Genomic DNA, 144179 nt, shown 5'->3' with positions numbered 1-144179 from the left:
GACTATTATTGGGCGCTATCAGAGCTGTTCTCTCCGTTGAAGTGCATGCGCCTACGTCCATTGTTACCCCCAACATTACATCTCCCTTCTCTGTAGGATTCAGTTTAAAGCCCTCCTGATGAAGTTCTTCATGCTGTGGCCAAACACATTCTTCCCATCCTTTGTGAGGTGCAATCTGTCCCTTGCCAACAGCCCATCTTCCAGGAAGTATAGGCCGTGGTCCCAGAATCCAAATCTCTCTCGTCGGCACCACCTTCGTAGCCAGTCATTCACTCGGAGTATTTTTCGTTCCCTTTCTATCCCTCTTCTAACTACTGGAGGGATGGATGAGAAAACTATCTGGGCCCCAAAGTTCTTGAGTTTCCTTCCCAAAGCTTCGAAGTCTGACATGATCTCTTCGTAGCTCCGCTTGGCGGTATCATTTGTTCCCACATGGGTGAGAAGAAAGGGATACCTGTCAGTGGGCTTTATGAGTGCAGGCAACCTTTCAGTCATGTCTCTAATCCGTCCTCCCGGGAGACAACATACCTGGCGAGTCCACGGGTCTTCGTGACATACTTGGGTCTCGATCCCACGCAGCAAGGAGTCTCCCACTACTACCACTCTTCTCTTCTTATTGTTGTAGGCCTGGGTTTCATCGCCTCTGTTTGACTGACCTTCAGCCTCTTGCTCACTCTCATGTAGGTTCCCCTGTGATTCTTCCTCTGCAGGCTGTCCTCCAGTCTCATCTGCAAGTACCTGGAATCGGTTCCGCAGCTCCACTGCTTCCACTGGTGCAGAGTGCCGTCTAGTTCTTCTTCTCCTAACTGTCACCCTTTTCTAAGGAGTATCCTCTACTCCATTTTTCTTCACCTCAGCATTTCCCACTGCCTCATCTTGCTATTGCTCTTCAAGCCTCTGATCTTCCCTTTGCTGCTGTAGTTCCCCCATTCTGTCCAAGAACTCTTCGTGTTCTTTTATTCCCCGGAGGGTCGACAGTCGCCGCTCCAGTCCACTTACTTTTTCTTCCAGTAGCGTGATCAACTTGCACTTGTTGCAGGTGTAGGCCATGTTGTTCTCAGGCAAGAAAACAAACATTGCACACATCCTGCAGGTCACCACCACTGGAGAGTCCTGTCCTTCCATTGCCTCTTTTCCCTTTTTGTGTCTAGCTTTGTGATTGTTCTAGACTAGCCTATGCCTGTTCCTTTCAGTAGAGGTTAAAAGCAGAGTCCCGCTGGTGTGGAAGTGTGTGTTACAAGACAAATAAATGAAAAAAGTTAGTTAAAAATAAAATAAATGAAAAAAAAATGAAAAAAATGTTAGGGGCCTCCCCCTTGACCTCCCCTGGCCAACTCCTGTTTGCTCCCCCTGTTTGCTCACTTTGGTCGCTCACTCTCTGGGAGCCTGCTTGCTTCTGTAGTCCCTGGACCAGCTGAAGCAGCTTGCTCTGCTCTGCTCTGCTCTGCTCAGCTGGGAGGCGGGAAACAGACTGAAGCTTTCTGCCCACTCAGCTGCTGGGAGTACTCAGGCCACCCGCCCCCCAATTCAGTTGGAGCTCTCAGAAGCACCTGGTGCAACTCCATATAGTGCAACTCCACCTCCCTTTGTGTTCCTCCTGTTCTTTTTGAACAAGTTATATCCTTCCATTGCTGTATTCCAGGCATGGGAGTCATCCCACCAAGTTTCAGTTACACCTGTCAAGGCATAATTTCCCTCCCTCATTAAGAGTTCAAGTTCGTTCTGTTTGTTTCCCATACTCTGGGCATTAGTACATAGACACCGAAGACCACGTGGTTTATAGTCTCACTTTCTTCCTTCATTTTTTTGAAGACTATTATTGGGCACTATTACAGCTGTTCTCTCCAGTGTGGTGCATGAGCCTTTGTCCATTGTTACCCCCGACTTTACATCTCCCTTCCCTGTAGGATTCAGTAATGGTAGGGCTGTCCTTTAGTTTGTAATAGGAATGTCCTGAATGCGCTTGCCAACTTAACATTCCAGTGTCTCAGTGTTCAATGGAAACGTCACATTGTGTTCTATTTTACATTTCCCTCCCCACTTGAAACTGGGCATGTGAAGGTAAATTGTAGGTTTGCACCACAAATGTGTATATCAAATTGCATTTCAATATTTCAATGTTCAGTAGAGTTATTGTGGTACTGATGGAATGCTAAACCGGCTAGTTAAACCAGAGGACTGTCTTCTCGGCCTATTAAACTGATCTTGATCTTCATGCCTTTTTTGGGCAAGGTGATTCAGCGGGTGGTGGCGATGCAGTTGAAGACACACTTGGAAGAAGCCGATTATCTAGACCCATTTCAGTCGGGCTTCAGGCTTGGGCATTGGACAGAAACGGCCTTGGTCGCCTTGGTGGATGAAATGAGGAGGGCTCTGGATAGGGGCGAATGCTCCTTCCTTGTTCTTCTCAACCTCTCAACAGCTTTGGATACCATCGACCACGGTATCCTCCTGGACCGCCTGGAGGGGTTGGGCATTGGAGACATCATATTACAGTGGTTCCGGTAACTGCATCGCCACTGCATCGCCACCACCCGCTCAATCACCTTGCCTAAAAAAGGCATGAAGATCAAGATCAGTTTAATAGGCCGAGAAGACAGTCCTCTGGTTTAACTAGCCGGTTTAGCATTCCATCAGTAACACAATAACTCTACTGAACATTGAAATACTGAAATGCAATTTGATATACACATTTGTGGTGCAAACCTACAATTTACCTTCACATGCCCAGTTTCAAGTGGGGAGGGAAATGTAAAATAGAACACAATGTGACGTTTCCATTGAACACTGAGACACTGGAATGTTAAGTTGGCAAGCACTAGGGTTGGCGGAGAATTTCTCCCCGAAACTTTGGGGGGCTGAGCGCCAACGTGTTCGGCCCCCTGAACAAGTTTCGGGGAGAAATTCTCCACCCCCCCGCCCCCCGCACCCCCCCCGGGACGGGACTTACCTTTGCCAAATGTCCCTCCCAGCGGCGGGTCCCGGCGGCGGTTCATCGGGTCTTCGTCAGGGGTGGGGGCAGCAGCCGATCTTTCGACCAGCTGCCGCCGCCGCCATTCCAATAAAACTAAAAAAAAACACCTGCCCCCGTGATAGGCTACGTGACGATTAACGTAGCCTATCACGGCTAGATCTGCAAAGTCAGCCGTGATAGGCTACGTAAATCGTCACGTAGCCTATCACGGGTGACTTAAAAAAAAAAAAAAAAGCGCGTACGCAAATGGCGGCCCCCATAGGGAGCCGCCATTCGCGTTCCTTATTTGGTCACTGTAGTCTACGTAAATCTTTACATAGACTACGGCAAAAATAAGGGCAACGCAAATAGCGTTGCCCTTATTTTCGCCGTAGTCTACGTAATCTTTATGTAGACTACAGCGACCAAATAAAGAACGCGAATGGCGGCTCCCTATGGGGGCCGCCATTTGCGTACGCGCTTTTTTTTTTTTTTAAGTCACCCGTGATAGGCTACGTGACGATTTACGTAGCCTATCACGGCTGACATTGCAGATCTAGCCGTGATAGGCTACGTTAATCGTCACGTAGCCTATCACGGGTGACTTAAAAAAAAAAAAAAGCGCGTACGCAAATGGCGGCCCCCATAGGGAGCCGCCATTCGCGTTCTTTATTTGGTCGCTGTAGTCTACATAAAGATTACGTAGACTACGGCGAAAATAAGGGCAACGCTATTTGCGTTGCCCTTATTTTTGCCGTAGTCTATGTAAAGATTTACGTAGACTACAGTGACCAAATAAGGAACGCGAATGGCGGCTCCCTATGGGGGCCGCCATTTGCGTACGCGCTTTTTTTTTTTTTTTAAGTCACCCGTGATAGGCTACGTGACGATTTACGTAGCCTATCACGGCTGACTTTGCAGATCTAGCCGTGATAGGCTACGTTAATCGTCACGTAGCCTATCACGGGGGCTTTTTTTTTTTAACTTTTAATTTCGCGGCCGGGAGAGGCGAGGCGCCTCCTCTCCAGCCTGAATTTCGGCCGGGCGAGACGGGAAGCCTCCCCCCCAGCCTGAATTTCGGCTGGGCAAGGCGGGAAGCCTCCCCCCCCCAGCCTGAACTTCGGGGGGAGAGCAGCGAAGCGCCTCCCCCCCACCGCGAAAAGCTGCGAGACCAGGTAAGTGGGTTTCGTGCACCCCTAGCAAGCACATTCAGGACATTCCTATTACAAACTAAAGGACAGCCCTACCATTACTCTCCAGCAGGTACCAGAGGGTAGCACTGGGAGAGGAGGTTTCAGACCCGTGGCCACTCACTTGTGGGGTTCCATCCTCTCCCCGATGCTATTTAACATCTATGTGAAGCCGCTGGGGGCTATCATCAGGAGGTTTGGGGTGCAGTGTCATCAGTATGTGGATGACACGCAGCTCTACCTCTCGTTCAAATCTTCACCAAGGTTGGCCGTAGAATCCCTGTCCAAATGTCTGGAGATGGTGAGTGGCTGGATGGGGAGGAACAAGCTGAAGTTGAACCCTGACAAGACCGAGGTACTTTTGGTGGGAGACAAGAGGAGGTTGGGGGATGTTGACCTGGTGTTGAATGGTGTACAGTTACCCTTGAAAGACCAGGTCCGCAGCTTGGGGGTCATCTTAGACTCCCAGCTGTCCATGGAAGCTCAGGTGTTACCTGTGAATTGGACAGCGCTGTACCAACTCCATCTGATACAGCGGCTGCGCCCCTACCTTCCCGACCATCTGCTCCCATCGGTAGTATATGCCCTGGTCTCCTCTCGTTTAGACTACTTTAATGCGCTCTACGTGGGGTTACCCTTGAAGATGGTTTGGAAGCTGCAGCTGGTACAGAACGCAGTGGCTCGCCTGACTAAAGGCAGCTGCCGGCGAGATCACATCACTCCAGTGCTGAAGGAGCTGCACAGGCTACCAGTTGTTTTCTGGGCCAAATTCAAGATGTTGGTTTTGACCTTTAAAACCCTATATGGCTCCGGTCCAGCCTATCTCAAGGAGCGCCTCCAGCAACACCAGAGAGGCCCCTCAGCAAGATCAGCCTCGGATGGCCTCTGTCCCATCAGCCAGGACAGCTAGGCTAGTGAGGATGAGGGAGAGGGTCTTCTCTGTGGTGTCCCCCACTCTATGGAACTCCCTCCCTAGGGAACTCTGCCATGCCCCCTCTTTAATGAGCTTCCACCATGCATTAAAACCGTGGTTGTTCAGGCAGGCATTTGGGGTGGGCTAGGGTAATTTTAGAAATGTGATGTTTTTAATGTAGAATTTTATTGTACAAACTGTTTTTTACTGTTGTACATCGCCTAGAGTGGCTGGGTGACCTGCCAGATGGGCAATTAATAAATTTAATAAATAAATAAAATATTGAAATGGAGTGCTTATGGTAGTTAAAAAGGAGTCTGCTTCCCTGACCAACAATATTTTAAGCCCAATTTTATTTTACCCCTCAAGACTAGTGAGAAAGATGGACTACTGTTTTTCCAAGTTGCTACAGAAAATCTTTCCTTTGTCTAGCATTGAAATGCAGAATGCCTATTAGGTCATTATATTATTATTATTATTAATAATAATAATATACTTTAAATAATTATGTTGTATCAATTAATTATACTTTCTAACAAAAGCCATCCAGACCTTTACAATAGTCCATAAAATATAATCATAAGAATCAATAGTGTGTATATTACAATGTATCCATTGTATCTAAGACATTTTGCTGTCTGAAGTGAAAATGCTCCCCCCCCATTAGAACCAACACTTAAAAAAAGAAGTCTTGCTGCACTATTTCAACTCCTGCCTTCATCTGTCATGCGTCCCTCCCCCAACCTACATGGTGCAACCTAGAGTAGGTCACTTCACCCTGCTGCATAGCAGGGCTGGTCCTGCTATGTTCTTACACAATGGCTATCACCATGGTGATTTCTTTGGATAGTAAATGCAATATATTATTCATAATACTAAGTCATTAGCAGTCTCTTTGTAGTTTCCAAGAATAGCTGGGAGTTTACATTGCACAATAGGGACTTGACTGAACAGAGGTGGGAGCAATGGAATGAATGAATTTTAAAACTGAACTAGATATATCTATTTAATAACTAGTTTTAACCTAATGTCTTAGTAGTAACCTATTGGTAGGTTTGCTGCCTCTGTGATCCCACAGCAATTGCACTAAGCAAATGCGGACTTTAGCTGAAATTTATCAACCTTAGATTCATGGTTTCCATCCACTCCACCCCACCGTCCTGCCACCTTGGGAATGCTGAATTGTAGGATTTCTTTCTGTCCAAACATGCATGGGATTGCACTGTTAATTTGTTAAGGTTGCAACAGATTAGAATGATCTCATTTCAAAAGCGATAGCATTCACTCTCCATTTGATATTAATATTTTATAGGCTATAGTCAAGCTGATTGATTGTCTTTTGCCTAAAGAGTTGTTTTCTTTTTAAAAAAATCAGATCACAGGGTATGTAGGCTTACACCTGGACATTTCTTACCTTTAAATTTACAGGGGGTTTTGCCAAATACAAAATAACTCGTATAAAAACTTGGTGCTGAAGAATTGATGCTTTCGAACTGTGGTGCTGGAAAAGACGCTTACGAGTCCCCTGGACTGCAAGGAGGTCAAATCAGTCAGTCCTAAAGGAAATCAACCCTGACTGGTCATTGGAAGGACAGATACTGAAGCTGAAGCTCAAATATTTTGGCCACCTAATGCGAAGAGAAAACCCACTGGAAAACACCCTGATGCTGGGAAAGACTGAAGGCAAAAGGAGAACGGGACGGCAGAGGATGAGATGGCTAGATAGCATCACCAATGCAATGAATATGAACTTGAGCCCACTCCAGGAGAGAGCGGAGGACAGGAAGGCCTGGCGTGCTATGGTCCATTGGGTCACGAAGAGTCGGACACGACTTAACGACTGAACAACAACAACATAAAAACTTGGTTCCTGCTACTTGGGGGAGAGGAGTACAGGGGCTTCAGTGAGGAAGAGGGTTAGGAAACTCTCAATGTATGATCAGAGTTGCACTCTATAACTTTGGATCCAACCCACAGTGTCAAAGACCAGGCTAATTACTTGACTGTAACACATAATGATGATTTGCATGGAGCAGCTCTGCACCAGCCTAAAATCCCACATTTAAAATGGGGCCTTCTGCTTCCGTTTTAAATGCAGGATCACAAGGGACCCCCTTTACACGGGCTCCCCTTTCCTCGTTATCTGAGTCTTCCATATGTTTCATTGATCTACCTCCTCTTCTTCTGGCTTTTCCTTTTTCACGGAGGGAACTCAAACAGAATACAAGCAAGGTAATTTGATAGCTCATTATTTCCAATCTATTTAAAAATGGAATAAAGGTCATTTAGTGCAGGAGACACCCTGGAGGTTAACAACGTTATCTAAAGGGCCCGCAGACTTCTGTGAGTGAGCAATGTCTATAGCAGGATAAAAGCTGTGTGAAGAAACCCACAGTGTGATTAAGCCACCAGAGATCAGGCATAGGTAGACTTTTCCTACCACTCACATCAGCTGAAATGCAATGCTTTTAGAAGGAGTCAATACCAACATTTAGCTATGAGATATGAAGTGCTAAGTAACTGAGTGAGAAGAAAGCCGGTGACGTACCTGGAAATATATGTGAATTGGCTATTAGGGTAGCTTCATCCATTGTAGTGGTGGATGATTGCAGCTGGTGAAAACCGCTTTCCTACTGTGGGAGCTTGAAGCAGCTGCTGTAACATCTCTAGGGCTGCAATCCTATAAATGTTTTTTCTGAGAGTAAGCCCCACTGAACACAGTAGAACTTACTTGTGAGTAAACATGCAAAGGATTGCAGTGGCAGTGCATAGCAGGGTGGTCAGATGCAAAAGAGTTTTTTTGCACCTTTAATCATTGTGAAGGAGAGGGAATTTCAGCTAGTGCAGTTTGTCCTGCAACCTACATCTGCTGAAATCCCCTCTTCTGCACACCTCTTAAAGGTGCAGGAGTCCTGCCCTCTTTTTATCTGGGCACCCTATCAAGTCTCCATGCCAAAAACCCATCATGGTTTTGTCTAGAATGTTTGGTTTGGATATGGAAACCCTAATTTCAAATTCCTGCTTAGCTATGTAATGCAGTTCACTCTGAAAGCTACTGTCTCTCAGTGTAACATACTTCACACAGTTGTGAGCTAAAACACTGCTTTGGGTTCTTCAAAGGAAAAGTGGGGTACAGATGCAACAAATAGAACAACTAAATATATTGTTTAAGTGTGTGGAATCTGTTTAAGACTTACGTGCTAATTATGCTGAATGTACTATCATTCAGTAGCACTTCCTATGTTACTAGTAATGTTAAATCCTCAGTTATGGTTCCAACCTGTGCTTGACAGTGTAGGTGCTTCTAGCAATTTAGGATTATCTGAACAAATATTATTAACCTACTTGTAAATTAAGACAAAGTAAGTTCCAAATTACCCAGTGAAATGAAGGAACTTGTGCCCACATGTTGCTAGTCTGACTTTGCACGTTCTAGTAAAATGTTTGCTTCCAAGCAAAAATGGTACTTCGTTTTGTAAGATGATGAATTCAGTGATGTGTTCTTTTTAAAGAGTTTTTGCTGTGGACATGTTATCTTAAGCACTATTGACTATGGAGTCTATATGTATATGCACATATGAAGGATATATCTTTAACTTTTATCAGTATGCATGTAAACAGGGGTTTTATATAAAGCTATATATAATCGTATACATATCTAACCATACATGTAGGCTTCTTCCTTTTTCTGAAATGTTGAGCAGAAACAGGAAAAGAAACCTGAGATGACTAACATTGTTGACTTGAGATTTCTTAATTATGCTTTAAAAAAACCCAGAAGTAGACCTGATTTTAGTGGTGGTTTAAAAACAAAAACCCATTGTATTTTAAATATAGTTGCTCTATTCTAGCAAACATTGCCACATGGACAACAATGGCAAAACCAGAATTACTTGCTTAACTTACCCTCCGGGCATTTTCAAATGCATTATGGTTCCTTAAGGAAGATTTAATTACAGCCCAATCCTATATACCTTTACTTAGAAGTAAGTCCCACTGGGTTCAATGAGATGTACTTCCAAATACGTGTCCATAAGATTGCAACATAAAGCCATTTTCACAAGTAATGCTTAAACTGGGTTTTGCATATCCCATAATGTAATTTGAACATAAAGGCTACATTAACTAGAACAGGGATGGGGCCGTCCAGATGTTGTTGGTCTCCAGCTCCCATTAGCCTCAGCCAGCATCATCAATAGTCAGGAATTATGGGAGTTCTGGTCCAAAACATTTGGGGGCACCAGGTTGGGGAAGGCTGAATTAGGGTGCAATCCTATGCATGTTTAGACAGAAAAAAGTCCTACAACTCCCAGCATTCCCCAGCAAGCCATGCTGGCTGAAGAATGTTGGGAGCTGTAGGACTATTTTCTCTTTAAACATGCATAGGATTGTGCCTTTAGAATCCCACATTGTCCAGAAATTTCTATCTATTTGAAATAAGATATCTTAAAAGCATTATTCAGCGAATTGTGTAACCTTGTCCTCTCTTTGTTTCCGTTTAATTAAAACTCTGCTGTTCTCATCTGATGTGCAATATGTTGACTATAATAGAACAGTTTGACTTCCAAATCCTTGGCAGGGTTATTTATTCCCTTCCCTGACTTGTCATGTAGTTACATGTATTTGAGAGACAGGATTGGACTAGGAGAAGATATGAAACACACACTGCTCATCTGAAAATGAGATTGCTTGTTATAAACCCTGAAGCTAATTTAGGTGCAGTTTCAAAGGTGTAAATGGCTGTTTCTTTATATAGCCAGCGAAGACCTGTGAAATTTCACAGAATTGGTGAGGGGCTCCAAGTATGGTGAAGCCCTATTGGTGGTTCACTGTGAACCATTCTGTCCCTGTCGCTCTTGAATTCTGTGGCAGACACGATTATACATGGTCTCATCCCATCCATAGGGAGTCAATGCATAGGCTGACTTAGCAGAAAGGGAATGATTCCAGTATATCGCATAAAGCAGCCATTTGGTAGGATGCTGGCACCACATCCTGTTTTTAAAGACGATTCCCATTACCTCCATGATCTGTTCATTGAGACGTGTGACTCTTTAAAGATGGTGTTTTGTTTTGTTGGTCCAGTATGTGTCAAAGCTGCTTTCATCTATTTATTGTATTTATTTCTAAAATGTATAAACCACCCTTCATCAGCAAGGGATTTCAGGGCGGTGTACACAACATTAAAAACCAACCAAACAAATCCAATATAAAAACCATACAATTACATATTAAAAGACAAATTAAAACAGCAACTTTTCAACCAGCAAGCCAAACAGAAGCACGGCAATCAATTCAGTTGAAAAATAAATTACATTTTGCATTGTGAGAGAGAGATATGTACCCAACTGCCCCTTCCACACTTCTGTCTACTTTACTGTCTCCACATTCTCATCACCACCAGGTACATAGGACCATGTAACCCTTCTCCACCATATTCTTTAGGGTACCCTGTATTCCTATGTGCAGAGATACCTGAGCCAAGACAACAGACATGGCAATGGCATAGATGAGCTTCAGTCACTTTCCAATTATATTAATCTTTGATTTTATATCGCTTTTCAGTCAAGTAATGCTGTTCCATTCTTCCCTCTTGCAACCCCACCGTAAAAAAATAATCAGCAGCATTATCAAATAATGTACTTATTTAATCAAATGTTACCCAGCTTTAAAAATAAAATGTATCTGAAATCTGCTTAGAAAGATCTGTTGTTGTTGTTCAGTCGTTAAGTCGTGTCCGACGCTTCGTGACCCCATAGACCATAGCACGAGAGGCCTTCCTTTCCTGAGTGTGCTCAAGTTCATATTCATTGCATTGGTGCTGAAATCTGCTTAGAAAGATCTGAGAACATGTTAAAAAAAAAACATAACCAGTGATAAGTCATTAAGGGCTCAATCTTATGCATGTTTAGACAGAGAAAAGGCTTTTTTTCTGTCTAAACATGCATAAGATTGTGCCCTAAGCCCTTTAAAAGTTAATGCCAGCACTTTTAATTGGTCCTGGAACCACATAGGTAACCAAGGGAGAAGGTTCAGAATCATTGTTATGTGGGTCAACCACTAAGCTTCAGTCAAAACTATAGTAGCTGCAGCAGTTTAGACCAACTGCAGTTCTATGTCATCGTCAAAGGCTGCCCCATGCAGAGAGCATTGCAATAATCCAACCTGGCATAACTGAGATATGAGAAAATGAAGTCAGGTCCAATTTCTCTGAAGTGAAAAGTCAAAGCTGGTAAGAAGCGCTCTTGGCTGCTTTGTTGTTGTTCAGTCATTAAGTCGTGTCCAACTCTTCGTGACCCCATGGACCATAGCACGCCAGGCCTTCCTGTCCTCTGCTCTCTCCCGGAGCGTGATCAAGTTCATATTCATTGCATTGGTGATGCTATCTAGCCATCTCATCCTCTGCAGTCCAGGGGACTCGTAAGAGTCTTCTCCAGCACCACAGTTTGGAAGCATCAATTCTTCGGCGCTCAGCCTTCCTTATAGTCCAGCTCTTACAGCCATACATTACTAGGGATGGCGGAGAATTCCGCCATGGATTTCAGTGAGGCCGAATGCACTGGCATTTGGCCCCCCGAAATCCATGGTGGAACGGCCTGCCCCCCCCACAGATTCCCCCTGGGACGAGACTTACCTGGGGCGGATGTTCCAGACGACGGCGGCGGATCCAGTGGCAGCTTTGGCGGCGGTGGCTTTGGTGGCAGCTGGTCTTTCGACCGGCTGCCGCAGCCGCCATTTGCATTCTGGTCTTTGCCGTGAGAGGCTACGTAAGTCTTTACGTAGCCTATCACGGCAAGCCAATGAAAAAACAAAACAAAAACCAGCATACGCAAATGGCGGCATAAATATTTACGTAGGCTTTTATGGCGAAAAAAAAAGAGAAACGCAAATAGCACCGACTACACTATTTGTGGTTCCCTTTCTTTTCGCTGTAATTGCCTACATAATATTTATGTAGGCTAGAATGGCAAAAAATAGGGAATGCAAATGGCAGCTGCCATAGCCGCCGCCATTTGCGTACGCCATTTTTTTTTCCCAGTTGTGATAGGCTACGTAAAGACTTACGTAGCCTATCACGGCTGCCTGGCTGGATGCAAATGGCGGCCACTATGGCGGCCGCCATTTGCATCCGCAACAGCCAGTCCATGGCTGGAAATCCGGCTGCGGATGGCCCTGGCCAGCTGCTCCGCGGAGCCGCCATGGAGCAGAGCAGGCCAGGCAGGATTCCGGGGGGGGGGGGGGAGGACGGAACGCCTCCCCCCCCTGAACACAATCCGCGAAAAGGTAAGTGACTTTCGTACATCCCTATACATTACTACTGGGAAAACCATAGCTTTGATTATATGAACCTTTGTCGGCAAGGTGATGTCTCTGCTTCTTACTATGCTGTCTAGGTTTGCCATAGCTTTTTTTTTTTAAAAAAAAAAAAAAAAACTTTTTATCAGCTTAGGCTGGTATACCAACTACGCCCTTATCTGGACAGAGATAGCCTAGCTACAGTTATCCATGCTCTGATAACTTCTCGTCTGGATTACTGCAATGCGTTATACGTGGGGCTGCCTTTGAAAACGGTCCGGAAACTTCAGCTGGTCCAAAATAGGGCAGCAAGATTGTTAACAGGGACTGGCCTGCGAGCTCATATTACGCCAGTACTTTTCCAGCTGCACTGGCTGCCGGTCCATTTCCGGGCCCGATTCAAAGTGCTGGTGTTAACATTCAAAGCCCTTAACGGCTTGGGGCCAGGTTACCTGAAGGATCGCCTCCTCCCATATTTGCCTGCCCGGACCTTAAGATCATCAGCAGCAGCCCTTCTCCGTGAGCCCCTGCCAAAGGAAGTGAGGCGGGTGGCTACTAAGAGGAGGGCTTTTTCTGTTGTGGCACCCCGGCTCTGGAATGAGCTCCCTAATGAGGTTCGCCTGGCGCCTACATTGTACTCCTTTCGGCGCCAGGTGAAGACCTCTTTATTTTCCCAGGCATTTTAGCTTTCTAAATTTTTATCTTTGCTGTTTTAAATCTGTATTTTAAACTCCTGTACTGCTGCTAGGTTTTATTGTGGTTGTATTGTTATATTGTGGTTTTAATGTTCTATTTATTTTAAATTGTTTTAATGTGTGTTGTTTGGTTTTAGTTTTTGTGAACCGCCCAGAGAGCTTCGGCTATTGGGCGGTATAGAAATAAATAAATAAATAAATAAATAATAAAATAAATAGCTTTCCTCCCAAGGAGCAAGCATCTTTTAATTTCATGGCTACAGTCACCGTCTGCGGTGATCTTGGAACCCAAGAAGATAAAATCTCTCACTGCTTCTATTTCTTCCCCTTCTATATGCCAGGAAGTGATGGGGCCAGATGCCATGATCTTCGTTTTTTTAATGTTGAATTTCAAACCAGCTTTTGCACTCTCCTCTTTCACCCTCAACAAGAGGTTCTTTAGATCCTCTTCGCTTTCTGCCATTAGGGTGGTATCGTCTGCGTATCTGAGGTTGTTGAAAATTCCCCCAGGAATCTTAATTCTGACCTGTGATTCATCCAACCTGGCGTTTCTCATGATGTACTCTGCATATAAGTTAAATAAGCAGGGGGACAATATGCAGCCTTGTTTTACTCCTTTCCCAATTTTGAACCACTCGGTTGTTCCATGTCTGGTTCTTACTGTTGCTTCTTGTCCCTCGTACAGGTTTCTCTGGAGACAGGTAAGGTGATCTGGTACTCCCATCTCTTTAAGAATTTGCCAGAGTTTGTTGTGATCCACACAATCAAAGGCTTAGATATATCCAACTGAATGCAGAGTTACAGAGAATAGCAAGGAGAGACAAGAAGGCCTTCTTAAATGAACAATGCAAAGAAATCGAGGAAAAGAATAGAATGGGAAGGACTAGAGATCTCTTCAAGAAAATCGGAGATATCAAGGGAACGTTTTGTGCAAAGATGGGCATGATAAAGGACAAAGAAGGCAGGGACCTAACAGAAGCAGATGAGATTAAGAAGAGGTGGAAAGAATACACAGAAGAACTATACAGGAAAGATCTTAATGTTCCTGATAGCCATGATAGTGTTGTCACTGAACTTGAGCTGGACATCCTAGAGGGTGAAGTCAAGTGGGCCTTAGGAAGCATTAGCAACAACAAAGCTAGCGGAGATGACAGTATTCCAGCTGAGCTATTTAAAATCCTAAAAGATGATGCTGTTAAAGTGCTGCACTCAATATGCCAACAAATTTGGAACACACAACAGTGGCCACAAGACTGGAAAAGGTCAGTTTACATTCCAATTCCAAAGAAGGGCAATGCCAAAGAGTGTTCAAACTACCATACAATTGCGCTCATTTCACATGCCAGCAAGGTTATGCTCAAAATCCTACAAGCTAGGCTTCAGCAGCATGTGAACCGAGAACTACCAGAAGTACAAGCTGGGTTTCGAAGAGGCAGAGGAACTAGAGATCAAATCGCCAACATTCGCTGGATCATGGAGAAAGCAAGAGAATTCCAGAAAAATGCCTATTTCTGCTTCATTGACTACGCTAATATCTTCCCCTTGCTTTTTGCTTCCTTTCTTTCCTCAGCTACTTGTAAAGCCTAATCAGACAGCCACTTGGTTTTCTTGCATTTCTTTTTCTTTGGGATGGATTGAGTTGCTGCCTCCTGAACCATGTTACAGACCTCTGTCCATAGTTCCTCAGGCACTCTGTCTATCAGGTCTAATCCCTGAAATCTATTCCTCACCTCCACTGTATATTCATAAGGGATATGATTTAGGTCATACCTGAATGGTTAAGTGGTTTTCCCTACGTTCTTCAATTTAAGTCGAAATTTTGCAACAAGAAGCTCATTATCTGAGCCACAGTCAGCTCCAGGTCTTGTTTTTACTGGCTGTATAGAGCTTCTCCATCTTTGGCTGCAAAGTACATAATCAATCTGATTTCGATATTGACCATCTGGTGATGTCCATGTGTAGAGTCGCCTCTTGTGCTGTTGGAAAAGAGTGTTTGCTACAATCAGCGTGTTCTCTTGGCAAAACCCTATTAGCCTTTGTCCTGCTTCATTTTGTACACCAAGGCCATGCTTGCCTGTTATCCCAGTTATTTCTTGACTGGCATTCCAGTCTTTGGACTTTGGCATTCCAATCCCCTATGATGAAAAGGACATCTTTTTTGGTGTTAGTTCTGGAAGGTGTTGTAGGTCTTCATAGAACCGATCAACCTCAGCTGAATACCACCTGAATATCTAGGGATAACACAGAATCCGGACACACACACTCAAGATGCCTAATATAGGACTGATATATTTGTACCCCCTTTTTTTCAAAACAACTAAAACAATCCATCCCAACTTCTTTCCCACCAGTTTTATTTTTGTTTTAAATTAGTTTGGAACTGAACTCTGCCTTAGGCGCTTTACATCTTTTCCGCTAACCCTGAAATGGCAGGTTTGGAAAGGCAGATGGTGATTGGCTATATGGACCTTATAGTTCTTCTAGGCTATCCTGGAAAAATGAAAGAAAAGAGTGGGATCTGTGGAATGTACCTCAATACCAAAGACACAAGGGGCTGGAGGTCTGAGGGTAGTTGATTCAATATGAAACTGTGTGAGAGCAGCTGCACACTTAGTAATCAGCTTTGAGTTTGAAATTGAAGGCTGAGAGTTCTATATGGAAAAGGTGATATTTAGGGAAGAATATTCCAGAGCTTTGACTATTGGGCAGTACAGAAATGTAATAAATGAAATGAAAATGAAATTCTTGTGGTTATGCCTACAAATTACACATTTGGTTTTAGAACCAATGGCTGGAAGGAAACATGTTTGAGGGAACAATTTATTGGATGTGTACATCAGTTTGATTTGGGAGCTCAAACAGACAGAAACCAAATGTGTCAAAGCTTGATATGGGCCTGCAAATCGTATGTATCCTGAGAACCCCAACGTTAAGCTGAAAATAAAATCAAGTTCCTAGTCCTCAAAGGTACGAAAATAGGCTCAAAAAGATGCTGGGCAATGTTTTGTTGCAACGTCAGAAGCCGGGGTTGACTAAGATTTCTCCCACTCAAAAATCAGAATGACTGAAAAGCAGCAAGCATTAGTGTGGCTCTACAATTCCCATGACTGATCCGGCGTGCAGATCCCTGCTTTTCTTGGCACATAACTTTATTTTTTTCAAAAACTGGCAGGAGGCCACAGCCCAGTTTTACAAACTGCTGTCCAACCCCCTGTCCCCAAAAGCTGTCTAGGGTCTAACTGACCAGACTAGACTGATGTGGGACAGAGGTCAGCAGCTGGCAGACCTCTGCAAACATCCGGCTGCCAAATTTTCTGCCCCTGAGGTAAAGAATGGCTCTGGGTGAGCAAGAGCTCTAGTGATGGGAATTGGCTGCAAGCCATTTGCAGTTTGTGGGGAGGTATGGGACACCGATCTACCCCCAACCTGAACTACTTATTCACCTGGGCTGGAAAAGCATGCCAGCTCTCCAGTTGCTGAAGAGTCCTGTGAAACTTTACATATGCTATTGCTCCTTACATTTACCTATGTTTACCCAGTAAAAGCTGTTCTGTCTGCCTGGGATCTTATGTCCCTTACAGCCTGCAGAAGTGATATTGACTATGGCTATGCTGGCTGGGAATGATGGGAGTTGCAGTCCAACATATCTGGAGGGCACCAGGTTGTGGAAGGCAGCCTCCATCTTAAGATCCATGTGTGCAAAGGATTGGGCGGCGTCCGAGGACAGATGCGGACCCTCTGGCAAATGGTATGTGGACAGAGAGGGTAAGGCAGATTGAATGAATGTATTAATTTATTTATTGGCTGCCTTTTAGAGTAACCCCTGCTATGGCTGCTCATAGCATGTTAAAAAACAAAATATTGACATCATAATAAAACACAACAAGTCTAAAACAAAAATAAAAGCAGCAGCTAAAAACAGTAACAGCATATTTAAATGTACACCTACATTCTAACCATTTTTTCATTCAAACTGCAAAGATGAAACACAGCACATGTATAGTTTGGTCTATGTTACTAACAGCAAAGATGGTGGATTTTGAGAGATGCTGTTTTGTTATTCAGTGGATACGCACTGCAAGTCACATGTTGGGTAATACTACAGCAGTATCTTAATACCCAGAATTCACTAGCACTAGTTGAGCAGTATCCAATCAGACACTAGCACGAACATAAATTATGTTGCGCTAGCGTAAGGGACCTCTAGCACACCAATAGCGTTAACCAACATGGCGGGATTCCCCAGAAAATATTTTCCAAAAATTGGTGTACTTTCCCCTCAAAGTTCCCAAGCATAAAAAAAATCCTTGCAGGAGTGGAGCAAGATTGCTTGCTTGTGTGTGTGTGTGTGTGTGTGTGTGAGAGAGAGAGAGAGAGAGAGAGAGGTGCCGGCATGATTTTCTGCACTCATGTGAGACTTTAAAAAATGATAACATGAATATTGCCACACAGAAGCATTACATGCATCAACCAGAAAATGCATCATACCCTACTTAAATTTTCTAACATTCACCCATTGCTATGTTTAAAAGTCTGCTTTTCTGCATGGAATATTGTGCTAGAAAAAATCCACTGTGTGTGCCCATATTTTATTCTAAATAATGCTCAGGTATGAATTGCTGAAACTTTTTAACATGTTTGGAGTCTAGTGGTAAGTGTTTAAAAACAGTGACATCTGATAATTAATAAGGCCAAACAAGTCTCTTTCCTGTTATCTAATAATTCATTAAGGCTACACACCTGTACAGGCTTACTTGGGACTAAGGCTCTGCAAAGGAATGGGCTTATTCTTTTGCAGACATGTATATGATTGTGCTGCAAGTATCAAAAAGAGTCATAAAACAAAATCAGCTGCAGTTATAAACTCATAGAACTTGCAAATGTAACAAATTAAAACTATGAATACATAATTCATGGTGTTTAGTCTTGTATTAAACAACGGGGGACGTAACAGAGGAGAATATTCCATGAAATATTTTGACTGTATCTTCTATTCCAAAAGGAGAAAAACAAGTGCCACTGATTTATAAAATTCATGGACATTTACCAATTATCTTGAGAATTACTGATAAATGTCAGGAGTGAGTATTTTACAAGGCATGTTGTGGATGTTTGCCAATGTGCCATGATGTATGTTATTCCTTAATGGCTAACTGGGGAAATGACGGTGAAATTTGAAAAAGTGAAATTTTCACTTCTGTGAAAATGATTTGGTTGGCATTGAGATCTACCAGTAAATGTCAGAGTTTTCTAACATTTACTATTGGCTTCCTACAGTGTTGAGGATTGGCAATAAATGTCAACATTTTCTGAGTTTCTGACATTCACCTTAAATATGTGTATGGTCTAATTCTCATTCTTGTTCATTTCTTGGGTCAGTCCCATGAATTCTTCCTCACTTCTTAATTAACCATTATTTTAACAATGTATCTGCTTAGGTCTTTTCCTAGCATGTTAACAATAAACCAATACAGGTCTTTCCTCCAATATCTCTCTATGTGTTTTCTCATGGTTTACATTGTAAAGAACACTGATTTCTGCCTGGAGAGATCACATACCAGCTATTGAAACAGTCTTTTCGAAAGTGGAGTTTTGCATCTACCTGACATGATTCATGTTTATAACAACATCTCTAATTTAAAGCAAAGGGTAAATGTTTGTTTAGTTAGAATGCAATTACCTGAACTGGCAGAAGGCCAGTATTCTAGCATTAATAAGTACACCTACCTCATGCCTTCCAAACTTGTACCTATTTAAGAAGCAAAGCAGTTTGATAGATATAGTGCCAATTTTTAACAAGAGATACTTGCTGCTAGCGTGTACTCAATTTGTGTACGAATGGAGATAAGTCAGGCAAAATAGCATGGGTCCACAGTTCCTGGCTTAGTAATTACCAGCAATATATACCATGTGAAAGAGAGATCCTTCTTCACAATGGAAGATATGAGTTTGTTTAAGAAATGTATGTTCCAATTTTCCATTATTTTTATGTCTGAGATGGCTTCACCAAAGAGTATCCTTTTTGGTTCCCAGATTAAGATGCTTCTGTTTTGAGACCCAAAAGGCAAAGGAACTAGATGTAAAAATGTAACATCTCTGAAAACAGCATATTTTGAAAATAAAATATACCAAGAATTACTGGTTTCCTCAGCCTCCCAACAGAGTAGGGTGAGAACTGAGGGCCACAGTGCCAAAGCTGTTGTTCAGAGAATAGAGCACATACTTTGTATGCAGGAGGTGTCTTGCTATAACAACATATGCATTTTAGAAATGTAGGCTTTCAGAGATGATAATCAAGACTATGATGGAGGAGATACCTGCCAATATATGGACATTTAGTAAAGCCAGCATTGTGCCCCATTTCTGCTCTGATTTCTTCCAGCTTTTTAGCAGCTTTTCGTGGGGGGAGGGGGCAGTTCCTTTGAGTAGACCTTGATCCCACATGGCTTCTTGACCTTGATTTACAACTTTTGGCCTTACCTCTTGGTTGATTTATTCTCATAGGTGCCTGCTCTGTTTCTGAACACCTGGTGCTGCAGCTGACTCAGCCTGACCTTTAACAAACCTTGTCTACACCACTCGTTTTGACATTATACATTTGCTACAGATTAGAGCCAAGATACAGATTCTGTCCATGAGTCGCATAGTCTTTCCATGTACGTTTTTTCTTGTGAAATCAGCAATATTCACAACAAAATCTGTAACATTTCTGGACATTTATGAGCATTTATTTATTGAAAGGAAGTAATTAAATTAATTAATTCCCTATCCATGATGATCATTATATTAAACAATATAAAATAGCATCCATGAAACAACATATTAAACAAACAACAACAGTACATAAAAACAACTGTGTTGGTAGGCGCATCAAAAGAAATAAATAGTCTCAGCAACAAAATGCCTGTTGAGATATGTATGTTTTAATTGCCCTGGGAAAGCAACCAATGATTGAGTCAGGCAGATCTCCCCTATGGAGGTTCTTCCAAAGTATGGGTGCCACTACCAAAAAAGGTGTACCAAGGCACAGAGTTTAGGGCAGATATTACTAACAGAGATTCAGCCCTAGTTCATATATTACTTTGCATGTTAGAAGAGTAGTTCACCTCCCACTCTCTATCATTCCAGTGACGTAACATACTCAGTATGAATGCTTGATTGCAAGGAAACCCTGTTCTTGTCTTCTCTCCCTCAACAAAGGAAAGACAAGAGAAAATGGGATGAACAGGAGTTTGTTTGGCCGAGTGTTCTCATGGAGGCTTTGCTTCAGCTGTATCATTTACATGGTGGCTGAAAGGAGAAACCTACCTTCCATCATATGAAAGCCCAAATAAGAACATAAAAAGAGCCATGCTGAATTAAACTAAAGGCCTATCTAGTCCAGCATTCTATTCACACAGTAGACAACCAGTCACCAGTGGGAAACCCACATGAAAGATGTAGGTAGGTCAGGGGGCACCAACCTTTTGGTGCAGGTGGACACATCTAGAATTTTGAGAATGTTAATATTACAAAATGGCTGCCATGGTGGGTGTGGCCAGTCGCAAAACAACCATTTCCCAGAAGGCCAAGTTGAGAGGCTAAAAAAATACTAACTTGCTCAAGGAGAACCAGTGTGGTATAGTAGTTAGAGTGCTGGACTGGGACAGGAGATCTGGGTTCTAGTCCACAGTTGGCCAGAAGCTCCCTGGTGACTTTGAACCAGTGACTGATTCTCAGCCTAACCTAGCTCACAGCATTGTTGTGAAGATAAAAATGAAGAGGAAGAGGACCATGTAAGTCTCCTTGAGTTCCTTGCAGGAGGAAAAAAGGTGGGATGTAAATGTAATAATACATTAAAAATAAATAACAAATATGAAGTACAAAGCAGAGGTGTGGTCTGAGCTCCAAAACACAAAACCACTCTTTTGAACCCACAGTTTTCTTCCCCAATCCATTTCAATCCATTTCATCAAGGCAACTTGATGAGGCTCATTGACATGTAACTTGGCCAAGTAACTGAGAACGAGGCAGTGGTGGGGTCTGAGCCTCAAACATCAAAGCACACAATTCCCCCCCCCCCAAAGCACAACAAACCTGGTGATGATCAGAGCCCCCCTTCCACACATACCCAGGCAACTCATGCATGCACAAACACACATGCACACGCACACACCACATACAAAACCAGGCAAAACACACACATACCTGCTCCCTGCCACCACTTCTAGCCCCCAGAATGTGTTCAACCACCCCCCAGCTTACCTTTTTCTTTTTTCTGGGTGACTGGGCATCCTTCAAAACAAAGGGCTGGGCTTAAGCTACCTGCCATTTTTATTTTCTAGTAATGCCTGCGGGGCTTGCATAGGGCTTAGAGGAATTCCTGGAGTTAAAGATGGTGCTGGATGCTGACACTTCACTTTGCAGCATGCCAGCCTTCCAATTAAGTATTAATAATGGGGTTTTTTTTGTTTTTTGTTTTAAATCTTTAACAATAAGGCATGGCAGGATGCCTGACAAGTGCCAAGGGAGGTGATCGTGGGTTCAATGGTGGCCACATGCACCACACTGTGAACCCAGATGCAAGTGTTCTGGAGGGAGTTCCAGTCAAATTATATCTGAAAATCATCCTTATCCCAATGATCTCTGGGGAGTGTACATGGGATTTATTCCATTTTCTCCTCAAATCAACCCTGCAGTGTAAGGCTACCAAGTGAGAAGAGTTTTAAACCCAGTCTTTCTGCTCCAAGAGCCCTTTATATCCGCCACACTACACTGACCCATATCATTAGAGAGCATGAAAAGGACCAGTTGTTTTTGTTGCAGCACCATTCTTAGTCAAAAATAAAGTCTTAGAATTCTCTTTTTAACTCCTATTATGTCCAACACATGAGTCACTTGTGTGTGTATGTTTTTTTACCCAGCACTGCATGTAACCTGTTATTACCTGAGTCAGTGGAAACAAATGGATGCTTATTATTTTCTCTAAACATATAATGCTCTTCATTCCCTTTCCTCCTACACTGGGGTCACATACTAAGATCAGACAGAGGACATCGTGCTTGTTTATATGATCTCGTGGAGTATTATAATGAAAACACGAGGCTTGCATTTTCATTCTCACATTCTTTGGTACATGACATAACTGTGGCTGTATTGGTTAATGGAGTTGTTGTTGTTCAGTCGTTCAGTCGTGTCCGACTCTTCGTGACCCCATGGACCATAGCACGCCAGGCCTTCCTGTCCTGCGTTCTCTCCCGGAGCGTGCTCAAGTTCATGTATAATCAGTAAATGACATACACATTAATCCAGTAAGAATTTGCTTCCCACCTCCCTATGTTTTAGTAAAAAGCAAAAAACCCCTTCAGCTCAATGCTGTTTTGGATTTGACCAGGAACCAACAGTTATTTCTTCTTCCTCAAACTCTAAAGATTTTTTTTTTAAAAAAATAACTAAATCAGGCCAGGGATCAGGTCTGAGGGGTCCTGGGCAAGGTGTGTTTACCAGGTACCAATGATGGGCAGTGCCCCTTCAAAAAAAGATTTAAGGCCTTGGTACTGAAAAAAACCACCAGGCTGGGTGGCGGAAGTGGCCACCATCTTCATTTGCCCACAGTACCTCTTGGCCCTGATGTAGGATTGCAGAGGGAAGTTCTGTTGAGAGCAGAGCACAGATGCATTTGGAGGGGAGAAAGAAGCCACCTGGCCTTGTGCTTTCCCCACTCAGCATGGACCCTTAACAATAATATAAAATAAAAAGGGGTGGTGGCAGCAGCCATGTTGGATCCTCTAGGGCTGGGGTGCAAAACCTTGTTCAGCCTGAGGGCCAGATTCCATTTCGGAGAAGTTCTTGGGGGGAGGGGGGAGACACAGTCCAGTGGCAGGCCGAAGGCAAAAAGGGTGGGCCAACCCCCACCAAATAACAGCATATTGAAGCTTAAAGATCTTACTGGCGATACCTAAGCCTTAGGAGGGGCATCTCAACCTTTTACAGTGGGGCGGGGGGAATACTGCAGAAGATTCAGAAAAATGACCAAATGATGGATGATTGGAGGAAAGGGGGTGGAACTAGGGGAAGGGGACATGGCCTTTTGGGGAACCCTGGGGTATCAGATTTGGCCTCCAAGAGGTATGGATTTGGTTCCTGAGGCTGAGGACCCTGACACATACACATGCCATTGTTTGGCAAATAGGGTGAACTTTTAATGTAAAGAATTCATAAAATGCATATGAAAAATCAATTTCTCACTGTCTTTTGTTTGAACTCCTATTGGCTCACCTTACATAACTTTTCTACTGTCATCTAACACACTCCTATCCTATGCTCACACAGTTATGTTTTCTGTTTCCCCAACAAATTTAGTTTCACTGGGTGCTAGTGCCACCTCTTATTCTCTTAACAGGAGACTGCCACCAGAAAGGCTGATCTGCATCACAGTTAATCTAATTTAACTATCCTTCCTCTTCATTTGCACTTACCTTCAAACATATTGGCAACTTGGACCAGTTAGATAAACTGTGCAGAAGCTGGGCCTCAGGGTATTTGTTGTTTTACTTTATTTAAAACATTTCTATATCAGCGTTCAACTGCAAAGTTCTAGGATGGCTTACAGTAACTCATAAAACACAGCAAAAGTTCTTTGCAAGAACTCAGCTCTTCAGAGTGGATTACAAAAAAGTATTCTGTCTAATGTTCTGTTACATAATCAGAAGTATCTTTACCATGGTGCTTTTAAAATGCATTAAGGACCGCAAATATTAAACATGTCTGAAGGCCTAATCTCAGTGGTACCGTGGGTGGAAATTTGGGGCAGAAGTCCAGGGTCCACTAAAAAGAATGTGCACGAGGGCCCCCAAATGCAGCGCAGATGGTTTACCACATTTTTAAGTAAGTGAACACATTATACACATTAACATCCAAAGAAGCTCCTCACCCCCAAGAAGTCCAGAGTCTAAAATTAGCTAAGTGCACCACCACCTAATCTGCACATAGAGCATAATGAGGTAATAAGGAGGAAGAGTCTCCTGACATACTACAATGGATGCTTTCATTTCAGGCTGGGGGTAGGGGTGGGGGGTTATACTTTTGAATTCCCTACACAAAATCACTGCAGTCAGAAAGCAGGGAGAGGACTTGGATAGGACCTTTCTCCCCATCGACTAGTTTTTATTTTATTTCATTTGCAGGAATCTTATTTATTTCATTTCTATACCGCCCAATAACTGAAGGTCTCTGAGCGGTTCAAAAATCAAAACCACAAAGCGCAGCATAAAACAATATAAAATATGAACGCTTAAAGCCACAATATAACAGTACAACCAGAATAAAACCTAGCAGCAATGCAGAGATTTAAAAAACAGATTTAAAACACTGGAGCTAGGAAACTAAAATGCTAAAATACTGGGAGAATAAAAAGGTCTTCACCTGGCGCCAGAACGTAACATAGGCAAACCTCTCGAGGGAGCTCATTCCACATCTTGGTACATGGCAAAGCTATCAGAAATAGAAACCCCCACCTAAAGTAGTACATTCCTTTGAATGTATAGGCTAGGTCTGAAGGACAGAAGACAGCTGTTCTAGGGTAAGCAGCCTCCAAATTTACTTCTCTTGGGATTGTCAATGTTGGCATGTATAGGATTGAAATGACTTTTCAACATTGGTTTGGTGCCGTGGTTATTGTACACAGCATGAAATTGGCCTTGGAGGAACTTTACTGAAGTAAGAACACAGTCTTGTGGTTTAAAGACTAATAGATTTATTATGGTTTAAACTTTTGTGGACTACATTCCACCAACTTTGGCTAGGTAACAACAGCATCAGAACAAGTTTGTGTTTGTTTTTTAATGTCCTTGTACATTTTGTACGCAGTCCTCCAAATATGTACCACAAAAGTGCGAGGAACAGATAACTGGTGAAGCAAATCTAAGAGGTATTGGATTTTTTTTTTTTTTTTTAAGGAAGGATACAAGAAGAAGAGGAAGTGAATGGGTGAGGTGAGGAAACAGTTGAGGAACATAACAAAGGATAGACTGGAAAGTGTTCAAGCCATACTAGATTTGATGGGGAATTATCTGTGAATAGGATCCCCTGTAGTTGTTTTTAAAGATCAAAGCAGCCACCTCACGAGGGGGTTAACCTACCTTCCCCCATGCCATGTTCCCAGTTGAAATCACCCCCTCTGGGAAGCTGGGCCAAAATATAAAGGGATAAAAACATACTGCTGGAAAGCTAAAGAGGGCAGAATGAGGGCAAGACAATAACAGTGCAATCCTATACATATCTATGTAGAAGTAAGTCCCACTGTGTTAAATGGGGCTTACTCCCAGGCAAGTATATATAGGATTGCAAGTTAAATCTCCATCTATGCACAATTTACTTATGGAATAGCAAAGAATGGAGGTTCAGAGTCTTTATATGGGAGTAGGCTCTACTGAACTCAGTGGAGTTCAGTATGCTGCAGTAGCTGCAACTCTGTTTGCTTCCATCCCTTGTTACCTCTCCCTTTGTTTATTTTATTTATGGGTTCACAACATTTATATTCTGCCAATAACACAAGTTCTTTGGGCAGCTTACGGTAAAAATAAAACGATTTAGCATAAAAATAAAATCATAAAAATAATGCAGCATAAAACGGCACTGAGGATAAAATTCATGTAACAACAGCACCAATATTGTTTTCCCCTTCCTTAAATGTAGGTTTTAAGCTCTTCGAGGTAGTCTTACATTACTCTGTAAAGTGTCACATACATTGATGATGCTGTATAAATAAAAACAACAACTAAGATAATGCATACTTTGGGGCAACATATACCTTTAGATTCTCATTATGGATTTTCCAGGTTGGGGGTGGAATCGGAGGTTTCGTCAAGCTATTTACATGGCAAAACAACTTCTATCACTACCGCCTCCTCCTCGACACCAGAGATTTTTGGCCATAGTGACTGCAATATAGTTGTAAGCCCTGTCAGCAGTGTGTATGCACTACATTTTTGGCCGCGTCATGTATTTCCAGGTTGTACTTGGGCTGGGAACCAACCGCTGTGTACAAAATACATGTACATGGTGCCATTTATGAATGGTGTTTACATAAACAAATCATGTCTTTTATCTGAAAAATATTTGTGAACATATGAAGCTGCCTTAGATTGAGTCACTCCTTTGGTCCTTCTAGCCCAGTATGGTCTCTTCTGATTGGCAGTGGCTCTGCAGGTTCTCCAGCATTGGTCTCTCCCATAACTAGAGATTTCTGGGATTGAACCTGGGAGATTCTACATGAAAAGCAGGTACTCTGCCTCTGAGTTCCAGCTCTTCTGCAAAAGCATACAATGGCATATGGAGAGGATCAGGCCCCCTACTGAAATGTAATTGGTAGGCAAAAGCCACAATTTACAGTGCAATCCTATGCATATTTACTCAGACGTTAGTCCCACTGTGTTGGATAGGACTTACTTCCAGGTATGTGTGCTCAGGATTACAGTGTTTGACACATTTATTTATTTATTTATTTATTTTTATTTTATTTTATTTAAAATATTTGTATGCCAACTTATATCATGAAGCTCTCAGGGTGGTGTACAGATAAAATCAATTTAAACAGTATAAAACAATAAATAAATTAAACACCTAAAACACATTAAACCATTTACAAGCTAATGCCAATTAAAATATAAAACAATAAAATAGTTGAAACAGTGTGCTACTTTAGGGAATGCATTTAGCCCTCAAAGGCTTTGGTAAAAATCATGTTTTTACTAGGTGCTGAAATGAAACCAATGTCTGCACCCATCGGGCTTCCAAGGGGAAGGCATTCCACAACCGGGGTGCCACAGCAGAGAAAGGCCTCTCCCACGTCCCACCATAGTGTATGTCTCACACTGGTGGGACACAGAGGAGGGCCCCTCCAACAGAACTCAGTCTTTGGGCAGGCATATATAGGGAGAGGTGCTCCCTGAAATATCGAGGTCCCAAGCCACTTAGGCTTTAAATATCATCACCAAAACCTTGAATTCCGACCAGAAGCAAATTGCAGCCAGTGCAATCCCTTTAAAACTGGTGTTATATGATTTTTATGAGATGTTCCGATCAACAGGCTAGCTGCTGCATTCTGCACTAGCTGCCACTTCCGAGTCGTCTTCAAGGGCAGCCCCACGTAAAGTGCATTGCAGTAATCTAATTGGGAAGTTACCAGCACATGTACTACTGTGACTAGGTTATCCCTGTCCAGGAAAGGCCATAGCTGGTGGATCATCCGAAGCTGGCCCCAAGTAATCTGGGCCATGGAGTCCACCTGGAGCTCCAGTGACATGGATTGATCTAGGAGTACTCCCAAGCTATGCACCTGCTCCTTCAGGGAGATTCCAGGACAGGACGCTTACCCAATTCCCGGACTCGGGAACCACCAATCCACAGAGCTTCCGTCTTGTCAGGATTTAGCTTCAATTTATTGGCCCTCATCCAGCCCATTACAGCCTCCAGGCACTGGTCCAGCAACTTCACTGCCTCAACCAACTCTGACAACAAGGAGAAATAGAGCTGAGTATCATCAGCATACTGGTGATACCCCTAATGACCTCCTAATGACCTCCTAAAACTCCTAATGACCTCACCCAGCGGCTTGATATAGATGTTGAACAGCATGGGGGATGAGGATGCATCCAATCCTGTTTGTCTACCAACAAAACAGAAATTGCTGGTGGAAAGGATTTTCCCTCCCCAGTGCAGCACCCCGCCCCCATCTGGTCCAGAGAGTTCGGGGACCATCCAGGGCAGATGGGGTAGGAGGTTGCAGGGAGCTTGAGAGCAAGGGGAAGTCTGCTTGTTGGATTTAAACCATGAATGTCATTTATCAATTGTGCCATGGATGGATGTGTCCTTAATAGTTTCCAGAGTAAGGCCTGTGTCAGTAGGTAATTAAGGAGGAAAGCAATATGGTTTTGCCTCTGTGCTGTGTTGTAAACTATATTGAGACAGTCAGAAACACATCCCTTTTGAAGTCTTTAAGTTAGGCAGACATTAGAAGGGATAGAAAAGGGTGGTATCTGAACAATTGAAATGGTTTCCTCTGCTATCATTTGGGAAGTTGGAGCTTTATAGGAATGTAGATTGGAAAGATGAGATTATTGGTTGCTTCCCTGTTTGCACATTAACTACTGGGAGCCATTGTTCGGCTCCTTGCTGCTCTGCAGGACACAGGCCATAAATTACATGTGGGAACAAAACAGTTGGCAGGAATGGGTGCCTAGCTTCCCAACAGAATGCTTTGCTTTCAAGCCGACAGAACAGAATATCTGGCTCAAACCAGCCCAGACCACAGATCCTGTTATGGAACGTTTTTGGCGCCACAAAGAAAAGGCGCTTTTTCACTATCTGCCATGGAAGCATGAAGTACTAGTCCCATATTAAAGTTCTATTAGTGCAGAAAATACAATCTAGGCTCAAATGCATCAATAGGCCTTAGTCTGGGGGGACTTTTAGATAGAAATAAACCTCATGTAACTTTCAGGAAGTAGGCCATGGCTGAGAAGGAGTGTCATAACACAGTAATCGAAGGACAGTGGTGAATATAGAACTACCTTCCCTTTTACTCTCTAACCCTATCCAGGCATTCTCTTAGTAGGTATAGCAAACAAGCAAGGTGAGGGCAACTGTCTGAAAAGGAGAGGTAGGACCTAGGGAGGTGGTGGGCTCTCCCACACTGGAGGCATTCAAGATGCGGCTGGACAGCCATCTGTCAGGGATGCTCTGACTTGAATTCCTGCATTGAGCAGGGGGTTGGACTCGATGGCCTTGTAGGCCCCTTCCAACTCTACTGTTCTGTGATTCTATGAGAGCCTCCTGTATCCGTGGAGACTCTCCATGTGATTGAGAACTCTGTGAGGAGAACCTCCACATGACAACGGAGGGGGCGGGGCTAGCACTCGCGCTCTCTCGCTCGCTCTTGCTCTCTCTCTCCTTGCATGTTTCTTTACCCACTTAGAGCACTTAGAATAGGGCTTCTATGATGCTCTAAGAGCACAGCTATAACACCATTCCAAGGTACTTCTGGATGTGGGTGTTTTAGGGGCACCCAGTTGCTACTGTTCCACTTCAAGCTGCAAGCAAAACAGCTACGTTGTAGATGGGTGGGCAGCCCCTCTTTCCCCAACACTAAATGCTGGGAGATTTTTGTTGGCATCATGGCATAAATACCTCCTCCCCGGCCCGTTGTTACAGTCCTGGTCAAGACTGGCAGCTCCTGTGGCTGCAGTTTAGGGGGTGGTAGGGAAAGAAACAGATGGAAAGGCAATTCTATTTTTTTTAAAAGGGAAGGCTTAAAGTCATAGAGTTCATTCCTAGAGATGAGGGCCAGACCATAAGAGGCAGAAAATGTCTTCAGCGACCTATATAGGCCATAACAGGGAATTCTACCTGGCCAAAAATCCTGAGGCAGCTGCACTATGACTCACCTACACCTATTTTATTGTATTTTTTAAAGTCAGACTTTCTGAGTTCTGGAAAGTAACAGAAAGTAAACTTAGAAAACATTGGAGGAGGACAGTTTGATTTCACATCGATTTTATGGAAATGTCCTATAAAATGTGAGTGAGCAATGTGGCTTATTCCATAGTAAAAACCTGGTGTGGAAGTATTCTTAAACTGGTTTAATAGTCATTCTCTCTTCCTGGAAAAGCCTGAGAACTGCGGTTCTGTGATGGAGTCTAGAGACCTCAACAGAACATTCTCAGCATCCTCACCAAAGTATAATTCCCAAGATTCATTGCAGGAAGCCATGACAGTTAAGCTGATACAAACTGATAGACTTGTAGGGTATTGACACAAGCCTTGGTCAGCTGAAACGAGAGTGAGTGCCATGCATCCTGCTATCATCAGGTTTGGCTCCAGTCTTTATCAGTTTAATACAGAATGGAGCTCTTCTTTGGTAGTATATTTGAGTACCTGTAGACTCAACGTGAGTCAACTGGGTCTAAAGCTGGAGCTATTGCAAAACCATCACAATATCTTAAGCTTTGCAACTGAAAAATCACTGACACATTGTCACAAAATTTTACCAAGTTGAGAAATGTCAAGCCAAAAAATGAAATAAGTTTGGAATGATGTGGTTGTTGTTGTTCAGTTGATAAGTCATGTCCGACTCTTCGTGACCCCATGGACCATAGCACTCCAGGCCTTCCTGTCCTCCGCTCTCTCCCGGAGTGTGCTCAGGTTCATATTCATTGCATCCGTGATGCTATCTAGCCATCCCATCCTCTGCTGTCCCCTTCTCCTTTTGCCTTCAATCTTTCCCAGAATCAGGGTCTTTTCCAATGACTTTTCTCTTCGCATTAGGTGGCGAAAATATTTCAGCTTCAGTTCAGTATCTGTCCTTCCAATGAGCAGTCAGGGTTGATTTCCTTTAGGATTGATTGATTTGACCTCCTTGCAGTCCAGGGGACTCGTAAGAGTCTTCTGCAGCACCGCAGTTCGAAAGCATCAATTTTTCTGCGCTCAGCTTTCCTTATAGTCCAGCTCTCACAGCCATACATTACTACTGGGAAAACCATAGCTTTGATTATACGAACCTTTGTCGGCAAGGTGATGTCTCTGCTTCTTACTATGCTGTCTAGGTTTGCCATAGCTTTCCTCCCAAGGAGCAAGCGTCTTTTAATTTCATGGCTAAAGTCACCGTCTGCGGTCTTGGAGCCCAAGAAGGTAAAATCTGTCACTGCTTCCATTTCTTCCCCTTCTATATGCCAGGAAGTGATGGGGCCAGATGCCATGATCTTAGTTTTTTAATGTTGAGTTTCAAACCAGCTTTTGCACTCTCCATTTTCACCCTCAACAAGAGATCCTCTTTGCTTTCTGCCATTAGGGTGGTATCGTCTGCGTATCTGAGGTTGTTGATAATTCTCCCGGCAATCTTAATTCCGACCTGTGATTCAACCAGCCCAGCATTTCAAATGATGTACTCTGCATATAAGTTAAATAAGCAGGGCGACAATATACAGCCTTGTTGTACTCCTTTCCCAATTTTGAACCAATCGATTTTTCCATGTCTGGTTCTTACTGTTGCTTCTTGACCCTTGTACAGGTTTCTCAGGTGACAGGTAAGGTGGTCTGGTACTCCCATCTCTTTAAGATTATATATATAAGTATTTACGTAGCCTATCATGGCTAACCCCCCCCCCCAAAAAACAAAAAAACCCTCAGCATACGCAAATGGCAGCGGCTACGGCGGCCGCCATTTGCGTTTCTTATTTTTCGCCGTTCTAGCCTATGTAAATATTTACGTAGGCTATTACAGCGAAAAAAAGGGGAATGCAAATAGCGTAGTGGGCACTATTTGCGTTCCTCCCCCCCCCCCCGTAATAGCCTACGTAAATATTTACATAGGCTAGAACGGCGGGGGAAAAAGGAACGCAAATAGCGCCCACTACACTATTTGCGTTCCCCTTTTTTTGCCGTAATAGCCTACGTAAATATTTACATAGGCTAGAACGGCGAAAAATAGGGAACGCAAATGGCGGCCGCCGTAGCCACTGCCATTTGCATACGTTGGTTTTTGGGGGGGGGTTAGCCGTGATAGGCTACGTAAATACTTACGTAGCCTATCATGGCAGCCTGGCTGGACACAAATGGCGGCCGCTATGGCGGCCGCCATTTGCATCCGCACCAGCCCATCCATGGCTGGAAATCCAGCCGCGGATTGGCCTGGCCGGCTGCTCCGTGGAGCCGCCGCAGAGCGGAGCCGGCCAGGCAGGATTCCAGGGGGAGGACTGGATCGCCTTCCCCCCATTGAGGATTCCGGGGGGAGGGAAGGAGCGCCTCCCCCCGCACCGCGAATCAATCCACGAAAAGGTAAGTGAGTTTCGTACATCCCTACTAATTGTGGTACACAGATGGGACAATAAGATGGTGCTGCTCTCCCCGTCCATTCATTCATTGTCATTTCAAGAATCCCTGGAACTAGTACCTGGCTATTGTTAGTGCCTCTTACACAAGGAAGGTATTACCACGTTGCCTTGTTCCAGCAATTAAGACATGTGGCAGTAGCCTTGGGAGGCAAGAATTCTGATAACATCTGCACCCTTCCATTACCACAGTTGTTGTTGTTCAGTCGTTCAGTCATGCCCGACTCTTCGTGACCCCATGGACCATAGCACGCCAGGCCTTCCTGTCCTGCGCTCTCTCCCGGAGCGTGCTCAAGTCCATATTCATTGCATCGGTGATGCTATCTAGCCATCTCATCCTCTGCCGTCCCCTTCTCCTTTTGCCTTCAGTCTTTCCCAGCATCAGGGTCTTTTCCAGTGGGTTTTCTCTTCGCATTAGGTGGCCAAAATATTTGAGCTTCAGCTTCAGTATCTGTCCTTCCAATGAGCAGTCAGGGTTGATTTCCTTTAGGATGGACTGATTTGACCTCCTTGCAGTCCAGGGGACTCGTAAGAGTCTTCTCCAGCACCACAGTTCGAAAGCATCAATTCTTCGGCGCTCATCCTTCCTTATAGTCTAGCTCTCACAGCCATACATTACTACTGGGAAAACCAAAGCTTTGATTAGATGGACCTTTGTCGGCAAGGTGATGTCTCTGCTTCTTACTATGCTGTCTAGGTTTGCCATAGCTTTCCCCCCCAGGAGCAAGCGTCCTTTAATTTCATGGCTACAGTCACCGTCTGCGGTGATCTTGGAGCCCAAGAAAATAAAATCTGTCACTGCTTCCATTTCTTCCCCTTCTATATGCCAGGAAGTGATGGGGCCAGATGCCATGATCTTAGTTTTTTTAATGTTGAGTTTCATCACCACAGTGCCTGCTCACTAATCCCAAGCATTTTCAAGGAGAGCTGGTTTAGAAATCTTGTGAGAAATTTTTCACACTTAGAAGTACAATTTTTACCTTTCTTTTGGTGGAGCTGTATCTATTTGCTATGAACAAATGTAATATTCCTGAATATTACACATACCTACATTTTTTTCCACGTAAATATTTTTTCCTCTAAACGTGTGAAGGTTCGCATAAATGACTACTCATAAAAATATGCATGTAAACAAAATTTAAATTTGAAATTAAAACATTCAGAATCTTCTAAATCTTATTAATCAGTAAAAAGGATGGCTGTGTAAGCTGTAGCATTACATAATCAGTATGGAGTTTAGATGTGTATCTGTGAATAAGAAGCCCATATCTGGTATAGAGATTGCTAATATGTTTGCCCTTTTTGGCCATAGTAAAATATTTTAGGGACACCTAAAAGCAGACCTTTGGTTCCCTTTAAACTTACTTGCATATAGGCAATGCAGGTTGACATCAACCCGATAATGGATATATCAGTTCACACTTAAGTATCCATATTAAATTAAGGACACAAGCTAAGTGCAAACTGGCTTTTGAGCTTTCAGGCATTAGAATATTGTCTTCTCTTTGAGATGGAGAAAGGAAAAGGTAGAAGAGAATAGTTCAGGACTGGAGGTGTATTTTAAACAAATGTTTAAAGTCAGTATTTAAAGGAGCCAGATGAATATTGGTTCCAATTGTAGAATCAGGAAGAAAGGATGTGGTCAGAGGATGGAGGATGTAATTTTGTTTTGACAGAGAAGAGAGCAAAGGAGAAAAGGAAGATAGAAGAATACAGAGAGAAAGACAGAAAGAGAAGTTTTAAAAAGAGCTAGGGGAGGAATACATTTGAAAATCAATAGACATGTAATTAGAACATGAAAGATGGAGCATACTTAATGAATGTAAAAGAATGAATGTGATTGTCATGACAAAAAGAGGCAGTAGGTTGGTTTCATCAGAAAATTGGGAATACTACTAAGCTAAATGTAGTTGTCCACTAAAATGGTGGACCAGATGGAGTTTAGGTCTGATTCAACAAGGAAATATATGTTCTTAATTTTTTTTGTTCCATTTTCATAAGTTTATTTTTGATCATTGGTTAAACATGTTTTTATATTTTTATTGGGGTTTATTAAGAAAGTTTGCCCAGTCAGTCTTAAAGATCATGATGGTTTATTGGGAATGAAGCGGTCTTTCAGATTGCAACTAGATGTGACATGGGAGATCCTTGATCAGGATTTCCCACCACTTAAAAATAATAATAGTCATTGAAGGATATGAATTGGATCAGGACCATGGCATTAAGGAAAAGGAAGGATTAATGCTGCATAGTATCTCTATGAGGCAAATAGCAGCTTCAGGGCCAATCTACACTTATGGGTTTTTTTGCTTCCAATTTTCAGGTTTCACCGCCCATCTTTCACACTATGCAGTACCCACCTCGAATTGGAAGCGGCATTTCCAGCTTCCGTGCTCCCGCTTTCAATACCCTGATATCCCAGTATTTCCCCTTAACGTGCTCTGATTTTCCGCCTTCGCTACTGTATCTGGTCATAGTCCCCTCCCCTGCCTGTCCATATTCGGCGGTGTTTGTATTTCCCTCCTGTCCAATCACAGCTCTCAACAGCTCCATGTCGTCTTCCAGCTACTGATCGTATAGCTTCCTCAGCACTCAATGTTTCCTCAGCAACAAGCAAAGGGCTGGATGTGCACGCACTTGTCTGATCTCAGAAGCTAAGCAGGGTCAGTAGTTGGATGGGTGACCGCCTGGGAATCAGGCTTCCTGCATTGAGCAGGGGGTTGTTCTATCCCTTCAAATGAGATGAAGTTTTACTCCCTTCTATCCCCCGCTTTGGATTTTTTTAAAAAAAATTAAGGCGTTATCTTCGAAGAATTGTGGCTTCTCCTCGATGTTTTTTTTTTTCTAATTCAGGCATGATCTTCGAAGATTCGAAAATCTTCAAATTTTCGAATCTTTGAAGATCATGCCTGAACTAGAAAAAAAAAATTGTGGAGAAGCCATGATTCTTCAAAGATAACACCGTAATTAAAAAGAAATTCCGAAGCAGGAGATTAACCCGACAGGACACCGAATTCATTGCGATGGCGGGCTCAATGTAGATCGGCTCTTGGTGACCATTTTAACTGGAAAAGTGGCATGGGCAAAGATTAAATGCTTCAGGCTGTCCTGCAGCAGGATACAAAACAACAATGTGGAAGATCTGATCACAGATAGCTCACATCATGTCAATCTGCTTTGCACCTGAACACATCCTGAATTTACTTTGGCCCTGAACTCACCTGGAATCTCCATTTTGTTTTGAGAATGAAAACACCCTCCACCCCTAATTGTTCTCAGCCTGTTCTAATAGTAATCAAAGGAGTCCTATAGTTCTGATTAACGTTATATGGCTCAATTGTTGTCAGCTTGAGAATAGCTTCAGTTATTTCATAAATGTGGGGGTTATAGGAAGCATGAGTGACTGGTGCTTCCCCTTTTTGCACTTCAGGTATGTAACATCTAAAGCACGTAAAGGCATTTCTCCTACTGCACAAAATGTGTGACCTGGAGCAAGCACATTTCATCATGGGTTTAACTTTTATGTAAGGTTCCACTTTGGATTTTAGCCTAGAAGCACAAAGGGAGAATTTGCAAAGTAACATCCCCCCTCCCGACTATTTCTCTGGAACATGCAAACCGTTCTTAGTGGGTGACGTTGCAGAACTGAACAGAGACATAAATTCATTTATGATGTCTGGTGCAGAAGTGACTGGATCAGGAGAAGAGTATTGGCAAAGCCACAGCAACATGTCGTCCTTTGTTTGCACTCTCTGCCCCATGCAGTGAATTCACAAGGAAAAAAATAGATATGAAAATTCCTTTCTAAAACTCAATAATTCTAGGCATTTAGATAGACTTTGGGAGAGCCATGTGGTCCACAGACAGCTCCCCCTGCCCTCCCCCAAGATGAGGAGTTGCACACCGGTTCTGGCACAACTGCCTCAATAAGACTTCTGACTTCCTTGTGATGAGTAAAGGACATTTGGAGCCTCCATAAAATGCTGCCGGTAACTGTGCTTACTCATAAGTAGCAGCCTTCTCTCCTCCCCTTTTTGCCTAGTCACTTTTGTTTCGAATGGGTGTGACTTTTGATTTTGCTCTCCTCCCTGTTATGTCACTACTTCAGTTACTTTGAATTGGAATAAAAACTGCAGCAAACTTCAGACGCTGGCTTTCTGTGCAGACTTAACGAGACTTGGGACCTCCCCCCCCCCCTTTGTGTAGGCTGGGAGAGGAACTCCTTGCCTTTTCCACATTAATTCGAAGAGGAAACAATGGCTAAGTTCTGGCTGTGTGCAGCTGTTGGATTTTACTTGTTGCAGCTTTGTTTAGCCCAGATAGGTAAGTGACTTATAAATGAAATATCTGATAACTACCTGATTAGCTTAATATGTTTCAGATAACAAAACTTCCCCCAGCTTGTCAGCTCCTTGGGTTACTAGAGTAACTGATTTCATTGATATTTTACTGTTTGTTTCTTTATTGGTAACACTGAACTGTAACCTGTGTGTTTTTTACAAGCTGTGTGTGTGTGTGTAGGCTAGAGAAGCATAGTGTATCGATTCTGTACTGTACTTCTCTAGCCTATACAAGCTAGAGAAACTGAAGGTGGAACACTGACAATTAAAGTTAACAGTATATACGGGAGCATGACAGAGCTTCAGCACATCTGGTCCATATTCAGCAGTGGAAACCACAGTTATGTATTTATTTTTGTTCCCTTCCTTTTGTGAAGCATAGAGAAAAAAACCCTCTTCAGACTTATAATAGCTGTATTTTTGTGTTCATGCATGCTGAAAGAGAAGCACTTACATACATAAGAGATGCAGAAGCAAGCCATGACTATTTCTCTTCTCCATAATGGGAATGAAAATTTGAGATTCCAAGGACAAAAAATGAACTGTGGTAGCTGGCTTTAAAGCCTTTATTTGAGCAGACTGGTGAGATTTCGATGGAAACTTTAAGCCAGTCTCTAGCCCGAATAGGGAACTCTTACCCCCCCCCCCATAGCTTTCCGAAGTCTGTCCATGAATAATGAAATAAAATGCTTCCTTGGGAATGAAAGTGATTCATGTGTTTAAGAAAATCACATGCACACAATGACAAAATGCTCTCAAAGTTTGATGTGATACAGAACCACAAGTACTTGTGGAGAAATAACTTTAACAGAGACTCATTGTTAATAGAAATTGGCTTGAGCTGCTTTGAAGGGAATCTATTATCCTTTCAGCCTTATTTTTTCTCCCCCACCAAAAAAAAAAAAACACCACCAGTTCCTGGGAGGCTAACAAACCACTTTTTCATAGTCATTGCCTCCTCAGTGCTCTTATATTTGAACATCAAGAAATAAATTGGATAATGCTTGTAGTTCTACAGATTTTGAAATGGGTGTGTCAGAGTGCACAGTTCCAAACATGTTTTGGAATCAGCAAGAGAAAATTCCAGTATATGCATTTGGAAATAATGGAAATGTTTACTGTGTGTTTAGTGTGTGTGGGGTGGGGGTGAAGGTCAGATACCTGAGTGTGCATTTTCCAAACCTAAGGAGGTGTTCTTGCACTGTGTGAGATATATGAGGTGTGGCTAAAATTTTGGAATAGATATAACATATGTGTGTGCACACGTACACTGTCGAATAATTATGCTTCTTATTTAGTTATCCCTTGCTCAGCCAATATCTCCTTTTATGAATGGCCAAATCTTCTATAAATAAGCACAGCCTGCAATTACTCTGGGCATAACATTTTTCCTGAAAGAACAATGGACAGATACCCCACCCCTCCTGCATAATCTAGTCTTTGGTGCGGTTAGAAAAAAATGCCAAGCGTCACGTATGTCTCACAGTCACAGGAGACTTTCTTTAAAGGCTTAACAAGGTATTAGATTATGGCTACAGTATATTTCATTTGGTATGCAGTACATTCCAGGCAAGCTTTGTAGTCACAATTGGCTTTGCAACTGCAAATTATTCTCCACCCCCCTGCCCTGAATTGGAGGCAGACAATAGTTTTTTTCAAGGAGTTACCACTGATTGAATAAAGGGGCCCGCTGCTTGTAGCATGCATAGTCATCCCATTTCTTCCGTTGGTAAACAGTTTTGCAGGTTTTTGTATTGTTTCAAAATCCCGCAAAACTTATTTGATCAGAAACAATAGTCTACCCATGTATTTCTTTTGTCTATCTTTGGGACCTGAAATCCATCTCAAACCACTTTCAGCACTCTTTAAAAAGGTATCTGTCTTCACATTAAGTGCATCTAAACATGTAAACATTTCTACAAAGAATATATTATATAATTCTTTACCCTTTCTAGTAATTTTATGATAGCTAGTATAGTAGAATATAGAATTCTAGTCCAGAGAATGTTGGATGTAGGTCAGTGAGACTTGAGTACGAAAGCCTGCGTACCCATGAAGCTTACTAGGTAGCCTTGGGCTCGTCACTTTTTCTCAGTTTAACCTATAGCTTATCGGGTTCTTGCAGAATAACCTTATGTATGCTTACATGAGCTCTGTGGTAAATGAGTAGGATTAAGATGTGACAAGTAAGTAAGACATGTTACTTTACAAATTTAGGAAGCTGCCTTATACAGTCCGACCATTGATTGACTTAGCTCAGAATTGTCTGCAGTGACTGGCAGTGGCTCTCCAGGGTTTTGGACAGGAGATTTCCTCAGCCCTCCCTGGAGATGCCACGGATTGCAAAGCTATGGCCTTGCAATATATGGTAATAACCATGTGCTGTAGGATATTATTGTACCCATTTTGCCATGGCTATGAGATGTCAGATTGCACAAAGCCATCTAGGAAGAAATAGCCAAGTAGTGATTTGAACTCAGGTCTCCTGATTACCAACTGCCAAAGTCTACTGGTTCATAATGCCTCTCATTCAAATGGTAAATTCAGGTCTGGTCCAGATGTTGATTTGTCAGTAGTACAATGGGTTTAATCTAGATCCTTTCTGATAGCCAATTTATATGTTGTGTAGGAGTTGCTGCAGCATGGCTGCTCCAGCACTACTCCTAGAAATGTTTGAAGGAGCCAAATTACAGCGGCAGAGCTGGTGAAATCATTTCTTCCCACACCAGGCATTGGTTGCAACCATGTTGCCGGCCGTTCTTGATTGATCTCCTTCCTTCAGTTGTTATTGGAGACAGTGTGGAAGCAATCATGCCACTTTTCATCGTTTATTAGATTTGGTCTTATGTCTCCCCCCTCTACAATAACTTGGCACATTGAATTGTTGAAAGCAATGTCCTAATTTCTTTGAACTCCTCCAGATATCTCTGTTAACAGGAGACTTGGGAATGCCAAGAAATGGCAAGGGTCAGAGTCCTTATACTTAAGAGGTACATAAACATGAATATAGAGATAAGATGATGCCTTCAGAAACATTATTATAGAAGAAAATGGGATTCTGTCTGCTGTTTTATTTCTGTCTGTCGAACAGGATGACTTTCAATCTATATTTTATATTGTATGTCCTTTATTCAAACCTGTAGATAAAGCTATTTGAATAGCCTTTCTTTAGGCTACTTTATTTTTTTTGTGCTGATATTTTTGCTATTTCCCCAAAGGTTTAAAGTAGCGAGGTTCTAAGTAATATGTTTGACCTGGAACTTAACAGAACCCCACATTGGTGGTACACATTTCCCTTTGGATTCTTACTTGTCAATTTCTGGTCCCAATTCAAAGGGCTTCATTTTGAACTTCAAAGGCCCTTCATGTCTTGGGACCAGGATACCTGAAGGATTTCCTGTCTCCACATGTTCCCACCTAGACCATAAGATCTTCTTCTGGGGCCCTTCTCTGGGCATTTACACTAGGTGAGGTGCTGCAGGTGGCTACTGGGGAAAGGGTCTTCTCAGTGGTGGCACGTCTGCTCTGCTATGGAATGCCCTTTCCAGTGAGGCTCATCTAGTATCTACCTTGATAATGCTTTGGAGCCAGGTGAAGACCTTATTTTGAAGGCCTTTTCATCTGCTCCAGGTCTAATCAGTTTTATCTTTGCCACTTGTTTTTATGCTGCTTTTATATATTTATTGTTGAACACATTATTGTGTGTTTTTATTTTATTTTATTCTTGTTGTAAGCCACCCTGAGAACATGGTTATGGAGTAGCATATAACTGCCATAAATAAATGACAAATGAAAGAGTTGGTGATAGGAGGGCTGAATGAGAGCACTTGATGGGTGTTCACTCCTTCCCAGTCTGAGTAATCAGTAAAGGCATCAGTTGGCCCAACCACTATTTTTGATTGGATAATGGACATCACCTTCAGTACATCTATTTCAGTGTGCAAACCTATCCATATGTGGGTGGGGGTTGGTGGGTGGGAATCTCTTCATATGATGATAATTCCTGTTACTACAGAGAGTCACAGTTGTGGTCAGGTTTCAAAAAAAGGCAGGGTTAGAATCCCTGTTCAGAGGAAATCATCTGGGCAATATGAATTAGAGTACAGTAAAAATTCAATCCAAGCAAATGTCTGAGGTCATTACAGCTGCAATTGTAGTTTCTTGGGCCTGCTTCAGATAGGGAATGGAAGATGACAGAAGCTTCTGAAGGAGAAAGGCGTGGCGAGGGGGAAGTGACGCTTCTGGGCAGTGGGTTAAGGCAGGACTGAAGATCAGATATTTAATCTTTGTTTTTTAGGGAGTAGTCTAAAAATATAGGACAAGAAATTACAAATGCAAAGGAACATGCAAAGGAGATGGTGGTGAAAAATATTGTAATGATAGGTAATATATGGCAGGAGAGAGCATTATAAGAAGACTGGATATGCTTAAAAGGAATGGCGCACTATGGGTATTCATTGATAATGAACCAGCAAGAACATAGCACAGAATGTTAGCCCTCAGAAGCAAAGAGGAAAAAAGAATAGTTTAGGGACATTTTAGAAATGTATGTGAATTTTTAATAGTCTAGATAATAGTCACAACATATTCAATACTGAAAGGTATCTGTGCTACCATTATCACTGATTCTGTGATAGTTCTGTTGCTCAAGCATTGATTTACACTAGTACGCTGTCATTAGGGCTAGGGCTGGGGCACAGTTAGATCCTACCCATAAGGAACAGAGATTGTTGTTGATTTTCAAGGCCAATGCCATCTGCACCTTATTAAAGGAGAAAATAGGTAAAAGGGGGAAACAGGATGGATTCCATAATTACCCACCCCAGGAAATTCTACAACTCAGAACTGGATATTTGTTCAGATTCAAAAGTTATGGTTACAGCAGTTCAAATAAACATAGATTCTTTGCTCAGGCTGTTCTGTTTTCATTTCTGAATGTGCCATGTGGATCGACAGAATGTCAAGGTAGTTGAAAAAATTGGAAATTAAAATATTTCAGATATTTTCCTCAGTAAGATCCACATCTTCTTTAATGAGAAAGTGGTTGCTGTTCAACAAACAAAACAGACCAAGGAAAGAAACTGCTTTCACTGGAAAACAATAAATGTCAGGGTTGACCTGCTGTCTGTAACCTTTTAAATAACAAATATCAGAGAAATTGGCAAACAGGAAAAAAAGGTAGGAAGGATGGATCTGAATGAAAAAGGAGTCTGAAATATTTAAGGATTTTGTTTTTTATTAAGGCCTTTTTATTTCCAGTGTGTTCAACTTTTTTTGACATTTTGATGATCCGCATACAGAATGCAAAAGAAGGCATACATTTCTGAAGCTGTAGCCTGTGCAGAGGGCCTAAGTGCAGGATTCTACTAAGAGTTTTTATGAAATAGCTTGTGTGTAGTAATAATTGAATTTAAATACTTTTCTACTTTGAGGTATGATTTTTAGTAAATACCTTTTACTATTTTACCTTCTATGTTCACTGTTTTAGATATGGAGCACTATACAAACATTGTAAATAAATAAATAAAATATGATGGGCAGTTATGGAATGTTTCCTGTTCCACCATCTCCCCCCGCTTAAACAGGGTGCAGAGTTTGGGCTAGCTCAATTATGACACATGGTTCTTTGTCTATTTGGGATTTTAAATTTTCAAGGACAATGGTAGCCTACCTACTTCTCAAAAACAAGTGGTGCAGACTTGAAATTTAAATAGATTAACAACAAGGTTTTTAATGTCTGATCTGTAGACACAAAAGGCACCAGTTCTTCTGACCATTCATCTAGTCAAAAACAAGACAGGCGTTTGTGATACGGACACACAAATCAATACAAAAGTGTTTGGCTTTGGTTGAAAGCTCAGTGGCAATTGCAGTAGATAGATGTGGTCTCAAATGCTGCCCACAGAGATTAACCAGAGAATTTTTTTTTAAATAAAAAAAAACGGTGAAGCAGCTATCTAATTCAGACAAACCATTTTTTTCTCATTCAGCAGTGACATTTATAATAAGCTTCAGTATGTACAATGTCCATAGTCCTAATAGGACAGGTCTGCAGTTTGGGATAGTCCCTCACTAGTCCACATTGTTTGCATGGACCAGTGAGGAAACAACACAAGATATGCAATCTACATGGTTGGCTTCCCATGTGAGCACAGTGACAACCCAAGGAAAAGGGCACTTGATTTTTCCTGAGATCCTTTCTAGCAAGGATGGGCAACTTTGGGCAGTACAAGGGCTAATTCCCCTCCTGGACCCACTGCAAGCTGTATTCCCCTCCCCGCCCCCGAGGCCACACTGCCCTTACCGCCACCCCAGCATCACAAAAAAAGGGGGGAGGGAAGAAACAAGCTAAATCTGTCATTTTAAGTCTTTGTAGCCACTATCAAGCCTTAGGATGGACTAATTTATCTTGTTTTCAAGCTGGATTTGACCATTCTAAGCCTCTGTATTGGCTTGCTACTGAATTTTGGCAGCACTGCAACTTTTTCTCCCCCCACCCTTTTTAAATAAAAAAATAAGGGTGGTCGGGGGCAATGGGCTGTATGTTGCCCACCCCTGCTTTATAGTCTTTTTAAAAAAATACTATACCTTGCCTTTTAGGGTAATGTTCTCACAAAGTGGCTTCTAGCAATAGATGAAAACAATTACAAAAAATATAGAGAATACAAATTAAAACTAAACATTACGTTAAAAAAAAGTCATGTCAGCATGTGATAGATCAATGCAAGGAGGCTTAAGCATAAGAACCCAGAGAGACTTAAAAGGGGAAAAAATAATAACCATGGAAGGCAAGGAGCCTATTTAAAAGCAACCAATGAGGTTGCCTGACAAAAATACCTGCAGAGGAAATGCTGTAGATGTGGGTCACCACTGAAGAGGCTCTGTCTCCGGTGCCTGCCAATGTGTTTTTTCCTGGGAGATCAGAGAGCAGAACCTCTGAGGCTAATCTTAATGCCCAGGCAGGCTCAAATGGGTCTAGGTCAGGCGTGCAGAACCTCTTTCAGCCCAAGGGTCACATTCCATTTTGGAGAAGCTCTTGGTGCTTCTCCAAGAAGAAGCACCACCATTCCAGTGGTGGCTGGAGCTAAAGGAAAAAGGGATGAAGCCAAAAATACTATTATATTTTAGCTTAAAGTTCTTATGGCCAGTAACTAAGCTTTAGGAGAGGTATTTCAATCTTTTAGAATGAAGGAAAACTGTGCAAAAGCCAGGAAAGCACAAAACGATTGGCGGTTGGGGGGGAAAGAGGTGGGACCACGGAAAAGGGGTGGGGCCTTCTGGGCAGGTCAGATTGGGACCCTGGAGGGCCAAATTTGGCTTCTGGGCCTGAAGTTCTGCACTCCTGGTCTAAGTTAAGGGTAGGCAATTTGTGACCGTCCAGATTTTAGCTAAGGTGTAGGCCAAGACATCTGGAGAGCCACAACTTGCCCATTCCTGGTATAGGTTGTCCTTCAGATAACTTGGTCCTAAACCATTTAGGGCTTTAAAGTCAATACCAGCACCCTAAATTGAGCCTGGAAACAAATTGGTAACCGATGCAAGTGATGAAGGATTTGTGTAATATGAGTGGTCCACTATCTCTAACTAGCACCCTGGCAGAAGCATTCTGTACCAATTAGAGTTTCCAAACTGTCTTTAAAGGCAGCCCTGTGTAGAGCATGACTAGTCTAGTGTGAATGTAATCAGTGCATGAGTAACGGTGGGTTGTTTAATCTAGCTAGAGACACAACTGACATACCATCCTAAGCTGGTAAAAGGCACTTCTGGTTACCATTGCTTCCTGCACCTTCAGAAATAGCACCAAGTCCGGAAGAACACCAAAGCTGTAGATGTGATTCTTCAAGAGGTGTGCAACCCTGTGCAGAACAGCTTGCGAACCTGCATCTAGATAGGCAGTCTTCTCAACCAACAGTACTTGTTTTATCTGGATGATGTTTCAGTGTATTTGCCCTCATCAAAACCATTACATGCTCATTGTTTAGAGTTACAGCTGGGCCCATGGCATGCTGGTGAGACCTCAGAGTAGATTTTGGCCAGCATTTAACCTATTTCCATCTTTTTTCCCCCTCTCTCCTGGCAGCCATCACAGTGTGGGATTCTAGTAGCTCAGCGAATTGTACTTTGTGTTCCTAGGTTGTCTGCAGAATTCAAGCTGCAATTGACTATGTAGCCAGTAGTTCTTAAAATTGCAGTTCGTACAAAACGTGGAATCTCCACAGCAGGCTTGAGTTGCTTCGGATATTACACATTTGCTAAGGAAAGTCAGGTGTGGAAAACAGTACATAACAGACATATAATCCTTGTAAACCACCCAACCACCCATCATGGATCACTGCCTTGTTGTGGCGAAGGGGCTTGCGTAACTCAGTGAAGCCATAAGCTATGCCGTGCAGGGCCACCCAAGACGGACAGGTCATGGCAGAGAGTTCTGACAAAATGTGGTCCACTGGAGAAGGAAATGGCAACCCACTCCAGTATTCTTGCCAAGAAAATCTACTATTGTGGGCAAGAATCCCTTAGAAGAAATGGAGTAGCACTCATAGTCAACAAAAGGGTGGGAAAAGCAGTACTGGGGTACAATCTTAGAAGACTCTTACGAGTCCCCTGGACTGCAAGGAGGTCAAATCAGTCCATCCTAAAGGAAATCAACCCTGAGTGCTCATAGGAAGGACAGATAATGAAGCTGAAGCTCCAATATTTTGGCCACCTAATGCGAAGAGAAAACTCCCTGGAAAAGACCCTGATGCTGGGAAAGACTGAAGGCAAAAGGAGAAGGGGACGGCAGAGGATGAGATGGCTAGATAGCATCACGGATGCAATGAATATGAACTTGAGCACGCTCCGGGAGAGAGCGCAGGACAGGAAGGCCTGGCGTGCTATGGTCCATGGGGTCACGAAGAGTCGGACACGACTGAACAACAACAAACCACCCATACAGCTTTGGCTATTGGGCAGTATAGAAAGCTAATAAATAATAATATACATTGTGGATCGTTCTGTCACAAACCATATGCATTTGTTTTACTAGAATGCATACCAGAAGCCACAACTAGCTGTCAAATGTACATCACTTGTGCACACAGACACCACACATGATAATCTATATGCAGTTTGTAGCATTTTTTTTCAACACAAAAGCAGCCCTTAGCTAACATCCTGCCCTTCAGAGTTATAAGAGAACTTTGCTGATTTCGGTTACCCTGCTGGGATTTCAGTGTAAACCACCTAACCTTTCTAGTGTGGTTGGTTGCACCATACATTTCAGGCAAACTTTCACTGGCCTATAAAAACATGGCAGACAATATGTATGTTACCTTTGAGGCTGCATAGAATCCCAGTTGCAAAGAGGAAACAGCCAAATCTGATGCCTTGTCAGTTCCCTGATCTTCTCAAACCACAAACAGGCTCTCCTGTAGTGTTGGGTCTGCTGTAACATCAGTAGCAGCTGGCTGTGATTTCCCTGCTCCTGCTTTTGATGACCCCACCCACAGCATGAAAGGGATGTTTGGATGTGAATTAAATAGAGTAGAACAAGAGGGATGAAAAGATCGGGGGGGGGGGAGGGAAAGAGGGTATCTTAAAAGGATTTTCTTTATCAAACTGACATTCCTGCTCATTTTAATTCCATTTAACAAATAAGCTGTTTATGTAACACTCTTTTTTCTAATGAAGCCTTTGTGGGTATAGTCAGTGTTGACAATAATTGTCACAAGAGAACATTTCCCCAGCATGATAAAAGCAAACATGTTTCTGTTGTGCTCTATAAGTTCTAAGCGCTTTGTAAAGCTTAGATTAACTAACTGAGCAATAGAGCTCTTGCAAGGAGTTCTGCTTTGATCCAAATTAAGCCGTTGCAAGCTTATTTTGTGTATGATTTTAATTTTTGTTTTCTAAAATTATTAATTAAAAATAACATTGGCTATTATGCAGCCAAAGATAAGTTTTTTGAGGCAACATTTATTTGAGTGGGAAAATTAAACACATGTTTCAATCTCTTCCACTGAAATCAGTTGGACTTAAATGTGCTGAACACTGGCTGGATCATATTCATTCTGGGGAAAGTTCAATAACAACATAAACACTTCAAATGAAACTGATCTGAAAAGACAGTGATCTAACACTACAGTCCTGTGCATGTCTAACCAGAGATAAGGCTGATTGACTTCAATGGGATTTACTTCCAGGTAAAAGTGCATTGGGTTGTAGGCTAAAAGTGGTAGTACTACCTGTATAAATAAGCTTAACACAACTTTGCCTACAGCATCTATAGTTAGTATAAAATAACAACACCAAAACCCATTAATGATTAAAACTAGGAAAAAAGACTTGAAATACCAATACACCAAAACAGTTTTGAGCTTGTGGAAAAGAATGATCACATGTGCAAAGATTGTGGTAAAAAGTAAGCCTTCAGCACTGGGAATGGTGCCATTCCAAAGTGATACCAGAACTAGCTTCTAATTTGGAGAAGAGTCTGAAACCGTGATGGTTAATTCTGGCAAAACTTGTAAATGCAGAAATTCCCCAAGAAGGAAAATGATTTACAGTAGACTGTCTCTTGTGACATTTGGAGATGGAGCATGGTTTTGATTTTGAGGAACTGCTGTGCAGGGTGGAGCCAACTTGATTCTGATTTTCCCTTCCAGTCTGTTTTTTGTTTGTTTGTTTGCTACTGGGTGGGTGCCCTTTAAGCAAAAGGGAGTGACATGCATGGGCAGACATGCTAAGCATTACAACTGCATCTTTCATTATTCAGCTTCCCATGCTGACATGTGCATTATGTCCAGGACCTGGAGATCCTTTATATATCATGTACAAAATGCTGCCATGGTTGAGCAGGGGAATCTTTTCAGTGGACTAGCAATCCCCAGGGCTGTCAATCAGCCTCTACATCTCCAGGCCAGATGTCCTTTCAGATGTTTGGAAAACAATCCAAGATGCTGTTTTCTATAGAATGCACAGAATCTTTATGACTACTAGATGAGCAGTTATGAATAGTTAATACAACCATTTGTTAATTGCATTATCTCAGAATGTTTTTCAAGTAGGACCACCTTCTACTAGACCCTGCCCAAACATTATGATCGTCATCAAAGGCCCTCCTCTAGGCTTCAATGCCATCTGGGACTAGGTGGGTAGTGCCTGGAGAGAGGACCATTTCAGCCATAGTGCCTCACTATGTTCTCCCCAGAGAAGCTCACCTGATTCCCACTTCAATGTATCTTTGGTGTGAGGAAAATTACAATTTTTTAAATTTACCCAGGCATTTCAGTATGTTGGATACTAGATTTTAATTGCTGGATGGAGCTATTGTTTATATTGTTTATGTTGTCACTGTTGCACATCAATAGTATTTGTTGAAGCTGTTTCGCCTAAGAAACAATCAATGTGTTTCTTTTAAAGTATTTTAATTGTTTTAATATGGTGTTTTATTCTTTTATCTTTGTTCACTGCTCTGAATTTTTTTTTATATCAAGCGGTATATAAAAATGGTAAATACATACATACATACATACATACATCAGAGTGGTGATCCAGTAAGTTACCATGATTCTCCCACAGCCATTTTCCTCAATGTAGTTCCAAAGATATGGATGACTTAGCTGGAAGGATAGATGGCAAACTACTGGAAGGAAAATATGTATTGTAAGAAAAAAAAACACTTCCTTGAGGGAAGTTGTCAGGATCCTCCACAACAAATAAGCAACATTAGCATATTTATACAATAGTAATAACAACAAGATCAACAGGAAAGGCCCTGACAAACTTGGCAGGAACTGCATGCACTTCTATCATGCTGTTTTGTCACACATTAACCAGATGTCCATGCCAGTGCTTGGTCATGGAGAAGATGCCTGTCTCACATGGTCTCCTGTCCTGCCTTTTTGGTTTTGGTTTTTTTTTTAGGACCAGACCAAAGGCCTGTTCTCATAGTACCCAATCAGAAGTCTACAAGCAGGACATGAGGGCACTGTCAGCCCCCTGCTCATTCCACAGCAAATGGTCAGAATCCTGCTGTGCAGACTGTATTGGTCCTTTTGGTTACCCAATCTGTGATGCTGATAGGGATGGGCAAGATCCAGGCTTGCAAAGAATTAGATGCACAATATATGCACATCCAGTCAGTCCTTCAAATTCATTGTAAAAATGCTTCTAATTTTATCTTAGGGAAACTCAAACAGATGTTTTATTTTGTGAGCCAAATAAGTTGTCTATTACTTTATAAATGACACTTTTAACCTTTCATGGAGTAATTAATTAATTGGGGGCATCAAAGGGAAAATGTTACTTTGAAAACTATGAAAGCAAATGACGCATTCAAAAAGACAAAATCTAGAGCAAAGTTTTGTGGTGGTGGTTTTTTCTTTTAATTTTGTTACTTCTCAATTTGCTCTTGTGCCAGTGAGTCAGACTATTTCGTTTACTTTTCTGTCCAGACCTAGTTCATCTTGTAGTTAAGTCTTCCCTGTCTTCTGCATTAGATATAGGATTGTCATGGCCTTTTGCCTGTTACATTCAGATTTGCAACTTTGCCTCTTAACCATCCTAGAAGTATCGTCCTATGAGCACCACAGCTATACCTGATCCATGCACAACTACCTATCTGTCAAACCCTCTCCACTGTCAGGGCCAGGGCAGCTGTCAAGCGTAGACGTGGTTGGGAACCTGACGAGGGCCACACCTCAACAACGTCCCGCTGACAAGAGCCGCATGGACTTTCTCCTTCTCTTCATCATTGCAGCCGGTTTGTTCACCAGCCTCTCTCTCTAGCCCAGACAACTGTGATGGTGAAGGGAAGGAGCAGTAGATGCCACTGCCTACTTGCCTACTGCCTCTCTGCCTATCAAGCAAGCAAGTGGTAGCAATGATGAGAAAGAGGATGGTGAGGAACAATGGTGGTGAGAAGCCAGACTCACTGAGGGAGGGGACCCATTGAAGGTGTCTTGCATATAAGGGTCCTCAAAAACCTAGAGCCGGCACTGGTGAGGGGCAAAGTTGGGAGTGACTGCAGTCAAATCTAGGCCTTCGGGTAAGTTTTCCAGCTCATTGTCCATAAATTCAAAGGGCACTAGGGCAGTATGCCGAAGATCCTGCTCTATTGAGCAGACAAAGGCAGAAGACCGTTGTCCTACCTTGTAAGCCAGTCTAGCCAATCCAGAAGCTTTCTACTGCTGGACTGATTGATATTCCACATCCTGTTCAACTGGTTTGAGTTCCACCCAATTGCATCCACATAGGAACTTAAGAGCCAGTGTGTTGTAATTCTTAGAGCAGGGCTCACCCAGACATGAAGTTCACTGGGTGACCTTAGGCCAGTCACTGTCTTCCAGTCTTGCCTATTTAGCAGTCTTGTTCTGAGGAAGGTGGGTAGGGTGGGGGAAATGACAGTGCAATGATTCTGCACCTAACAGTGGCTCTGAGGGCTGGGTGCACACGGTTCATGGTAGGTCACCAAGGAAATCCAAGCCTCAAAACACTCATTTGAAACACCACGCGGACTGCTTGGGCAGCCTTGAGATTTGGTGAAAGGAAAAGTCTATAGGGGAAGCGGTAAGCATTGTCTCCCTCACTGTTTCTCTGTTCTAAATTCCCTCCTTCCAAATTGGTTTTGCTTTTCAAAAAATGTGGATTAGTGTATAATGTGTAAAGTGTGCTCCTATGTCGTTTCCCATGGATGGGGCTTGCTTTTTCATTTATTCTAGGTGGAAGCAGTATTTGAAAATCACTGAAAAGTTGTATATGTAACGTATGAGAATGACATCTATAGGTTTGCAATGATTCAGCCTTCCCTAATCTGGTGTCCTTCAAATGCCCTTCAACTCCCTTTAGACCCAGCCTGCATGGTAAATAGTGCGGGTGATGGGAGTTGTAGTCCAAAACATCTGGAGGCCGGGGAAGGCTGTTCTACATGAATGTGAAATCTCTTGTCCCCTTCAAAACTCTTTAGAAGTGTGCCTCTATTCTTTTTACATCATCTCCCCTATACAGTGGTATCGTTGTCTTCAAATCACATGTATTTTTCTCTTCTTATCTTCACACCTTTCCATTATACTTCTGATTTGAGAATTACATCCTTTTACGTCATCTGCTCTTGACTCTAATCTCTGATGTCTTCTTGCTCTTTCACTTCTCAAATAAGCTCATCTGATATCTGTCCCCTACTGTAAACTCTCTGCAAGTGCATCATCATTTCCCTATAAATACTTCTCCTTTTGATAATGTTTTTTCCCCCTTTGACCCACAACAAAGAGAGACCATGTCTCAGGATGCTGGAAAATAAATGTGGTCTCTTTCTGTCGTGGGTTTGTAGTGGATACTTTCCTACTGAGAAGCATTTCTTACAAGACATTTTGTCGTCAAGCTCCTGTACTCAGCTGCAGGTACATACGTGTTATCAGTTGTGAAGGGCGTATACCTGTGTACACTGTGGGTATTTCCTTTAATACACCTGAGCACGGAGTCACAATTCTTTTTCAGTTGCCATCTAGTTATATATTTAAGTGGAAGGTTACCATTAAAAATACTTACATACTTCAGAACTGCCAAAAATGCATGTACTGTGCATTTGGGTATTGAAACCTGAGTACAAAACATGAAATTGACAGACCATCTGGGCAAGGCCTGGGCCATCTTTGTATTCTATGCAGCCCCATATTTATTTTTAACGGTTCTAAACCAGTTTTCCAACCAGAAAGCAAGCAAAGTTGTTTACAACAATTTTCAAATAGTGCAAAATTATATGAATAAACATAAAACCATAGCCATCAAGAAAAGGAGTTGGATCCAGATTCTTTGTTCCACCAGCAGAAGAACACCGCTTGTGGAATAGGACTGCCACATCCTCTCCTCCTCCCTGCATCCCCCTATGAGCTCTCCAAATCTGCTCCAAAGGCTTGGGGGGCTGCAGGGAAGAGAATAGGACGGGATGAGGAAGCCCCATTCTGCAAGCGGTGTCTTTCCGCTGGCGGAATGAAGAATCTGGATCCAACCCAGCTAAACTAAAATGCCTGAAAGATTTTAAAAAATATTTTTAAAAGTAAAGGTAACACACATACACATGGACACCCTGGGCATTTAAACCCCCAAAGCCTTCCTAGGCTCACCTTCTCAGGGAGAGAATTCGTGGGTGTTCCATACACTCACAGATAGACATTGCTTCTGCGCTAGGGCCCTTTAGCAGTGCTAATCCATTGCTCTTATGTAGTTCTCTGGAAGTGGAATTAAAGCAGTGGTTCTCTTAATACAGTGCTATATTCTCCATTGTAATCTTGCAGTATCTGGCCACAATGGCAAAAGCAAAAATGGGTGGGCATTACTGACCTAGGACTGAAGCTTTAGAGCAAGATCCTAAGTGTGTTTACTCAGATGTAGAATGTATTGGTGCAATGGGGCTTAAATCCTAGAAAAGATGCCTAGGATTGCAGCCTTCTCCATCTACTAGCATTATTGAACTTGGCCTTTTATTCTTAATTGCTGCTTCTTTTATTTTTTTACTGTAGTTGAGCTGTTGTAAATCCACTGAAATGGACACTGGAAATGTAGTTGAGCAAACCCACTGAAATTGAAAGTTGTTTTTTTTAAAAAAAGAAAAAACATGATCAGACTTGGTTGGGTCTTTTTAAAAATAATAGGGAGAGGAGTTTGCTTTGTCAGTTTCTGCTTCCGTTGATTGCTAACTGCAGGATCTGGTGTGATGCTCTTGGAGCTTGACAGGCTGGCGATCAAGATTAAAAGGAATTGGGGAAGGGACTTAATTGACAGTACAATCAGGAAATGGTAGAGCCTCACCCACCACGTTACCATCTCCTGCACCAGAAAACAGATCTGAAAAAAGAATGGATCACACAGAAAATACTGGAATGCAATGGAATGGCAGTGATGTCATCCAGATCATATATTATAATTGAGCGAACAAATGAACGTCACTTCCGGAGAAACAGCTAGTATGGAAACAGCCTTTATTACAAGTACTTAACTAGAAAGCATCAGTGTTCTAGACCAGCTGCAGCTTATGAATAGTCTGTTTATGGTCTAAATAGGAATAAATACTCAACAATAACATTAGTTTATATGTCAGAAGAGGGTGGCAACACAGTGTTGAAATGTGGCCAGGGCTGCAGTCAGCAATGGGGTGTTTCCTTTGATTATGACAGTTAAGTTGGTTGGTCTTTGGTAGTTCTGTTCTGCATCATTTTAGCTGGAAGGGGAATTGTGACCCAACAGAAATTTTGGAGACATCTTGTGGCTTGCTTCTAGCACGTAGATGTCTGGGAGTTTATAATTTCATCATTTTCCAAGTGTGGGTATATTATTAGGTAACATAATAAAAGCAGCGTTTAGTGGATGAGAAGGCAATGATGGATGGAACACACCCCTATTTTCAAGGAAAGCTGTATTAATCTATTTACATAGTAGGTGTAAAGCAAGCGAGCAACATCTTACTATTGCTCCAGAAATTAAAAGCAAATTTACCCATTGAACATTATCTGATGGAGGATATTTGAAAATCTGAAGCTAACAAGAAATTTGGAGAAGGAGGACTTCCGTTATGATTAATGGATTAGATAATAAATCTAGCTGATGATGCACCTGTTGACTTATGTCAGAGAAACCACTCACATTGCCTGAGTAAGGGCTTTGCTCAATTTTTATTGCATAAATAATTTTATTCTAGCTGGAGAAGGAGGTATATAACATGGTTAATTTATTTCAAATTGCCAGGGATTAGTGTAAGACATTTTTTGCCTATCTAGTTTTGTTTTCTTAATTTGCTTAGATGGGATTAAAAAAACCCTAAGGGTTGTCTGATATTTCATTAGCAACCACCCAACTGATTTCTCAGCAGTGCCAGGCAACTAAATTGTTATCAGCCTTTACTAGTCACTGCATAAGAACTCTATTTATTAGTATTTCTATGGATTCTAACCTGGCTACTTATTCACAGACCCAGTTCAGCTAGAAATCTTCCAGGGCAGTTATCAAATGAATGTCTGGAAGTTAAATAGACATGTGTCTGAGTATTCACTAGAAATAAACATGAGAATCATCTGTCAAGACCCCAGCAACAATAACAACAGACACACACCCTGCCGCCTGCCAGTTCCCATTTGGTGAGGCAATGCTCTCTTAGGGTGAAATCCTATGCATGTTTAGACATAAAAAAAGTCCTACAATTCCCAGCATTCCCCAGCTAGCATGCAGAAAACTGTAGCAGTTTTTTATGTCTAAACATGCATAGGACTGTGCCCTTAGTTGGAAAATTGCATTAGAGATTTGAGAGGATTTATTTCAGTTTGACAGAAATCTCTGTGGTTGCTAAGGTATGTCCCCAATTTCTCTAAAGAATTTGTCATTGGCTTCCAAACACCAGTCAAGATAATCACCTTTCTCATTTCATATTCAGCCATTAACTTCCACTGCCTTTCACCACCAAGGTGACATTTATTGTCCTTTCCATGGTGCGTCCCTCCTTAATTATATTTTATTCCAAACCCTCACCCCAGAAATCTCTTGAGTCCAGTGATAGCTTTACCTTAGTTGCTTCTTTGTACTTTGTTTCCCGTTTTTGAATATTTTGTATTCTACTACACTGTATTTCCTTTTTCTGGTACATTTTCTTTACCTTCACATGTCCCCTGAGATTTACCTGCAAAGCTTTAATTTATTTTATTATTAAATTTTATTATTAAATTTATTAATCGCCCATCTGGCTGGTCACCCAGCCACTCTGGGCGATGTACAGCATACAATAAAACAGTTTAAAACAATACAATTCTACAATTTAAGTGATATAATGATTCAAGAAGGTTCTTTTCTCAAAACCATTGCATTTCCATTTCAATCCATAGGCTGATCTCACCATCTTTTGAGCCAGATGGACTATATAAATAAAAAGGTAGTACCTAATTTTGGCTGATGAAGAATTTAATTTTCCTCCCATTGGTTATTCTAGCACATTATATACCAGACAAATTCATCACGTTGTTCTTTGAATTCTTTAGGATTTTTGTATGACAGTAAATATGGGGATGGGTTGTAAGGTAGACATGGTGATCTTAAGGCACAACTGCATTACCCCCACAGTTTTGATCTGCAGTGTATGTTCGTATGTGCCCCTCTCTCCACAAATGAAAGTTGGCAGAGTGTGTTGTACATGCCGGAGCTGTGAAAGACCCCCTGTAATACCAGTTCACTCATTTTCAGTGAAACAAACATTTGGCTGATTTGTCCTGTTGTATCACGTTCCAGCGCTAGTTAGTTAGTTAGTTAATTAATTAGGCATAAGGCGTAGACCTTAATTTTGCATTAGCACATTCCTTAATAAAGGCTGGTTTACTCCTCATTCATCTGTTCTGTTGGGCTGATGCTGGGGCTTGACTTTTTCTTGCTTGCAGAAACTGTAGGCTGCTATCATTGCATCTATGCAGAAGTTAACTGCAGACCATCAGTCTCTTTTTCAGCTAACTTTCTTTTGGCTGAGGAGCGGGATAAAAATGCCTTAAATAAATTAGCAGTATTACATATCTGCCAACTTAATAGCTGGTGGTTTTCGTGTAGCAGCCAGGTGCCACTGAAAAAAGGCAAAATCTTGGATTGAATGGTGGGTTGCAAATCCCAAAGATGATATTTCCTAACTTCTTGTGCATATAAGATTAAAGGATACATGACTTTGGGACTCTAGCTAGAAACCCAAAACACCATAATTGACAGACCTTTTTGCTCTTTCCAATGATATGAAAACAATGCCTTGCTCATGATTCTCTTATCACAGTGCTGAATGGGGAAACACACCTGCATTGGACTCTGGATTGCAGTTAATTATCTGCACATTTCATATATGTACATATATGAAATGTGCAGGTAATTAATGTGCAGATAAACATATGTGCAAATAAATCCGCAGATAAACATATGTATATGTTTAGAGATGTCCGTACACAAATGTGTTCATAGTATATCTATTTGACACCAATTACTTTGTCTACCTCTTTGTTTCCAGGCCCAATTTAAGGATCTGTTTTTAACCTTTAGAGCAGAGGTGGGAAGCTGTGGCCCTTCAGAGGTTGGTGGACTACAGCTGCCGCCATCCCTGACAACTAGGCATGTTGGCTGTAGTCTTAACAGCGTCTCTGGGGGGCTACAAGGTTGTCCACCTCTGCTTGAAAGCCCTAAATTTGGGGAACAGGTTTTAGGTAGGAGGCCTATTCCCCCCACTTCCCTGGCCATCAGCAAGCCAGAACAAGTCAGTGGGTTTGACCACACTCTGCTGGCATCATCATTCCCATTTTGACTTTTTCCGTGCTGAGAGGCATGGAGTTCCATGCTTCTCTTAGCATGGAGGAAGGAACTTGGCTGATGCTGGGAGGAGCAGCTGTCCCAGCACTGGCTGTGTTCCTCATTTTACATGGCACATGTTCTTCCCATGGGGGTGCTTTGCAAATGGACTAAGCCAGCACAGAGAAGAGCTGCCTTGCTCGGTGCTGTGCACGGCCTTGCATGGCGCACATCAGTGCCATGAGAGTGGTGCACAGTATGTGACTGAACTTGGCCAATATCATTGCTTTCTGGCTGAAGAGGTGGCCGAAGCTTCTCCAGCTGCTGCTTCAGCCAGGGACCAGCTTTGCCCATCCCACGCAAAAGGATGTATTGGGAGGGGGAGCCATGCACTATGTAAGGGAAATGTCCTGGTTAACCCCAATATTTGATCAGAGGTAATACAGGGATTCCCCTATGCATCACTCACCTCCTCAGTTGGAAGGTGGAGTGCATGTTGGGGAATCCCCTTGTTATCTCTGATCTGTGATTGGAGATAACAAGGGGGTTCTTCTCCCTGCCTTCTCTCCAAGCCTCCAGTAGCCTCCAGGCCCCGGCAGGGTGGTCCCTTGGGGAGGAGAGGGGGAGCGGCATGTGGAGGGAGCCCAAGCCTTCAACACTCTGGATCATGCAAGCCAGAATTTCCCCACTGCTGTCCTAGAGTAAGCTTATCTGAAGGATCACCTTCACTCATATCAATCTGCCTGAGACTTGTGATCAGGTTCTGAGGTCCTGCTCCATGGTCCTTCACCTAGAACTATTAGGCTGGTTAGTACCAGGGACAACTCCTTATCTGTGGTAGTCCAATCACTTTGGAACTCTCTTCTCAGGGAGTTACATAGAGCCCCTCTCTGTTGGTTTTTAGGACAACTTTAAATCCTTTTTGATTCTAGTTAGCTTTTGCATGAACTTAGGGTTCGTTTTATAGCTCTTTTATCTGCTGTTGTTTTAGATGGTTATATATTTTATGTTTGTGTGTGTGTGTGTGTGTTTTAGTGTTTTAATAATTGGTGTTGGTTATTGTAAGCTGCTGTAGTCACTCCAAAGGGTCAGGTATTAAATCTATTGAACAAACAAATAAATCTGTTCGCTGCAGAAATCACCAACTTAACACTGGTATTTCCTGGTGCAATCATAATGTACTGTGCAGCCCAAACAGCCCTAAAGAATTAGGGTCTAAGTAAACGTTACCTTGAAAAGAAAGATATACTGCCTTTTTTGAAGGGGCAGAGGGAGAAAGAGGGGGAAAAACTGCTTACAAAGTTTGTAATGTTCAAGATCTATTTGGCATATGGTTGTGGACGGACAGCAGTACAGAGGGCAATTTGAAGCAGAAAAACAGGACAGGGCAAGCCAAATTGGCTTTTCTAAAAAAAGAAAAAAAAAACTGGCATTGAGCAGGGTTTCATTACATAAATGCAGTGGAGGCCAGTGGCTCTGATGTCAGTGGGGCGGTGAATCCGCTCTGGGTTTCAGTCAGAACCAGTCAGGACTCTGAAGAGATAGCTCCTTTAGAGTTCTGACTGGTTCTGACTGAAATCTGGAGCGGATTCACTGCCCCACTGACATGGGAGCCACCTCCACTGCATAAATGTGCATATAGAATTTAGTTAGGTAATTAGCCCATACAACCATCCCATTAATTTGCTACTGCCTGGATGGGAGAGATCAAATTCGCACAGCCCCAGATAACCCAGGCTTATAGCCATCTTAAGACAGACTGCAGCCAGCTATCCCTTATGATCAAATATCTCATGCTGTCAACAATGTTTTGAGCCCGTTCTGCACATTTCATATTCCCTGCAAAAGACAGAGAAGGTGTGGCGTAGATTTGCATCGTACATGTTACCACTCAGTTATTCTTTTTTCCAAGTGAGCCGTATTGTAACTTAGTTACTCTGCTCTCAGGAAGATGTGTGTGTGTTTTAGGACAGAAGGAACATTTTTGAGACTGGCTAAAGGACTCAGAGCTGCAATTCTTCTATAGGTTTGCTTGTTTTAACTAGCAAAGGGTCCTCTAAGGATCCGAAAAATTAGTGCAACTTAAAAGCTGTTTGGCAGCAGCTATCATTACATCAGCGCTGGAGTTGGCCACAAAAAAATCAGATCTAACTTGGAGTACTTGAACACTCTTTCTGCCTTTGCTTAGACTGGGTAGAATGGCTTTTTTTCCAAGATAATAACAAAAGCTGTACAACTGGTTGTGTGGCACAGATCTCTTGTTTAGCTAGTCCTTTCAGCTCACACAAGCGTGGCATTTCATTGTTGTGATATTATTTAGGTGTTTATCATATCACAGATCTGAACTATTTTTTCATTTAAAGCTAGCACAGAAAAGTAGATGTCCCACACAATGTATTATTGCTTTAACCAAGTTTTATTTAATTTTTTTAGTTCCTATGATTGGTAGTTGCCTTGAGCACCATTTTTTTGGTGGAAAGGCAGGGTACAAATCAAATAATACTGAAATAATAATAATAATAATAATAATAATAAATGTTGTTGAATATTTGAGACTCCACATGTGGAATTGAATGAATTTTCCTTTGTATAAAACAGTCCTTGTACATTCATTAATGCAACTGTGTGTGAAAAAAATACTGGCACAGCAGTGCCTTGGAAACGAAAGGGAATCCAGTGCAGCCTTTACCTAGTTGCACTCCTGTTCTATTGGGGGGTGATTATATACTGCAACATTTTATTGTAGGTTCCCCTTATCTGTAATCTAATTAGTATAGCCTGTACAAATGTTTTTCTTCTTTTTCATTCTGAAATGCATCAGATGTAACCAGGCTATCGTGAGTCCTCAGTACTTATGTGTGATAGTGTTGAGTTCAAAAGCTTACTTAGGGCACAATCCCATGCATGTTTAGACAGAAAAAATCCTGCACATCCCAGCATTCCCCAACCAGTGCCACAAGCTCATGGTTTGAGTTTCTTTTGCTTTTTGGGACTGATGACACAGCTAGTTGCCAGATAGGATCAACTGATCCAGTGGCTTAGACAGCTGCCTTTTGCCAAAGCTTTTGTTTAAATGGAGTAATTCTGCCCATTTTCGAAGTGGAAATGAATGCATATGAAAGCATATACTTCCTCATGGCTGGTGTAGGTTTTGACTTTAGGGATATTAATGGGATACTTTCTGTTGGCAACAACACTTTAGGTCTTTTTGTCAGCTGTTTGTGTGTTTGCTCCTGGCGCCATTTATGACAACTGCCTGCCATATAAAATTAATCTTTGCCATAAACATAAATCAAGCACTTATAAGAATTCCCAGCTCTTGTTAGACTTCAGTAGGCACCAAAGCATACATTATTAATTTAGAAGACTGTAGATCTGTACGCACATTCATTTAATATATGCAGGTTGCCCCCTCTGTATGCTCAGCATCCACATATTGATCATGACTACAGAGGGTCCTACGTGTGTTAGATTCGTACAGCATAATATATATACAGCTATTTTCTGGGATACTATGCACCATGCTTTAGAGTGAACTAATTGGTGTCTATATGTGTAGATGCCCAATTGTAGATGCTATGATTGACCATGGCTGTTGAATGTAGACAGTGGAAGAGTCCTGCCACCATGATTTCGACCCCATCTTTTGGAGGATGTCTGCACAGGTCTACTTTGTTTTGGGTTTGCCTAAAGCAGGTGCTGAAAGAGTATGGTATTGGTTTTAGCCTGTTCTCTATCTCTGTGACTCCAGGGCCTCCTAGATAGACCTGGAAATGTCATTTATGTTTTCTCCCAGGCCTTAGTGTGACTCATAAACCTTTTAGGCCAACTTGTATCCTACGTCTATTCAACCTAGACCATCTAAAATGGTTTGTACATCTGAGTTGTATAATTGCTACAACAGTGTGGTTTCCTAGAACTTCACACTTTCAGAATGTGGATGTGAAGGGAAAAGCTGTTGTTCAGAGTTTCCAGTTATCCAGATGTGTTTGCATAAGAGTAAAGGAACTCAATATAGAAGCTACCACATATCCTCATGTATATGGTGACAAACATTCCTTTTTCACACATTCCTTTTTTCTTTATGTGTTTACTGCAGCAAACACTGGTGCAGCCACAGCAAACATACCATGAAATTTGAAGAGGCAATAATACACACACTCCCCCGTGTCAAGGGAGGGATGTAACTTTTGTTTCCAATTCAGTCATATAATGGACTGCAGTAGTTTCTCTCCTAGATAGCAAAGGCTATTTTTTACTTCAGTTTACAGGCCTGAAGTCAGGATCACAGCTGAGATAGGGCCAAAAGGTGTCCTTCTTCCCTGACATCGGGACTACTTTCTGCAAGAAAAATCCATGTAAGCCATTCAATTTAATTTGGTATGAAGACAAATACTGGTCTTCATACCAAAAGGGATTTCTATACAGCACATCTCTATACAGGAGAAAGTACCTTAACGTGTTTCTCTTTTGTCCCACGTACCATGAGAGTAGGACGAGTGGTACAGAGAGTTAAGAACGTTAGCCTATAGAGTGGAAGATTTTTAACCAGTTCTGGAGGGGGTTGCACTCCTCCTGAAGGAACGGGTTTGTAGCTTGGCGGTTCTCCTGGCATCGTTTTTGTTATTGGAAGCTCAGGTGGCCTCAGTGGCATGAAGTGCCTTCTACCAGCTTCAGTTGGTGATCCAGCTACACCCCTATCTAGACAGGAATAACCTGGCCTCAGTAGTCTGTGGTCTGGTAACCTCCAAGTTAGATTATTGCAATGCACTTTACATGGGGCCACCCTAGAAGATAGTTCAAAACCTGCAGCTTGTGCAAAATGCGGCAGGCAGGTTGATTGCGGGGACCAGAAGGTCTGAACATGTAACATGAATTCTGGCCCATTTGCACTGCCAGCTTGTATGTTTCCGAGATCAGTTCAAGGTACTAGTTTTGACCTATAAAGCCTTATACGACTCAGGACTGATGGAGTAACTCTGCTGGTGTGAACCTACATGTACACTATGATCTGAGGCCCTCTCCAGATGCCTCCTCCAAGGGAGGTTCAGAGGATGGCAACAAGGAAAAGGGCCTTCACTGTCCCCACTGAGGTCTGCCTGTCACCAACATTGTCATCCTTTTGGTGCCAAGTTAAGACTTTCCTCTACTTTGACAGCATATGATAAAGTTTTAACTGGTCCTGGAATTTTATTGTTGAGTGTTTTAAATTGTTTTGTAAATAGTTTTTATACCATCCACATGGTATCATTGTGGGGCAATTGTCTGAGCTGGGAGCGGGGGATACTGCATTGTAGTGGTTCAGCTCCTACTTGGATGGCCAGCTTCAGAAGGTGGTGGTTGGGGAATGTTGCTTGGCCCCATGGATTCTCCAACATGGAGTTCTGCAGGGGTCAGTTTTATCCTCCATGCTTTTTAATGTCTTTGAAACCATTGAGTGCAGTTATCCGGAGTTTTAGAGTGTGTTGCCATCAGTATGCTGATGACACACAACTCTACTTCGCCTTTCCATCTTCATCAGGTGAGGCTGAGAAAGTGCTTAATCAGTGCCTGGCTACAACAACAGACTGGATGAGAGCTAATAAACTGAAACTCAATCCAGACAAGATTGAGATGCAGGTAGTGGGTGGTTGTTCTGACCAGATGGAGGGTGATCAGCCTGTTGTGGATGGGGTTGCACTCCTCAGAAGGAGCAGGTTCGTAGCTTGGGGTTCTCATGGAACCATCTCTGTCACATGAGGCTCAGGTGGTCTCAGTGGCACGGAGTGCCTTCTACCAGCTTTGGCTGGTGGCCCAGGTACGCCCCTATCTGGACATACTCCCAGGCATTTGATGGCATATGATGAGGCATTTATGTCAGTTGTTTTTATCAGGTCCGTCCAGTATCTTACTGTAACAGTTCTAGCTGTTTAAATTGTTTTCACATGTTAAAGATTATATTATGTGTTTAATATCTTGTAGTTTGTAATTTTTGTGAACCGCCCAGAGAGCTTCCGCTATTAGGTAGTATAGAAATAAAATCAGCAGCAGCAGTAGTAGTATTGTGTTTTATATTGTATTTTAAAGATTTTAATCTTTTGTAAACTGCCCAAAGAGCTTGGCTAGTGAACAGTTGTTGTTGTTCAGTCGTTCAGTCGTGTCCAGCTCTTCGTGACCCCATGGACCATAGCACTCCAGGCCTTCCTGTCCTGCGCTCTCTGAACAGTATAGAAATGTAAATCATTATCTTTGTCATCATCATCTTCAGTGACCCTTCAGCCCAGTTCAGATATAATAAGCTTTCAGCTCTTGCATTGTTAAAGGTAATACTACCTCACAGCTCTCTACCCAGGTGATCAAGCTGACAGAGATTTGTGGGGCCTTATGAGAGGGTAGATGAATGAGACTCCACAAAGGGATTGCACTTCATTCCAGTTTATTAGAGCAGGTTAACATATGTTATACTAAGTTTCTAGTCTTTAACCAAGCATATTTACACATGTATACACATTCTGATGGCCAGCCAGAATAGTAGCAGGCATTGGAGGCTGAGATCTGGCTACACGCAGTTGCCTCATGGCAGTGGTGAGGGTGATGACCCCTTCCTCGTTTGATCACAATCCATTTATACCTGCTTGTCCTCTGCTAACAGGTGGCAAGTTCTGATTAGGGTTATACAACTTGTTTATAGCCCTCAGTACATGATACTCGTCATGGTCCATTGAGAACATCTGGACTTCCCAATACTCCAATTCAGGGTGTCTTCTGAGTGGGTCGATGTCAGGTCACGCCTAGGCACCGTCTGGTCATGCATCAGTGCAGATAACAAACACCTTTACCCCACACCTGCAGACCAGCTAACTGCTATCCAAGATGCCTTCAGCCACATAACTACTTTCAATTTCCACTCTTTGTCTCAGCAAATTCCTCGTAATGATGGTTTGAACCATAGTTTGCTGAGGCATCTGAATCAGACAAACTGGTCTGGACAAAATAGTTTGCTTCCATGCCAAAATGGAAAGCCATGGCTTAAACTGGATTACCAGTTGTGGTTTGGAGGCAAACCATACTCCTGTTCAGGCATTCTAGTTCTGTGTACAATGAACACACAAACGGGAAAGCAAGAATGAGAGTGCTAGCTTGGCCTGTCTCCATCACCATTATTCTCCATGCATTGAGGAATAACTTCTGCAGTGAGGAGTCTTTTCTCTTTGTCTAGAGCTTTTCTACACAAGGCATTTATTGTGCACTCGTCATTCCTGAGTCATGGTTGTTTATGGGTTCTTTAGACAATGTCATGACCCTTCAGTTTTGCTTCTGTGTCTAACCAGCACTTTTTTTTAGAGCTGGGAGAATGCGGCATTTAATTGTGAAAGTGAAAGAAACTGCTTTTTTCCCTTGTGTATTTGTGCTATTCTGCTATACCACAGTGCAACCTAGAGGTTATGTAGTGGAAAAGTAGGAAATAAATTGCTCTTGTGTAGTAGTGCTCTGATTCCTCAATTCTGTAAGGAAACCAAAAGTAGATACAACAGATTAACAGCTCACTTCGTATGCTCTCCAGGGATCAGAGGAGACCTGGGTGTAGGGGCATCTGTTGCTGGGAAATCCAGTTATTTTTTTGCTCAACTGAGTTTTGTGGCATGTACGACTTGCTTTTCATCTGCAAACCGAACTGCAGGCTATTCCCCGACCTCTGGGAACTCTCTGTGCATTTTTTTTTTTAGGGGGAGGTTCTGCAATTTGCACAAATTACAGCTGCATTTGCACAAATAATGGCCAAATTTGTGCGAACGATGCAAATTTGGCCATAATTTGTGAAGATTGCCTCAAAATTTGCACAAATTACAGAACCTCTCCAAGTGTGCAAAATTCCCAGAAAATCCACAGACTGGCCAACTGACTGCAGATTGAGTTGGGTGCCGCAGCAGGAACCAAAATGAAGTATGGGGGGCTGAGCTTAGGAAAACAGGTCAAACTCCATCCCCCAATTGGATTTCTCCGACATGCCTTCCTAGGGGTCACCATGGCCCTGTAGGAAAGGCTGCTGTACAAATGGGCAATGCACCAAGGCAGGGTGTGTGGAGACATCGTGAATTCTTCCATGATAGGTTTAATCCAGTTTTATTTTTAAATCCTATTCTACTCCTATCTCGTGTTCCTGGAGCTTAGTTTGTTCTTTCCTTTTTCAGGCACAAGTCTAATCTGTTACGTTCTTTTTGTCAAGGTTGCTAGTGAACGTCATGTGTGTTTGTATTAACTGGCTGGTATTCAAGATGTTTAAAAGGCACCTTATGGTTCCCCCTTTTGCTGCTGTTTCTGATACAAAAGCTTTTAAAGACTTGAAAGTCAACAGATGGTTTAGTGTTCAGGATGTGGTTTTTGTTTTTTGTGTTTTTTTTTTGCATTTGGCTACTGTCCGTTTTTCTCCTCTAATGAACTTTCCATTTAAGACTGTTTATCAACAGTCACTATTTTTTGCTGCTTTGTACCGATTAGATGGGAACGTTTAATACATACGTGAATATGAATGAAAGCTGCTTTACTTCATTTAAAAGTTGTTCAGTTTTTCATGGTGCTCTTATTCTAAAATGCTTGGTCAATAGTGTGTGAACAGTGGGTATTTTGAATGTAAAGAAGGCTGTTTGACTTGACCACATGGGTAACACGTTCCCTTTTTTGGCTGAATAATATATTATGGCTTAACATGAGTATTCTTGGACTTTCTTCTGGCGTAATAGCCCAAAATAAGCTTCATTTGAAAAATAAAATCTAAAACAATTGTTCACATACAAATGTCAGTACTCACTCAGCTCACATTTCACATAAGTGGCTTCTGCTTTATAGAAGGGTTCCAAAAAAGGTTAAAATACATGACCTCTCTTGCATAGTAACTTTGGGATTACTCCAAAATGTGTCTATTTATGCTGTGAGCTACTTTCCAGTAAGGACACTGGTGTCTGGCTAGGCTTTTAATGATCTCTACTTCTCCAGGGGCCATGCCTGATCATTGTCTAAATCGACAATGATGACTTCACTGCCTAAACACATCAGTTTTCCGTTGCAGCATCTGCTGCAACTACACAGCTGCTCCATATTCTGATGTGGCCTGAAAACTCTTGTTCTATTTTTGGGAGAAGCCATTGAAATGGCATAATATTTAATATAGCCAGGAACAAAGTTTAGTAAGCATTTTGACACTGTATAGGCTATCTCAGTGTGTTTACCCGAGCAACGGTTGTCATACGGATAAAGCATATTTGAAACTCCCCTTAGCAGCATTTTAGAAATAGAAAAAGAAAAGAAAGGCAGCTGCTGCTGCTGAGGAAATGAAAGAAATGTCTTGTTCTTACTTGTACCTTCACAATGTGCCTGCATTTGCTTGGCTCCATGTTATTCATTTTGTCTCCATATATAATAAGGCTAATTTAATGTAGACATATGAAGTGCCAGATTAGGTGTCTGTAGCTGTTTAACCATTGAAAACGCACATGCACAGATGTATCTACAGGGTAAGCCCGTGTGACGTAGTGTCGAGAGCGGTGAACTAGGATTGGGAGATCTGGGTTCAAGTTCCTACTCACCCATGAAGCTCACTGGGTGAGCACTGACTCTCAGCCTAACCTCCTCGCAAGGCTATTGTGAGAATCAACAGGCAGGGAGAAAATAAGAACTTGTATGCCACTCTGAACTCCTTGGAGGAAGGGCAGGATAAAAATATAACTAAATATTTGCTTTCATGCGATAATTGCTTATCCTCAGAAGTAAACATGCCTCACGTTCTCTGCATTACACCCACTAACCATTACGTAAAGTAGTGGCTTTCACACAGTGCTGGTTTCATCAGACACTTATCAGGTTCTGTCAGGGTTGTATCTGAGCCCATAGAGTCCCACAGCAGCTCTGATTCTGAGGAAGAGAGGCAACTTGTGGTAGAGGAACTTTCCCAGACTTCAGAGGCTCAGCTGGAGAGGGAGCCCCCCCTGCTCTCATCCCTGGGAGTGACAGAGAACAAGGCGTGGAAAGGGAAGGACAACCTGAACTTTTAGACGCGAGGTGCAGACGCAGGCACAAGCGAGAGATCGCAGGGGCTGAGCTTTGGCGCTCTTGACGTCAACAGCTGTGCCCCGAGGCCCCATGGGAGGGGGGAGATCTTCCTCTCCCACCTCTTCAATTCAGAGAATTGCCGCCCTTTTCCCAAACAGAGATCAACTGATGTAGTTTCCCTTTGAACCCCTAGATGGCTGTTCCTTTGTAGTTCTCTGAGTCTCTAGCAATCCGCATTTGTATGCCTCATTAGGGTAAATGGAATTAAAGCCTTGGAAAGCAGCCCTTTTGTCTGAATGTTGATTTGGACATTGGAGTATTCAGCAGGCAAAAGGGGAATCCTGACAGGTTCCTCCTCATTGAAAACGTCAGTCTGCCAGGTATTGTGGTGTGTCCTAGGGCACACATTCAATTCCTGCAGACTAATGGTAATGGCTGACCGTTGGGTGAATGGTGTGTCCCTTCCTAGAATACTCCCCAGAATATTCTGCAATGCACAGGGGCTCTATGGCAGACAAATTAATAGTGAAAGGGTTCCCTATAAGTAAAAAGAAAAAAAGAAAGAAAGAAAACCACTGACCTGGAGCAATGGTTTTCAATTTCCCAGGATTCTATAAAAGTTTACTAGAGTCTCCTCACCATGAAAATTGGTAATAGCAGAATAGGGATGGATGCACCTGTCAGTTTCACTTTCTCCTGCATTTGAATATTTTAAATCTCGACTTCTTTTCCTTCAAATATTTTTTAAAATGCAAATGTTGGTAAATCCTTATACAAAATGAACTGAAACAAAATTCTCACCCATCTGCACCGGCTAATTTCAATAGGGACCATTATTCTCAGGATGGAGAGGGCCATGTTATGCCTGCCTGCCATATAGATGTTAAAGATGAGGAGCTTGGTTGCATACACAGTGATTCAAAGCCAGACTTTTAAGAGCTAAGCACTCAAAGTCCTGGGCCTGCATGGACAAATCTGTCAGTTTTGGTTTTGTCTCACTTTAAAAAAAAAACAACCTCAAGTTTCCTTCCCAAATATGAAGAACTTTGTGAATGTTGGTAAATTCTTATCAAAAACCATTGTCCCAACCCACATGGAACGTTAGTATTCTGTTGTTGGAAGAAGCCAAGGGGAAACAGCTCAGTCACTGCAGCAACGTACGAAAAAACATTGGAAGAACGTGTGTAGAACTGGTATGCTTATTAGCAACTCTGCTAAGAATACTAAATAAAGGCAACAATTCTGAGGTATCAAGCCTATCTAGCAATTTGACAATTAGATTAAAACATATTCTACGCAAGTGGTTTCATATTCTTGCTTTGAGTGAATATTGGGTTGCCTGTTTTTCCCCTTTCTTTCTGCTGCCTCTAACAGATGTGTGATAGGACAAAATTCAGCTGCTGCAGCAGGGGGATTTGGTGAATGGAATATGCTGGGCGTTCATGACAATCATGCCACTGTTCAAAGACACAGAATTCTTGTTGAAAAAAGAGGAATCAACCCGATGGAAACACCACATGTTATACTACTGTTTAGTCCAATTCACGGAAACTTTGGGCCAATCCAGAGATTTATTTATTACTTACATTTATATCCTGCCTTTCCTTCAAGGAGCGCAAGATGGCATACACCAGGTTCAATCGTGGCTGGGGAAATAAGTCACAGTGGCATCTTTCTCCCGCCACCCATGCCGGGGGATTAGCATAATTACCCTCTGCAGTGCGGCTTGTCATGTTATGCACACCCAGCCAGGGTGGCTTTTTCTCATGGGTAACAAGCCTCACAGAACCCATGGGCTGTTGTATGGTTCCAGGTGGCTTGTTATCCATGGCAACAAGCCACCCTGGCCGGGTCCGCACAGGATGACAAGCCATAGTGCCAATGGTAATTATGCTAATCCCCCTGCCATATGGCCGGCAGTGAACCAGACTTGAACTGGTTCAGGGATGATGTCCTTTGGGACAGGCTCATCTTTAAGAACCTGTTTGTCTGCCCTACTTTAATGGAGCTATTAGAATATTGGAAAATATTTAATCTTTAGTGTATGATCTTTTGCTAAGCCTGGACAGAAGTAGTTGTGAAGCCCAAATTACATTCTAAAGAGCAACCCTGCATTATGCTTACAACATTTTATTTAATTTCCCTTTTGATGTGCAACATATGTGGACAGTTGTGGATAATGTAGAATTTGTATTTTAATGTCTTTCAATTAGTTCCTGCATAGGAATATAGAGATGGAAATAGAAAAAGCTGAAACTCATATTGGGTTCATAAGATAAAGTGTGTGTATTAAAGATCCTTTCAGAAGCTAGAATGAAACTGGTGACTTGGTTTCAGAGTGGGCATCAGGGGTTGGCCTTGTCAGACATCTGCTGAAGCCTGCACCCCAACAGGGAATCCACCATCGATCCCGGTAAGGGGGTCAGTGTGGCAGAAGGCACTTCTGGCTCTCTGGATTACTGTCTGGAAACTAGACTCGTGAATATGAGGTTGGCCATCTCTGCTTTATATCACAATGCAGTGGAATAGCCAACATGATATAGGGTTTATTCTAGCTGATGACACAGAGGTGGTGGTATCTATATCTTATTGCTGGTTAAATTGCCTATAAATTCCATTCGCAAATAAACTTACGTTAAGGATGTACAAAAGGAATTCTTACTGAACTGTGTAGTCCTAGCTGCTGCAATCAGTGGGACTAAAGCTTCCGGTTAAATAGATTAGTCCAATTGACTTTAAAGCACAGTCATTTATTAGAGTGAGATTTACAGTGGAATCCTATACATGTCTACTCGGAGGTAAGCCCCATTGATCTCAATGGGACTTACTCCCAGTCCCAAGTAAGCATGTATAGCATTGCAGCCTTAGGCATGGCAGATTTCCTTTGTGCTGTACTCCATGGCTTATCTTCTGACAGTTTTACATGAAACCATCTGGCATATTCGAGCCAGTAAACGGAAACCAGATTAGAGAAAAATGTCAACACTAATCAAAGATGGATCTGACATGGATTTCCATGCATCATATATTTTGCAAAGGTTTGGCTTGCATGTTGCCTTTGTGTGTTGTGAAAGCAGAAGTCCTTCAGTGAGGAGTCTTTGGATCTGGATCCTCCAAAGCTGCAGCAACGGCAGCTTGGCCTTCCTATCTGTAGCCCAAATAAATCACAAAAAGACAAAATTATCATAACTAATATGAGTTCATTCATAGTTGAACATATACCTGTGAGCAAACTGTATATGAGAAAAGGTGTGGGCATGATACATACTTTAAAACATAGTTTGCCCCATGGCACTTTAATGGAGCGCTCGGGGCTACTGCAAAGCATATACTTACTGGCATCAGTCTCTGTGGGGAAAGGTGCCTGAAGGATGGCTGCTTGAGTGAAAGATGGATAGGGATGTCAGAGAATTCCGCCATGGATCTCGGCTGCCCAGCGGCCGGATGTCTGGCTGCGGGCAGCCCCGACCAGCGGCTCCGCGGAATCACCGTGGAGTGGAGCCAGCCGGAGAGAATTACAGGGTGAGGGATGGGGAGCCTCCCCCCCACCACGAATGTCACCCTTTGAAAAGGTAAGTGACTTTCCTACATCCCTAAAGATGGACGAAAGGGCAACTCTTGATACTGATCCCTTTCCACTTGGCATTGAATCGGTTTCAGGGATACATAGTGTGTGGCTGAACAAGGGGAATCTTTTTCCAGGAGACCTTTGGCCAGTGGTGCCATCAGGGCAGAGGCTCAGGGCCCCACTTAGCGGAATGAGCAGGAAAGGGCCTTTGGGGGTCTACCCAGGGCCAGATTAAGACATGCTGAGGCCCTAAGCTATGTCAAGATCCAGAGGCCCCATGCCATAAAAAAGGAGGAAAACATGTATTACAGGATAATAGAAAGGTAAACCATTATATTTGCATATATACATAGGCAAAGATGCACATCAAAACAACTGAATAAAAGATACTTCTTGCAAAAAGCTTTATTTGCATTATCAAATACCTTATGACTTCGTAATTACTGTATATGAAACTGAAAACTTTTAATTTATAGAAACACAAGAGCAATTACAGAGATCAGAACTTAGTTAATGGAAGTAACAATGTAGCTTGCAATGAAATATTAATACTGATACTCTAAACAATACAGATTTGCAGTAATCCTAGCTCCCACTGTCTCCTCTGAGGTCTGACTGAGGTGAGGTTGGGTAGCCTGTGATTGATGTGAGTAGCCCAGTAGCCCTGGAAGGGAAGTTGATGGGACTGGGTGTGGATTGGCATGGGGAGGTCAGGGTTCAGAATTTTGGTGGTGGATTTTATATGAAAAGTTATTAAAGCCAAAGTGACTTCAATTATAATAACTCTTCGTCATCTCCAAAGTATTTAAAGGCCCCTCATAATAGGAGGCCCTATGCCATGGCTTACTTGGCTTGTTCCTAAATCTGGCACTGGGGCTACTACCTCCCTCTGGAGAACATGTGGGTAGCTCACAGCAGTACTGATCACAGTGGGCTGTAGGTTTTGGTGTTTGTTGGAGTTATGTTGTGCCTCCAGCTATGCTCAGTCTGTGTATTTGTGAATAAACTCAAATAGAACAAAATGCCTTAACAGTGCAATCACTAGTCTACTCTAGTGATGTCTCCTTCTAAAGGAAACCAAATCCAGCTAAGCACCATGCCCCTGAAATTTGCACACCGCTTGGAGAAATGGAGCATGCATAATAACACAGCATCTGCCCAAGAAGCTGCTAGTTGCTGGGAGTGGCATCTAGTCTGCACCTAGATAAGCTCACAAATGCTCTAATCTGACACAGCAACTGAGGAGGGAATTCAAAAGTACAAGGCAGCCATGTTCCCCACAAAGGAAATAACCCATGGGAGCTCATTCCAACCTAGCTGCGGACTAAATCCAACCCAACATCAGGGGAAGAACCTGCTGCACTAGCAGAGCTCTGCCACCTTTTCCCATCGCGCAAGTGGTTGAGCATGCACTAGTGGACTACTTTGTGCAAGTAGTTGCGCAAGTGGAACTTTAGTTGGATTCTCCCCCTCTGTGTAGTTCTGAATGTGGTTTCCACTAGCACAATGTCATTGGTGCTAGCGGAATGACACCATTCATTACAACCCCATGTTTCTGGATTCTACAGAAAAAGAAAGGTGTGCAGCAGTGCAACTGAAGTATTCTATTATATAAAGCCATTTAGAACTTAACAGACTGAAAGATAATTTAACCTGTGCTTGGCTATATGGAATAATAAAAGCTTTATGCGATCCCAATGGATCCTTTTAAAAGTTCAGATACAGGGACAGATGATACAGCACCACAGCTTAAATCTGAATTTATGTCAAACATATAGAAAGGCGATAGTCTATGCCATCAAAACCCCAATATTATCTAAGCTTACAGGCTCTGTTTCTCATATCCTGCCAACCTCTCAGTCATTCTGCTCTAAACCACACTAACAAGAAAGGAAAATCCCAAAGTAGATGAGCACTTCCTGGTCCCCATGGCAACAAAATGTTGTGCATGTTTAAATACTGGTTCTTTTTGCATTTTTTCCATGAAGCAAAACAATATTTCTGCAAACTCTTTTTCTGCTACAGTCACTTTGATGTGCCTCTGAATCTTCTAATTATATGCCACAATGAGTTTTAAAATTATCAAATAGTAGCCTGTCTAAATGTGAAACCTGCTGGTACAGTACTTAAAAAGAAAAGAAAATGCCAAGGAGAAAATAATCCCCATTATTATTAACGATCAGCCTTCCTCATGGAGAGCAACTCCAGCAGAAATGTTTGCATATACTTATTTGGAGTAACAGATGCAAAGCCAGGCTGCTGTGAATGATTAGCCCTGCACGATTATGTTAGCAGGAGTGAAATGGACTTTTTAGCTCTTACCTTTGAGGCCCTGGTTTCTGAAGGCCACATGGCCATTTCCAAAACAAATGTCTCCTCTTTGTGAGAGAACTGGGTGTACTCCACCATGTGTCCTGAGCACATTATACATGCTAATACTGTTTTGGATCTTTCCGTGTTTGCACTTGCCTAGCCAAATCCACACTACCATACATAAGAGTAGGGGTGGACAACATGTGGCCCTCCATATATTTTGGCCTACAACTCCCATAATCCCTCACCATTGTCTATGCTGTGTAGGGCTGATGGGAGTGTACGCCAAAATATCTGGAAGGTCACAAGTTGCCCACCCCTGCATAAGATGGAGAAACTGGCAGACTGACCGTAACCCTGAGGTTTGCAGAAGCTAAAACAATTGTGAGGAGGGATCCTGAAGGGGCAAAAAACCCTAAAGCAGCCTGATCATAACTCAGAATTTTGAGTGGGTGAAAGGAAAAAAACCTGACAACCAGGTGGGATAGGTCAGGTGAATAGAATAGACTGGCAAGAATAAGAAGACGGAGACCTGATTCACACAATCAAATCAACCCGTGGTCGTGTTTTGCGGGCGCCCATGGGCACCCATTCCAGAATCCCACTCCATGTCACAGCTTATTGTGTCTTGCAAGCCTGGCGAGGGTGAGTTGTTGGTGTGGTTAACAAAGCACCTATAACCCTAGAACAGCCCATAGGTTGTGGGTGGTTTGTTAACCATGCGAACGACCCACCCTCACCAGGTTTGCACAACACAACAAGCTACGAGAGAGGGTTGGTTTCCAGAATGGGTATCCCCACGGGCGCCTGCAAACCATTGTGGTTTATTTAATTTGATTGTGTAAACTGGGCTAGAGACATACAGAAAACCACCTCATTATAGATAGGTCACATCATGTTTCATACTGAAAAACTATTTTGAAATGTCCTCCGAGATAGAATAGAGCTGCCCATAGACATCAATGGGTATTAAAGTATTTAATGTAGCTGAGACTAGATGAAAGAGTATCCACCATACCAGCAGCTAAAAACCTAAGTGAAAAGCGGGGGGAGGGGAGCACCTCAAATGGAGGGAAACCCAATCCAAAACAGCTCATTGAGGACTGAACATGCTCTGTGAATTCTGGCTGAGTGTTGGGAGGGGAAGGAAAGCTGGGGGTTTCACACCATCTGTGCACATGGTGAACTAGAAATTGTGTGCTCCTCGCACATGATGAAATAGATGTGGTTTTCCTACATGAAAGTGTTATCCATCAGTAGTGTTGGTAAAAACAAGGGGCAGGAGCCCATTAAAAAAGGCAGCCACTTGCTAAAGGCTCAGATACGTGTAGCACAGTATAAAGTCAGTGGCCACTGGGGAAATAATTAAGCAGCATTTGTGATTAAGCCAGCCTCCCCCAACCTGGTGCCCTCCAGATGTGTTAGACTGCAACTCCCATCAATCCCAGCCAGCATGCAGTCTAACACATCTGGAGGATACCAGGTTGGGGAAGGCTACGTTAAGCAGTTGCTGTTGGAGAATGGATGAAGCAGCCCATTTGTCTGCCCCAAAAGGAGTCCTTCGAAAGCAGGGATGGGGAATATATTGGATGTTGTTGGACTCGGTTCCCATCATCCCTTACCATTGGCTAGGTTGGCCAGGGTTGATGGGAGTTACAGTCCCAAAACATCTGGAGGGCCACACATTCCCCATCCCTGTTCTAAAAAACCCTTTTAGCCTCTTAAGGTTCTATGCATGTTTAGACAGAAAAAAGCATGGCTGGCTGGGGCATGCTGGGAGTTGTAGGCCATCTTTATGATTAAACATGCATATGACTGTGCCCTTACCCTTTCAAGCCTGTATTGTCTTGATGGTGCCTGCCATTGAAGAGGGTTGGGTAGAAACACAGCCATAATTACATCCTGCCAGGAGTGGGTCTTTCCAAACTGCTGCAGTGGAAGGAACGGAGGGACTTCCCCCAGGAGGAGCGGAGTTGCTTGTAATTCTCCATTTCACCTCTGGCTTTTCCTGTCTTCCACCCACAGTGGTTTCTAGCAGTCATTGGCAACAGGAACACAGAGTAAGAAGAACAAGGGAATTACCTCATGAGAGACAGAGCAATAATTGAAAATTAAGTTTGCTCCAGGTGAAAGAAATGGGGGTTGTTTTACCTGATTTCAACCAGTTGGGGGAAATAGGGCTATCTTACTTGTGTCTTCAGAGTGAAAGGCTTTTGCTCTGGGTCAGAGAATCAAATCTGAATCTAACACAAGGCATTTCAACTCAATCCAGGTCTCCCCCACCCCCAATAGCAAGCATGGTGGTAGCCCTTATCCATTCTTTGCAGGGAAACGGCACCTGCATTTAGTCTGGTCCCCCTTTCCCCCCAAATTATCAGCCCTGTGGCCTACACAGCTGACCAGCAACACAGGGTCTTCTGCTTCAGAGACTACAGTACAGAGAGGATAAGAAAAAGAAGACAGGGAAGTCTAGGATAAGAAGAAGGCTTGTGCTTGCGGGTTAAACATTTCCATGCTCATTAAAATCTGAAACATGCTCAGGGGCATTTCATGACTTCACATTGAATCACCAAAGTCTCATGGTCTGGGTGAGATTAATGATTAGGACAATTACAGTATGTTGTGTAATTTTTGCCTCTCTTGGGAGCCATTATTAAACAATATTGGCTTTCAGCTATGGAACATCACATGGTGTCAGGAAAATAACATAGCTATGCCAGTGCCTGCCGGCTATGAAGGGCAGAGAGAAAAGAAAATTGTTGAGGCCTAATTCTAATCTCGATGTAAATGGGATGGAACCAGTTTACGGAGATGCCGGCCAATCTGGATTAATGCATAAGGAACAGGGATACCATGTAAATTGGATGGGATGGGGAGGAGTCGTTCCCCACTCCCCGTGTTTCAGATCTCTGATTCCTCAGTTTATTATGAGGTACTGAAAAAGGAACTACAAATAGTGCTCTTAAAACGTATTGCTTTTTTTGCAACTTAATGTTGAATATATCGGAAAACAGGGGGCACGGATTCTTGATGTGACTGTTGCTCACTTGCTTAATGATATTTTTGGTTTATCATTCATCCACTACTGCAGTGGCTTTCAATTCCCTTGCTCCATGGGATCCACTTAGGGATATTAGAGAAATCTGCTGTGGATTCAAATGAGGCCGGATTCTTTGGGATTCTTTGGAATTCTTTGGAATCCAGCCTCCGGAATCCACGGCGGATCAGCCCCACTTACCTCTGCTCCGTGAGGATTCTGGCTGATTGCTCAGCTGGAGCCGTTCTCCTCTGCGCTGGTCTCCATTTTTTAAAAAATGGCGATTGGCAGGATATGCCCATAGACTTATATGCAAAATAGAGCTGTGAATCTTGCGTATAAGCCTATGGACACATAGACTTATATGCAAGATTCACGGCTCTATTTTTGTATACGTCTATGGGCACATCCTGCTGATCACCTTTTTTTTTTTTAAATGGCGATTGGCACGGAGAACGGCTCTGGCCGCCCAGGTAAGCGGCCCTCAAGCCGGGCAGCTCCGCAGAATCCTCGTGGAGCGGAGCTGTTCAGGAAGATTCTGGGGGGGGGGGGAATGGATCGCTTCCACCTCTGGGTGGATTCCTCACCGGAACAGATGGTGGGAAATCCATACATCCCTAGGTCCACTTGAAAATTGCATGTGGGGTCTCAGCAGACCAGTGAATGAACGTTTTTGTGTGTGTTAGCCTGTTCAGTATAAAAATAGACTTGATCCCCTTCATCCGAGAAAATAAATCAAGTGGAGGTTGAAGTACAGATATTCTAGACTTTTCTGCAACCTTTTTGTGAACCACTTGAGTGGAGCTTGTGGCCCAGAGGTTGAGAATCTCTGCCCTACCAAAACCTAAAATGGTGTTCCTGCCCAGCAATAAATTGCATGTGGCTGTTGTTCAGGAGAGACATTTTTGACCCTATGCTGGACCCAATGCATCACCGTATCAGCACTGTGCAGCATAAAGATCAGTTAGCAACAATAATAATAACATAAGAAGAGCCCTGCTGGATCAGACCAAGGGTCCATCTAGTCCAGCATTCTGTTCACACAGTGGCCAACCAGCTGTTGACTGGGATCCCACAAGCAGGACACAAATGAAACAGCACCCTCCCGTCCATGTTCCCAAGCAACTGGTGTACATAGGCTCACTGCCCCTGATACTGGAGGTAGTGCATAACGTCTCAGGTGGAGAGTGTTTGCACTCCAGACTCCAAGTAGTTCCCAAGCTGCTCTGTGTGTGTTTGTGTATTGTATGATGAACCTAAAATAAGCCTAGTGTGTTTCAAACATGTTCTTCTCTTGGAAAAACTAGAAGAGACAAAAGGTTCTCCAGAGCATCCTCTTCAATCTTACCTAACCAGTGATCATATTACCTGCCTGGAGGCAGAGCTAAGATGTACTCGTACTTTTTGCGGTTGGGGTGTAAGCTGTATTGTGGTGGTGAGGGTTCTTGACTCCTATCAGAACCAGTTACTACATAATCCTGTGCATGGAACCAGTGCATCTGAAGTAATTCCCATGGAGGCCAGTAAGACCTACTCCTTAGTTAGTGTGCATAAGACTTCAACCATAGTGAAAGAATAAAGATATCACTATAAATTAAAATTGCTATGCAAATGCTTAGGGACTAACAATCTAAACCAGCCTTCCCCAACTTGGCAGCCTCCAGATGTTTTGGACTTCATTTCCCATCAGCCCCAGCCAACATGGCCAATGATCAAGAATGCTGGGCACTGTAGTCCAAAACATCTGGAGGACACTGGGTTGAGGAGGGCTTGTATAGAAAGTAATGTGTATAAATACTCTGGAGAAGGCACTGTTGTTGTTGTTTTTTTAAACAACCATTTATATTTGGTATATGCAGAACCACCATATTTCTAGTATTGTTCCAAGCTTTATGCAAGATTTTTCATGTTCTGAGTTTGGGAGGTTATTTAGGAATTGCAATAAATTAACTTTTCCCCAGGAGAAGGGTGTGGTTGAGCCTAGTTTAGTTAGTAGAGCTTGAGGTTTTTCCCTCCACTCTTGAGTGCTCCACTTTTGCTTACTTATTATATTCTTTATATTGCTTCCTTATATTGCCCAGGAGATGGTTCATGCAAGCTGATGTTTCTATAGAAGTTTATCTTCTGGTGTTCTTGGGGCTCATAACATCATGATTAATGTTAGCCTCACGTGCTTGTCATTTGCTGTGAGGATGTTCTGTGTCCTTGCATAGCTGGTATAAACTACCTGATGGAATTTTACATGTGAACGTAGATGGGAGTCACAGAACCACTGTCCTGAGATAAAAGAGTGTAAAAAGGCTCACAGAATAGGGATGTACTTCCTATGGTAGCAGCTATTGCTGTCTACATCTAGAGACCCAGCTCATAATTTGGAAACAATGAATTTAAAGAAAGATAGTGAGTAATGAAATATTTCCAAATGTTAATACTGATTTCGTATTTGTATTAAAGAAACCATAGTGCTGAAAGAAATTATTTAATGGCAGGCCTGAAAAGGCAAGAGCAGGCAAGTCTTCTGATTATTCTGCCACACATTTATAATCTCTTTATTGCACAATGGACAAAAAACAGTTTTAAAAATGAAGAAGAATTTAGGAGACTAGCTTGAAAAGAACAATATAAATTTGAATGAAGTTGCAGGAATACCACCTTGAAATTTTGGTGATAGCACAGCCTTGTTAAAAAACAATAATACTAGTCTGCTAAGAGGTTAGTAGTCTGTGTTTCCATGCTGGCCACAGAAAGGTGGGGCAGCAGGCGAAGACCAGCATGGAAACACAGACTTGTTTAAAAACACAGACAAAAACTTCCACCAAGTGGAGTGATGGACATGGAACAGAGCAATCCATCCCTCTTCTGCAACACTACTGAATTTCCGTGTTGGGCATGGGAAGAGAATCGTTTTTAACATAGGAAACCAAGGAGGCTGGTGGAAGGGGGATGGAGCATTCTATCCCACCTCTGTCAGGCGTCAGCACGCTCACTCACCTGCATGGCATTCCTGCTCACCTGATGTGACCAGGTGAATTGTTAAATACCACCCTGTGATCACATATCTGTTTGAGATTGAATAAACGCTTGGGAATCAGCAATGTCAGGATAGCTTCAGATATGTGTGCCTTAGTTTTACAACAGTACATATACATAAACCTTTGTGTGTGTGTGTGTGTGTGTGTGTGCCAGCTACTGTTGCTTGCAGCGTTTCAAAGAGAAATATTGTCATCAGCAACAGTATTTATTCTTTTTGTCTAAAACAACAACAACCACGCCAAGAGACTCAGTACAGTTTAAAACACAGAAGAAAATCTGAACCCTGCCTACAATGGCTTACAATCTAACAAGTAAAAAAACAACAGCCCACAAACTAATCTATATATAGTAGTTAGTTTCAAACATTCTACCTTTTTGTCACGCTATGAGCGATACTGCTCAGCATGTGACAAAGAACTAGAATGCTCGAAAGTACTTCAGGAGAGAGGGGGAACTATCTTCAACTATGCATAGCTGTCCCATGCATCCAGAACTCAGAATTCATGGGCTTTTAGGGTTGCCAACTTTTTTTTAATCAGCCCTGCTCCTGTATCTTTACCAGCAGCTTGGCCTGTGGACATTAGCAAATGATAAAACTCCATGTTGTAAAAACGTTCACCTGTTGATGTTGCTCAAGCTGTGGTTGATGACACATGCTGAGGTTTTCCTAGTCAGCAAGTAGCTTCCTTCCTCCTCCTTTCTTCTTCAGCATATCATACCACGAGTGTAACAGCTTCATAATCTATCTCTCCTGTCAGGGAAAAAGAATATTCAGCATGGTGCTGAGGGCCCAGCTTGACACCAGTTTCCTCCTAATATATGTCCTGGTTGGGTATATTTTCTGATGCAAAGGTATAATTTGAAACGAAACCAGTGCCAGGAGAAGGGTTGGAATATTGATACTGAAGATCTTAGAGTACAAATAACACAGCAGAGGTGTTTCAGTAGATAGTGACACAGTCTTAAATACTCTTCTTCTGTAGTAAGAGGGAGAGTAGGCAGCAGTATGAAGTCCCAGAGCAGAGGCAGGGGGAAGGTGGAAGAGACAAAACAAAAAGTCTGAAGTGAAAATAACATGGGTAAGGCAGAAGGGGGGCAGGCGGAGTGGAGTAAGACGCCTGCAGTATTCCTCCACCCACCCTGTCTGTGGACTTTAGGAGCCTTTTCTAGATTTATTTAATTAAAGGTGCAATCCTATGTATGTTTTGACAGAAAAAATTCCCACAACTCCCAGCATTCCCTAGCCAGCTGGGAAATCCTTCAGAAATCCATATCAGGTGCAATATTGACAGCAGCAAACCCAGAATTACTAATTTTTTAAAAAAACAACAACACTTTGCTCCTGCTCATGTTTCACTCAGATGCAGCATATGGCATGGAGTGGAAGGCTACAGTCAGGCTAATGTTAGGCTTGTCTTTCTGGGGGTGATCTGTCCTTCTCACCCTCAGACTATAACTGGTTTATGCCACTCCCAGCCCAAAGGGAAATGCATTACAAAATTCCAGTTTAAGGAATGATTAAGTTGTGGACATCTGCAAATTTGGCACATGGAATATCCTTTAATACTTGTGACCACAGTCTGGCCCCTGATGAAGCACAAATAGAGATTTATGCATTCCTGTTCTTCTGCAGTCTGGACAAGTCCAGGGTTGCCTTGGAAGTTGAAAAATAAACTTAACCATGTTGGGCAAGAACGCCACCTGCTCCCATCTTGGAATCCAAGCACGACTTGGGTTCTGCTTGCAGAAGATGTATCCTTTGCAAATGCTAGTTCTGCTCTTTAGCAGTGAGCTATCTATCCCTCCTAAACACTTTGGATGAACCTCATTAACTTTGCTAATCAAACTGATAAGTTGTTTCAAGTCTAAGAGAAGATACTGTTCTACAGCACTTCCTCTTTTCCTGATGTACTGCTGAGTCTGAGGCAAAAAAAAAGCGTTTTGAACCAAAGCCAGTGCTGAGAGAGGGCTTATGGTAATGATAATGGCGATATTATGGATTATGAAGACGTATATCAAGAAGAAACTAGGTCCATTACAAAGTTTGGGAGACTACATTTACAACATAAAAGAACAATTCCCAGTTCCCAAGGCTGTTTTCTGTTGTCCAGTCCAACATGATGCAGATAGAAAGATACGTTTCCACATGTGAAGTAAAAAAAACAAGTTACAAATCTCCTCAAATTGTTATGGTTTACTTAAAATGATTGTGGTCAGATAAAGGGTTCAGTAATTTCATTAACTGGAAAAGACCCTGATATTGGGAAAGATTGAAGGCAAAAGGAGAAGGGGACGGCAGAGGATGAGATGGCTAGATAGCATCACCGATGCAATGAACATGAACTTGAGCACACTCCAGGAGAGAGCGGAGGACAGGAAGGCCTGGCGTGCTATGGTCCACGGGGTCACGAAGAGTCGGACATGACTTAACGACTGAACAACAACAATTTCATTATTGGGCTTTAGAAACAGCCAAACATCTGAAATGGTGTTTAAACAACTTTGTAACAGCCAGTCTCTTTATCTAATCTTGTCTTTGTTTTTCTTGAATGAACAGGTTTGAATATAAGTTGCAGATATGGAGGTGTTTTCCATGTTGAGAAAAATCGCCGCTACAGCCTCACCAGAGACGACGCTGTTGAGCTTTGCAAAGCCCTCAACAGCACCATCCCAACATGGGAACAGATGGAGAAGGCTTACACCCTTGGGCTTGAAACTTGCAGGTAGGAAATCTGAATGCCATTTTTGGCAGAAAGATGAGCTATAAATTTAATAAATAAAATTAAAATTAAATACAGGAAACACAGGGTGGAGGTAGTTGTACTTTCAAAGGGGGTGGACACTTTTTTCAGCTGCCGGTCGAGCTCTGCTTCCCCTACTCATTCCTCAACCAACGCATGTATAATCCATGGATTGAAAGTGTCCCTTCATGCTTTTGGCAAAGTGTCCACTTTAATCCTCCCTTCCACCACAGTACACAGTATGTTTATCCACTCCCAACATTTGTTCAATGTCTTTTTTGTTACTATTTATTTAAAGGCTGATGATTATAGCAAGAATCTAAATAGTCTTTTAGGCTAGTAGTCTTTCTTCAAACCTTTCAGACTCTGGGCCCAACTTAAAATGAAGCCCAGCCTGCATTATAAGACCCATTTTGGGGGTTGTTGTTCAGTCGTTCAGTCGTGTCTGACTCTTCGTGACCCCATGGACCATAGCACGCCAGGCCTTCCTGTCCTGCGCTCTCTCCCGGAGCGTGCTCAAGTTCATATTCATTGCATCCGTGATGCTATCTAGCCATCTCATCCTCTGCTGTCCCCTTCTCCTTTTGCCTTCAGTCTTTCCCAGCATCAGGGTCTTTTCCAGGGAGTTTTCTCTTCGCATTAGGTGGCCAAAATATTGGAGCTTCAGCTTCATTATCTGTCCTTCCAATGAGCACTCAGGGTTGATTTCCTTTAGGATGGACTGATTTGACCACCTTGCAGTCCAGGGGACTCGTAAGAGTCTTCTCCAGCACCACAGTTCGAAAGCATCAATTCTTCGGCGCTCAGCCTTCCTTATAGTCCAGCTCTCACAGCCATACATTACTACTGGGAAAACCATAGCTTTGATTAGACGGACCTTTGTCGGCAAGGTGATGTCTCTGCTTCTTACTATGCTGTCTAGGTTGGCCATAGCTTTCCTCCCAAGGAGCAAGCGTCTTTTAATTTCATGGCTACAGTCACCGTCTGCGGTGATCTTGGAGCCCAAGAAAGTAAAATCTGTCACTGCTTCCATTTCTTCCCCTTCTATATGCCAGGAAGTGATGGGGCCAGATGCCATGATCTTCGTTTTTTTAATGTTGAGTTTCAAACCAGCTTTTAAACTCTCCTCTTTCACCCTCAACAAGAGGCTCTTGAGATCCTCTTTGCTTTCTGCCATTAGGGTGGTATCGTCTGCATATCGGAGGTTATTGATAATTCTCCCAGCAATCTTAATTCCGACCTCTGATTCATCCAACCCGGCATTTCTCATGATGTACTCTGCATATAAGTTAAATAAGCAGGGTGACAATATGCAACCTTGTCGTACTCCTTTCCCAATTTTGAACCAATCGGTTGTTCCATGTCTGGTTCTTACTGTTGCTTCTTGACCCTCGTACAGGTTTCTCAGGAGACAGGTAAGGTGGTCTGGTACTCCCATCACTTTAAGAATTTGCCACAGTTTGTTGTGATCCACACAATCAAAGGCTTTAGCGTAGTCAATGAAGCAGAAATAGAGGTTTTTCTGGAATTCTCTTGCTTTCTCCATGATGCAGCGAATGTTGGCGATTTGATCTCTAGTTCCTCTGCCTCTTCTAAACCCCGCTTGTACTTCCGGTAGTTCTCGGTTCGCATACTGCTGAAGCCTAGCTTGTAGGATTTTGAGCATCACCTTGCTGGCATGTGAAATGAGCGCAATTGTGCAGTAGTTTGAACACTCTTTGGCGTTGCCCTTCGTTGGAATTGGAATGTAAACTGACCTTTTCCAGTCTTGTGGCCACTGTTGAGTGTTCCAGATTTGTTGGCATATTGAATGCAGCACTTTAACAGCATCATCTTTTAGGATTTTAAATAGCTCGGCTGGAATTCTGTCATCTCCGCTAGCTTTGTTGTTACTAATGCTTCCTAAGGCCCACTTGACTTCACTCTCTAGGATGTCCGGCTCAAGTTCAGTGACCGCACTATCATGGCTATCAGGGACATTCAGATCTTTCCTGTATAGTTCTTCTGTGTATTCTTGCCACCTCTTCTTAATCTCATCTGCTTCTGTTAGGTCCCTGCCTTCTTTGTCCTTTATCATGCCCGTCTTTGCACAAAACGTTCCCTTGAGATCTCCAATTTTCTTGAAGAGATCTCTAGTCTTTCCCATTCTGTTGTTTTCCTCGATTTCTTTGCATTGTTCATTTAAGAAGGCCTTCTTGTCTTCTTGTCAAGCATTTTGGGGGTACCTCCTATTTTTCCTACTCTTTCTTTTTCTGGTTTTAACCCTTCTCTCCCAGTGTTTGTCTTTTTCTTTCTCTCCTTCCAACTTTTTCTGTTTATTGCAAGAACATCTTTACAAAGAAAATGGTGATCCAGCTGGCGCAACCCCTCTTAAATCGGGGTGCACCCTGTTGTGGGTCACTCACAAGCCCCCAGCTGAAGAGCCATGTGTTCAAAGCACTTGCTCACAAACATTATTTCAGTAATCCTTAGAACAAGCCTGGGAGTATGGGAATATAATTGTCTCTATACTTCAGGTGTGGAGGCTGGGAGAGAATTGTGGCTTGCCCTTAAGGCCACCTAGTGAGTACACAGCTGAGGCAAGACTTGAGTCAGAGACTTCATAGCTCATACTGTTTATCACACTATTAGTCACTATACTCTCATCAGCAGTATTGCAGATACATTCGATAAATATTTACCAATCTTCCAGCCCACCTACATAGATAGACATATGCACCGAAGGACAGAGTGGTTTAGCAGGTTCATTGTCTGGAAGGAACTGCTCCTTGCCTTAGGTGATTGCATGGCTTAAAGGTAGCATAGTAAGTTAATATATTAAATAAGCTGTAGACTACTTTCTCTGTGAGTGTTTGTGAGCATTAATGAGTCTCTGATGATCCACATCACACTGAAGAAAAACAAACTGATAAAATGCCACTTTTTAAAAATATATCATTTTAAATTTTTTGTTTCCCAATGCAGTCGTTCGGACCAATTACAATACTTCAACTTAACAGACATAGTATATCTAAGGCTGCTAGATCACCTGGCCTAACTCTATTCCAAAAATTGATAAAATGGTATTGAACTTCTTTAGAAAGTCTGGAAGTTCACTTTCCCCTCTCATAGCAATGGATAAATTATTGTTTTATTCATCACCATGATAGCCCAAATCTTCTTTATGCACTGTACAAGAATGTTATATATATTGTACAAGCATTTTCTATGAGAACCCTTGCAGCTAACTAATATATATAACTCACCACCAGCACTAAATAGTACCTTCATGTTCTGTACTGTAGAACTCTGTACTCTCTTGGAAAGTTGAATTCTTGTTGCTTTTGAATCTTTACATGATGTGCATGTTCTTCTTGCTTTTTTAGTTCATATAATGTTTGGGCTTGTATGAGGATACTTTCAGTATAGTAGGGTTAAATACAAATTCATTGCTGTGGAAAGCTTAATTAGTATAGAAAGCCAGGTACAGTTGATGAAATTATTGTTATTATTATTATTATTATTATTATTATTATAACTGAACATCATAAACGTCAAGCACACATTATTAGCTGAATAACTTCCAGGAGGCATTCTTGAAAGGTCTCCTATAGTGCCGTTTGCCGTTATGACCAGACTTGCATCACTATTAGTTTTTTTTGGAGGGGATGGGATATACATTAAGGGATGTAAATTGATAGGCAGAACTGTTGAAGGAAGAAAATTAATGGGTTGGATCCTGATTTAGGCATGTGGTGGAAGTGGACTTCCTTGGAAGCCCATCAAGCCCCTCGAAAATAATACACAGAGGGCTGGGGGACCCTGCTCAGTGTGGTAGGAGATGGTGCAGAGGAAAGAGGGGATCCCTAAAAATCAGGCAGAGGCACTTTCCTGGCTTGTGTGTAGAGAAATCCTATCTTGCCTCAGTTATGCATGCACTAAGTTCATCTAGAGGGGCCGCGGTGGCTTAGTGGTTAAGAAGACGCTGAATTGCAGACCGGAAGGTCAGCAGGACAGCAGTTCGAGACCTGAGTGCTGCGTGACGGAGTGAGCTCCCGTCTTCAGTCCCAGCTCCTGCCAACCTAGCAGTTCGAAAGCAAGAAATTGCAAGTAGATAAATAGGTACTGCCTCGGCGGGAAAGGTAACAGCGTTCCATGCACCTCGGTGTTCAGTCATGCCGGCCACATGACCACGGAAGCGTCTTCGGACAGCGCTGGCTCTTCGGCTTAGAAACGGGGATGAGCACCGCACCCTAGAGTCGGACACGACTGGTTGGGGACACCTTTACCTTTTAAGTTCATCTAGACTACCATAATGTGCTCTACACGGGGCTGCCTTTGAAGATGATTCGAAAACTTCATTTGGTACAGAATGTGCCTTCTCAGGCACTCGTTGGTTCTATAGTTGAATCATATTACACCAATACTACACTGGTTGCCACTGCATTTCCAGGTACAATTCAAAGTGCTGTTTTTGATATTTAAAGCCCTAAGTGATTTGGGACCAGATTATTGGAATGACTGCCTTTACCCATATGAACCTTCCTACATTTTAAGATCAGCTTCGGAAGCCCTGCTTGTTTGCCTGCTATTAAGATTAGCTTAAATAAACAAACAAACAAATAAATAATAAATAAATCAGCCTAATTCTATACACATTCATTTGGAAATCAGTCCCAATGAGTTCAGTGAGATTTACTCCAAGTATCTATTCACAGATACTGAGCAATATATACAGTATACAAATGGAATAGAAAATGAATGTGAATGTGAGTCAGCTGGGTATAAATATAAATGGTTTTACTAGATTATAAAGAAGGAATACTAGTTTTTGCATTGCCATAAACTATGTAAAACTAATAGGAAACACTGATGTGTTAGCTAAGTTATTTTCTTAACAATTAACATTTCATACTGTAAAGTCATGCTGTGATGTGAACCAGGTGGACATAAATCACGAAGTGGACTATAGTTTTCTGGGTCTCATTTAAGAGTGAACCATAGTCTTCACAACAGCCATGTCTGATTTTTCTGCGTGATCAGTAGCAATTCTTTAAAAGGGTGATGGGTGGAGGGCAGAGACACTCGTTCACATTTAATCACCCTTCTCAGCAAAGGAAATCTAAGGGAAACTAGTAAAACTGGAGGAATTAGACATTTGATATAGAATTGCAAAATATCCACAACCGGTTACAACATTTTACTAACCACCCATTTCATTGAAACTTCAGCCTGATTTACAAGCTTCCATGTATTCCGAAAAGCCCTGTGCTCAGTACAGAATAACAAGGGGGACATGAAGTATTTTAGCCAGCATTCCATGGGTAAATTATTGCTACATCTCAGCATTTTATTAAAGCTTTACAATTTTTAGAGGGTGGTGTGTTTTTCATCATCCCTGCACGTAAACTAGAACTCGATCCTTGCCTCTCCTTCATAACTATGTTCTGTCCTTGTTGGCAATAGCATTGTCAGTTTGTTAATGCTGATCAGTTGGAAAATGTAGGGAGTGTGGATTCGTGGAATCACAGAGCTGAAAGAGACTGCATAAAACTGCCTATTATAACCCTTTGTACAATATGGGACAGTCCACCCTTTAATAACCCTCTGGTCAATCTCTGGAATTCAAAACACAGTGTCTACAAAGCAAATAGTTTCAGATGTTCCAAGCCAGTGGATCAGGAAATTGGACTTCTCTTAAATACAGCACGCTAACACAGTTCCTACATAGCAATACCTATCTGATTGTTACACACAAAGAATATATGAAGCTGCCTTATATTGAGTGAGGCCATTGGTCTGCCTAACCCAATGCTATCTAAGTTGATTGCAGTTGCTTTCTAGGTTTTTATTCAGAGGTCTTTCTCAGCCCAGCTTGCTGAGATTCTTTGAAATATTGATATCAGGGATACCTGATGCACACAAAGGTACGTGCTATATAACAGTATGGGTCCTTCCATTTGCTGCAATAAACAGCTCTGATTTTTTTAAAAATTGGAACCTGTGATAAGCTTGGTTCCATAGCTTAAGAAGATAACATGGTGGTTTTTATTAAATAGGTTTGCAACAACAAGCAGTTCTTTGCTGGAGCTCTCCCAGCCAGTCCAGGCTCCACCCCCTCACCCCACTCTCCAGAGAGCACCTCTAAATTCCCATCCCAGTGTTTCTTGTAAGGAAATGTCTCTAAATTACTGCAAGCACTACAGAACCCGTTGTAGCTTATGCATTTACTACTTCCTCAAGGAGTCTACTCTTTTAGCTATCTAATTTAAACTGTATCATAAGTCTACAGGTGATTTGAATTCAGGATGGACAATTAAATGTAGGTACAAAAAAAGGTATCTACAAATCTTTCACTTCATTGTCCACCCTACATCATACTAGGTCTGTTAAGCCATACATCGTACAAATACAGTACAAATTAAATAATATGTAGATTTATAATACAGTACAATACTTATTTTATCTGTATTGTATTTGTATTGTATTATAAGAATTAATCTACAGGGTGGGAAATGAGATTCCTTCACAGATGTTCTATCATAATATATAGTTCTGGGTACATTTGTTATATACATACAAATATATATATATATATATATATATATATATATTTGTTATATATAGGGTGGGCAGACTTTAGGTGTACAGGATCTACATTGCTTTTTTACTAGAACTCTGAGGTCCAACAATGAGACCCAGGTGCAAAATACATACACTGAGAATTAAAGAATTCTGAGCCCAAGAATTTCTTCTAAATAGTTCTTCTACACAAATATCCAATCCTGGTTATCCCAATCTTTCTTCAATTCATTAGAGTGAATTAGAGCATTGGTAGGGGAGTCATTTTATTGCTCCTATTCTTAAACAACTGGAAATCAGATAAATCCTTGTTGACTTATTGCAAATCAGCTAGAGATCTACCAGTAGATACTTATCTACCTTCTGCCCACTAATATGATTATGTCTCTTTTTTCTAGATATGGTTATATAGAAGACAAAATTGTAATTCCCCGACATACTCCTTATCACCTCTGTGCAGCAAATAATACTGGGATTTACATACTTACATCAAATATATCTGACCGATATGATACCTACTGCTTCAATGCATCAGGTATGTCTTGGTTTCTTCATATACTTTCCCATGGACATATTTCAGGGTCACACATGCAGTGCCTCATTTTGTTTGCTGAAAAAAGGTTCTGTGTTACATTTTATGAAACAGAAGAAACAAGAGATGAGAGGAGCTCAACATGTGCTAAGAAGGAACAGTTTATTGTAGGTCTGCATATCTTGTGACACACCAACCTGAACAAAGCCAGCCAGCCATATATTGTGGTCTAACAGGAGCTTCAAAGCTCCCTTGTTTTTGTAGTCCTTGGCAGGCAAAACAAACAAACGAAATAAAAAACAAAAAGAACCCTTTCTTTTGGAAAGGGTTCTGCTCACTAGGTGAGCAGAACCCTTTCACTATGCATGGTTTACCATATCACAGTCTGTGTCAGACTTATCTTCACACCAGAGATTCTGTTCTCAGCTGAGCTCTGATATCCAAAGTGAGTTTAGCTAGGAGAAAAGCCCTTGGGGAGAATGGCTATAGACAGGTAAGTGGTAAGCACAGGGAGGGTTCAACTCCCATGACCCATGTGCTCCTTGTACTCTAAAATTGGGTCCCCACCCTCTGCTTTACATGTGATTGTGGCAGGCCTCAATGGCTACTTCTGTCACTATCTTGTCTAATCTGACTTAGTGGAATAAAGGTCTGAAGATAGGCAAGTGGGGCAGGCAGGAGCCCAAAGAGTTCTGAGAAACAAACAGCTGAACTGCAGTCCACATGGGGCTGACATGTCCAAGAAAACTTATATGTGGCTGAAGTTCAATCAGAGCCCAAGAAAATCACATTGCCATTTGACCCTGTTCTGACTAAAACCAGCAATTGTTCTGACTACAACTTCCTTGAGCTTTTACGATGGTTAGGAAGTAGATGCTGTTTCCCGTAGACACAAAGGATACAGATGTTAGCCTCATGCAAATTTTAGATGTTAACCGTTGGCAAATTTTTCAAGGTTTATGTTCTTTCTGTTTTAATAATGTATTCAGCCTTTTTTTTTTACAAAAACAAAAGCCCACACATAGTATGAATGGGTACAGTATATATGCTGACTCCCAATTCTAGTCCCCGCAGCAACAGATGAACATTTAGGAGACTTTGTGTTGTATATGGGATGATGAGTTCTCAGTTGAAACCTGGTGCAAAGTCAGGGTGGAATCCAGTGGGGTGCTTACATCTCTGCCGATTCTCCTACGCCCCACCAGTTTCGTTGTGCAAGTGGCCCCCACCGATAACACAACATCAATTTAGTGCTTCGAAGGCAACCCCAAATGAGCAGAAATGCTCATGTTTGGATGGAAGGAGGCAGGTCAGCGGAGCTCACATAAGGGAGTTCCACTGACCTGCGTTTCTGCTGATTTGGGGGTTTTCTCTAGGAAGCACTAAGTCTCCCTTGTGTAGCTGTGGATTCTGCTTGCGTAGCAGAATCGGCAGGGCCAACTGCTTGCGGAAGGGAATTGGCAGGGCAGAAAGGAATCGGTGAGGCGTAAGGGCAGTATCCAATGGGACCTATACATGTTTCCACTCATTTGGGGGTTTGCCCCTGGAAGTGCTTCATCACGTTCCGTGAGCAGTAGGGGCTGCTTGCGGACCGGAACCAGCGAGGCTGGCTGCGTGTGCATGGGCTCCATTGGATGCTGCCTAAAGTGCCCCCTTGGATTTACCCTCAGTTTTGTTTTCACTTCCTGTTCCTTTATTGCTTTTTACAGAAACTAACCAGATAATATTCTGATGTTTTCTCCCCTTTAGAACAAAGAGATATAGATTGTGACCCAGTGGTAAAGTTATACTCCGTTTGGCCGAATAATGAAAGCAATATAGGTAAAAATTGAATTTCATACGTGTTATGTTGGGATATACTTTATAGATTGGATATAAGACTTACAAACTGTTAATATGTCAGAAGAAAACATATCCAGAGAATTTATATAAAATTATGAATACATTTTAGAGGAGAAACCTAATTTACTATGATTTGATAGTATAATCATCTACCTAAGTTTGAAACCATTTATTTTCTACTTATTCACTAGAATTAGGTTTTATAAAGCCAGTCTGAGCTATTAAAAATAATCCATATTATTGTTAAACTATACAAGTGAGGCCCCGCAACAAAATGTTGCTTGTGGGCGTTTCTGCCATCTGGCTTCTCCCCCACCAGCTATTTCTTGGCTTAGAGCCTTGATGTGTATGTTCCTTTTGCATACATTATAAGAACCTTCAGAAAGCAGAAGTATAGTTGCCTTTGTGTGTCTGCTTTCTTGATGCTTTTTTCTACATGCAGTGCTTTCCTTGGGCAATGCTGAAACACATTATCAGTGTGGAATACTGGACACATTTGATAAAACACAGTAATTGCACTGTCAATAATGACATGGGCTTGATTGTCAGTCCTGAAGCAGTTGGATAGACCAATATTAGCTTGACTACAATATTAAGGACACTAAGTGTTTTCATGTATCTAAAAAGCTGTCAAACCTGTCTATCAAAAATCATTGAAGAAAGATCAAGAAACAAGTTGCAGCAACATACTGAATGGATGTCGCGCAACAAATAGAACAGTTGGAAAATTTATTTCTCTTTTTCTTAGAATATTTGTAATATCCTTTATTCTTAGAACCCTTAAGTACACAGCTGCAGTCCTATATACTAGCCTTCCCTAACCTGGTGCCCTCCAGATTTTTTGGACTACAACTCCCAGCATTCCTGACCATGCTGGTTGGGGCCAATGGAAGTTGAAATCCAAACATCTGGAGGGCACCAAGTTGGGGAAGGCTATTTAGATCATTAGTTCCTAAACATTTGCACTACTACACACATTTACTTGGCAGAAAGTCCTACAGAAGTTAATGGGACTTCTAAGTAGACATGCATAGGATTGCAGTGTAAGCCTTGCAAACTGTGTCCAAAATTGACTACATGTCTCTTCTAACCCAGGGAAGTCTGCACATACAGGGCCTTCTGCACTGTGCTCTGTGTTGGAAAACATTTTGGGTAGTATCCAACGGTGTCATTCTGCAAACATGAATAGTACTAGCGGAGCTCTGAGCAACCTTTCTGTTGTGCAAGCAGCTTCCCATTAGACAGGTTCTACAACAGGCTGCACAAGAGTTATGCGCAACCATTTGCACCATGGGTTGTACAAGTGTAATGTGCAACCGCACTTGCACAAATGTAACTTTAGTCTCTTCTTGCGCATAGTTTGGAACCCAATTTCCACTAGCGCAGCATTGTTTGCGCTAACGGAATTACACAGGTGGATAGTGCCCTTTGCTCTCCTAGTGGCACATGACATTGTATATATGGTACATTCCATCTGTCTCCAAAGAGACTGTTCTTTTCCGTCGTCCAGCGGAGATTTTCTGAGTGGTTCGCGGCCTGTTAAATTCTGGGCCAGGGAGAGAGACGGTGGAACCCTTGGTGGCACACTGTGATAAGTTTGCAAGGCACTTTGAAGATAAAGTCGCTCAGATTCGTCATGAATTGGACACCACGATTAATGCAGTTCCATTGGTAGAGGTGTTCAGAGCACCGTCTGGTCCAGTTTTATTGGCTGAGTTTCAGTTACTGAGGCCTGAGGATGCGGACAAGGTGCTTGGCCAAGTCCGATAGGCCACTTGTGTGCTTGACCCTTGCCCTTCATGGCTTATTAAATCAAACAAAGAGGAGATGTCCGGCTGGGTCCAGGAGGTTGTAAATTCCTCCTTGAGAGAGGGAATGGTGCCTGCCACTTTAAAAGAGGTGGTAATTAGACCACTCCTGAAAAAGCCTAACCTGGACCCAGAGGATGTTAACAATTATAGGCCAGTGGCCAACATCCCCTTCCTGGGCAAGGTGCTTGAGCGGGTGGTTGTAGGACAGCTCCAGGCACTCTTGAATGAAACGGATTATCTAGATCCATTTCAGTCAGGCTTCAGGCCTGGTTTTGGAACGGAAACTGCATTGGCCGCCCTGTGGGATGACCTCTGCTGGGAGAGGGACAGGGGGAGTGCGATCCTGTTGATTCTTCTGGACCTCTCAGCGGCTTTCGATACCATCGACCATGATATCCTTCTGGATAGGTTGTCTGGGTTGGGATTTGGAGGCACTGCACTGCAGTGGTTCCGCTCCTACTTGGATGGCCGATTCCAGAAGGTGGTGCTGGGGGATTATTGCTCTGTGCCATGGCAATTGTGCCATGGGGTTCCACAGGGCTCTATTTTATCCCCTATGCTGTTTAACATCTACATGAAACCGCTGGGGGAGGTTATCCGGAGGTGTGGGCTGAGGTGCCATCAATATGCGGATGACACCCAGCTCTACTTCTCTTTCTCATCAAACCCAGGTGAGGCAGTGGCTGTTCTGAATCAGTGCCTGGGCACGGTAATGGACTGGATGAGGGCCAATAAACTGAAACTCAATCCAGACAAGACGGAGGTACTGTTAGTGGGTGGTTCGTCTGCCCGGCTAGGTGATATTCAACCTGTTCTGGAGGAGGTTGCACTCCCCCTAAAGGATCACGTTCGTAGTTTGGGGATGCTCTTGGATCCAGAACTGTCACTTGAGGCACAGGTAAACTCAGTGGCACGGAGCGCTTTTTATCACCTTAGGCTGGTATACCAACTACGCCCTTATCTGGACAGAGATAGCCTAGCTACAGTTATCCATGCTCTGATAACCTCTCGTCTGGATTACTGCAATGCGTTATATGTGGGGCTGCCTTTGAAAACAGTCCGGAAACTTCAGCTGGTCCAAAATAGGGCAGCAAGATTGTTAACAGGGACTGGCCTGCGAGCTCATATTACGCCAGTACTTTTTCAGCTGCACTGACTGCCAGTCCATTTCCGGGCCCGATTCAAAGTGCTGGTATTAACATTTAAAGCCCTTAACAGCTTGGGGCCAGGTTATCTGAAGGATCGCCTCCTCCCATATGTGCCTGCCCAGACCTGACGATCATTGTCAGCGGCCCTTCTCCGTGAGCCGCTTCCAAAGGAAGTGAGGCAGGTGGCTACTAGGAGGAGGGCTTGTTCTGCTGTGGCACCCCGGCTCTGGAATGAGCTCCCTAGTGAGGTTCGCCTGGCACCTACATTGTATTCCTTTCAGCGCCAGGTGAAGACCTTTTTATTTTCTCAGGCATTTTAGCATTTTAGCTTTCTAAACTTTTAGCTTTGCTGTTTTAAATCTATATTTTAAACGCCTGCACTGCTGCTAGGTTTTATTGTGGTTGTATTGTTATATTGTGGTTTTAATGTTCTATATATTTTAAATTGTTTTATTGTGTGTTGTTTGGTTTTAATTTTTGTGAACCGCCCAGAGAGCTTCGGCTATTGGGCGGTATAGAAATGAAATAAATACATACATACATACATACATAAAATTCCACAATTCATAGAACAGAAAAGTGCTATGTGAACGAGCAGCAGGCTTGCATATTACCCCCTCCCCTCCTTTGTTGCAGCTATGAGGAGATTTGAAGCATCCTTTTTGATTAATTGCAGTGTATCTTTACATTAGAAAGGGCAAACTCTGGTTAGCTTATAGTAGAGCTTATTGAAAGAATTCAGGATCAACTCATAATTAAAAGATTGTTTAAGCGGACAATAGTTTAAACTAACCAGTGTTCCCATTTTATGGAAGTAGGTAACTATAAGCTCCAGGAAGAGGATGTTTCCCATCACCTCCTCACAGCCATGCCAGAGGACTTGTCCGGAGTGCATGAGCCTGAGGCTCATTGCTGCTTGCTCACATAATGCTAAAACATGCTCCCAGCTGGCTGCTACATGGCTGTATGCATAGTGCCCATGATTAAGTTATCACTTGGTAAATAGCTGTCTTGCTGCTATGCATTGTCATCTTGCTGCAAGTATTCATCTGTACTGAGCCTAAGAGTCATGTGCAATTCTTTTCTTCCTTTTTCCCGTAGAAATTTTTAATTCGGATGGATCACGCTTTATTGATGGAAAGAGATTCACAGAACGGCCACCAGTGACTGATGATGACAGTAGCGTGGGTAGTGGTTCTGCAAATGACAGAGCAACAACAGAGCCCAATATCATCAGACATGGTATCTCCCAGTTTCCTCATTCCCCAGGTATGACTGGAATTTAACAGAATGACATGTGCAAAATTATGTGAAAAAGTAGGAAGTACCAATCAGGATAATTGTCTTATGTTGAGTGAGAACAGTGGTCCATCTAAGCCAGTACTGAAAAATTCTGGTAGAGTGGCCTTGTTACTCTGTTATAGCAAAAGCTACAAAGAATCCGTATGATGCTACAACACTATTTGTTGCTTTAACTAATTGCAATTAGGGAACAATTTCCTACGGTGTCAGGAAGAAGTGTTCCCCAGCTCTCCTACCTAAGATTCTTTAACTTCAGATACTAGAGACTGAAGAAGACCTTGTAGATATACAAATATGGGTTGTATCCAGTTGGTCCCCTGACACTGACGGAAGGCTTTTTGACCCACTAGAGGATTATCTCACCAGAACAAGGGCGGCTGGGGGAGGAGGAGTTTTGGAGAATCCCGCTACCCAGCAGCCCCCCACACCACCTCCCATACAGTTCTGAAGGGTCCACCCACCCTCCAGAGCAGATTTGGAGGGGCACGGGGGACTGCTGAGAAGAAGGGAGTCATCAAATATCCCATCTCTCTCTGTTTTGCAGTCAGAAGCCTCTGCTGGATCAAATAATAGCTGAAGTGACACCAATTGGATATAACCCCATGTGCTTTACAACTGAGCTATGGCCTTTTCTGTCATAAATCATACATATGCAGTGAAAAATAGCAGTACACTCCCAAACCACTAATGCACCCTCAAAAATAAATCACAGTGTCAGAATTATGGTGATGTTGAATATCATTTTCACTCCCCTCCATAAAAATCCATCCACAAAAAAGTGAGGAAAATATCCTCATACCTCAGTTTATGGTTTCTTTCCCCCCTGTTCCATTTTCTTTTTCTCCTCAAAATCAGGAATTTTTTTTTCCAAGCTGGCTAAAATATTATCTGGCGTCCTGATCCAAAATATCCAGAAAAAGGAACCGTTATTGTGTAAAATATTTTTGGTGAAAGGATATGTTTGTGAAATCAGATTTATTTTCCAATAACTGCCCTATTGAGCCTTCCAGACTATTTTGCTGTTTGAAAACAGCCTAACTAGAGTTTGTCTAGGTTTGGACATAACACTAAATTGTGAATAGTTAAGGGCAGAAATAAAAGCTTCTGATCTCCTTGCAACTGCACCAGAGGAGGAGAGGGGATGTGGAGTGTGCATGCTGCATCTCAGGCAGGCACTTTAATGTAATGCTGTGGTCAAATGAAGCTCCAATAGGTTCCTGAAACTTGAAATGGAAGATGAGCTGTGGGAAAGAGGGAAATGGAATTATTTTAAAATGTCAGACAAACTGGTATCTTATAAGGATTAATAATGAAAACGATGTGGGTGTTAGGCCAGTAAGAAAAGATTAATCATTTCATTTCTATACTGCTGAATAGCCGAAGCTCTCTGGGCAGTTCACAACAATTCACAAGATCAAATACAGCATAAAAATTTAAATATACAAAATTTAAAAACCATTTAAACAGCTAAAAACAATTTCAATAAAATACTAGACCTATTCAAACAGCTGGCATAAATGCCCCATCATATGCCATTACATGCCTGGGAGTAGGACAGTCTTTCTTATCCTGGCGCCGAAAAGGTGACAGTGCTGGTGCCAGGCGGGTCTCAGTGGGGAGATCATTCCATAAACGGGAGGCCACCACTGAAAAGGCCCTTTCCCTTGTTGCCACCTTCGGAGCCTCCCTTGGAGGTGACACTCGGAGGAAGGTCTCAGACGTTGACTGTAGTGTCTGCATAGGATCTGGTTGGGATTACAACTCATTCATATATTATTGTGCAGATGGTGTTACCTCAAGGTACCATGAAGATCCAAATTATATTCCTGATGATGGTCGTGGAGGAGATCATTCTGAAAACCAGTATCCAGAAAGAACTAGTAAGCGTAACAAATTTTACTAGCTATCTCTTATTTAGACATTACTGAAGCTCTTTTTTAGCAGCTGGTGAGATATTTACCATTCCTGTGGCTATGAATCATATATCCAATGCTCTAGTGTCTTCCAAAATTATGTGTTTCTGGAATGATTAGATATGAAGTGAAATCTAGTGTGTGGCAAAAATTCTATAGAATAAGATTTGGTTCATACCGTCTCCGTGTTGTGTAGTTTCTGCATGTGGTATTTTGCAATAGTGAGCTCATGAGCTATGGTTTCCCTTATATGTGGGAGGGAATATTATGCTGCTTGTGTCATAGACATGATGTGTCTGCCCACCAAAAAGGCTGACGGGTATCAAGGGAAGGGTGTACATGGTCATCACTCATGACATTTTATGGTGTTGGTTGGCTGCGTGTGTGCCTGCAACTCACTTCATGAAGCAGTCATAAGTAGAGTGTAAATGCTTATCCATCTAGTCTCTACACTCTGTGCTTAAGGGTATGAGTAATTAAATTATTATATTCATATCTCCAATGTGCTATTGTGTAAAATGTCCAGGTGTCAGCATGTCCTTTTGCAAAGTAATCATCTGGAAAGAACTAATTTGGTTTTTCAGAGAGCTTTCTTCCTTTTGTGAAAGAGATTTTCCCGTCTGATACATACTATATGCTGCATACTGATTTCATTTCAATATATTCCTGAATGTTAATTAAAGCCAATGATTAAGCACATACTGTATATATCCAGTCTAATATTGTCTTGAAAAGATGGCAGAATGCTGCTTGAGGATCCCTTTTTCTCTGATGGACAGAACAGAAAAACCAGTAAAAATGTTCTGTACAAAATCTTAAGGGTGGTTTTATGCTTATTCATATGAATTAGAGGATGTTCTGGTTTCACCTAGTCATTATCATCTCTCTCTCTCTCTCTCTCTCTCTCTCTCTCACACACACACACACACACACACACACACAGAGGAGTAGGGACCGGGGATGGGTGGGAAAGAGAGTGAGTGAGAGACCTCCATTTGAAATCTTGTGATCTAGGTTTTCTGGTGGGATTTTAAATTCTCCTTTCACCTTGGGTTTCTTTGTATGCAGCGGTTTTTGTGTCTCTTCAAAAAACAACAACAACTACATCTATCTATCTATCTATCTATCTATCTATCTATCTATCTATCTTTATATAAACGTTCAGAACCAGAGCCAAGTAAACTCCTCTAAATAACCACTTTTATATGACCTGTAGGTAACAGATCATTTTCCTTCATTACTTATACAGTCATCTTTATATATAAATGTTTGCCAAAACTGCCATTTAAATGGACTTTTTTGGTCTCTCACTGAATTATGTTTCTGTTTAGCTCTTGCGTCATGTAGTTGGTATTCCAACTGTCTTGATAAGCCTCCTTAAAGTTACTTTTCAACTTCTTAGACAAGGAACGAGTTATACAACAGCAACGTTAATGAAGGATACTCTCTGTGTTATATCAATGTCATTATGGTTTCGCAAACTGAAACAGTAGATTGATCAGTATGCCCTTAGTTAAAATACATTTTCCCCCTGATGTTGAGGAAAAAGTACAATTGTCATCAGAATATCTGGTGTTCACCTTGCTTTATGTGGCAATGCATGTTTTCAATAACATGGAAAAAGGTTTCACTAACAGCTGTTGCTCCTGGAATGGAGGTCGAATGTAAGGGTACTGGAAGGAAGGTTGATAGTAGGAATGTGTTCTCTTCTTTTCTTAGATATTTCTGCCTTCCTGCATATGGAGAGAGCAAATATTTAAGAGAGATCTGCAAAAGCAGAAAACTGAATCTAAATCACTGTTGGATGCTGCATGTGTATAACTATTCACAATTGGACAATTAAATTTTCCCATTCATATCACAGACAGCCATACAAATTTGAATCATTTTTGCACATCACGTATACAATTGGCTATCCTGGGGGAAAGCTTGTGCCACAGCCTTTTCTTTTCACAGATCCAGAATAATTGTCACAAACCTACCACCTCTTTGGGACACGTACCCGTAACAGCAGATGTGTGGGATTTGCTCTGGGCATAGAAAATATTGAATGTGTGCATTTCTAATTTTGGCTTAAATCCAGTATTGTGCTAGCAAAAGTTCGCTAGCGCAATGGGACTTCCTCCCTCTTTTCTCCCCACTGCAGCCCTTGGTGCTGCCTGCAAATCTGCTCCTGAAGTCTTCCCAGCCCTCCAGAGCAGATTTTTGAGTGCCTGGGGGCTGCAAGGGGCGGGTGCAATCCTCCTCCTTCCCCATTCTGTTGACAGAACTGCTTCCATCAGCAGAGTGTCCCAGTTGGATCCAACCCTTTGATCCCAGATTTCTTGTTTCATGGGTGGGCTAAGGAACTGCACAAATTAAACATTCAAACCAGATTTATGAAGAAGGATGGAAACTTACTAAGGTTGATATAACCAAGATATATACGTTCATGAGAAGGAAAGCTGAAAACAAAGGGTTGACTAATAAAGCCACTTACACTAATCTAACTTTTAACATGGACATGTTCTTTCAATAAAGACAACAAACCAATTACTCAAAATGATAAGTGGATAATGCAAGCTACTTCAAATGGTAAATTGGTGCAACTATGTGATCTAAAATATTTAAATATATGTTTGCCTCTATAATTGTCTATGTTGCATATTGTTACTAGACGGTATTCAAGTCATGATTTCACATTATTCCGAATGTTCAGGCTGGGGAAAACAGTCTTTTCTCCACACTTCTGCTCACTACCTAGATCAATGGTCACCCTGATCCTGTTGATCTGTGCTAAGCGCAATGGTGCAATTAGGGGCCTTTTCTTCATCTGAGCTGCTTCATGCTATTGACACACCCCTGATGCTTTTGTGTGTTTGTGTATTTGATATTTGGGTGATGTGATGGAATTTTTCTTCCTTAAGATTTCCATTTTGGCAATTGACTTTTTACCAATTACCAAGGTTTGAACCAAGTGCTGAGTACATTATATATTACATTTAATGTTTAGAGTATGTATTCATGCCAAACCTTTCCATACCATTCTCTTTCACCTTAGATTTTGCTTGGACTCCAACATATAACATAAGTTTGGAAAGTGTTCATTGTTAATACTGCCATGCTGGCTGTTGTTGCTTCAAGCTGCTTGACTTGAATGGTCAAGCTTAGACACTTTATTTAAGCATCTGTCAGAGATGCTAAAGTTGCAACCTGCATTGTACATCCTCCATTAAGCAGGAAATTGGATTAGATGACCTCCTAGGTCCCTTTCAACTCTGTAATTGTAAAATTCTGTAATTCTGTGAACCTCAGAATTTATGGTTGGTTGTCTGATAATGATGAATTTCACTGTATTGTTGACAATCCAAGAAAATGGTTAATGTTTCCATCAGTGTGCAGAATCAGTTTCATTCCTTGTGCATGCTTTGGGAATTCAGAGCTGAAAACAAAGGATTACTATTCTTAGAATAAATATGAAAGAAACAAGCTGTAATTTTGGGGGAAAAAACGTGATGGGAATTTCCAGCATGAATTTCTTAGCCATCTTCACTCTCATCTTTTCCATTGTGCTGAAATGGAAAGTTGCCATTCTGGTTCTCTTCTCCACAATGAGAACTTCCTTTTCTCATTGATCTCTTCCTCTTTTCCAAAGCTTTCTCTCTTTGGATTGCTGCTGCTTTCCCCCTTATCATTGAGAATGCTCTCCATCAGATTTACATCTCCACATCTTACAGTGATGTAAATGAATGGATGAGGAAATGATAGTACTCTTCTCTGTCTCTGCATTGCCACAAGGAAAAGACCAAGACTCTGCCCTGGAACAGAAGCAAATAACTGTGGGAAATGCTCAAGAAGTAACTCTTTGAACCACCCTCATAGGAGGAGAGAGAAAATGCCATTATGGAGCAAATGGTGAACTTTCCTCTCAGGAGCTCTAGATTCCTGCTTTCATTTATCCATTTATGGATAAATATGCACATTTATTGTCGATAAAAATGCAAAACTTTACAATCTTTTAACTTACTCATCACAGAATTAGACTCGTATGAGAAACAAGAAGATTCAGCACAAGAACACAGAACATCTGAAGAGAATAAGTATGATAGCAAGGCTCATCTTTCTTCTAGTATCAGTAAGCATAATTCTTTTTACTGGGATGCTTCTGAAGTGGCCTTGCAGATATTTTCTGGATGTGATGGCTTGCTTATCACTTGCATATATCCCACAAGTACATTCAGCCTTCATGTGTTTATTTTGTGCTCACAATATTCATACTATTTAGTGTGTTGTTCCGCTTCTTTTTCTTGTGCTTCTTTATATATTTTCCTCATCCTGGGCTATTGTCAAACTCAAGAATATTTGACTAGCTTAATTAAAACAACAACAGTAATGCCACTCAAGAACACAGGATGTAGCCCTTCACTCTCCACTAAGAGGAAGTTCTGGTGATGGTGATGGAAGACAAAGTTAGCAGCAGAGAATATATGCAATATTTTAGTTATTGTGCCATCGTTACAGCTGGTGAAATGACAAGTAATGGAAAGCATCATGAAAACTCTACTCAACAAAGTCAGGAAGTTCCTGAAGATGTCCCTTTATGGTGGCCGACTGAAGAACACACAGGCGTGCACAACACAGTCTCCAGGAAGGGTAATGGTAATGCCTTATCAACATTTTAGTCAGTGCTTTTTTCTGTTGTTTGATTTTTCTGGACAAGAGACTGGTCTCTTTGATGACACATTGTCACTAGTTGTCGTCAGGTGTTCTGCTTGCTGTAATTTAAACACTTGAAGAAGCAGTTCAGCCTTCTGTGGCATGGTAACTGTTGTGCTTGTGCACTGATACCACGAGCTGAGGTAGTCATTTGACTGCCAGTGGCATGTAGAGCATTGTGGAAATTGGCTTTTGGAATACCACTGAAACTGCTGTTTTAAGCACATGTACTGGCATGCAGAAAAGCTAATCAGCACATCTCCTGCACACACAATGGGTAGCCACATGATTACTGTCTCAGCTCAACAGTGCATGTATGATGCTAGACTGTTACAGCTAAGCAGGTCCATTGTAATGTCTGGTTTATAGCAAATACCACTGATCAAGAAGGCCTTGAATGAGTAGGTTTGCCATAGTTGCTTATGGGAAAAGGTATACATACATAAGTGCATGTGTGCGTCTTCCCTTTCACTATGGAACTATGGGAAGTACATGTGCTTGTCTTCCACAGCAGTGTATTTAGTTCAACTACATTTTTATTACTATGTGTCTCATCATTTTTTAAAATAGTGCTGAGTCTACTGTATAAAAGTAACCCATGCAAGGAAGAACTGATTGCATGACTAAAGCAAAATCTTTGTTGTATAAGCTAGTTTCATCAGATATTTATTATAATTTCCCATGTAATTGGAGAAGAAATATTTTTATAGCCTTCCATTGCAGTTTCTTCCATTTGCTTTGTCATTATTTTCTATAATTATGTTTTAGTTATGGCTTTCTCCCTTCTACTTCTGTGTTCCTCCTTTTTTAGCCTCCAATTAAATCTTCGTAGTCATATATTTCTGAGAACTATCACGTAAAGCTTGTTGACACGAAATCATTATCTTGTCAAACATTCACCATTGTACGTAATTCTCAGGCATTATTTAATCAAGAAAGCCATTTTGAATTTCTTCACCACTCTAACCATTTTTCCAATGTGGTTCCTTAACCTTGTATTTTTCCAATAATTGTCTTTCACACTGTATCTGCAGAACATCCCTGTGACATCAGTGGATAGTTTCTTAAGGCTTTCTTTCTTTAATTCACTTCATAACAAACCCAGTTGTAAAAAAGAAATGGTAAGAATAAAATTTTCTCAAATTCAGAGGTAGCTTTTATATGGACCAACTTTTTTTTTCATACACTAGAGAAATAAACTTACATTTTCAAGTTGTACAGCCAAACTTCTTCAGCACGTAGGCAGGATTACAACAGCTGTGAAACTATAGGGGGAAAGTTGCAGATGATGAAGACCTTAGACAACACTAGAGTCCCCTTAAACCAGAAAACAGTGATTATAGTGATCTTTCTGCAGTCTCTAACAAAAGCACAAAGCCTCTTATTTACTTTTTCCTATTTAAGGATTCTAGACCATACCAGCTTGACATTCTTAGTAAAACAAATCAAAGGTGCAATCAGGAATAAAAATCAGCAGCTAACCAAATGGGTTCTCTTACTGTAGTTAATTAGCAGTGGGAAATGAGAGAGAGAAAGAAAGGGGGGGAATGGGCAAAATGCCATTATGGACCCAATTCTGTTGGTGATTATTTCAAGCATACTTTTGTCAGCAGGAGTTCTGGCCCAACATTTTGTCTTATTTGTGTCTCTCAGGCACAATGGCTTTATATAGAACCAGTCCTTAAGACGAACAAAAATCTTGTTAATAATATGTTTTAGAAGAGCAAGCTTTCATGTTTATGCATAAAGACAGGGCTCATTGTTTCCACCCTCCTTTCTAGAAATAAAGATGTATAAATCAAAGTGTAGTGGGAGGGGGTTCAGGATCATAGGCTGAAAGTTTCACAGTTAACTTTGTCACAAGATGGCAGTGCAGAAGAAGGCAGCATAATAACAGAATATCTCAGACCAGCAATAGTTTCTGGATGGGACACAAGTGAAGTCAAGGTAAAGTACTCTCCAAATACTAGTAAAGAAACCAGATACTATTGTCCTTCCTAGCCTGTTCCTTCCCCATTCCTCCTTGTTGCTACTACATTTCAGAAAAGAAGTAGGCTTTCCAGAAAAATCTGACTTTTTCTTGGAGTTGGAAAGTGCTTTCCAAAAAGTTATAGAACTGCAGTTTTATAACTTTTGGGTTGGACTATGGCATGCAAAACAGGTGTGGCATAAATACAAGTTAGCATATATTTCCAGTCTCAGCAGGGATTGTATAACTAATTTTGGGCTGTCTCCTATAGTGCCACTGTGCCTCTGCTAATTAAATTGCACTAGCAAAATGGACCCCTAGTGCAACAGGAGCTAGGGGTTCCTAAAACAAGCACAGAAACAAACAACAACGCTCATTTCCAGGATGGGGCAGGTCAGCGGTCCTCTCTTCTGTGAGCTCCACTCACCTGCTCCGTTCCGGAAATGTTGCTGTTTGTTTCCAGTTTTTTTTTCAGGAACTGCTAGTTCCTGTTGTCCTAGCAGTCCATTTCGGTAGTGCGGGAGCAGTATAGGATACTGCCCTTTGTGTCCAGGTAATAAACACTGTTTCTAAAGACAAACAAGTATGCTGTCAAGTACTCTAACGTTTCTCTTGACATGAAGAATATTCTAGAAAGCATCTGATGCAATTTAAAAAAAAATGCATGGCAGGGTACTTCACTTTGGTCTTTAGCAAGATAGGTGTGGTTGTAATGAGCTTTTTTGTACCCAGATGTGAATACCTGAGTGCAAAATACACTAGGAGCATCCCAGATATGAACAGTGCTTGCATATGCTATTAGTCCTGTTCTACCTTAAAACATGTATGCACAGAAGCCCAATTGCAGTCAGTATACATAATGTAAAAAAAAAAACCCCAATTCATATTTGATGCACCATTCATGTATTCTGTACTTGGGTATTTACCAAAATGGCTTGTAAGAGCCAGTAGAAGCACCAAGTTTAAATAAAGAGGGGAGAAATCTAAGTAAACATCCTCACTTTACCTTTCCCCACTTTATGTTTATTTTGGGTTCTTATTGCTGAATATTGGTTTTGGCATTATGATATTAATATAAGTGTCCTGTTCTTTTTTTCCCATGCCTTAAACCAACTTTTCTCTAGTGTATGTTGTGCCAATTTAATACTACAAGGTCTCCAATTCCTGTGGGAAGTTAATGCCAGAACTCTTGGAACAGACACTGCTTTCTTGAATCAAACACCAAATTCATAGATGCTAAACTAAACCTCTTTCTCCTTTCTTCTTATTGTTGGCATTCAAGTTGTTTATTCAGAAGGGTGCTGATGGACAGTAGCTTAGTTGGGAAATGTTGGCTTAACAAACAAAAATATCACAACTCATTCAGTGATTGTCTGAACAGCTGTCAGCCCTCATGAGGAAACGTCCACCCAACATCAATGGAATTACTCTGTGTTGTTGCCCAGTGCTGATAAGGAGGTGCAGCATCCCACAAGAACTTGGGGTAAAAAACTTAAGTGTTAATAATTGTCTAAAATTGTGTAGGATATAAACCTCATCGTTACATCAAAAGTAGTACACTGATTGTAAAAGGCATCACCTAATTTGGAGAGCCTATCTATCTATCTATCTATCTATCTATCTATCTATCTATCTTTCCATCCATCCATCCATCCAAGGATGAGGCTTGTACTATACAATAAAACCCAACTTATTCAGACATCTCTGTAACATCTACTCCACTCATTTGCACTAAAATGGTGTCCTTTATTGCTACATGTTGGTATTCTTGATATTCTCTACCTTTTTAATGGCTTCCCAAAGCATCCTAATAATGGGATGTTTTACAAAGCATCTAACTTTTTTTCTGTCTATGTTTACTCTTATTGCTGGCTCCATGATCTATGACCTTCAGACAGGACACCCTCAGCAGGCCCCCTTAACCTGGAAGATGTGGGATATGCACACTGAAAATTCTCTTCTGCTGTTAAAGTGCTGTCATTTCTACCACAATATCAAATGACTTAAGTGTGGGAATATAGCATTTCCACACTGCTTCTTGCCAAGTCAGCCCTTATACAGATATTGTTAGAAAAAGCTCCAACTCACCTTTTTTGCGGCGGGATCCTAAAGAACTTGTGTTCCCCCAAGGAGCATCTCCCAATGTGAAGAACACCTCATAAATGCTCTCTCTTTCCATTACTAGTGTCACTTAGAGTGTCTTGAGTGGCTTTGATGTGTTACAGTGACAGAAGGCCACCCTAGCCAAAGCAAGAATACAATAGCAATGTTACTATACTACTTTCTAGCCCAGCTACACTCTTGGTTCTTCTGCCCTGGGTCACAACCAAAAGGGCACAACCTAGATTCTCCCATTCATTTGAAGCTCACTTAACATTCTTTTGGATTGCACCCATGCCACTGGCGTTTCTTTCACCAACAAAATTTCTGTTACTCATCCTTCATCTTGAACTCAGCTTTGAGAACAGTATAGAAATTAACAAGGCAGGAAAAAAACTGTTGATAGTATTTATTTTGGTGATGGGGAAATGGATAAAGAGATTAAAAGCTTACCATAGGTTTACATCAATAAATCACTAGATGAGAGTTCTGAAGAAAATGATGATGATGGTGGTGATGATGAAGAAGAAGAAGGGTCTGGGCACATAATTCCTGAAACAGTTCTTGAGTGGAACAACAGTGGTGATATGGAACCTCAGCCATCAAATACCAGTAAGAACTAATTCCAGTAATGTATGCATTGTGTTATAGTGAAAGTCAATAGATGTTGCTCAGTAAAAGGTGGCATGGAGATGTATGTGTACACGTTAAGCACTATCAAAATAATAAATGATAGCCTATAAAGGGTAATTTGCGTACCAATCAGAAACACCAAGTCTTATCCAAAATTCATTTGTGCTTGTTGTAATGCCATTCTAGATACAGTGGAAGGTTAATGCTTGATAAACTATAATTGCAGAAAAGTTTAAATTGAATGCTATGAATTGTTTTGCTAGGTCAGTATTTCTCTGGGAGCAGAAGATTGCTTTTGCATTGGATAATGCCACAATTCTCCTGGTTTATGCTAGACATAGAAACTCAGGAATGCTCATAAATATAGAGCTTTGTTTTGTCCTTTATCTTTGAGCTTTATCTTTGAACTTAGTTTAAATGCATGGGGGCCAAGACCTGAGATCCCCTCTCCTCCTTGTATAATTAGGCATTTTCACTTGGATGTATATTACATAAAACTTGACTTAATGTGGTAAACATCTTTTCCGTACTTTGATTTCTTTTAGTTTTTTTAGTATGGAATGCAGATTTTTCTGGTAATATTTTATTGAGCTTCATCTCTGTGATGAGCACATTGTACTTAATGTGCCAGTGACCTCCGATGTACTTAATGTGCCAGTGACCTCTGATGTAAAGGTACAGTTCCTGTCTGTACAAGGGCTTTTATTTAATTGCTGGTGTCTGCCCCTTTTCAATTAGTCATGTTGTTTATGTGTTATCACTGCATACTTTGAGGTCAAACTCATATTTTGCTATGGCATCAGTGGGGTAGTGGTTGGTTGGTGTTTGGTTGGTGATATGTTTTTGTGGTGGTGGTGAAGACTATTCTTCTGGTTCAACAATAGGCATTACATTATATTGTCTGTTTATTAAACTGTTTTATGCATAACTCCTTAACAGTTCTATCCCCCAATGGTGAAAGTGCAGTTTAGTGGTACTTATCAAGGTGCTTGTACTCATTTGTCACTGTTTCTGCTAATTAGTTTTTGTTGTACCTGATACCAGCGCTTTGGCAGGGGTGTGGTGGTGATTACACTATAAAAATAATATACATTTTTTCTGTAAAGAGGCAAATCAAACCATACGTCGAAGGTGTATTCCCCCTCAAAAGTGTATCTATTAGCAGAGAACTCTCTTTTGACCATTAAACATTTCCAACATAACTTTTCACAGAAGTTGGATGTATACATTTCTACTATATAATGCTAAGAGAGCCAAATTTTTAATTGTCTCTGCTTTCGTGCCTTTAACAGCAGCCCAATGACACAGACATCTACCAGGTGAAACCTTTCTCACCACTCATCTCCATGCCAAGACTATCTTCACAGGTATAGGTTTTGTGCACCTGTCTGCCATTCATAGCACAGGAGCAGCAAATCAAGTAAAAAAATGGCAACCTAGGTTATAGGTGGAAAGTTAGTACATGTAGCATGTGATGTGTAACAGGAGGCTTTAGTTGGGATTCTATGCTGATTTCTGAAACTCATTAGTGGTCATGATTACAGTTTTGCTAGGCAATGCTATGGATATGGTGGCACCATTCTCCCATTATCTGTCTGAAGCTAACAACCATGATCAAATTTGATTCTGCCGCTCTGTGTTCATGTCATTAACTGGAAAGAAAAGTAAAATCCTTTCCAAATAGCTATTCCTCCACCACATAGAGGCAAAAGCATTTACTTTGTGTACCACAGCAATGAGCATCTTAGCACATTGTTTATGAAGGTGGGAAAACACTAATTTAGTGGCCACATAATTGCTGTGGATGGAATTCGAGTAGACTGGGTTGATGGTAGCAGGTAACAATAGGGTTCTCTGATGTATTTCAGAGCTGACACTGAAGAATTTGGGGTGGGGGGTTGCCTACAAAGCTTTTGCTCTTGAAGCATTTTGTCTGCTATCACCAGATACTTGGCAGCCAGAGTGAGTGCTTGCAACCTAAAAAGGAGATACTGTTGTATCACAGATGTCTAATTACTCCAGACTTGATGACCCTCAAAGAAAAGTGTGAACTGTCTCCATTGGAAAATAATGTATTTGGCTTAAGTTTGGGCAATATCACAGTTCTGCTTGTGGTGATGAATCTCCAAAGGCTCTCTCATGCTTGCAAGTCCTCCCTTGATACTAAGGGACATGCAAGTGCGAATGGTGCCTTAAAATACCTATACATTATAGTGTCTCTCCAGTTTGCACTATATACTGATGAAATAAATTAAGATCAATGCTAGTTCATGGTAGTATGCCAGATATTCCAATCAATATCCATTCAACCTACCATTGTCACAACAGCTGTGGTCTCCAGCAGAGATGTCAAACATGAAGACTCAACCCATGATTCATTGCTAAATGGTGTACCCTCTGGAAGGGACAGCGAAGTCAGATATTCAACAAATGGCACAAGGGAGGATGTGCCACCAGGAATTGTTCCTCTAGGTGATGATGAACATAATTCAACAGCTACCGGTATGAGTAATTTGAGCATGATCTTGAAAGTACATTTTCTTTTATATTAGTATGAAATGGCATCTGTTTTCACAATATCAACACTTAGAATTTAATTAATAACAGGAATCACTGTCCAGTTTTTCCTAGCACTACATGTACAGATAATATACTGGGATGACCTTACACTGTACGTATTTGAAGGCACTCCCTCCCTCCACCCCTAGATGTGTTCTGCTTCATCTTCCAAAACCATGAAACCAAAAGCTCAAGTATTAATTAGATTTGGCTAAGCAAGGGTGAGTCACAAGTGCCAGTCTGCATTTATTTCAGAATCAGAGGTTCCCTGAAATTTGCAGAAATCCCAAACTGGTGTGTCATCCATGCCCAACCATATCTTAAAGCAGTATTTTAGAATTGCTTTCCAATGTGACAAAGTCAGCCTCCTTGCTCAACACAGTGAGTGCTATATTGGGCTAGTTTTGCAGTGCTGAAATTCACACAGAGCAACTGCACGATCAGGTAAAGTCAGTCCAGAGAAGAAAGATGAATGATTGCCCAGAGCCAATCAAGGTGCCATTCTGTGTTTTTCGAGATGCCAGTGGTTGTAGACATTACAAAATTGGCTTAAATCGACCCCATATGGATTTAAATCAACCTCATATTGACCAGATGCTTTCCCTTGTTTTAAAGAGAGAACTGTTTAAAACACTGTACAGACACAGTCACACAGTTCCTTTGAACCTAAGGGCATAGTTTTGCCAGCATTAGAATATGAAGGATGAATTAATTGCACTTCCATACACTTTCCTTTGCAATGTTAGTTTCTTTACTATGGAACATATTGGTATCTTCTCTTGCAGCTGGGAACTATCTTACTCCCTTACTGTACAGACATTTCTGTAGTCTTGGTGTTTGATCTTGAGGTGTTGGTTACAATATTTCTCAATATCTAAAGCATGTTCTCTTAGACTTGTCTCAGTCATCATAATGTTGAATGCATTATGTTTTCCGCTGAATGCTGGGGAAAGATTTTACTCTGAATTAGAAATCTCGTGGTGTGGTGGTGGTACCTGAAGTTATTTCTGACAGTTTCCTTGGATTCAAACAGCAGCACCTTTAGAACTAAATAAGGCAACACCTATTGAAATGGCTGACATCCATCCATGGCACAGACTGCCAACTAAACTTTGCTTTTCAAGCTGAAAGTGCAAATCTGCATTATCTGTCTAAAGCATGTGGCAAAGTCCATAAATATTCCAAGAAGTACATTTTCGAAATAAAAGAAGAAAAAGAAGACCAAAAGAGAGACGATGTATGGACTTAAGATGCTACTGTGAATCCAGACAATGTTTTGGCATCTATCCAAGACATTTGATAGATCAGTTAAGGGTGCAAGCTGTTATCCCTTCTTTTCTGCCTCTGTTGCTATTACATTCTGTTCTGCTATTGCTACTGGTCTCTGGGGCACTAGAAAATCAGCAACTTCTGAAAATTGAGGTGATGACAGACAGTGGATGGCTGTGAATTCAACAGTACTTCCCAAAATTTGATCTACTTTCCTCTTCCTCTTGCTAATGAACATAAATGAAAGTGCAAGCCACATATATGTCTATGTATTAACAAGACAAAGAAAACAGTCTGGATAGTTGTTCAGCAAGTATAATATTGGAACTGATTCAAAACATCGTCATAACAGCTGTGTCCTCCAGTGATGATTTCTTCAAGCAGGAAGACTCACATCAGCCTTCACTGGATGGTGCTCACCCTGAATTGGAAACTGAAGACATAGTACCTACAACAATCACCACTTCCAGTGTATTGCATCCAGGACTTGTGCCCTCAATTGAAAGAGAAAGAACTCTAGAAGAAGAATCTTTTCATCATACAGGTATCAGTATGAATAATGAATTATTATGTTATGATTAAAGCTTATTTTCTACTTGAATTATCTGCTTTCATTTCCTGATCCAGATTTCCGGACAACGCATGATTAACCATACTTAAAAATAGATATTTTAGCTATTGCGGTACTGTGAGTTTCTTTCAGTTATTCTTCCACATGCCAAAGGTATACATTCTAAATAACTGTTGAGATTTTTGCTTCTTTTTCTGATCATCGCAATTATTTTAGAATTAGTTTTAATTCACAGTTTACATTTTTAAGCAACAGCTCTGCAACATAATGTGAAAAGGGAGTGATAGAGATGTGTAGATTACATTATTTGTTTTGCAAAGCCATTAGACCTAGTGGCATATTCAGGAATGCTTCCTGGGTTATGATTTTTGGTCATAGGAGTATTCCTGTTTTACCCACTTTGCAACAAAAATTGTAATATCAGTGGAATTCATACCCATGTCTATTTGCATGTCAGCCCTGGGTATGCCAAACATCTCAGAGTAGGTTTGCAAACCAGTATCTCACTTAATATCTGGCTGTGGCTCAGTGGGCAAGTGCATGCTTTGCGTGTAGAAGGTCCCAGGTTTCGTATCTGGCATCTATAGTTAAAAGCTAGCAGGTAGCAAGGTGGGGAAAATCCTCTGCCTGACAGAGATGCTTCCATTTAAAGTAGACCACACTGAGCTTGCTGGACCAGTGAAATTATTGAATATATAAGGAAGCTCTATATGTGAGTACACAGATGTATGAATCTAGCTCCCTTGACTGTTTGGTCATTCCAAAGTTCTCTCTTGTTTAATCCCTGTTTTGGCAATGCAGCAGTTTGGGCCCTTTTGACTGAGACTGTTGCTACAGCATAAAACCCAGTTAAACTGAAGAACTTGAGTTTAAGTTGATGCAAACCTACTAAAATCAGTGTAACTGCTTGATTCTATAAGGAGGCTAAACTCATTTCCATCCAAGTGCTTTGGGTTCATTGGTTTGTGAGTTAGTCATTTGGTCTGTTTTCATACAACAAGAGAAATTGTACCTTTTCTTGGTCCAAGTGGTGATTCAAATATTGCCAGGTAGCTTTTGATCTATCCTAATTGGCACAATTAGTGGGAGTCCTTATGTGCATAAGGAACTCCTATGTGCTTCGCTATTCATTTCTGTAGAGGTGGCAACTCTGCATTTAAAGAGATGCATGCATGGATCTCCCATTGTAGGTTGAAGCAAATGAAGAAACCTGAATGCATAGGAGCTCATCAAAGCACCCACAGAGCTCTGAGCCATTATTTACTAAACACATGAAAAGCCAAAGTAGGGAGGTATTTATTCCTGCTTTATTTATCATCATCACAACAGTCAATGAAAGTGCTGAACATGAAGAATCACATCAAGATCAGCTATCAGCTGAGGGTAGATCTGGACGGAGGAGTGGAACAAGTTCTGCCACAAACAGAACAATCCATGAAGTCCTAGAAACACTTGTCCCTCCAAGTAAGCGTGATCATGAAAAAGAGTCTTCTCAGACAGGTACTTGTCAGTAGGACTAATTAATTAATGTAATCTTACTGTATTCAGTATAAAAGAAAATTATATTCCTCTTTTATTTTGGTAACTAGTAAGACTGAACTAGTTGTTAGGTATCAATAGCTAGAAGCCAAATCCCTTTTAGAACTGTGTCCTATGGTCTCATATGCTCTTCCTGTCAGGATGAATGGCAGCTTCTGAAAGGGGTGGGGGGTGTTTATTGGAGTAATTGCATAGGGTGCCATGGTCCTGAACCAGATCACCTGTCCCTTATGGTCACTATTTGTAATAATAATAATAATAATAATAACAACAACAACAACAACAACAACTGCAATGCATTCACAGATTTCCATTAGTCACACATGTAGTTTGACCCTATCAGTACCCTTTAAAGTATGATCCTTATGTTTAAATTTTAGGGCACTGAGATCACCTTGATGTCATAGGATATTATGACGAAACCTTCAGTTAATCAAGGAGTAGGGAGGATTGCTTTAGAAATAGTAGCAACATTAATAAAGGAAAAAGTTTACTTCAAAGGTAGCCAATTTTCTGCTTGCAGGCTCAGCACAGTTTCCCACCAATCCATGCAGCTTTACCTCCCATGCTACAATTGTCTGGTGTGCACCACTGGTGCAGATACTGTGGCTGTATCCATCGTTGGCTTTGCACTATCAGAAAGCATTTCTGCTTGTGCAAAGCAGGGCACCTGATTGTTGCCAATACCCCCTACCCACTGCAGCCCCTGCAACCCTGCTCCTGAGGGTTGAGAGACTCTCTGGGACAGTGTGGGACATGGCACGGAAGGCTGGAGTAGGTAGGAGTGGTGGGCAAAAATTGGCTGCCTTGCCTTGCCTGAGAAGAAGTGCTTTACGCTAGTGCAAAGCCAACATTGGATATAACCCTTTATGTTTTCAAATGTGAAGTTAACAAAGGGGTTCTTTCCAGAGTAATAAGATGCCGATTGACTTGACCATTGCTTTAACAGCTCTGATTTCCCATGATGGATCTAAACATGAAGATACATCCCATGATTCACAATCCCCTGTTGATCACCCCAGATCAGACACTGAGGAGTTATATCCAACAAATAACACTTTGGATGATGTTCTACACAGTTTTGTTTCTCCAAGTGAGAATAAAAGTGGGTCTTCTCATAAACACATTAGTAAGAATAATTATTTACCTTTCACTATCCACTTTGGGTAGAGCACACTTATAGATCTCAGTAATCTCATTCTGCTGCTGAACGTTTTTTTGTAATTTAGATGGATTTGGGATGAACTGGAAATATCTAGTTATCAGTATTGTTTATATTTTAAGTTTTTTATCTCCTTTATTCTCCTTTGGTTTGATAACTGGGAAGTCTGTCCTTTGGGAATTTCTCTGGTTTTTCTTCACAGCAGTGGTTATTGCGTAAGAGGTTTTGTATGTTAAAATTGCTGGGAAATATTAGCATTCAGTTTACCTATATTATGTTTCACACTGGATTATATGTAAATTCACCGTTATTCCCTAAAAAGTAGTATTAGTCTTGTAATCATACTTCAGGCTATAAGTGTCAAGGACATATTTCTTTCATTTGCTTTCTCCATTGGCTACATAATAACTATAAACAAGTCTACTACTTTTGGGAATTATTAAAAGCCAGAAATATATATCGAGTGTGTTGGTTCTATTACTAATGAGATTTTTGGACACACTTCCCCTGAAGCTTGGCAGCAGCCTCATTAAGGTGCACAGAAATGTTGTTTTATTTTTTATTATGGAGCTACCATTATAGTTGCATAGATTTTTCATTTTTTACTCTCACCTTTCTGTCGCTAGTCCATCTCTTTTTTCTCCGTCTCAAACTCTCCTTTTACAGAAGTCAGAAATACAGACATAAAAAAGAATCAAATTAAACGGCTGTTATTTATATTCATTAACTGGCCTCCCAAGCCCTCACTCCACATGCTTAACATCTGTAAAGAAAAACTAGCTGATATACCACATTTCTCAGTTTTATGTTCTTGCTGTTTTCATCCATTTTAACTGGATTATTACTTAGCTACATAACCTTATGAATTACAATAATTTTGTTGACATTAATGGGACTTTAAAAGAACTGATTATATAAAGACTTTTATTCATTTAAAAATGTGTATACATGAATTAGCGATTGAGATGCTTGCCTTAGTGACAGGCATAAAGAAGTCTAAAAGGCATCCTTTCTGCTCATTCTGTTGAGTCCTACCAATGTCATTAAAGACAAGTATATAAGTGCAAGATATATTGACAGAATTCCAAAGAATATTTCAAACAGTGTTCCTACATATATAAATTATCAAAATGCTTCATCATCAAACCAGATATGGAGTCTAATGACAGGATGAAACATGAAGAATCTACTCAAAACCCACTACCACATGGTGTGTATCCTGAATGGGCCAGTGAAGAAAGATACCCCACAAATACATCTAGCAAGCAGACGCTACCTGGAATTGTTCCTCAAAGTGAACATGAGCATAAAAATGAATCCATTTATACAGGTATCTGCAAGAAAAGCAATAATCATTTACTTTTATTCACCCTGAAATCAATTTATTATAATTCCCTTAAAGGGGTGTAATCCTAACTCCACTGAAGTCAGCAGGAATTGGGATTGCAACCTTAAATACTCATACGTCCCAATAGAATTTGCTGACACTAAGTAATATGGGATGTGGTTCCATCACTGTAACAGTTGTAGGCACCGCTGGTGACATTAATCATGAAGATTCTATTCATGATATGTTGATCCATGGAATTCATCCCCGTTGGAACAGTGAAGACAGAGATCTTGCAAACACATCTAGAGATGGTGTTCTCCCTGACATTATTTCTCCAAGTGAAAACAACCATGACAAAGATTTGGAAACTTCTAATACAGGTACCAGGATATTCCATTGGAAGACTGACACAGTTGGATTTAGTTTACTATTGCACAATCCATTTAGGGAGAAGTCATGTCTCTGCTGAGGTCAATGGCTTATTGGATTGAATCTAGAGAAGATATTTATAAAGCTAGTCAGAGTGATAATTCATTACTATACCAGAAATGTAGCCATGTTAGTCTGTGGCAAACTGAATCCTGTGTTACCTTAATGGCTGACTACTTTATGATGGCATGTGCTTTCCTAGACAGAGAGTCTACACTAAGTGCATAACATAGATAGAAATGGTCGTTTATATGTAGTACATTAAAGTGGAAGGAAAAGCATGTTAAATTGATCCAATTTCCATAATAGCTCTGGTCTCAACACACCATGAAAATTCTATTCATATTCCACTGATGTATGGGAGACATACTGGGTGGAACAGTGACAATAAATATCTTGCAAATACATCTAGAGTTAATTTGCTACCTGGAATCATCCAATTAAAAAGAGAATGAAAAGAAAATATCACATACAGGTACCAGTAAGGAAAAGAGAATCCATTTATATATCACTATTTTGCCTAGCTGAATTAGATATAATTTTCATTGTAGATAGGATAGAGATAGAATACACTCCAGATAGAGTATAATTCTGTCTCAACAAGAATGAATGGCTAAGGTGTTATTGACTTCCATTTTCCATAGTGTGGCCACCTAAAATAGCACTTAGTAAAGCAGCTGTGAAAAATAGTATTTTTAAGTGACACAGTCATCTTTGTAACAGCAGTCATTTCCAGCGGTTTTACTCACTATGAAGACTCTACACGTGATACAATGTTGCACAGGGAACATTCTGAATGGGATAGTGAAGAAAAATATCTCACAAACACATCTGGAGATAATTTGCTGCCTGGAATTTTTCATCCAGCTGAAAGTGAGCATGAAAAGGAACCTTCACATACAGGTACCCGCTGGAAAAGAATTAAAATTAAACTATTTTAAGGTGCAATCCTATGCATATTTAGACAGAAAAAAGTCCTACAATTTCCAGCCTTCCCCGGCCAGCCATGCTGGGAGTTGTGGAACTTGTTTCTGTCTAAACATGCATAGGATTGTGCTTTTAATATTTTTTATTTGCTATTATTTTTCCAGATGAGTTAGGTTAATCAATGGACTTTTACTAAACCACAGGAAATAATGTATTTTGGATACTCAGTAAATAATGTGGGAAGTGACCATGCAGACATAGCATTTAAAATAGATCCAATGTCATTGGAATAGTTTTGGTCTTCAGGATGGCACCAGCCATGAAGACTCTACTTGTGATCCACTCACGTCACATATGAGATGTATCCTAGTTTGGGCAATGAAAACAAATGTGTTGTTTATTTACAATATTTGTTTCTTGGTTTTCAACCATAGTGTTTCTCAAAGCAGTTCCTGTAAATTTATCTGGAAATAATTCTGTGCCTGGAATAATTCTTTCAAGTTGAAGCAATCATGAAAAGGAAACATCTCATTAGATATCGGCCAAATAAAGGAATTCTATTAATTTTCATTATTCTGATGTTAGATGGGAGATTACTCAATCTTTAACTGTAAGACATAGGTAACATACCACCAATTTAAATGGGATTATACTTAAAATCCTGGTAGGATAGTCTTACAGTTCAACAAAACATAGCACCTTTAAAAAGTTATTTAAAAACAGTAAAAGAATCATGCAGATGTACTATTTGAAAATATTCAAACCATCATTGCAACAGCTGTTGCCTCCAGTGATAATGGCAAGCATGAAGACTCCACAAAAGAACCAGTAGTGCATGGTACGCACCCTGGACGGGGCAGTGAAGATGACCACTCTATGAACACAACTAGGGATGATGTTCAGCCTGGAATTATTCCTCCAAGAGAAAGGAAGCCAGAAAAGGAAATGCCTCATACAGGTACTTCTCAGAAAATGGGATTCTAATAAGTTTGTACATTCATGTGCTGTTTCTTGAAACGGTGTTGTTACCTATCCCATTTGAAGAGCTAGATTTACTGGCAGTTAATAATCAAGTCCTATTAATCTTCAATAAAATCATGATAGTATCTATAACTTACATAAAAGCACCATCAAGGGATTCTGCATATGTAGTCTCTAAAATTGATCCAACTCTCAGTTTAACAGCTGTGTCTGCCAGGAATGACAATAAAAAGGAAGAGTTGACACCAGATCCACAAAGGAATGGAACATTTTTTATGGTGGAGTAGTGAATACGAGTAAACTAAATTAGATTTAAGGCTGAGGTACTACCTAGTATTATTCAACCAAATAATTAAAAAACACGCACACATGAAAATGAACACACACATGAAAATGAACCTCCCAGAAATCTGTTTTTTCTTAGAGTAGACGCTGAAGTCTATTTGAAGTAAATGGCCATCATCAAATCCCCAGTAGGAATGTCCAAGAGCATGTCTGACTTTTTCTTAAACTATAGTGCCCCTGCCCAATTGCTGCATCACAATAAGCTGTTTTTGAAACTGTCCCATATTTATCATATAGTAGAGTGCTGTTCAGAGAGGCAGAAGCCTCCTGTTGAATGTACTATGTAAAGTCTAGGTAAAATACCTGTTAGTACAAAAATGTAGTAAAAGATTACACAGATGTAATTGTAAAGAATGATCCAACCATATTGTAACAGCTGTGGTGTCCAATGGTGGCAATAACTATGAAGATTCTACTCAAGATCCACTGAGCCAGGAAACGCCTCCCAGTTGGAATGGTGAACATAGGCATCCTGAAAATGCATCAGCGTATGATTTAGTACCTGGAATTATCTCTCAATCTGAAAATGTTAATGAAAAGGAAACCTCACATATAGGTACTGTGAGAAAAAAAAGGATTCAAATATTCTTTTTTGTTGCCATTCTAGATCAGTTAATATCATGATCTAAATAACAGTTGCAATATTAATCTCACCGTCCATTGAGACTCATCAAAACATGGAAGGTACTTGTGTCATGGTTGGGTACAATGGCCTATAAATTATATGAGAACTGGGCATGCAAATGCAGCATTTAAACCATTATTGCAACACCACTAGTCTCTAGTGATGGCATCAGTCATGAAGACTGTACTCGTGATCCATTCATGCTAAAAACCTGTTGATACTTAGTATTATTCCTCCAAAAGAAAGTTAGAATAAACATGAAACATCTCATACAGATTGGAAGAGGGACTGTGAGACACCCCCCCCCCCCAATTCTACGGCGAGATTCCAAATATACCTTTCCTGTCCTGTTTTGTTTGTAATCTTGTTTGAGCTAAGGACTAAATTCCTGCTGATTGCCACTAAAGTTTGATAGTGGATATCCATTAGGGATATTAATAAAGTTCAAAAGATAATTCTAAGTAAATGGTATGGGAAGTGGCTATATACCTGTTACAGAACATTTAAAATTTATCCCACCATCGTTTTAACAGTTATGGGTTCCAGTGATGATGCCAAATATGAGGATGCTACTCATGATCCAATGATGCATGAACTGCATCATGAACAGGGTAGAGAAGACAAATATCCCACAAACAACACAAAGGATGAAGTATCTCTAGGAAGTATTCCTCCAACTGAATACAATAACGAAGAGAAAAACTTTGATACAGGTAGTAGTGGAAAATAAGTTCCTAATTATGTGGGGTTTGGGGAATTACTTAGGTTCACCACTAGATTGTTAGTTTCATTCAGTGAATATAGATATCCATATACCAAGCACATCTTCTGCACAAACTCTATTTTAAAAAAGTTATTGCACTGAAAATATGAATGGATGAAATTGAAAATATTGGGCAAACAGTCATGGGGAGGGGATTGGCTTGGACAGGGCAACAACTTATATTTTAAATATCCAAACCTAAGTTCATCATTGATTCATCAAACAGTTGTCGTTCACAATGATCATGAAGACTCAACTCAACAGCCATTACCTCCTGTTCATCAGCCAGGCTGGGGCACAGAAGAAAAATATCCCACTAATACTTCTAGAGATGGTGCACTAATGGGAGATAATGAAAATGAACATGGTCCTTTATATACAGGTATTGCTCTGAAGCATCATTTCATCATGATGCATGAAATGAACTACAGCTTTTTAAATATAACATATATTTCATTATCATTCCTTGATTAATGTCTAGCTTCTCAGTTTAGAATTGTATTCTTACAATGATCCATGTACCTGACCAAACAGTTCTATGCTGCTGATTTGTTGTTAAGCTGATCTATAGGATGTGACTTCATTTGGCTATTAATTTGTAATCATGTGCAGACCTTGTAGAACATAAAGAAGCATTTTTTTTTTGCAAATGTAGTTCTTAACCTGCCATATACTCTGCTTCTTGATACTCCTATTATTTCATTCATTATTATTATTCTGTGCATCTGCCAATTGGCCAAACTCATATAGTGGTGTTTGCTATGATGGTCATTTGGTAGCAGTGTGATTTATAATTAAATTGACACAAGTTAAGACCTGCAAAAAAACTTGCAGCCAGGTGTGGGCAGTGGGTAGAGAGCAGAAAGTTCAAGGAAATGGTCATCATTCATCAACAGATGCTTAGTCGCAACTGGCAGAGTCTTGGCTCATAGCTCCTGAATTGTTTGCTCATTTGTCAAAAGAGTGTAATGCAAATATCACAGCCAAGTCGCTGGAATCCCCAGTATAATTGTCAGTGACAACCAGTAATCCCAGAAGGTGGTCAGGAAAGAAAAAAAAAGGGAGAGGGCAGCAGTGGATGGATAGAGTGGGACTCACTGTCAAAGTCAAGTGTGTTTTGCAGAATTTTTCAGTTGTAGCAAATCCCTTTCAGACCAGAATCTGGCTACTGGCATGCATTTCAAACTGTTGTTTGGGTATTGATCCTACTCTGCTAGGAGAGTAAGAGGTCAGTGGATCTGAGTGAAATAAAGTTAATAGGGGGGGTTTACTTCAAATTTTACATTCTTAATTACTTTACCATTGCCATAGATGTGGTCTATGATGGGACTAAAGAAGATTCAACCCCAGAACCAGTGAGGCAATGGGGTAGTGAAGACAAGTACACTACAAAATCCACAGCGGATGCCTTATTTCCTGGAATTGTTCCTCGAAGAGGAATAGATCAAAAAAATAAAACTGATCATACAGGTATCCAGTAGAATGGTGGTGGGATCTTTCTTACCCCTGTCTATATTAGGTGAGATAATCTTCTGTTGTCACTTTCCACCTCTGATTTAAGTGCATACAAAATTTCATGCGTCCCAAGAGCACTCTGTGAGGTATGTTGTTCTTAGCATTGGAAAGGCTGAGGAGCTGAAACAGAGTTTTTGCCTTGCCCAAGGCCTCTCGGTGAATCCATGGCTCGGTTTATACCTATCCCTGAGCCCAACATCTAATCACACTGATTCCTTATAATACGTATTTGTATTTCTAGTCCTAAAATATATGTCTATAGAAGGCCTGCTACTTACAACCTCTTTTTATTAGAAATTCCCAGGAGATGGTAACATACAGTGCTATACAGGTTAATCTTATTGGTGAAAATAATAAGTTAAAATCAATACTTAGGGACTGTACAATGTGAAAATGTAATAATAAAACCAACTTAAGGAATCAGAGAACTAGTGGCACCTCATGACCTTAAACTCAGGTTCTGAAATTACCCCAGTCAAAATTCCTAGCTTAATATTCTTTAATATTCTTTAAGGGAGCTTCGGCTATTGGGTGGTATAGGGATGTACAACATAAAATAAATAAATAAATAACCCTATAAATGTTTATATTATGTATTGCTTAATTTTTATTGCGGGTGTTTGCCTGTGTTTATGTGGAAGAAGTAGCATGCAACCAGGAAGTATGTGCATATACATATGATTGCTGTCATTTCAGTATTCGTAGCCCTGTTGATGGGCTTTGGCTACCAAGATCACGAGAGACTATGAGAATCACATATCTTTTTGCTGGGCATTCTGTGTTCTTGGAACATAAGATTTTAAGATGTGAGCAAATCAGCTCTTTTCAAATAATGCTGGTATGCATTATTTTGAAAATCATGTGTCATATGTACAGGTGGATAGTTTCCTAAACCAATTTAGATAATGTTTTTTTCTGTTCAGGACTGTATAGCTCTGCATTTTGTGTTTTAATTGTATACGCCTGTGTTTCTCAGCTATTTATTCTGCTGTCATGTCTTTCATAGCGTGGGGCTAATGATACTTCACAAAATAGGCTTATTGTATTTTGTGTATTTTGTGGTTTTGCATTCCATACTTCTCAGAGCCTAGTGATGTCTTTCATTACTGTCTTTATGTCAGTATTAATACCAAGCTGCAAGATTTTGAGGGATGAAGATGGTCATGTGGTGAGGTGGCACCACATCTTTTTGGTGTACTTTTTACCGACTTGATTGCTTCCTTTTATGAGTTGATAGTGCTTTTTTGTAAGGGTCTAGACAATTAAAGCGTCTGTAATATTGGTACTAAGAGCAGTTATATTAATTATTCACACTACTTTGTTGTTCCTAGCATGTAATTTGGACTGTTTAAATCACTTATAGAAATTGCTTCCTCGTTATAGAATATTTTTCTCCGTAGAGATAAAAAAATCCAAATGTAATTGAGTCAGTGTTTTGTTTGTTTCTTAAAGCAAGAAAAATAATGAAAATACAACCCCCAAATAATAGCTTTTAGCACTACCTCCTAAACTGTGGTGCTGAACTAATGAGATTGTTAGAAGTTGGGATGCATGAACTTTCTTCTTAGATGATATTTCTATGTGTATGCACACTTGAAAGTGGCACTGTTTGATAAATGTAAGATGGGAAAAGCTCTCAGTCCCACTGCTGCTTAGATCTGGGCTACAAGGGTACTTTTCACTGCTGCTCCTTTGTCTCCCACTTGCTTCTCTATCTATTATTACTGGAAATCGTCTAATAACCCACAACTTTCAGTAAGAGGAGGATAGTTTGGTTTAAATAACAGATCAGAATGTAAAGCTAATCTTTACTGTAACCAACATGTGCCATCTTTATTTTCCTCTTTTTAAACTTTTGGTATAGTAGGAATTTGGTAGAAAACATTTTGATTCTGTAAATATCCAGCTCACAATTGGTTCAACCATCATTAAAACAGCTGTGGTCTCCAGTGATGGAGCCAAAAATGAAGAATCAACACAAGGTCCACAATTGCATGGATTGCGCCCTGGATGGAGTAATGAAGATGAACATCTTGTAAATAACACTCAGGATTATATTATACCTGGAGTTTTTCCTGAAATTGACAGTGGTTCTGACAGACATCCAACTTCTTCTGCTGCTAGTAAGAGTTATAAATTCCAGGAACTTCAGCTAACCCTTTCGTTTTTCATACATCAAATTGCTGGGGAAATCTGGTGTGGAAACTACTAGATTTTAGATGGAAATCTTACTCTGAATACATTGTGTTTATCTTATATAGCTTCTTACAAAATTGCATGACTGTAATATTATTTAGTGAATCCTTTTGCACTAGGAGGTGTGTTATTGTTTTTGAACAATCTCTCAACATTTAGGGGGAGATTGATAATTTCCCCCCCTTTCGTCCCTTTGGGGGCTTCTTTTCAAATTAGTAATAAATTAATTAATCATCCAATAAATATCACTACAGACAGAGTGAGAGACAACAACTTTTCTAATGTTTGGGGCATTTGGAAACATCTCCTCTGTAAATGTGGTATTATAGAACTGTTATTTTGGCTTAAAAGTTACAGAAAAACACTTCACAGAAGAATTCCAAATACAGGACTAGCTAATTAAATAGATCAACCACCTAAACTAGAATGTTAAGATAAGAGAGTTGTCTATCACTGCTTGCAAAACTGTCTTTAATTTTTATCATATGAATAAGACAGTTGAAATTAACACACTTGAGGTCAAGTGCCTGAGTACAGCCAGTGAGATTCCAAGCCATCAGCAACTAGTAGAGATACAAATACACATTGGATGCTTATTCCAATCTGCACCCCAGTGGTCATCTGAGCCCTGTTGAGCTGACTGGATGTGTCTTTTGACCACTCTCCTATCTGCCTAAAAAGGGATCAAGGCTTTTCGAGTGTTTCAGCTGAACGCTTGAAATGCCTTGAGGGGCTTTTCCAGTGTTTGCTTGAACACCCAAAAATCCCCCGGTAGCACTCCCTCTGTTGCTTGCCCCAATGGCCCAGGGCAGGGGAGGCAGCCCAGGTAGTGATGGGTGCGCACAATCCCCAGTGGAACATCTTTTCCCTTCAGGAACAAGTAGGACCTTTTTCCTTGCAGAAATGTGGCTCAGGAGGTCAGTTTCCTGTTCGGAATTCTGGAACTTGTATTCCCAATCTCCAGCAGATGCTCTGGAGACTGGGAGCTCCCCCTTTTTTTTTTTTTCCAACACCACCTTCCTTTGCCTCAAGGTACCACCCTTCAATGTAAGTATTCTAAGGGCAGCCCAGAAAATAAAAACTAACAAAGTTAAAAGTACAATCAGCAGGCCAACACTAACAGCAATAATATCATCACAGTTTAACAACAACAAAACTTGAGAAAATAAAAAAGGCATTTACCTGGCTCTAAAAAATAGCACATTAGACACCAGGCAAGCTTCCCTGGGGAATCCACTCCATAGGGTTAGGATTAGGGTTCATACTAATTTTTGTGCAGTTATTCAGAGTAGCCCTTATCAAGTAAAAGTGAAAATATAATGCGAGAATAGTGTTGTGACTAGTTTTTCTAATCTGCTGTAGATGATATTTTGCTATGCAAATTCTTGCCTTCTTTCTAAACTTTGCAATCCTATATTTGTGACCGGTTTGGGATAATCTAGTTGGTCCATTTTGATTTGCTGGCCAGGGGCTTGCCAGTGGACATCTGCAGCTTACAGGTAGTGTCCCTGTTGTACATAATGTGACATCTAGACACTCACATGGTGGAATCCTACAGGGACCAATCTATGCAGTGCTGCTCTCTGAAATTAATGTAGCTACTTTTAAGTACCAAATGTATATTCTTATACTTTGGAATATTCATTTTAATCACCAATACTGCACATTTTTGTTAACTCAGGCCAGCAGGACTTGAATTGTGTTCTGTGTGATTTGGGGGCATGGGTGAATATTACAAAAGTCTGTTTGGGGCTTGAGCCAGTATTCATTGGCCATTTGTGTTCTGCTTGCCTTCAGCTAGGTTTTCAAATTCAAATCCATCTAGACATAAATATCTAGAAAGGACTTCATGTAGAAACCTCATAGAATTAAGTATTACACTCAGTCTATGAATGCCCTGTTTTGCTGTCATTAACATGGCTCCCCAGCATTTTGCAGATGAAAATAGGTTAACTTTAATAAAAAAAGGTTTGCAAACACAGGATTCATACTGTGGTAGAGAACAAACCCAGTGTGTGATCCACTTCCATGAATTTGGATGCCTTATCAGACCGGTGCTATGATTTCTGTGGGGTTTGAGTGCAACCATACCTCCATTTTCTAATCATCTTTCAGGAGGGCAGGAGACAGTGTCTGTGTTAGAAAACTGAACACAGCCACTTCCTGTGTTTCCCTGAACAATATCATGTATTTATCATGTGAAAATGCAAGGGCATAGGCTCCAGATTCATATGCCACAGCTACAATATTCTTTCTGACAATAATGAATGTCTTTCATCTAGGTCCTGACCCAAATAAACACGGAAAGAAAGTGTCCCATACGGGAATAGAGGATATCTCGCCTTTTCCAGGAGAGCAACCAAAAAGCCAACCACGCCAAGCTCACATACCAGGTTGGTTACTGTACTTTTGCTATTTATGTCTATCAGGAAGTCATTTGGGCCTGTGCCGGCACTTCTCATTGCCACCACTGGAATGGGCAGTTGAGCACATGTTTTGCATGTAGAAGGTCCTAGGCTAAACCTTCATTCATTCATTTCATTTCGTTTCATTTACTCAATCCTTGGGGATTAAAATTCAAGGTTCTCAGGCAGCAGAGTGAGGAAAGATCTCTGCCTTAGATCCTGGAATTGGCTGCCAGGCAAAAAAAAGTAAAGACTAGACCAGATAGACCAATAGATTCAATTTAAGGCAGCTTTGTATGTTCAGATATTCATAAATTCAGTACAGCAGGAAATAGGAGGGAGCATGTGAGGAACTTCATTATTCTGTCACATCGAATTGGAACTAAGCCCCAGTATATCAGTGATGCTTACTTTGAGCTATTTGTACTTAAGACAGCCTTTTCCAATGCAGCCCCCTCCAGATGTGTTGGACTACAATGCCTATCATCCCCATGCAGCATGAAAATGATGGGAGTTGTGGTCCAACACATCTGGAGGGGGCCACATTGAGGATGTCTGATTTATCACATTAACTTTGGAAGAGTCTATGTTATGACCAGATATCAGCACAGCTAACCCCTTAGATCCTATAACTCAGCGGCATGCCACCATGTTTCTTACACTTGATTGAGCTGTAATGTGTGACATACGCTCACATAGGGATGTCAGAGAATTCCGCCACAGATCTCGGTGAGGCCGAATGCCAGTATATTCGGCCCCCTGAAATCTGTGGCGGAACGAACCCCCCCTGCGCCCCCCCCCCGCGAAAGGTGCGTGAAACGGGACACTTACCCGGTGCCGTTCGCACTGCTTTGTGAATGGCGGCTGCATCTGTGGCCGCCATTTGCTTCATCACTATAGCTGTGATAGGCTACGTAAATACTTATGTAGCCTGTCACGGCTAACGCAGGGACGCCATTTGCGTTCCTGCGGAAGCCGTGATAGGCTGCGTAAGTATTTACGTAGCCTATCACGGCAAAAAAAAAGGAACCGCAAATGGCGGTGGCTACGGCGGCTGCCATTTGTGTTCCCTTTTTTTTGCCGTGATAGGCTACGTAAATATTTACGTAGCCTATCACGGCAAAATACAGGGACACAAATGGCAGCGGCTACGGTAGCCGCCATTTGCATCCCTGCAGGCTGCCCAGCGGCCGGATGTCTGGCTGTGGGCAGCCCTGGCTGGCAGCTCCACGGAATCTCCACGGAGTGGAGTCGGCTGGAGAGAATTTCCCAGGGAGGGATGGAGCGCCTCCCCCCCATCGCGAATGTCACCCTTTGAAAAGGCAAGTGACTTTCGTACATCCCTACGCTCAAAGACTTTCACACCACCCACCGGAATATCCCTGAAGTTCTCACCTCCATTTTCATCTAGATAGAAGGTTCTTCTGGATGGTGCAGGACGGTGCTTTTGCACTCATGCCCTGCTTGTGGACTTCCCACAGTTCACTGGTTGGCCACTGTGTTAACAGAACCCTGGACTAGATAAGTTTTGGTCTGATTCAGTATGGCTCTTCTTAAGGTTAGATGAAGGGAGGAGGGAAAGCTTTGGACAGTCCTACTCTATACTAAAGGGACAGGAATTTTACTGATTTAAAGCAGGGACGGGCAAACATGCAGCCCACCAGGCAGTGTTTTCCATCCCCCACCAGGTCCCCTGCCTCCATGGTGCAGCTGCTGTGCCACAGGCTTCCCAGTGGTCCTGCTCAGAAACAAGGCGCGTCCTCCACACATGCCTTGTTTCCCATCAGGATCACTGGGAATGCAGCTGAGCCCCCACTTCCAATTGCAGCATTGCCACTTCCGTTTGTGGCTGTGGTGGGGGAAGGTGCAGCCCCCAGAAGGTTTCTTAGGGTCCAATGTGGACCCTCTGCAGTTGCCCACCCCTGATTTAAAGGAAAGAACTCATATCTGTGTTTATCAGGACAGAGAAAAGGAAGTACTTCTTCACACAGCACATAGTTAATCTATGGAGTTTGGTACCACATGGTACAGTGATGGTCACCAACTTGGGTGGCTTCAAAAGGGGATTAGACAGATTCATGGAGCTATCAGTGTCTGCTGTAGATCTCTGTACAATAATTTCTCCACACAGTTATGCACCCTTTTAGACAATTGTTGGTGCAGGGAAGGTTTCGTTCATATATGAACCAACCTTGACAGGAAGCTCACAATGTACGAGAATTCTATTTCATATAATAAAAAATAAAATAAAATACGAATATTTTAAGGAAGCAGAGTGGGATCATCAAAGATACTATGTCAATTGTCAGATGACAAGCAAATGAATGTTTGCATGTTTCTTTCTCACACTTCCACCCACAGATTGGCTTATTGTAGTTGCTTCCCTCTTGGCACTGGCATTGATACTTGGTGTTTGCATTGCTGTGAACAGTCGAAGAAGGTAAGGAACGCATTTTGTAATCTTCCATTTGTTGATGCCAGAACTTTCTATTAGTTTTATTGCTGGGACGGTCTAAGATGTGACATCTTTAGAAAATGCAGAGGAAGGAGCAGCTCGTTCCTTCGTGAGAACCTCATCAAAAAGCACACTGTAGGCAAACGAAAAATGAAATTAAGGTCTGCTCTTAAATATCTTCATTCAGCTAAAGACACTCTGGCTGACTGTATCTCCCAGTTCAGAGACATCGCCTTTACCTCTCCATCTTGAAAGTGGCTGTACCTTCCAGGAGATCCATCGCCCAGCAGAATAATAGTACTCTGCTAGAGTCCCTTCCATTCTATATCTCTTATACTGCTTGTAGGCAGGAGGAGCTCCAGTAACCTCATTGAAAAATGATTATGGGGTAGATAATTACCCCATATGAAAAAGTATCATGCAGTCGATAAGATCAGCATGGAAGTGTCTCCCTGCCACTCCAGGGCCCCATCTACATGAGCCATTTGCCCCGGCACCACTTCGAAGGGAAGATCTTTGCGACAGATGACGCAGTCGCTGCATCACAGCCCAATCATGGTTTTCAGGGAGAAATCCGGGTTTTCGCAGAGTCCATTTGTTGCGAAATTTTCACTTGCTTCAGGTTCACTGCGTGGGGTTGAGCTGTCTGTCCCTTCCTCGGATTAAAATCACAGCGTCATTAGTGATGGTCACTTTTCAACCCTCCCTGTTCCTCCTCCTTCGCAGCTCCGCAGTTACAAAGGCATGCAGAAACAGGCTGGTGGAAGCTGCACTGATTGGTGGAAGGGAAAGTAGCCTGGGGCGGGGGGGCCGGGTGAGAGCAGAGGGCAAACATGTCTACCGGGAAGTAAGTCATTGCCTTCAGTGTTGCTGCGCCTCACACTTTAAGTGTCAAGCTTGAGAGTGGAGACGTTCAGCTACAAAGGAGCACAGCTGAGAAACGCTGCATGCCTGTGGATTCGAAACTGTGCAGCTGAGAAAGGGCAGGTGCCAGGGTGGATGATTTTCATAAACATGTACTCAGAAGCACTTCGTTGAGCCTGTGTTTGTGCGGGGACGGGGGTGTTGATTGGGCAGTTAATAGACTACGTGCTCCTCGTTCTCTCCTCCTCCCCAGCTCTGCACTCTCTGCTCTCAGCACTGGCTCATTCTCCAGAGGCAGCGGCTGCCTGCTTGCCTGCCCGCCTCAGAAATGTGTACGCGGGGTTTGTTACGAACACCTCCTCGGAAACAAGTCCGGCCTGCTAGTTGCGCACCCTCGTCCCCAGCTCTGCGCTCTCTGCTCTTCCCTGCTTGGGAAGCCCATTTTGACCCTCCCATCTACCACCCCAGTTGTTAATTCACAGCGCTAATACTGCACAGCTCCTACTGAGCAAACTATGAAATCAGTGCCATGTAGATGCGGCCCAGATGGTCTTATAATACTTCCCTATTTGAGTCGGGACTAGCCAGCTATACCAGCTAGTCACCTTCAAGTTAGTGACTAATCAGCCAGGACAGCTAGACTGGTGGGGATGAGGGAGAGGGCCTTTTCTGTGGTGGCCCCCACTCTGTGGAACTCCCTCCCTAGGGAACTCCACTATGCCCCCTCTTTAATGAGCTTCTGCCACGCATTAAAAACGTGGTTTTTCAGGCAGGCATTTGTTAGGGTATTTTTAGAAATATGATGTTTTTAATGTATAATTTTATTGTTTTAAACTGTTTCTATTATTGTACATCGCCCAGAGTGGCTGGGTGACCAGCCAAATGGGTGATAGATAGATAGATAGATAGATAGATAGATAGATAGATAGATAGATAGATAGAATAGTTGGTAGGAGTTCCCTGGAAAGATTATTTTGTTAAATATGTGTTCAGAGTGGCCACCTTGACTGCATTCTGCATTCTGCATCCCAGTCCTATCCAAGTCACATTAATGCATTTGGAAGATTTGACCTTATCTCCCAGTGCAGAATATTTGCTGGTTTTACAGTTAAGACCCAACATATTTCCTGCTGGTTTAGCCTTTCTGTCACTTGATTCATAAATTTGAATGTGAACGTTACAGCTCACTGACTTATGCTAATCTTTGATCTTTCAGTGAGGGTGGTGTTTTTCCAAAGCAGAGCATGCTAATTTCTTTTCTGATGTTCTTCCTTTGTCTATAAAGTAGCAGACAAGCAAAGACCAACCATGATCAAATGCAGACAGCATCTCCTCAAAAATGGCCAGTAGTTACAAACTACTGCTTTCCAAATGACAACATTGTTTTTCTTAGAATATCAGGAGTTTAAATGCTACATACATACCAAAACTCACAGCCATGTTTTAAAGCCTAGTGGAGGCAGGTGTAAATAGGAATGTTTCCAGGGGTTTGGTGTACCTGAGCTTCACCACCGAATTAAAAACACAGTGCAATCCTATACATGTCCACTCAGAAGCAAGCCCCATTGAGTTCAGTGGGGCTTACTCCCAGATAAGTGTTTATAGAATCACACTATAAGTCATGCCCTTCCCTCTGTTGGTTTTTTCGATGTTCAAAATCCTGCCTTTGTTGATGATGTTTATAAGGCAGCAGGGAGACCATGATTTGGCTAATAAACCAGGGAGTCCAGATGAGACCTCTGGATCTCATTGTCTCCCCTTCCTCCCCCTGCCTTTAATTCAAGTACTAGAGGCCAAAAGGAAAGGAAAGGTTCCTCCTGTGCAAGCACCGGGTCATTACTGACGCCTAGAGGGACGCCGCTTGCGCTGGTGTTTTCATGGCAGACTACAGCGGGGTGGTTTGCCATTGCCTTCCCCAGTCATGACTACCTTTCCCCCAGCAACCTGGGTACTCATTTTACCGACCTCGGAAGGATGGAGGGCTGAGTCGACCTCAGCCAGCTACCCGAGACCCGGCTTCCGCTGGGATCGAACTCAGGTCGTGGGGAGCGTTTCGGTTGCAGTACTGCCGCCTGCCACTCTGTGCCACACGAGGCTCTCAAACAGATGGATTATATAGGGCATCTTCTGGTGAATAATGACTCAACTAGATTCCATAGCTCATGCAGATGCAGGGCTGCGCACCTCATGTAAAAAGTAACTCAGTAAGGAGAGTACGTGCTTAAATCCCTTAACACCAAAGCAGGTTTGGGGAGGTTTGTTCATTCCTTCCCTCTGCCCCCGCCCCCCCAATAATCTACACTGATGGATTGTTGGCGATGGCCTTGTCGGCCTATAACAGCTGGGGGCAAATGGGGTGAATGTTTTGTTTGCTTCTGACGGGGAGAAGGTTTGTGTGATCTGAACATGCAAACGCACTTAGGAACAGAACTGAATGCAACTTCCTCTGAAGTAGCGAAAATTACGTCAGTCAAAAATCAAATGGGTTCTTAACACTTGTGAATTTATATGACACCTATATTGCTCCATTTCTAATAATAATAACAAAAATGGTTTATTATTATTATTATTATTATTATTATTATTGTTATTTAGATAGTGTCATCGGTGTGCACAGTGCTTCGCAAAATATAAGAGGACAGGTCCCTGTCCTGAGGAGTACACAGTCTAAAATTTGACACGGGAAAATATGTGTTCTTTCAGTTAGACTGTAAACCAGTCTTAAGTACTGTCTGACCCCTTCAAGCAAGCGTGGTTCCAAGAAGTCTGTCATGTAGTGGCTTCAGAGGTGCTTGTAACAGGAGAACCCCTAATATTCAGTGTGAACTCTAACTCATTACTGAATGATTCACTAGCCGTAGCCTCTCTAGTTATGATTTCATCATATCACAGGGCATGCTTGGAACATGAGCAACACAGTTCGATATATCAGTTGGTCTTATGATTACTTGTTTTACCTTTTCATAGTTTCCGCTTGGGTTTCGTGTTGAAGCGCATGCCCTGAGGCTCAATGTAACTTCCAAAGTTCATATCGCAAAGGCTTTTCGTTGCAACAGTTTTTAAAAATAAACCCCCAGTGAAGGCTGGTGGGTCCGATGCCAGTGGGGCTGTGAATCTGCTGTGGGTGTCAGACAGAACTGTAACGGAGCTATCCAAGGTGCTGAACCCAATAGGTTCGGCGCCTGACTGAAACCCAGAGCATATGCACAGCCCCGCTGACATCGGACCCACAAGCCTCCACTGCAAACAACACCTCCCCCCACACACACTTCCCAAAATGTGCATCTGTTAAGAAATTATCTCCAGAGGAAATGGGTTCTTCTTCAATATAAGAAATAAGGCTCTGGTTGCAGATGTTTCACACTTGAAGTACACTGATGGAAGTTGCGATTGGCTGCAGCAAACTAGTCACACAACAATGCCTATGAGACATACTGTATAAGCCTTCCCTACACAGAGGTGCTGCTCCAAAAGTATGAAAGAAATACAAGCACATTTATCTCTGCTGAACCCCTGATGTAGAAGTTGGGCAGTGCAGGCACACAGCACCAGCTCATCCGTTCTGGGGAAGAGAGGGTGGTAGAAAAACAGAATTCAGTCCTAGAACTGATCATGAGGAATGAGAAAGTACCATGTACAACTGACGCGAGACCTCTGTATTTTGTACTCGGGTATCCATTATTTGTTTGTTTTGGGGATGGGAGGATGGGATTGATGTACTTATTGTTGGAAACTGCAAATAAATAATAAAAATTCAACAGCAACAAAAAGGGTATCCATGCTTAGGGAAAAATATAAAGTGAGATTTGAGCATTGATTGGTGCAATGCAGAATAGAATCATAGAATAGTAGGGTTCGAAGGGGCCTATAAGATCATCGAGCCCAGTATATTATAGTATTCCCTATGGAAAACTCTCAGAAAACCATTTAGCTGCTGGCTTAAAGGGGAATTACATGGCCACTAATTGGCTGAGGGGAGTCACAAGGACAGAGCGTTGCCAAATGACAGGACTGAACCATCATCAGCCATGGTGGCAAAAGCTTCCCTTGGCCCTCTGTTCACCACCACTTGTACAACCCAAAGAGGTCTCGGCACAGCCCTATTTTTTGCATGATCTTGTGAACAGGAGAGTCTCTTGAATGATATCTAAATAGAAGGGTTCACTAAAACGTCGGGGTGAACTAATATTCAGGGAGGCTTCTGTGTGGTTTTCCAATAAAAATGTATCTTTATTTCCTGTTCCATCATTAAAATAAAATTAAACGTTTGTCCTGATTAAAAATTTGCACTCAGCAATTAAACTTGGCCCCTAAAAAATACTCAGTTAAAGCTTGCAGCCAGCCCCAGACAAAAGCACTGGAATTTACTTTTTCAGAATGTCACTGTATACTTTGATTTCCCATGTTTTTCTTTCCATTAGATGTGGGCAGAAGAAGAAGCTTGTGATCAACAATGGCAAAGGAGGCATAGATGAGAAAAACATGGGTGGATTGAATGGAGACGCCAGTAAATCTCAAGAAATGGTGCATTTGGTACACAATGAGAAGCCAGAGGACCAAACAGGCGCACATGATGAATTCCTGGCAATTGATGAAACACAGAACCAACAAGATGTGGCCTTGAAGAGTGGCGTGTAAGGAAGCTATGTCAATCAAGTTGATGCAGAGTTGGGAAAACAAAAAGTCGCACGGAACTGGGACTAGAATTCACAGATGCAATGAGCTACTGATGTCTTTGAATTAAGCATACATTTTCTTCTTTCTCTTTTTTTAATGATCAGGTACAAGATAAAAATGTCATTTTTACTTTGTGTGACATTGCATAATTTTGCCCAGTCCAAATTGGTAAGTACCATGTTACCAGTATCACCTGTCTCCCAAATGCAGTATATTACCTGAATAGGCAGAACACCAACTTTGACTTGTTTTCCCCCCACTTCCACAACTTTCCTCATTATTTCTTAGTGGAGTCACCAGAATCCATAGCCACTAAGACACTAAGGTACTAAGTACGTCCAGAGCGCTTCAGAAAGCCAAGCTACCTAGAGAGTCGACATTAATCAGAGTGTAAACTTCAGCACAGAATTCCTATTCATCACTTAGCCCTTACAAATTTGTCAGATTCATTAAATCTCGCTCATTTCATAATATTTTGGAATGATGTGCTACAATGATTGAATACAGAAAGACTCATATGTTGGAAAATTCCACAGATGGCCAACAACATTTTTTTTAATAGAAAGAGTGGAAAGACAAGAAAGAATACAACTGATTTTATAGCAAATAAATTTTTATTCTCTATAATCTGAATAATCTGTGATGTTATTTTTAAGTTTCAAAGTTATCTGCTTCCACTGCATGGTTTCTAGTTGGAGTATTTGGTATAATGTTAACTTAGTTAAGCAATTCCCATTCAACTAATACTGTCATTCAGAGAGAGGGATACACAGCAATGCACTGCTCATGGGATACTGACTGCACGCATTTGCACAGGATGGGACCTGAAATCAAGATCCCCCAACTTCATGTACCTGTGTTTCGTCCACACTTCAAACAGCTGTTTCCTGTTCGGAACTGCATTCAAGGTTCACAGTCTAATGTCAGGAGCAAAACGCACAGCTCTAAATGATGGTTTCAGAGATCCCCAAGAACCATATATACACAGCACATCTTTCCTTGCACAATTCCCTAGCAGGGTGTGTGTTTTCCAAAGCCTGCTTCTGTGCATGTTAAGACTATGGTGGTAATTTTATACTCCAGAAAAAATCACAGTGGGCAAAATCCAGTGGTGGCCATCCGCCAGCAGGACGAATACCATTGATAGAATGGATGTCTCCTCCCTTCTGCAGCCCTCCCATGTGTGACTCCAAAATTTGTTCCAAAGGTTTGGGGGGCCTTCTGAAGACTATGGGGGGCACGGGGGTACAGAAGGATGAGAGAGGGGAAGTCCCACAATGTTGGATGTCAGCCATTTTCTTTTCTTGCAGTGTGGGTTTCCCAGTAAAGTGGGACCAAAGTTTCCTTTAAATCTTAAGGTACCAATACTTGCAAATACGGCTGTTTCATATCATTTGGCATATGTTGTTGAACTCACGATAAAATTATTATTTTTTTATCCTCCTTTCAGAGGGTTCTGTTTTATATGTCATCTATCTGACATTTCATTCCTGTTCTGCTGAATAGGGTACTTAATTTTTATCCAGTATTCATCTATTATATAACCATTATAAATGATCACCATTCTTTATCCGGCAGAACAACTCTCCAAGCTGACTGTGTATCAAATAAGTGACCTATTAATATACATATTACAAATGCTACGAAAAATATAGTGGGCGCTTAAAAGGCTGAAAGAAGGTAAAGAAACATCAAAATCCCTGGAGAAAGTGAAATATGAATTTTGTGATACTGAATAATGTAAGATAGTTGCAAGTGTATTGCCAAGTTTCTTTGTTCTTATGTATGTCCTACTTGCTTAAGAGGTGATGTTATTTCATATATAACTAAAAAATATTTTGACACAACAATGTTATTATTAGCAAGAACTCCTAATTACTTACTGTTGACACCTTGCACATTATTACACCAATCCAGCAAGGGAGATCTGCTCATGGAAGGAGACTTCTGTACATTCAGTTCTGCATCTCTGGATACACATCGACATCTGTATTGCAGTGCTATATTTTGGATCTCTTTGAACTGGACTTTGATGCCGATAGGGATGTGCATATTCATCCAAGGCTGTTGCATGTGACTAGAGCTAAATTAGGGCCTATCTCTTTACAAAGAACCATGAAGGAGGTGGATGGGTGAGTGTGTAGGAGGGAGGGAGAGAAAAACCAAGAGGTGTCATGAATTTACATACATTTAATGTTAGACATGGTTTGGCCCTCAGTATGCAATGGGATCTTCACATAATTGGCTTGCACTAACAGGACATTTGTGTGCACTTAAATTTTAAGCAAAACCATGTTGTGTAAATTAATCCCCAGATGCTGATTAAAGCAAACATGAGTGTTTGGAATAACAAGCTAAATTAGTATCTAAGCTTACTGTGGCCATCAGGTGCCATCTTTCCTGTTTCCACATTCTATCACGGATGATTACCAAGTGAACAGAGATGGAAAATGAACTAAAATGTGGTTATGTGAATCAGCCCCAGGTATCCTTAGGTCAAGAAAGACCTAAGTCAAACAAAAACTAGGGGTAGCTGTATTTGTATGTTGAAACAAAAATAAATAACGGCTTACCCACACTACCAACTTACATCAGGGTTTTTTTTTTCCAGTTTAGATGCCGTGCTTTCTCTGAAGAATTCTGGGCATTGTAAGTTGTTGAGAATGCTGCGAATTATGTTATCACCCATCACAAAACTACAGGTTTCCATGTGACATGACCATGATAACTATGGTAGTTAAGCCTATTTGAATGAATGAATGAATGAATGAATGAATGAACTTTTACCAGTAAATCAAACAGGATACCTTACATAAGAATATAAATAAATTCACAGAGGAACCAAAAGAGAACCCTTACTTTTTCACCTGCTTCCTAATTTCTATTGAAGATAGAATTTAGCTAACCCTTTCAGTAATGTAAATAGCATCATCACTAAGTCACAAAGATACCAGTTTCAGTAGATCGTCCAGGTACAGTTCCCAAGAAGGGAAGAATCGACCTCTACAAACAAATTTTGTCCACTACAAACAAATTTTGTCCTTATTTTGCTTTCACTCAGAAATGCTACTTCTTATTCCCAGCAGCACACTCTCTTCTTGAGCACTTTATTTTGGAAAACATCTACCCTCTTGTGTATTTTTTCCCCCAAGTGGAGGGAACCATGGCTTCTGTTTTACTGACACAAGGGATCAATGAGGATGCCATTCATTCATTCACTACCCAAGACACAATAGTGTCAGCAGACATCTTTGAGTCACTGGCAGAAGAGGATCATTTTTAGCTAACCCAGCCAGAATGACTGCAATATTTGGGGCATATTTTATCACTTGCCCTGCTCAATCATATCAGAACACTGATTCTCTCCAAAAGCTGTGAACGCTTACTGAAGTTCACAAATGAGTTTTTAAATTGTTACAAAGAAACACCATTTTTTCTTCTTAATTATTTGCTAATTGGGGCCAAAACATAAAAGCTAAAACATACTCAAAGTCATGGTCCTGACAGGCTAGGAAATGCACAAAAGTATGCCTGCCCTTTCCCTCTCCACAACCATCTGCAAACCACTGTCTGAAGAAACAGTGCTTAGTTTAAAAATGGTTTTGTGGACTTGGGCAGGATTGTTGTTTAAAAAGAAACTAGCTAGGGACCATAGGTGTCACTGTCTGCCTCCGTTCTTCATGCCTAACAGGTATGTCTACTACCCAAGTGCGGTGTCCTCCAGCTGCCATTGGTTCAGGTGTTCTGATGTCACAGCCTGTGATGCTATGTAAAGCATCAGCCCAGAAAGCTAGCTGCACTGAGACAGCAGGAAAAACAACTTTGCTATACTAAAAAGCAAAAAATGATGTATCTTGGCAAACAGTTTTCAAACAACGTCTTGGTAGTGTAGTTGAGTGGTCTCAGAGCCAGAAAGGGACAGACTTCCCAAGTTGCTTGTAAGTTAGGATGGATACAGCGGGAAATGAAGTATTTACAGATCTGATGCACATGGAGAATAATCAGTGTTGGTTTGGTTAATTATGTGCCACCCCACAGTAAACTGGCTGTGGTCTTATAGGTAAGCAAAGATCTACATATAAGAAGTCAGAAATATCACACCTGTTATTGGACAATAAACTGTCTACCACACTCGCATTATATATTATCTTCAGAGCTTATAAGTAATAGATGCACACACTGATTCTAACCATGAAAATTATGAATCCACATTTATTGATGATATGTACATTGAAAGTACAACACTTGGTGAAATATTGTCTTTGCTCATTATTTCCAGTATATAAAGAATGTCCAGTTTTGTTTTATACATAAGTTACAGAAATCAGTTCACATAGTAAGAAAGAATTAAAAGCAAACAGTTACTAAAGGTATTGATAAAGAATATTAGAACTATGAAAAATATGCTCCATAAATGAGGCATTCTTATTACCATACACAGGAAGGTAACCAGAGTTAATAGGAAGTTTTAGTATCTGCATTCATTAGTCATTACACAAAAAGTGTTACAAGGTACTGTACAATACATCATTTCAGCTCCCAGATGAACATTTTCAATCAACGGTGACCATATAACAATGCAGCTCGAAGGGTCATGGATAGGTTGGCCATGCTCCCAAAAATCATGAGCACAATAGTTTCCCTTAGCTGGATATGGAAAGTGGTGGATATTGGAACTCTGTGAATCTCCCATTTCTGTACTGAGGTCCTCTAGCATTTCAGCAGGGGCTAGAGGCAATTCACAATAGGAAAGCCAGAATTGAACAAGGAATAGTTGCAGCCCACCTCTAGAGTACTTTTGAGAGAGATGGTAACGACTTTCGCTCTGGGATAATTTATTCCATGGCTACTTTGAGTGAATGCAATAGTGGTCCCTGCATGGAACTAAACTTCTATACTAGACTCAACACTGTACAGGGTTTTATATCTAGTAAAAAATGAATTAATCATGTATGTTTGTCCAGGTTAGTTATGGCAAATCAAATTGAAGAACATTTTGTTTCTTTTCTGAAACTCCCAGCTGTGCCAAGTATCAGCTGAATGCTATGTCTTTAGATCTTTTTTCAGCTAGTATCCTAAAAGAGAACTTCTTGGATATATTATCAAAGACATTCATATTCATAATATATATAAAATATGAATACTGGTGCATGAAAATTATGAGAAACAAATGTTTTACATAAACACAGCAGGTATAAAGCACACCTCAAAAACACAATAGCTTGTCTTTTTCCAAAACTGACATGCATTTGGATTTGTTACTGCAGTCAGTGAGCAAGTAAGAGGAAATGAATATCAGAGGAATCTTGAAATGTTGTTGGATGACTGCGGATTCCATGTTCAGGGCCGGCCCTTTCATTAGGCAGAGTGAGGCAATCAGGCAGCAGATGCTGGAGGCGGCAGCAAGGTGTTAGAGGAGAGAGCTGTGAGCCACGTAGCCTACTCTGTGTACTCCAAGCTAGCCTGCTGCAATGAAGGATGTTGTCCCATTACAAGTGTTGAAGATATAATCAACTACTAGTCCAGTCAGCTTTTGTACTTGGAATGGGAGGGGATGCCAGCTTGCCTTTTGCCTCAGGCAGCAAAATGTTTTGGACAAATTTGTTTATGTCAGAAAGAAAAAGCTCAAATTGCAATTACAAAAGACAAACATGGCATCCAAAGTAATGAGTACAGCAAAGTTGGTTTTTACTTATGACCAATGTGCTAACTGATGCAGTGACTTACTAATTTCAAACATATCAAGTATACAGAAGAAAATATATTAATATTCGAAACCCAGAAAAATAATATGCCTACATTAATATATTAATGTAGCAGTGATATTGCATTCACAGTGCAGCAAATTCAGACAACCAGTCACATTCACTATGTGCCAGGGATTTACACACACACGCTCACACGCATGCTGCTGGTTAGATATATAAAAACAAAGACTAACATATTTACAATGAGTTGGCTGCAATAGAAGATTTTGACAATTATTCAAATATGACATGCATCAACATGTTTATATTACCAACATATAAAAAATATTATACTACAGAGATTATGCTGTTAAATGTCTGGGAATGGAAACATCAAAAGAACAACAAAATCTATTTTCAAAACACATTATAAAGTTTCTACTCCACCTCAATTGACATTAAATTAAATTAAAATCAAATAGCAACTATTAATACTGTATACACAATTTCACTGAAATTACACCAAGATAAGCTACATTATCTACACAAAGTGCGGAGAGGCACTGTTCTTCATGCGGAAAACAACGCATCAAAACTGGTATTTATAACACCATCGTGCTTTGACAGCTATTATTAGTATTCTGTCTTACTACTTAGACCATGTTCAGCTCTAATTATGAGAATATTTGAAATATATTTATCTGCTTTAAAATATAAGAGGATTACAAAATAAGATTACATGAACACAATTCCTAATATCTACTGTACAATTTATTCACCCTAACACAAGGTATGTACAACAGGTTTCACAAGTTAAATATACCTGTTTTATAGATTATTTGATGGTTTCAGTACATATCCTCTTTTGTGTGCTATGCAAGTGGTATGCTAAAGGACAACATCTATATTGTACTTAAACTGTTTCTCAGGTTTTAAGAACTATTATGTATTTGTTCAATGTGCTTGGGTAATAGCAAGGCCATAGGACTACAGGTATTTTGTAATTAACTGTTATTAAAGAAAAACACATCCCACTCATCCTGGTGAAAAATATACTGCTTGTTTTATTATAAATGTTTTAAAAATTAGGAGGTATTTCTATATGTGCTAGTCAATTGACTTGGTCCCATAAGTGTGTAGTTTGGTCCTTTTGTACAAAGGCAAAGCTGTGAGACCAAATTCTGCAGTTCCTTACACAGTCGGAATTTGTATAATTTTCATTCACTTTGCTTGACAAAATTAGACTGAGTGTTCACTTTTTTATTTCTCCATCAAAAGAGAGGGGGCTGCACCAAAAACTAGAATGGATGTCATAGGCAGAGCCAATAGGCTGCAATTATTTAATACATAATTCCTAGTGTTTGTTCGGGGAAGTTGTTCAGTAGTTAGACACATCCCCCATTCATCTTTGCAGAGACACCTCTTCTATACATGCCTTATCAGAAGATGTGATATGTGTCTAATTAACTGTTGAACATGTTTCCTTGGTGAAGCTCATTCTTGGGAGTTAGCCCCCGAAGGAATGCTACATTCTTTCTAGAATTTCTTGAGCAACCAAAACTCATTTCAAAGTGAACTGCAAAGGAACTGCAGGCCTGGTCTCAGAACACTTCCACCCCCATTCAACAAGAAAGATCTGTGCACATTAGCAAATGCAAATGACCACGTCCATCCACATTTAGATTCTCATCCAAGCTGGTGGGATGCACTCTTTGATGCAAATCCTGGGCTACAAGTTGTTATGCCTGATTGCCCATGACTATGGTTAGATCAGTCAGTGCCTTCTTCAAAAGCTGCAATCCTAAAGTACACAGAGTTTGAAATTAATGCCATTGAAAACAATGAGACTTATAAGTAAGTTAGTTAGTTAAGGAATAAAAGATATAGGTAAATAAATTATTCTGGATCAAAATCTTTGTATGTTGGAGGGTAGAGATTCTTCTAGAGTCTCCTGGTAAAAAACCAGGTTAAGGCTGCAATCCTAACACACACTTACTAGAGAGTAAGCACTATTGAATGGAACTTATGTCTGAGCAAACATGGATAGGATTGCACTGTAAGTATCAAAAATAATGGATCAGTCATTTGTTCTCCTGATCAATCTAAGATTGCTTTATCAACATAGTGTTCCACAATGAACTGCAGCATTTAAAGACATTTTAATACCTATTTGTGCTTTGCTTATAGATTATAAATAAAGTGTAAAGGTATGTTAATTTGACATAATATAGATAATTTTTATTCATCTCTTATATGTTATAAGAAAATCTTCCTTTTTCCCTTTAATATTGATTCTCTGTAAGGATTGTAGCTTTCTCTCTGTCGTATATGGCTGTATAAGAAAATATCTGTATGTCTGTAAATAGTATAAGAAAATATCTGTATGTCTGTAAATTACAGATACGGAAATCTGTTAATTCAGACTACACTGTTGTTCATGGCTGCTGGAGAAAAGGTACTAATACACAAAATATGAATAAACGGCCACATCAGTTTTGAAGATATATTTAAAAGTAGAAATACATCTCATGCATTCCATAAATTACAGTTCACACTAGCAAAACAAGGAAGGTATGTTTTTGTTGCAGTACTTGTAAGGAAGTTTTAAGAAGAAGCTTGGAACAAGTAAAAAAAATGGAATGTTGGACTCTACAGCACTGATTGGAAAAAAAATCAACTTGTAATCAAGTTTGCAAATAAGCTTTCAAAGCTGTAGAAAACAATTAAAAATACAAAAGTTCCTGTGAAGTATTCTAAGTTATGTACAAAACACTGTCGTCTAATGTGAGAGATTCACAGCATGAAATAAATTGGCATGAATCCACATTTAAATTATTGAATAATATGTTGTTATCCTAAACCCTGATCCTAAAGTTGTAACTTGATTTAATTGGAGCTTAATTCCAAATAATCTACCTGTTCCAGCAATGGATCAGGTTTGAATGAGCTGATCAGCTCCTTTCACTTAAAAGAATGGGAATCCCTACATACATAGGATCTCCATGTGTGCATATCTGCTTTTTTGCTTTGTTACAGTACAATTAACATATTAACAGCTGGGAATGTTAATATGTGAAATATATTAAGGCCGTAATCCTATGCATGTTTAGACAGGAAAAAGTCCTACAATTCCCAGCATTCCCCAGCCAGCATGTAAGACTTTTTCTGTCTGAACATGCATAGGATTGCACTCTAATACATTAAAAATATAGACTGAGCTGGAAAAAATGGATCAGTAAAAGAGCAAGCCTATGGCGTGGGAGAGGGAGAATCTGTTTCTGTGCCTTGCTGGACTCATGCCAGTAGGGCAGTTGGTGTGTGTGGGGGACACAATTTTCCTTTTATTTTCATTGTGGGAGGCCCCCCCTTAACAGTTTCTCTCCCATTGATCACACTGGAGGGAAATAAACCATGCCAGCTCTAGGGCTAGTGTAGTTTCCCCCCCATTTGGGAGTGTGTTGGGTATTGGGAGGGCTTTGGATCCTGTAGATCTGCAGTATTTCCCAGCATGCCTCTTTTTTGCCCTCTCTGATATCATAGCTCCAGCATCAGACAAGCATGGTTGCAAACCTGCAGCTTCACGGCAGAGGCTGACCAAGTCAGATTTTCCACTCTGAGGGTCAACGTCTTTCTTTGCCCTCAGAGAGGGAGATCCCAGAAATCCTACAGTCCCTGGCACACCATCCCAGCGACCGTAGGACTGTAGCCAAAACTCTGTGAATGCTGCTGCGAAAGAACGAAGAGTGTGTATAGAAGCTTATTTCAGTTTGCTGAAATGTGGGTAGGATGATAACCCAACATCCAAGCAAGTGCATTCCAGCAAGTCATTCTAGGCATGGCAGGCAAGCTTGCTGCAAAGCAAAAATACCTAATTTGGGAACGCGCTCAAACAAGCACATCCTTTAACTGGAAAAGAGCTTGAACTGGTACTAAAATTTCACTGTCTTCAGTATAATGTCCTACAAATGACATTCCTTATTGTTTCCTGTTACTGATTCTCTAGATAGCTATCACATGTCTGGCCAGTACAGTCAGGAAGTAAATGACTGCACATGGGAGATTTGGTTGCAGAGGTGATAACTGTGGATTTTATGTACTCCTTGTTATATGCTGCATCCTAATAACAGAGATATTAAATATAGGGAAATGGGATGGCTCAGGCTATTGGGAAAAAGTACAGTATGTCATTCATAATTAGAATAAGGAGTGGCATTTGCAAGTGGAAAGCACTGTCCACCCAAATGGGAAATGTGCATTAGTTTGTGTGGTAGCCACTTCCTGGCTCATTTCAATTTTATTTTTGTAGTTCAGCAACCTAGATTCACATTAGATAAGCAAGCTATGAAATAGTAGCTAAGGATAATCAGTTTTTCACAATGAAATGGAAAGATGTTTGGATACTGGATAGTCAAGTTGACCAGCTAGCATGACAGAATTCTACAGTAGCAGAATTTACCTAGCAAACATGTGCATCTTCCAGCATATTTGTCACTCTCCTTTCCCTGTTTTTATATTTTAGGAAAAGGAATATCATAAGGCTGAAATTCCCTGAGTTATGAAACATACAAAAATGTTCCCCAAAGTCCTTAAAGGGCCACCTTTTTGTCTGTATCAATTCAAAGACTCTAACGCTGTACTTGATACATAGAATGCCTCCCTATTTCAGTTTGAGGACTTTCTTCCCACTTTGACGAGTCATTTGAAACAAACCACAGAGTATTTTTGTTCTTAAATGGTTACCATAGAAATGGTGCCTGGTAATCCCATTGCTGGCTCAGCATCTTGCTTCCTCATCCAAATTGTTAATTTAATTTCCAGAGGGGTATCTGTATTTATCTGAAGCAAAAACAATGAAGCGTCTTGTGGCACCTTAAAGGCTAACACTAATTTGAAGGTAACACTTCATGCATCTGATGAAGAGGACAGGGTGCACAAAAAACATATGCCAAAATAAACTCGTTAGTGTTTAAGGTGCCTCAAGACTCTTTGTTGGTCATTTAGGGCACAATCCTAAACATGTTTAGACAGAAAAAAATCCTACAAATTCCAGCATGGCATGCTGGCTAGGTCATGTTGGAATTAAAGGACATTTTTGTCTAAATATGCATAGGATTGTGCCCTTAATGACAGCCAATCTTAAAATGATGGGGAGAGGAAGTGATGCACATTTAGAATTCACCATCATATCTCATTTATGGTACATTAATGTACCATAAATTAACAGGTGCAAAGGAGGGGTAGATGGTTCAACACTGACATATTGTTGGTCATCCATGAAAAGCATTATATGACCATTCAGCATCTATGAGTACATTGCTTCCTCACAAGGGCAGAGCCTGTACATGGAGAAATCAACAAGACTCAGTGCATAGTCAACCAATGTGCCAGAGCAGTCTGGGAGTGAAATGTCTGAGCACGTCTCCCACATACATAGCCCCCTCCCGCTAAATTATATGGCCTCTGGAGCTCAAGAAGGCAGGAATGCTGTATAGGGATATGGAAGCTAAACTCAAACCTATTCCCCATAGTGGCTTGTCATGTTACCTGCATTGACTTCTGAGGAAGCAAACGGGAGAAATGTCTCTGTTGAGGTCTATGGATATTCCTTCACACCTGCTTGGGGAAGGATAGTACCCTGTACAATTTTGCAGAAAGATTAAATCTTTTCTGCTCTAATTTGCAGATTTTTGCAATTGTGTCCTTAACCAGTAAATAGCTGCTATATGTGAAGCAAGATTAAACTTGCTAAGCATAATAGTTTCTTCTTAGATAAAGGAATGTCAAATAGATATTTGCTGGCAGAATCTCATCCCTAAAGAATAGCACCTAATTCCCTCCCAAATCTCAACAAAATGCTTCTTTGCTGAGAACTGAGGGGTGTTCTCTGAACTAGCTGCCCTGGGATAGCAACAGTACTATGAATGATATGCATTTCTATGGTAACTTGATGTGGCTGGATTCGACAAATGCATGCCCAGTTTCTGCTTCCAGAGAAAATTAGAACTGTTCTAGCTGTTGGGGACTTTCACTGGTATGAATAGCATACTTTCTGGGAATAGTTCTTATCACTGAAATCTACAACAGATTTGATTAACTCCACAATCTCAAGTTCACCTATTGGAAATAAATTCCATTGAAATCAATGTGACAAAGATCCATGGGCACAATTACTTCAAAACAGTTATGCAATGCCTCCCAGAGGGTTAAGCAAATACATACACTCACACTCCATCATAAATAGTAAGTTGCTTTTTCCATGCCTTCAAGTGTAAAAAGAGTTTATGGTTTGCAGAACTGAGGTGGAAGCTGGGCCTGCTGTGATGAAAATGAAACTCCCTGGGTGTGTGTGGATAGATCTGCATACATGGGGCTATGGGTTTCAAGTCAGTCCAGTTAGAATTGGGGTGTAAGACCATACATTTGAAGATGGCTTGAAGAACAGGAAATCAAGGGTGTCATATGCCAAGTATTAATAAAGCACATGTAAAACATTTACAATGATAATATATCACAATCTACAGTGCTATCTGTAGTCAATATGCACCAAGGCGCCGGTTGACAAGTTCAGCAGGAGAAGAGGCCATGCAAATACTGCATGGTTTACACGATACTTAATGCTTTTTACTCGGCCTAAGTCCCTGGAGCAAGCCAAATTTGGTGTGGCTTTTTGGTCTTTCCTCTTTGTAGGATCTACATTCTCTATGTCTTGAGTGAAAAGAGGAAGCCCAACAAAATACATCTCTTAAACCAACACAATGTCTTCCACCTGCATCCATTCAAATTGTAACACAAGCAAGACAGATGGTTATGAATTATTTGGCCAAGACGCTAAAGGAACACTATGAGACCATTTCTAAGTTTCAGTTAACAGCATTAAGTAAGCAGATAGTTTTTATGCTAAATGAGAACTGTGGAAAATCTTCTTGAATCTTGATATCGGCTTTTACCAGAAGAGAACTTCCAGGGCTTATTAAAGATGGACATGGATTGCTTCTCCTTATTTCTCATGTTTCCAAGGTTCGTCTTCAGCAGCACTGAAGTCTGCAGATTTGCCATTGGTTGCCAAGGTTACCTGTAGGTAATTATTATCAACACCTAACTTAAAGATCAAGGCACTTTTGCAAGAAA

General features: G+C 41.3%; 1 protein-coding gene across 16 annotated transcripts; it reads left to right on the top strand.

Annotated features, from left to right (window-relative positions):
• Positions 1–36014: 36014 nt before the first annotated feature.
• Positions 36015–133952, top strand: CD44 (CD44 molecule (IN blood group)). Of its 16 annotated transcripts, XM_084851341.1 has the most exons (23): positions 36015–36236; positions 80063–80228; positions 87206–87342; positions 89089–89160; positions 93242–93409; positions 95227–95322; positions 103401–103502; positions 104600–104731; positions 107081–107254; positions 108933–109124; positions 110481–110651; positions 111640–111819; positions 113003–113182; positions 113377–113562; positions 114335–114514; positions 115317–115496; positions 117023–117202; positions 117479–117634; positions 118564–118722; positions 120705–120890; positions 123246–123356; positions 125730–125808; positions 131109–133947. In XM_084851341.1, the coding sequence occupies exons 1-23, from the start codon at positions 36170–36172 to the stop codon at positions 131323–131325; spliced, it is 3471 nt and encodes a 1156-aa protein (XP_084707467.1). In that variant the 5' UTR covers positions 36015–36169; the 3' UTR covers positions 131326–133947. The 16 variants fall into 16 exon arrangements, with proteins under 16 accessions (XP_084707467.1, XP_084707476.1, XP_084707505.1 ...); XM_084851350.1 differs by lacking the exon at positions 111640–111819; XM_084851379.1 differs by lacking the exons at positions 103401–103502; positions 104600–104731 and having other exon boundaries at positions 111640–111795.
• The last annotated feature ends 10227 nt before the right edge of the window (positions 133953–144179 follow it).

Source organism: Heloderma suspectum, chromosome 1, assembly GCF_057233095.1.
Source record: "Heloderma suspectum isolate Gila_16-S chromosome 1, 16-S_ref, whole genome shotgun sequence".
Lineage (NCBI taxonomy): Eukaryota > Metazoa > Chordata > Lepidosauria > Squamata > Helodermatidae > Heloderma > Heloderma suspectum.
This window is presented reverse-complemented; position numbering and strand designations above follow the sequence as displayed.

Bases quoted from the DNA above. Each gene is read 5' to 3' on its own strand.
- CD44 (XM_084851341.1), top strand. From the start codon at position 36,170: ATGGCTAAGTTCTGGCTGTGTGCAGCTGTTGGATTTTACTTGTTGCAG. The intron at 113,563-114,334 runs GTACCAGGATAT...TCTTTGTAACAG, and splicing joins TTTGGAAACTTCTAATACAG to CAGTCATTTCCAGCGGTTTT. The intron at 117,203-117,478 runs GTAGTAGTGGAA...TTCATCAAACAG, and splicing joins AGAGAAAAACTTTGATACAG to TTGTCGTTCACAATGATCAT.